At 34.7% G+C, this 144,179-nt stretch overlaps 9 protein-coding genes and 1 non-coding gene across 25 annotated transcripts; 6 read left to right on the plus strand and 4 right to left on the minus strand.

The window, feature by feature from the left end:
* Positions 1-10,448: 10,448 nt before the first annotated feature.
* On the plus strand, positions 10,449-13,240 carry LOC103498164 (heat shock cognate 70 kDa protein). Its single transcript, XM_008460670.3, has 2 exons — positions 10,449-10,886; positions 11,337-13,240. Exons 1-2 carry the CDS (start codon positions 10,673-10,675, stop codon positions 13,067-13,069), a joined length of 1,947 nt encoding a protein of 648 aa, XP_008458892.1. The 5' UTR covers positions 10,449-10,672; the 3' UTR covers positions 13,070-13,240.
* Positions 13,241-20,924: 7,684 nt separating this feature from the next.
* LOC103498165 (uncharacterized) lies at positions 20,925-24,529 on the minus strand. 4 transcript variants are annotated; one of them, XM_008460674.3, is made up of 10 exons: positions 24,335-24,529; positions 24,139-24,240; positions 24,003-24,064; positions 23,730-23,820; positions 22,822-22,908; positions 22,566-22,619; positions 21,771-21,955; positions 21,606-21,688; positions 21,415-21,515; positions 20,925-21,322 (listed from the first exon to the last, which is right to left on the minus strand). In XM_008460674.3, the coding sequence occupies exons 2-10, from the start codon at positions 24,187-24,189 to the stop codon at positions 21,107-21,109; spliced, it is 930 nt and encodes a 309-aa protein (XP_008458896.1). In that variant the 5' UTR covers positions 24,190-24,240; positions 24,335-24,529; the 3' UTR covers positions 20,925-21,106. The 4 variants fall into 4 exon arrangements, with proteins under 4 accessions (XP_008458896.1, XP_008458895.1, XP_050945662.1 ...); XM_008460673.3 differs by having other exon boundaries at positions 24,139-24,258; XM_051089705.1 differs by having other exon boundaries at positions 24,139-24,529.
* A 15,130-nt stretch (positions 24,530-39,659) lies between these two features.
* On the plus strand, positions 39,660-41,139 carry LOC107991630 (uncharacterized). Its single transcript, XM_017046831.1, has 4 exons — positions 39,660-39,671; positions 39,758-40,230; positions 40,930-41,005; positions 41,098-41,139. Exons 1-4 carry the CDS (start codon positions 39,660-39,662, stop codon positions 41,137-41,139), a joined length of 603 nt encoding a protein of 200 aa, XP_016902320.1.
* Positions 41,140-49,871: 8,732 nt separating this feature from the next.
* Positions 49,872-54,720, plus strand: LOC103498166 (transcription factor ABORTED MICROSPORES). 3 transcript variants are annotated; one of them, XM_017046836.2, is made up of 9 exons: positions 49,872-50,174; positions 50,286-50,404; positions 50,489-50,677; positions 50,749-50,827; positions 50,920-50,988; positions 52,508-53,215; positions 53,391-53,681; positions 53,800-53,976; positions 54,138-54,720. In XM_017046836.2, exons 2-9 carry the CDS (start codon positions 50,313-50,315, stop codon positions 54,348-54,350), a joined length of 1,818 nt encoding a protein of 605 aa, XP_016902325.1. In that variant the 5' UTR covers positions 49,872-50,174; positions 50,286-50,312; the 3' UTR covers positions 54,351-54,720. The 3 variants fall into 3 exon arrangements, with proteins under 3 accessions (XP_016902325.1, XP_016902326.1, XP_016902327.1); XM_017046837.2 differs by having other exon boundaries at positions 49,880-50,156; XM_017046838.2 differs by having other exon boundaries at positions 49,880-50,046.
* Positions 54,721-57,732: 3,012 nt separating this feature from the next.
* LOC103498167 (geranylgeranyl transferase type-1 subunit beta) lies at positions 57,733-61,627 on the plus strand. Of its 2 annotated transcripts, none has more exons than XM_008460677.3 (11): positions 57,733-58,066; positions 58,665-58,740; positions 58,818-58,876; positions 59,062-59,201; positions 59,595-59,650; positions 59,738-59,814; positions 59,920-59,965; positions 60,119-60,243; positions 60,515-60,582; positions 60,662-60,749; positions 61,170-61,627. In XM_008460677.3, exons 1-11 carry the CDS (start codon positions 57,845-57,847, stop codon positions 61,317-61,319), a joined length of 1,107 nt encoding a protein of 368 aa, XP_008458899.1. In that variant the 5' UTR covers positions 57,733-57,844; the 3' UTR covers positions 61,320-61,627. The 2 variants fall into 2 exon arrangements, with proteins under 2 accessions (XP_008458899.1, XP_008458898.1); XM_008460676.3 differs by having other exon boundaries at positions 57,740-58,066; positions 61,158-61,627.
* A 3,614-nt stretch (positions 61,628-65,241) lies between these two features.
* Positions 65,242-67,388, minus strand: LOC103498168 (uncharacterized). The gene has a single exon (XM_008460678.3). It carries the CDS (start codon positions 66,609-66,611, stop codon positions 65,640-65,642), a length of 972 nt encoding a protein of 323 aa, XP_008458900.1. The 5' UTR covers positions 66,612-67,388; the 3' UTR covers positions 65,242-65,639.
* Positions 67,389-73,082: 5,694 nt separating this feature from the next.
* LOC103498194 (RING-H2 finger protein ATL52-like) lies at positions 73,083-73,616 on the minus strand. Its single transcript, XM_008460713.1, has one exon. The coding sequence runs from the start codon at positions 73,614-73,616 to the stop codon at positions 73,083-73,085; it is 534 nt and encodes a 177-aa protein (XP_008458935.1).
* A 4,829-nt stretch (positions 73,617-78,445) lies between these two features.
* On the plus strand, positions 78,446-87,318 carry LOC103498169 (serine/threonine-protein phosphatase 7-like). 10 transcript variants are annotated; one of them, XM_008460679.3, is made up of 14 exons: positions 78,446-78,659; positions 79,243-79,339; positions 80,297-80,454; positions 80,548-80,598; positions 80,673-80,834; positions 80,937-81,482; positions 81,895-82,368; positions 82,717-82,857; positions 84,454-84,558; positions 84,807-84,866; positions 85,965-86,159; positions 86,242-86,313; positions 86,386-86,479; positions 87,092-87,318. In XM_008460679.3, the coding sequence occupies exons 1-13, from the start codon at positions 78,543-78,545 to the stop codon at positions 86,437-86,439; spliced, it is 2,232 nt and encodes a 743-aa protein (XP_008458901.1). In that variant the 5' UTR covers positions 78,446-78,542; the 3' UTR covers positions 86,440-86,479; positions 87,092-87,318. The 10 variants fall into 10 exon arrangements, 6 of the variants coding, with proteins under 6 accessions (XP_008458901.1, XP_008458903.1, XP_016902328.1 ...); XM_051089704.1 differs by having other exon boundaries at positions 78,607-78,659; positions 80,389-80,454; XR_007823488.1 differs by lacking the exon at positions 87,092-87,318 and having other exon boundaries at positions 86,092-86,159; positions 86,386-86,493.
* A 587-nt stretch (positions 87,319-87,905) lies between these two features.
* On the minus strand, positions 87,906-90,705 carry LOC103498170 (heat shock cognate 70 kDa protein 2-like). The gene is made up of 2 exons (XM_008460684.2): positions 90,284-90,705; positions 87,906-89,870 (listed from the first exon to the last, which is right to left on the minus strand). Exons 1-2 carry the CDS (start codon positions 90,495-90,497, stop codon positions 88,126-88,128), a joined length of 1,959 nt encoding a protein of 652 aa, XP_008458906.1. The 5' UTR covers positions 90,498-90,705; the 3' UTR covers positions 87,906-88,125.
* A 2,783-nt stretch (positions 90,706-93,488) lies between these two features.
* TRNAP-AGG (transfer RNA proline (anticodon AGG)) lies at positions 93,489-93,560 on the plus strand. Its single transcript has one exon. It is a non-coding gene; the product is annotated as a tRNA-Pro (tRNA).
* Positions 93,561-144,179: the final 50,619 nt, after the last annotated feature.

The raw sequence follows: 144,179 nt of genomic DNA on the forward strand, positions 1-144,179 counted from the left end.
TATTATGTTTTGTGGTTTTAAATTACGGTTGTAGATTTTAAGAGTTATGGTTAATCATATGTATTTGTATATATATTTATATTTAATTTATGAAAGGCAAAAATAATTGTATTGGTGAGAATATAATTATTTGTGAGAAGTGAGATATTTAATTTGGAAAAAAGAGATAAAGATAAATAAATTGTCGAAGGATAATTGTTTGGAGAAAAGATATTTATTTAGGGAGAAAAAGAAAAATAATTATATTGTGGGAATAGAGAAAAGTTGATTGGATTGGAATTAATTGAAGAGAGAGAGGGTTCGGTTTATTTTAAAAAAGGAACAAAAGAAAAAGGAAAATAATAATGATAATAATAATAATAATAATAATAATAATAATAATAGTTGTTGTTGTTGTTATTATTATTATTATTTATTTAAATAAACTACTTCGATTCAAGTGCCGTCTTCTTCACTCATCTTCTCCTTCACCGTTCAACCTAAGCCACCACAAAATTTTTTCGTTCATTGCCGCACACTTTCAGGTCTAACGAATCGCCATTGTCAGCTGATGCCTCATCATCCATCGTCATTAGTCCTCCCTACCAGTCATCAAGCTTCCTTTTCAGTTCGTAAAGCAAGTCCGACCATTGCGTTTCCTTTCGCGAGTTACCCTTGCTAACGCAAGCCGACCTCTCCGTTCCTAGTTTCTCCTTCGCGTCGTTCTCTTATTCGTCCAATCATTTTGAGCTATTCGCAAGCCAATGCCAAGCCAGTCTTCTTTCCCTCAACCACGCACTCAGCTTCTTCCTGCTTCTAGCCGAGCCACCAGCTAACTTCTAGCCTCTTTCTTGAAGCCATTTATGGTCAATCCTTGGGAGCTTTGATTGGGTTTTAGTTATACCCATAAAACACTAAATTTTAGCTTGAAATAAATTTATTTTAGATTTAAATTGGATTTTTCTTTTGAAGGTTTAATTGGCGATTAACTAAATTGGAGGAATTAACCTGTGGAATTTTCTAAGTCAAGGTTGAATTAATTTCCACCTCAACTTTGGGTAAGTTGATTTGGAAGAATTTTTGGGTCAATAGCCAACTGTTAAATTTATTAAATTAAGTAATTAAATTCCCCTTTATTGTTTAGGAGCTGTTCAATTGGAATTAAACTTAAGAGACTACATGTGTTTAGGGATTGGATTATTCATTGATGTTAGCTAAAATGCATAGTTGATTTGTGTAAATGTTGACTGATGTTACATCAGTGATGATTAAGCATGATTTATGGATTCCATGTTTTATGGATTGTTATGCTTTATGGACTGCTATGTCTGATGAGTCATGTCATGTTAATTATGTCGATTGTTACATGCTTTTGGACTGTGGTATGTCTGTTAACTTTGGTTGTTAAGCTTATACTCCACCTGTATGGTGTTCCTATCTATGGGGTCACTCACACAACTAAGGGTGTTCCTACAAATCCACTTGCACGATTAAGGATATACCTGCGAGTCACATGCACGGTTAGAGGTCCATTATATTGTGCTCATATAGGGTCACTCACATGACTGGGTGTGTTCTAACGGGATCATTCGCACAATTAAGAGTGTACTTACGTATCACAAACATGTTTAGGAGTGTGTACCTACGATCGCTTGCACGACTAGGATGTTTCTACGGGATCAACGATTAGGGGTGTTCGTGTGGTCTCACTCGCCTAAGTGTTCTTTAATGGACACACGATATTATTATTATGTTCCTAACGGAAAGTTAACATACCACTTAGCGGGACCAGTAGTGGATTCTTTACTAGGTATATTTAATATACTCACTCTTTTCTATGTTTAATATTTCAGGCAAAAAGGTAGAGGATCTGGAAAGCTAGCAAGCCAGAGGAAGGACCCATAACATGTCGTATGGGGATCTCATTCTGCTTTCGCGTCAATTTATCAGTTTTTCAATATTTTGATTTTTAGACATTTTATTTAAAGTTTTATATTTTTTTTTCTTTAAAATTGTTAGAACCCACAGGTCATGTTTTCATAGTATTTTACTGAATTTGCAGATTTTATGTCTTTCTAACATTTATTTGTTATTAATTTTATAAGCATTTTAGTTTTCCTTTTTTCAAGAAAGTATCTTTTGCTATTTGTCTTTTAAGTAACGACCCTACTTAGTTTAAAAGTTCGGGTTGTTACAGTTGGTGTAAGAGCTTAAGTTTTTAGGTTATGTAGACTGACTTATAATGTGAGTCTTTGATTTTTATCCCTATAGCTATTATAGTCCTTCGTCACTTACCAGGTATGTTTTATGATATAAGTTTATGTTTATGCACATGAATTTGCCTATATTAAACTAGAATTTCATTATTGTTAAGACTTAATTGTGAAAGGATTTTGGTGATGGAATCTAGGAAAAAAATGCCACCACATAGAGGTGTACAAAGAGGTGGTCGGTTGCTCCTCTGCCTGAAGGTCAGCCTGTTGTGCAAGTTGTCAACCCCGTTGCACCTGTCACACATGTGGGCCTTGCTTCTGTAGAACAAAGGTTCAGAGATATGGTAATAGAGGCATTGGAACAATTCCAAATAGCCCCTGTTCAGGCACCAATTGCACCTCAAAACTTGTCGGACCAGTTGTCAGCTGAGGCATCTACGGAATTTTAGGAAGTATGAGTCATAGACTTTTGATGGATCTTTAGAGGACCCCACCAAGGCGGAGATGTGGTTAACTTCTATGGAGACCATATTTCGTTAAATGAGATGCCCCAACAACCAGAAAGTGTGAATAGTGTGTTGTGTTCTTACTTAAGGAGAGAGGTAGAATATGGTGGTAGACTGTAGAGAGGATGTTTGAGTTGGTGGAGATGTGAGTCAAATCACTTGGGATCAGTTCAAGGAGATCAGTTTTTATGTCAAGTTTTTCTTTGCCAACCTCAAGGATGCCAAGCGTCAGGAATTTTTGGAACTGAAGTAAGGTCAGATGACAGTAAAACAATATGACCAAGAGTTTAACATCTTGTCTCTTTTTGCCCCTGAGTTAGTTGGGATCGAGGATGCTAGAGCTGAGAGATTTGTTAGGGGTTTGAGGAAAGATATCCAAGATTTTGTTCGAGTCTTCAAGCCAGCTACTCAAGCTGTAGGAGTGCACCTGGTAGTGGATTTAGGTGCTCATGAGGCTGATGCCCTGCCAAGGACTTTAGAGAATGGAGCATCCTTAGGACAGAAAAGAAAGGTTAAGCAGCATCCTCCTGACATTCCACAGAGAGATCTGAGTTCAAGTGACATCTTCTATTGTTACCAGTACGTGGTCGCTGAGGCAGGAGGGACCAGAAGGGAGTTGCCTACTTGTCGTGTTTGTGAGAAACACCATTCAGGTTGTTGTCTAGCAGGTAAGAGAGTTTCATAAGAAGCTTAAAATTATCATATTTGCAATATTTTTTAAGCTTTTGCTATATCCTTTTGTAATTTGGGCTCAAAAGCTATATTTGCCAAGAACCCTGATTAAAATTTGAATAGTAGTATAATTAATTATTTGGTCATTTGCACAAAGAAAAATAGGGGTTTTAACTCATATAGCCTAAATATATAGGCTCAATTACATAAGCTTAAAATTACCAAATTTTACATAAAAGTCACATTGAGATTCAAATTTACAAAAAAGTAAGTCTCAAATGACCGAAAAAATTTATTAATATTGCATTTTTCAAAATTATTTAGAAAAATAAGGTTGTTTCAAAACTATTTAGGAAAATAATGTTGTTTTTTGTTTTCTTTTCTCTCATTGGTCTCCCATTTCCTTGTTTTTTTCTAAGACTCGCCCACTTTTTTTCATATAACTTTTTATTTCTTTATTCAATTTAAATTTTATTTTTCATTCTTAAAAATTAAATTATTATTTTTTAATTTAACACTAATTTATTTTTCTCCCTCCCACGAAAAAACTTTTTTTTATGAAAATCAATTTTATTGTTATTAAAACTTATTAAAAATGTGTGTTCTTTGTATTTTTAAATTGATGAAATTTCTTTCAACATTTTTAAAATTTTCCAATTTATATTTTCGTTAATTTTTCAATTTATGGATATTTACAGTTGTAATCCATTCGTTTTGTATTAATTGAAGGTTGTAAATTTTTAGTAATTGCTTGTGATTGAAAAATAATTAAATATAAAGTCCTTTCTGGTTCACTTGTTGTTACTCATCAGGTTTCTCGGGTACCGCTACAAGCCCTTCGTAGTACAATTATTCGTTATGTCCTCTATGACTGTGCCTGTGACCATGCATGTATGATGATGATGGATTGATCCTTAAATCATAGTATTCTTGCCCAAAGTTTGATGATGATGGACCTGCCTCTTAATTGTAATATTCTATTCTGAAGTCTACTGTTGTTTGATCTCTATGAAATATTAAAATGAATTAGAAAGCATTAAAAATAACTTTGTGCTAAAAATAATTAAACAATGTTTAAATGTGTACCAGATGATCACAATAGTTCCTGGTTGAGTGATATAGAGCCTGGTAATATTTTTGTACCAATGGATGTATTGTTGAGTTACATCCATATCAAATTGTCCAATTGAAGATCCATAGCATTAAACCTTCTGCGATTTAGTCATCGCATCACCAAATGGGCAACTTTATCTAACCAATCAGCAATCCTCAAGTCAATGTTGTGTAGAAGTGGTTCAGTATTACAGTCACGTGAAACATTTTGTTGAAGACCAAACTGTCTGAGTGTTCTGTCAAGATGATGCCACTCACCGATGTGAAAACATATGAGAGGACTAATCGTTCGCCATATGCTGTGACAGTTCATACAAAAATGTGGCAAACTATCCATAACAACTTTGTACGGCTCCTAAATAATCTAAAACATAATATATTATATGAAACAAAAATAATATTAAACAAATATTATGGAACTTAAAATGAGAAAGTTCAGCACGACGTACCTGATCAAACATGTATAACCGAGAGACTACATGTATAATCGACTTGGTCATCCAAAATTAATATCTTCATCTGTATTGTTCAACTAATATTTTAGATTTTAAATGTACTATGTATAAAAAGTTATGATTAATCTAAATTAAATTAAAATTAATATACCTTAAACCATAAGCGCGTTCGTGTAATTGATGACTATTGACATGTAGGTGATGTAGAGCCACTATTGGGAATCGTTTCCAAGCCTATATTTGTAACTATATTAATGGTCCAGCAATTTCATAAATACATTGTTTTAATGTCTTACATAACTGTCTATACAGTCATGCCAAACAAGCTCCACTCAAGGATATCGCCCCATATCGTGTAGATTAGCTAAGAACGATAAAAACATTAGGTGCATATAACGAGTTGATTTATCTGCAAACATACTCCCGCCCATCAACTGTAAAAATATATGTTAATACATATCTTGTGATAGTTTTCTCATCGGCATCGTCAACCAATCCAGGAAACTCTACCCTCAGCCATATAAAACTCAATCTCAAACCCTTGATTTCTTCAGCATTTGGGGTCACACCAAGTAACACTTGGCAAAGATGTGACCAATCACCATGGCTCTAATCGGTAACGGGCTCGCCATCAATAGGTAGTCCCATCAAAACTTATACATCCTGTAATGTGACTGTGCACTCTTCAGTTGGCATGTGAAATGTATATGTTTTAAGTCTCCATCTCTTAACAAGTGCAGTGATGAGATGCGAATCTAACTAGATGAACCTCAATCTAGCAATTCCATAAAATCCCAAAGCACATAGCAGTGAAAGTATGTTGCAGTGGAGTGGGATAATACGATAAGCAACTGCCTCATGCCATCTAAAATTTATCTCGGGTGTAGTTCGAACATTTCATACAGTTTCTGATCGGTGAATGTTCTAATCATATAAAACTTCAGGAAGATTGGTCCTCGATTTAATTTCATTATCTGCATGAAAATAATCTATTTTTTATTAATTAATCATTGAAGACATATGTTGTAGCATTAAGAATATAAGAAAAAATAAATAAATAAAAGTCAATTTTAATTAAATATAAATTATTTACAATTTACAGTAACAAACATTTTAAAATGTTTCTTTTTTCTAAGTAATAATGATAAGTACACTAAATGTTTAAACATTTACAACAAAAAATCTTAAATACACCTATCTCTAATTATCAGGTGCATGTCTTGTTAACAAAATACACTTTTATCGATTGTGACCAAGTTGACCATAAAATGAGCTTCGTTGTTGAGCACTTGGTTCTGTCCAATCTATCTCATTATGATAATATGAATTCTTTGGTCTGCCCTCGTTTCCTCAATAATGATGGATCTGGATGTAAGATAGGCATACTTGTGGGTGTGATCGAATAATCTTCATGCGGTACAAGTTGAAATTGAGGAGCGTAGCATGCAGCGTAAGTCGATATTTTATAGTAATCCTCAATGAAGTCCTCATAGTTCATGTTAAACCATAAATAAACCGTCATAAAATGTGAGCATTGAATATCGAAGACTTGCCACTTGTTACACAAACAATACCGCTCGAACGCACTTATCCGTAATATTTAGATGTTTCCTCCTTTAGAATTTAGGTCGTGACCTCCAGTTTTGACATAAAAAATGCCTTCAAATCGATCATACAATTGTACTTCATGCTTACTAGATCTTGTAGCCCATTTAAAAAAAATTTCACGTGTATACTTGAACATTGACGCAATTAGTATAACATGCACATAAAAAGAATCTATTAACTATTGTGAAGTTGAAAAATCTATACCCAATGTATTTATCTTGTCGTTCCGATGTAGCTCTTATTTCCTCATTCTTTTTTCAAAATAATTTACACATTTGAAGAATGTAATTTGAGCTAGAGCATTTATCGAAAACATTCAAGCTCCTTTGAGGACTCCGTTCATGCACTTCAATAAATTTGTCGTCATCCACCCATATCGAAATTTTCCGTCCTATGCTAGAGTCCACTACTCTATAGAAAAGTTATACAAAAACTCATGCAGCTACTGTTTATTCTCATTAGATCCTGAATTTGGAATCTGGAATTGACACCAGACACGATAAGTGTATTTCTTCAATGGTGTGAATTTGTACTTTTTATGGAAATTACTGATGATATGTTATAAATATAATCTATGATGACATCTCGATCTTGTCCCTCCATTCTCCAGATTGTTTACCGTTGATATGATGTCAACATGTCGATCCAAAACTAAGCATACCTCATTCGTGGGGCATAATTTTTTTAGATGTTGTAAAAACCATCCCCATGAATCTGCACACTCCTCCTCAACAACGACAAATGCTAATGGTAGGAGATGTCCATTCGAATTAACAGATGTAGCAATTAATAACTTCTTTGATACTTGTCGTACAAGTGGGTGTTGTCGATTTGAATAAGTGGCCTACATCCACTACTACAAATTTGGATTTTAAAGACGCAAGTTTTGCGTCATAAAGACTTTGGAAAACGTGTCATAAAGACACGAATTTATTGTCATTGAAGCCACCCTCAAGAAAGACTATTTAACGACACTTTGGAAAACGTGTCATTAAATATGCTTAGATGACACCAAAATTGTGTCATTAAATATGCAATAAATATGTCACTGTTATCTATAACTCGACATCAATATATTATCATCAATACCCTTATATTGACGCAAATCATGTGTCACCGTTATCTCTATCTTGACACTAGTATATTATCATTAAAACTCTTAGATTGACGCTTTAAATGTGTCACCGTTATCTATTACTCGACAGAAATTTATTGTCATTAATAATCTTATCTCGACACTTTAAATGTGTAATCATTATCTATACTTTGACACAAATATATTGTCATTAATACCCTTACATTGACACTATAAAGTTGTTTTTTAGATGCAAATTTAATTTGCAAACAAAAAGTAGAAAAAAGGGAAGAAACTCTCAAACAAATTAAATACTCGTTGCCCTCTTACCTCTTAGAAGATTATTACCTTTCCATTTGATCTAAAAAGATTAATGGAGTTTTGGGAGAAAAATGACAAAATGGAGAGAGAAGAGTAAAGAAGATTGTTGAGAAAATGGCAAAATGAAGAGGGAAGAGTTCTGCAAAATGAAATTTAGAGAGAATTTTGGTGAAAATTGGAGTTGGATTGATGAATTTTGAAAGGAAAGTGGAATTTATTTGTTTGTTTCAAAAGATTATTTTTTTTATTCACCTCAAGAATACTAAAATATCAAACTTTGATATTTTGATCTCCATCATAGACATTTAGTAGGACATTTCATGTATCTAAAGAATTAATAAATTAAAAAAAACATTATCCAGTCTCATTTTAAAATATAAAATTATTGATATATTTTGTTTATAAACAATTTATTAATTAATTTTTCAAAATGAGAAATTTCATGTATTTATGGAATTTAAATCATAAAATCTATAAATGAACATCACTTCTTTTCTGTCTCAAATTTTTATATCCATATGACAAAAAACAGATGAATTTTTCATACATTTTACAATTATAAAAATTAATAAATAAATAAATAATAATAATAATAATATTAGCAAAATAATGTGAAGTATGAAAAATACAAGTTGAAAAATTATACAGATTGACATATAAAATAGTTGGCAAATAATACAGTAAACAGTACATTTGACAAATAATACAAGTTGAAATAATGTACAGGGTTGAGAAATAATATATAGGTTGAGAATAAATATATTGAAAATAATATAAAATAATATATTGTAAGTAATATAAAGTAATATATTCGAAATAATATAAAATAATATATTGAAAATAATATAAAATAATATATTGGAAATAATATAAAATAATATATTGGAAATAATATGCCGGTTGAGAAATAATACAGTTTGAGAAAGAAATAATATAGGTCTGAGAAATAAATACAAAGTGTAATATGCAGACTGAAATAAATATCAGACCTAACAAACTATTCTATTTCACAAATTAATTTCAAACATGCAATATATTTAATAGATAGTAAAAAAAATTAATAACAATCAAATTAAACCCTAAATCAATTAATTTCAAACTCAAATATCTAAATCTAACAAATTTGAAGCACATTGAAATCAATTGGTCTAAATCTTTTAAGCTAGTTAAACTCCAATGACCTAAATATAACAAATTCATTGAAATCGATTGGCCTATATCTACTAAATTTAATTCAACAATAAATTTAATTGGCCTAAACCTAACAAAATTAAAGAAGTAAAACCTAAATTTAACAAATTCATTGATACTCATCTACGCTCTGGTCATTAAAGTCAGAGGGAAGATTCACCATCAGTTCATGTTCAATTGAGGGTAGAAAGAGCCAACATCAGAGACCGTTCGAATCAAGCCAGCATTCTGAATCAATTCAATTACAGTAGTACACGATTGATGCTTGTTTGAGATGTTTAATTTATCCGCAATGTGTCGTTGAACCACGTACGTACTTCAACTGGTGGTATCTTTCGATGCCTGGCCTTTGTAGTAACAACCTATTGCCCTTTAACTGGAGGTCTTCGAGATCCCTTTGAAGTAGACCCCATTACTCATGTAGGAGGAACTAGTAGGCGTGGGGTCATCAATGTCATCAAGATGGCGAACATGTTTGAACAGACGACGCAACAGAATACTCTTATAGTGTATGTCGCGGGTAAGAAGAGCATTCTTGGGTGGAGAAGAATCCATTTGAGACGATTGAGCAATCACAAAAGCTTGAGGGACGGTATGAATAAGGTTCGGCTAATAAGACTTAAACCAAGTAGCCACCATGGTTACGAAACAACCACAATTATAATTGCTTAGAGATGGAAGATGAAACACAATCTTGAGACTCTAACTAATTAGAGATGAAGGCTGAAGACGAGGAGTTCCGAACCGAACGACGCAAAAACCAACAAAATTGAAATTTGTTGCTTGGGTGGCAGGAAATCTTAAGTTGAATAAACAGATTGGGCTTGGATCATGATAGAAAGGCCCAATAACACGCTGTTTCTAACTCGTTTTACAAAAATATGATAATTTGGTAAATTAAATATACGAATATTTGTGTATTTGATTTATAATATGAATAATAATAAATAATTTTCATAATCTTTTCTATGTAATCTTTCACTCAAACAAATATTATCATAACTTACATTCATAATCCTTCTCCTAAACATATCTTATCGTAATATTAATAGAATTATCAAAACCTTTATCTCTCGTGACTCTTTTCCTTTCTCAAACATACCCTTAAAAGATTTCGTATAATTTAACAAATATATATATATATATATATATATATATATATATATATATATATATATATATATATATATATATATAATTAAAACAAAACAAAAAAAGCAAAATAGCGAAGAAACTCCTTGGAAAATAATGACGCACGAACGTTAAATGTCAAACGCGGATTGAACTATCTCGATCCTGTTTTTTTCCGTTTTTACTTTTAACAGAACCTTCTAGACGTAGTTCTTCCTAGAACTCTCCAGACTCTCTCTCTCTTCCCATTTCTCAACTCCGTATATATTCCTTTCACCATTCTCAACTTTCTCGCAGTATTTGTTCTAACCATTCATTCCAATTCAATTCCAACAATCAATCAATCCATTTCTTCTTCGCTCAAATTCTTACTCCATCTTCAACTTTGCTTTGCTTTGGTATTCGTTAATGGCGGGAAAGGGAGAAGGTCCGGCCATCGGTATCGATCTCGGTACCACTTACTCTTGTGTTGGAGTTTGGCAACATGATCGTGTTGAGATTATTGCTAATGATCAAGGTAATCGGACCACGCCCTCCTATGTCGCGTTCACTGATACTGAACGACTCATCGGTGACGCTGCCAAGAACCAAGTCGCTATGAATCCTCTCAACACCGTCTTTGGTATGTAAATTCGTTCTACTTTTTCTGGATTCTGCTCTTCTTTCTTGTGTTTCTGGGATATGATCTCCTTTGTATTTTAACTTAAGCCTTTGCTTTCTTTCTTGCGTCTTTCCGAATCGGTAATATGAATTACAATTATGAGTACTTGGATAACTAGAACTACTGTACGACTCTGAACTTTGCGCTAATTTTGGTTTCGTTAGCATATATATGAGAGAAAACTGTTGTAGGATGAAATAATCTTTGGACAATTAATGCTTGATTCCTGGAACTATCGACTGCCTCCGGAATTATGTCGCATTCTAGCCGAGTCAATTGTTGTTATTAGTATCAATGTATTGTGTCTTCTAGACTGCTGTGTTCTAATTATCTGTGGATCGTCGTTTTTGTTCGTATGATTGTGTTCTGTTTACTAGACGCTAAATTGTTCTTTTCGTTTACGATCAATAGATGCGAAGCGTTTGATTGGAAGGAGATTCTCCGATCCTTCGGTTCAGAGCGATATGAAATTATGGCCATTCAAGGTGATCGCCGGTCCAGGGGACAAGCCTATGATCGTCGTCAATTACAAAGGCGAAGAGAAGCAATTTGCAGCTGAGGAAATCTCATCCATGGTTCTTACAAAAATGCGTGAGATTGCAGAAGCTTACCTTGGTTCCTCCGTGAAGAACGCCGTCGTCACCGTTCCTGCTTACTTCAATGACTCTCAACGTCAAGCCACCAAGGACGCCGGAGTCATCGCCGGTCTTAATGTTATGCGTATCATCAACGAGCCTACAGCTGCAGCCATTGCTTATGGACTCGACAAAAAGGCGACCAGCGTTGGCGAGAAGAATGTTCTGATTTTCGATCTGGGTGGAGGAACATTTGATGTCTCTCTCCTCACAATCGAGGAAGGAATTTTCGAGGTGAAGGCAACCGCCGGTGACACCCATCTTGGCGGTGAGGATTTCGACAACAGATTAGTTAACCATTTCGTTCAGGAATTCAAGAGGAAGCATAAGAAAGACATCAGTGGAAATCCAAGGGCTCTCAGGAGATTGAGAACTGCTTGTGAAAGAGCCAAGAGAACCCTTTCATCTACTGCCCAAACAACAATCGAAATCGATTCTCTGTACGAAGGAATCGATTTCTACACAACAATTACTCGCGCTAGATTCGAAGAACTCAACATGGATCTCTTCCGAAAGTGTATGGAGCCAGTTGAGAAATGTTTGAGAGATGCAAAGATGGACAAAAGCTCCGTCCATGATGTTGTTCTTGTAGGTGGTTCTACAAGAATTCCAAAGGTACAACAGCTATTGCAAGATTTCTTCAATGGCAAGGAGCTTTGCAAGAGTATCAACCCTGATGAGGCTGTTGCTTATGGAGCTGCTGTTCAAGCCGCCATCTTGAGTGGTGAAGGAAACGAGAAAGTGCAAGACCTTCTTCTTTTGGATGTTACTCCTCTATCCCTTGGTTTAGAAACTGCAGGAGGTGTAATGACAGTTTTGATTCCGAGGAACACGACGATCCCGACAAAGAAGGAGCAAGTTTTCTCTACTTACTCAGACAACCAACCTGGTGTTCTTATTCAAGTCTACGAAGGAGAAAGAACAAGAACAAAAGACAACAACTTGTTGGGTAAGTTTGAACTTTCAGGAATTCCTCCAGCTCCTAGAGGTGTTCCTCAAATCACTGTTTGCTTCGACATCGACGCAAACGGTATCCTTAATGTATCGGCCGAGGATAAAACCACCGGACAAAAGAACAAGATCACGATTACCAACGACAAAGGGAGGTTATCGAAAGAAGAGATTGAGAAATTGGTTCAAGAAGCAGAGAAATTCAAGGCAGAGGACGAAGAACACAAGAAGAAAGTCGAATCCAAGAATGCTTTAGAAAACTATGCTTACAATATGAGGAACACAATCAGAGATGAAAAGATTAGCGGTAAGCTTGCTCCGGCTGATAAGAAGAAGATTGAAGATGCAGTTGAACAAGCAATTCAGTGGCTAGATAGCAATCAGCTGGCTGAATCAGATGAATTTGAAGACAAGATGAAGGAACTTGAGTCAATTTGCAACCCCATCATAGCCAAGATGTATCAGGGCGGTGCCGATATGGGCAGCGCTGCCATGAACGATGATGCTCCTCCTTCTGGTGGCAGTGGCGCTGGTCCTAAGATTGAAGAAGTCGATTAAACAGTTTTTTCAATTATATGCTTTCTTCTTCCTCAAGTTGGTTCAGGCTTAAGATGATATGTATTGTGATTGGCATTTCTGTTTCGATTTAAGCTTTGAAGCTTTGGTATTTTTCTATGTAATGATTTTCTCTATATGAAATGTAATTTCTGTCGTATTTGTAGTTGCTGATTTCTGTTTTTTAGTAGAATGGTGTTAAATTTTTAACTGAAACGTTGATATGTTGATCATTTTTGTGTACATTTATGTGTCCTAAATTATTCTTAATTTAAACTAATACTTTCCTTTTTCTGTACATTTACCTTTATATTGTCGAATGAGAATAATTCAAGATTTTTAATTTCCTTTTTTCGTTAAAGATGTATTAATATAATTTTAGATGCATGAATGTGTTAGTGACCACAATATGTGTGGTTTGAATTCCTATTTTTTATTCAATCCTAAAAAATATCATAAAAAGAAAGATGTGGGACTTGAAGTCACAATCCACTCAATCTCATGCAGTTCGCTCCCCTTAAACACCTCTTTCATTTTCGTTTATTAGATTTATGTATACTTCTTCTTCTTCTTCTTCTTCTTCTTCTTCTAAATAAAAAAAACTGGCCTTTAGTCTTTAACTTGGATGAATATGTACGTTAGATCAATAAATCTTAAAAATAAACCTCTTCGTAGGTTGAGGAGTTTTCAAAATATTACCTTAGATTAAAAAGTTCTCTAATTTATTTTGATTCTTTTTAAAATATTATATGATATTTAAAATTTTTGAAAATAGTTTAAGTGAAAATATAATTTCATTTAAAATGTCCTATAATTATTTAAAATAAAAGTATAAAATTATTTGAAATAACTCTTTCGGAGACGTTTGGGGTGTGGAGTAGGTTATTATAATCTGTAGTTATTATAGTCTGTGTTTGGAGTACATATTATAGTCTGAATTATAATAATCTGTCTGTGTTTGAGGTGCAGATTATTATAGTCTATGTTATTATAATCTGTATTTGGGATGTAGATTATTATAATATGGGGAATATCAAAAATGTTTTTTTCACTATTCTTTTTTGCAATACATATTTTTTCTTTCAAAATTATTTTATTCAATTTTGTTAATCATGTAGTTCGTTTAATAAATTTAACTATAATCTCTATAATGTAATTTTCTCATTTGTTTAGGTAATCATGTTTGAAATTTTGTTACAGATACATCGCTACAAAGCGTCGACAAATTTCAAAAAAGATTAATCCCACAAAATTAAATTCCTCCACAATATGTTCTTAGTGAAATTTAACTATATAAAGTTCCATATATAACATTTGTAATCAATATCTAGTCAATACAAACCAAGATTATGAATTCACAAAATAAAAGTACAAAATCATAAAATCGTTTTATAACATGTTTGAATTATTAAAGAACAAAATGTTAAAATAAAGTGGTTTTTATTTAAACTTTTTTAATAAAAAAAATTATCTAAATTTTTTAAAGCGTTTGAGAATCATTTAAAATGATTTCTAATGTTTCTTTTTCTTTTTCAAAATACTTTATTTTCAACCTAAATAACATGATCTTTAGCGAATTGGAGAACAAGCAAAAAAAAATGCTATTTAAAAGATGATTAATTTAAAAAAAAATTGCAAACTCTCGAAGAAATTGAATAAAAACTTTAACTTTTTAGCTAATTAATCTATATTTATCTTTGAGTTTTCTATTTGTTTTAAAAATACCTCTTGAAAGTTGTAAAATTACTCTTAAATCTTTCGGTAAATAATTCAAACATGGGAAACTTATATAAATGTAACAAAACTGTAAATTATTTACGACCCGTGTAACAAAACCCATAAGGTTAGTCATTTTTTAAATATTCCAGGTTTGCTCTTTCATTTTTCTATTATTCCTCACGATTCGTCTTCCTCATGTTATTTCGTCTTCCTCTGCGATTTCGTCTTTCTTCTTTTCTCTTTTTCTTTTCTGCGATTTCTTTTCTTCATCTTTCTTATTTTTCAATTCTTTATTTATGTCGTTTAATCTTTCCATCGTTTTTCTTCTTTTCTTCTTCGTTTTTTTCGCTTTGATTTCTTTCCATCGTCTTTCTACTTTTTCTCTTCTTTTTTCGCGGCGATTTCTTTCCATCGTCTTTCTTCCTACTTTTTACGCGTGTACAATAAAATATCAAAATATAAAAGATCGTGTATAAATAATCTTGAAAAAAAATCATTTAGATTGAAGTAGCCAAATGTGTAGACGATCGTGTAAAAAAAATAAAAGATTGTGTATAAATAATCTTGAAAAAAAAATTAGAGTAGTCAAATGGAAAGGATCATTTACAAAAAATAAATAAAAAAATAAAAGATCATGTTTAAAAAATCTTGAAAAAAATCATTTGGATTGGAGTAGACAAATGTAAACGATTGTGTAAATAAATCTAAACAATCGTGTACCAAAAGAGTTAAAAAAATTGTCTACCAAATTAAAAAAAAAAAAAATCATTTAGATTTGAGTCCCCAAATCTAAACAATCGTGTAACAAAATTAAACAATAGAATTGAAAAGATAAATTGTAGTCATATCTAAACAATTGCGTATAAAATTGTAGTCATATCTAAATGATCGCGTATAAATTATAGTCATATCTAAACGATCGCGTATATATTGAACAATATCTAAACGATCGCGTATTTATTGAACCATATCTAAACGATCGCATATAAATCGTAAATATATTATGCGCATGTTATTGACGGCGTGGTTGATGGAACATTTTTTGTATTTTATACAGTGGACCTCTGAGTATTTTTCGTTTTTGGGATTGTTCTATAGAGTGTAAATATTTTGTCACTTTTTTATATTTTTCAAAAGACCCATCAAACTTATCCTTAAAATAAATTTCAATAGAAGTCAATGAATAAAGACACTAGTAATTTAACATATATCAATAATCTTTTGTGTATTAAAACTTTATCATTTCAAAATGTGTTAGACAAACAAGAAAGTTCAAAATGATAGTTATGGTTAAAGAAAGTGTAGGGTTGGAAGGCAATAAATATGAAAATTACTATTTCTTTGCCTAATATTTTTTTTTCATGTGCCCCTTCATCTCGTGAAAATTACCATTTCATAACCCTTCAATTTCTTATAAATAATAGAAAGTTCGCTTTTTCTTTTCTTTTCATTCCATGTAAAACAAAGGTTTAAATGTAGGTACCCTTTACCCCTCCCCTCCAAGATCTTCCCTCCATTCGTGTTTTGCATGAAAATGGTTTAAATGTAGGTATCCTTTACTAATATATTTGCAAAACATGGGCAACAATTCCAAACACTGCAAGAGACAAGGATACTCCCGACGCACAAAAACGTTGGGAAATGATATGCCAACGTTTTTCACAACCTCGGGAACAACGTCGGGAGAAATGAGTCGAAAGAGGCATTCCCGACGTCGACTAATATATTTGCAAAACATGGGCAACAATTCCAAACACTGCAAGAGACAAGGATACTCCTGACGCACAAAAACGTTGGGAAATGATATGCCAACGTTTTTCACAACCTCGGGAACAACGTCGAGAGAAATGAGTCGAAAGAGGCATTCCCGACGTCGTACCAACAAGGCGTCGGAAATGCCTCTCCCGACGCTGTGACATGCATCGACCAAAGTGGCATCGGGAGTTTCTCTCTCAAAAGACCTTATGCCGACGCATGACGCGGCGTCGGGAATGCCTCTTCCGACGTTTTTTCCCGACATGCGTTGAGAATTCCTTTTTATATATTTTTTTAAATATGTAATTTCTAATTTTTTTTCCCTAAAATATTTTGCTCAAACATTCACAACGACATTCAGATTGCTCAAATATTTTTCCCGACGTTTTGGATTAAATTAAAATAAATTCAATATAAATTAATAAATTAAGAGATACAAACACAAATTAAAAAAAAAAGATTTAAATTAATAATACGAATAAGTTCAAAAAATATTAGTAAGTTTAATATAAAAAATGTAGTTCTCATAATACAAAAAAAACGCTTAGTAATGAATGCAGGTTATTGATTTCACTTTCCAGTCTTTCCAGTAGGCTTAGTAAATTTGCATTGTATACTGTCGATGCCACAGAGCTAGAAACTAAAAATAGCTTTACCACCAATGCCATGACTCGAACTCTTCTCTGAGTAATTTTAGTCTCAATCAGCACAAATTACTATCAAGTAAACTACAAGATGGAGGACTCTTCTTCTAAGTAATGATGCTAAAAAGAAACGATGAATAAAAATAAACTATAGCAAAAGAGAACATGATTGGACATTTGAGGAATTTTCTTGACAACAATAGTTCAACAAGTTTAAGTGCTATAAATATCTCAAAGTCATAGTACCTGCTATAATACCAGAGATGAACATGTTGATGCTACAATCTCTGGGTGTGTTGCTTTTGTTTTATTCACTGGGATGATGATTTCCTATAGGAACAAATTGCAGTTAGTTTTGCAAAGAGACTTATTGTAACTCTTAAATCATTGATTAACACAAAAGCTTAAAATGATGGATCAATACTCTAGCACTTGCCTCTCACTTGTGTGCTTGAAATTTGAAAGAAAAATCCAATAAGCAGAAATTAATGTTAAATGGAAAGTAAACAACATTATTGACCCAAAAGCTTGAGTTGAAAATGAAGGTAAACTTAATATTATATCAACACCCTAACAATAACATAGAAGATGAGTTAACCATATAGAGCAGATAAATAATAGCGATTAGTATTATATATTTACCATCCCATGTGGAAATGCAGCCAATGTCTTAATTGAATCCATCGATGAGTTAGCAACTTGTTCATTACTGCAAAAGAGAAAAAATGAGAACCTCACACGTAACTCCACAGCAAGCTAAAAACAGATGAAATCCATAAATTTGAGATCTAAGAAAACTTGCGGAAAAAAATTTCTTCCATGTTGGGGAATTAACAAACTGAAGGTAGAACATTAAAAAAACTTCATTTGCTTCAATTTTCATGGCTTTAATTAGATCGTGTGTTGCTTATGAGTTTGATAAGGTAAGTGGTGCTTATCAGGGAATGGTAAAGGGTCAAGATCAAATCCTACATCCCTAGGTTTGTCAATCATAGAACTCAATTATGTAATAGTTAACAATAATAACAAAATGTTCCAAATGTACAAGAGAAGTGTATATTGCATCCATAATACAACAACTTTTCTAATGACTCAAGAAAGAATCGTTATTCATAGTCTCAATATACTTGGGATAAAGGTTTAAGCAGAAAAACTTGATGTTCCAATACCATCCAAAACTCAATATCATTCATAATTTAATCCACAGTCATCACCCGCACCAACAAACTAAACCCCCCCTCCAATTCAATTTTCAATTTAACTATAAATCCCCCCTCCTCCCCCATTCAATTTTCAATTTAACTATAAACCCTAAACCCTAAACCCTTCCAATTTCAATTTAACTATAACCTCCGTCCCCCAATTTAATTTTCAATTTAACTATAAATCCTAAACCCTAAACCTTTCAAATTTCAATTCAACCACAAATTACACACATTCTATACAAAAATACATTTAACAAACAAAAATCTATTCCAAAACAAAATCCTAAAACAATTTTCTTAAAAAAATAAAACTTATATTTAAACTAAACAAACTTTATATTTAAACTTACCTAATGTGGCAGACAGCGGTGGAACGACGAGGGACAGTGGGTGAGGGACGACAACGACGACGAAACGGACGGCGGTGAGCTACGGACGGCGACGAATCTTCGTTTCTCTCCTCCCTTTCCCTTTCGTTTTCAGTTCTGTGTAAAACAGAACTGAAACGTTTATAAAGAGGATCTCCCGACGCAGCACGAAAACGTCGGGAGATCCCCTTTAGTGCGTCGGGAAAAACCTTATTCCCGACGCCGTTCCCAACGCACTGTGCATAGCGTCGGGTATAAGGTGTATTTTAAATTTAATTTGGCTTTATTCCCAACGTTGTTTGGCCGACGCGTGTTTGACGCATCGGGAATACCCTTTTTCCCAACACCACTCTTGACGCATTGTGCCGATGCGGCTTTCACAATGCGTCTGTTCGGCGTCGAAAATACCCTTATTTTTTACGTTCTTTGTGCCGACGTTCTTTTTGGTATCGGAAAAGCCCCGATTTTTTGTAGTGAAAACAAGCAATACATTCGGGAATACACACAATTTTTTTTTAATTACTACAATGCATAATGAATAAGTTTAATAATTAAAGTCAATAAATATCTAGATAAAATGAATATAAAGTTGAAAAGTAGCCGTCATAATGAATATGTTATGGTGTAATTACATTTCTTCCAACAAAATTGAGCCATCTAAAAAATTACTATTATAAGATGCTATTTACAAACGAATGATGGTGAAAAACTATTCCAACCATGTAAAATATTGGTGTACAAACCTCGACTGGAAGACTCTTGCTCTTCACCAACCTGAAAAAAACGTCACACAGACAAACGTTAGTCACAAAATTCATTAAAAAAACTGCGATACACATTAATGATATTACAAAAGTAGAATGAAGGATGACATACCATTCTTGTTTAACCTAACATACATCCGTATAAGTTAAAAAAAAAAAAAGAAGGATAAAAAGAGTTTGAATAAACGTAAGACAGTGGATATATGGTAAAAAAATTTGAACAAGTCTCAGAGGTAAAAAAATTCATCAGATTAGTTGAACTTGAATTTATTGTATAACAAACAGCATTTTGGGTACGAATCAAGTGGAAATGAAACATGCAAAACATATTCAAAACAGAGGAATATGTTTTGCATACAAACAAAACAAATAGAAAATAAACAACACAACTACAAAAGAATTGGTCCAACTTAATCAATGCCGATCAGTAAAGAAACAAAGACCAAATGCATAACAAAGAAACAAAAGAAATCAGCCTCAGATAGATATTAGAAAAAACAAAGATCAACCTCAGACGGTCACATCAACTTCAGCACATGGAGTACATAGTAGAAAAATTCAGCACATGGAGTACATAGTAGAAAAAAATTTAGACCAATCGGATATCCCTCGAATAAAAAATATACTATAAGGAGTGTTCAAAATTCATATAACAAATTGAAAAAATTGAATCACACACCAATCGGGCAAGCAAACTCAAGAAATACAAAAAACAATATAAATATGTGATAAAAAGAAAGGGACCTTCGTTATCGCTTCAAGAACATACAAAGAATCACAAAAATTCATGAACAAATTAGGAAAAACAAAGGGACCTCATCATCGACTTTTATAAATAACAAAGAAGTGATACAAACCGTGAAGGGATGAGAAATCTTCATCCCTACCATATTTCACCTTGCTCATATCCTCGCAAAACCCCTACCAAGCTCCAAAATTCACAAACCCTAACAATCAAGTTTTGTTGGATCCGTGAACGATTACAACTGAATGAGCGGCAAGGAGAAAGAATGAGCAGCAAGGAGAAGAATAAGCAGCAAGGGGAATCACAGGACAATACCCAAAAACGATTCAAAAGAAGCGAGACGAAGTTGATCATGAAAGAAGGCAGATGAAGTGGAAAGTGGAGTTGAGAGGGAGTGGGGAACGAGAGTAGGGAACGAGAGTAGGGAACAGTACACAGACGAAGAAAGGAGAACAGTAAATCCTTGGTTATTGCATAATACATGGGCCAAATGTGGAACTGACTATTATAGCCCACTCCACTTTACCTCACACTGTGGGCCAAACAGACTAAAAGGTATTTTGTGAGAATGTAGAGACTAAATAAGTCGATTCTTAAACATAAAAACTAAAAAGATACGTATTAATACTCATGGACTAAGCAAACACATTCTTCAAAATTGAAGGTCTAAAAGTAACATTTTCCTTTTTCTTTTTTGCTAACAAAATTTATGACTACATTACTACCGAGCAATTTTTTTTCACTTTTTTTAAATAAGTATTCTCGATTCATATCATGGATGTAAAAAACAAAAAAGGTTCTTAGTGTTGTAAGCAAAATACAATTCTTAATCTGCTGGGATCACCCAAGACCACTATAACTAGTAATTCTCTTCACAACTTCCTCTTCCATTTCCAGTAATTGTTGGCAAAAGTCCCCAATATCTTTTGCTTCATTCTTCAATGTAAATCTGAAATCTTTCCACTCATACTGACCAAACTCAACATTCAAACCCAAGATTGGAACTTTCCCCAGCAACTCAAACCCCTTGCGATCCACTGATACTATATATGCATCCTTAAACATTGGAAAAAAAACAGAGTTACAATTCCAATTGCTACCGCATTTGCTCAGGAATCTCCATAAAAATTGATAAAAGACTATCATACCTTTGCATTTGCATTGAAGTAAACAAGGCAGAATAACATCAGAGCTCTACGTCTTGTGGCGTTTTGGTTTATTCCATCAATAAGCACTGCCGAGAAAGGTGCTGCAGCGAAAAGAAGCACTCTGGAAGTTAGCTTTATCATTGACATTTACATCAAGTAAGTAAAAAGGGAAAGGTGGGCAAAGTGCCTACTCAATGAATCTGCTTTTGATGTGGTGAAGTGCTCTGCTTCGACCTCGTACATTCCACCTTTACTATCGATGTACATACTTGATCTAGTGAAAAGAAATCTCAGTTAAAATGTATCATCTGAAGCAGATTCGGCGGGGAGGGGGGGGGGGGGGGTATTTTCCATACCTCACATCAAACTTATACAACACATGTTCTTCATTCCCATTTAAGATTTCCTTGAGGTGTTGGCTGCGTGATGTACATTTAAGCTTGGAGGATTTCAAGATATTGGAGACTAAGCTACCAAAGTCTTCAATGGCTTTTTGTTCAAACAGTATGGCTGCTTTAAGCCTTTCAACAGCATCCTGAGCCTGTAATTAGACTACCGAATAAAGTCAAAATCAAAACATAATACTTTAAGAAACTGCTGGCAAATTGGTACTTCCAAAGTTGGCAAAATTTTCTGGACAAACTGAATGCGAAATTTTGATCCTAGTCTTCCAAAATGGGATGTGGTGTTGATAATGTTTTCCATTGGGGTGAGAGAAGCTGAAAGATTGGTTTATAATTGAAGACAGTAGTGGTTTGTCACCTAATGAATTACTGTTGATAGAACTTGAAAGACTAAAATGATACTAAAATGGAAGAGATAATCAACTATATAGCTCCCTAAGTATTCAAGTATTTGAAACCTCCCCTCATGAGTACTTTCATTCACTCAGCCGTAAACCAACTAGACTATTTCTCTTCCCTTTACTTCAATGTATAACCAATTCCTTCACCAATGATATATATATATATACACATGTAGTACCTAAATAGTGTTGCTTGTCCAAAAGACAATTCCTAATAAGTTTCCTGAAAGCCATAGACATACGCATACCCTTCATGTCTCTTAAGCATGCTGACCTCGCTGAAGATCTCTGAAATTTCTAAAGAGTACAATTTATATTCCAAGTTGGAAGGATGTGTTTTTGTTACCTTTTCACTCTTAAGACGTGTCATGTCCCCGACAAGAGCAACCCTTGGTGGTAACTGCAGGATGAAGACAATTATTTAGGGGAGTTGCTATATCTGAAGCATGAAGTCCTATAATTAGAGTCACAAGTTCCTTCGAGGAGAAATATAGCAAGATAACAGTATAAGTACCACTTAGGAACATATTAAATCTCCCAGAGCAAAAACGTATCGAAACAAAGTAGCAAACAAACTTACTACTCATACATCTCGAGGTTACCTTTTCCAGAGATTTGAACAAGGAAGCTAGAGGACCTGGGAAAGGACTGGCCACAGCAAGTGAGCTACGCTCATCAATTATTGTGTTCTGTAGAAAAACCACGTGTTACCACTTACCAGTGCCAAGTACAACAGAACTCGAGTTAATTAGGGTCTATTGGATTATGTCTTGTTCTTTATTTTCCTGATTTTCAATTCAATGAATTAATCTCCACTCTATTATAATCTACTACCAAAAACATTTACAAAATCCCAGCCAATTTTGAAAATAAAATTTTAGTTTCAGAAAATGTCATCCAAAAGTGAAAAACTAAAAATGAACAAATATGTGTATAAGTAGATTTTATAATAATAATTTTCAAGACTAAATCAAAAGTAAAAAACTAAAAATGAACAAACATGTGCATAAGTAGATTTTATAAGAATAATGTACGAAACTAAAACTAAATCATAAGGAAATAGGTAGTTACACATATATTGCAGTGAAATGCAAAGAAGTAAGTAGAGGCAACAGGGGAGTTGAGAAAAGATGTAACACATCCTTCGATGTTCCAAGTGCATATGCTACTCGAATTCTATAGAATGATCAGCGTATTGTTATTCAATCAAACTCTCAGCTTCTCATCGATCAAAGTAATCACATTGGCAAAAGTTGTTGTGTCACTCAACAAACCAATACCAACATCAAAATATCCAATAGTTATTTGACATATAACAACGATATGGTAAGTCAATCTAAATCAAAGTCAGGAAATCAATTGAAATCGGTTAAAACTGAATCTTAGAGTAATGGGAGGCTTCGATATAAGTTCAAAAGTTCTATGGTTCTTATTTCCCTTCCTTATTCTGAATATCAGACAACGGGAAAGAGAAAAGGAGTAAATTTGTGAAGAAGACGAAGAAGCATACCACGTTGTGAAAATCTTTCTCAGGAACCCAAATATATGGCCTTCCTTTCCTGATCATGTACTTAACTTTTGAAGTGTGAATATTCTCTTTGCTGAGATAAACACAACCAACCAAAACAAATCAGTAAAGTCATTTTCTAATATACTCTTCAATAAATGGAAACCCCACTCCCATCACCTAACATAAACATTTTTCATTTCACCGATTGATTAATGACTAAAATGAAAACTCACTCAAGTGAGAGAGAAGAAAAAATTACAAACAAATGGGTACCTTCCATTAGCATCGGCTTTGATCGTATTGAGAGTGGCAATCCAATTGGAAGCAAGAATATTCTGAAAAACCCATATATCAATTAGCTATAAATTTTCTTTAAACTAATTTCAGAAGAAGAGGGAAAGGGAAGCACCTTGCACCTCTCTGCAAAGGTTAGGAGAGCGGTTTTATTAGGCTTCACCATATGGGGAGGCAAAAATTTGAGGTAACAATCACTAAGTGCTCGATTAAAATCCTGTTCTCGACGACAAACCTTCGGTGCGTGGGTTAGAGAGAGAAAGTATAGGTAGAGAAAATGAAAAGGAGAAAGTTAAAAGGAAAAGGCCTACTGGAAACTGATCGATTGGAGGGTGGCGACCAACAAAAGTCGAACTCTAGCGATGGCGGCATGATGGCGGCATTAGATAAACAGTAGCACAAATGTGGCCACCGTTGATGGAGCGAACGACAAGAGAAGAGGCAGGCGGGAATGGGTCTTGGGAATGAGATACTCAAAGAGAGAATTAGGTTTCATTTTATGGATTAGAAGAATGAATTTTTCTATTTTGTGTCGTAATATTTTGTAAATGTTCTATTTTTAAAAAATTTCATTCTAAATATTCCTCTAATAAAATCCAAATTTTAATGAATTTAAAATCACAAGCTCTAAAATAATTGGTCAAATAAACCTAAAAAAAAAATTCTTTTTATCTCTCCTCAAGTATTTAATCAACCAACTTTCAAATCTCTTTTCAAATAAATTAAATTATTTATCTCCATCAAGTGACTCAAAATATAAATCACTTTCCCTTTTAAAATTATTAAATCAATTTACCAGCATCAACGCTCATTTGACATATAATGCTTTTACTACATCAACTAGGAGGTTAAAGTTTGATTCATCCATCTCACCTTTGGTTAAAACAAAATTAAATCAATTTTGGTCCAAAAAGAAATTAATGAAAAATAAAACCTGACAAACAAAAAGATGTCATTTTGGTCTAGTCTAACAAGGAGTTATTAATTTCAAGATTTTTATTGATGGTAAATGACAGTAACCTTAGTCATTTTTCTTTACGGGCATTGTCCGTTATGAAATCCCATGTTTTTCTTGATGGGAAATGTCCATCAAGATATTCCATGATCTTCTTTTGAGCCTTGTACATAAACAAAACCTAGGTCCACTAAGAAAACTCTAGACCCATCAAGATATCTAAAACAAATATATTAAATTTTCTTTCGATGATGACCATTGCAAATCAAGAAACATAATTACTTGATGAGCCTCATCCTTCAAGAAAACCTAGCTAACTTGATGAACATTACCAGTTAACTAATATATTATCCTTGATGTTTATTGTTTATCAAGAAATAGTTTTCTTCACATTTGTGGACTATCAACGAAACTAAGAGAACTTTGTCCATCAACGAAATCAAGAACCCACATTTTTTGACGTACATAAATGTCAAGATCACATTACTTGATGGCCATGGCAAAGTACCATCAAGAAATCAAATTTTACATGCGTTAAGAAATGTTGAAAAATATGTTAGAATGTCGAACAATGTCGAATTGTTGTGTCGTGATGAACCATTACTCTAAAAGTAATTACGATTGACCGTGGTGCTAATCGTGTTGTCAGTTGCTCCGCAAGGTTAATACAACTTCCTTATTATGACGTGCACTCGCCGGAACAAGGAATAGAAACAAACCAAAATAATGCTCATAACAAATTTGTAAAGATTATAAAAAATTAGAGATTGTAGATATATTCAAATGAGAGAGGATATTCGAAGAGGAAATGGATTTGTTGTTATGATTGAAATGGCAGAAAATGCCTCAATTTATAGAGAAGGGATTGAACTAAAATGCATAAGAAGAAGGCATTCTCCAATGACCCTTACGAGGCCCAAACGACAACATTGTCGATGCTGAAGAACGACCCACAACTGCTGGCCGAAGCTGACGCTGAGTAGTGGACCAGATGATCTGATGTGGTAATGGGCTTAGGTCGAAGTCATTTCTAACAATCCCTCACAAATGACTGTAGCAGCAAAGTTACCGGTAGACAAATAAGAATGAGATTTTAACAAATTTGTTCTAAGCTAAGATAGGATATTAAGCTTAGACATCAATATTCGAAGATTTGAACTGATGCGTAATGAAGTAAGGCAACAGCCTTGTTAGAGAGAGTGAATTATATCTTAAACTTATAAAAACACAGGTTGAGACCCTTACAACATGCTTTATTCCTGGTTTCGGTTTTGTTTATGCAATATAGATTTGTGTCTTTATTCCCATGTACATGAAATGAACCTCGAGTTATCGTGAAAGCTTTAAAAAGAGACCTTAAACTATTTCATAGAAGGAGGTCCCACCTTTACTGTCAAGTTATATGCTCCATCAAGTTTGACAAACAAACCACTCAAAAAGAGCTATGGAGACTTCATCATTATCCATATAAATTATGGACCACTCAAAGGTTTTAGTTACATCCATCAAGTCCTTTTAAGAACTATCCACACGATGGGCTATAGACCATAAAGTCTATCGCAACGAACCACCCAATATGAGGTTATGGACTATCAAGTCTATCGCAATAAATCACCCAATATCAAGTGCTATGGGTCACTAAAGGGCTTTAGGCCCATGTTCACTGAGGAATCTAGAACCACTTTTCTAGTTAATCCTTTGGTTAAAGGATCAGCCAGGTTCTTCTCAAACCGAACAAACTCTAAGGAAATAGTTCCTTCCTTTAGCAGTTGTTTTACAGCTCCATGCCTAAGATGTATATCCCTTCTTTTGCCATTATAAACACTGTTCTTGATAATACCTATGACAGTTTGTGAATCACAGTGAATTGGCACAGGTATGGATGCCTTCCACAATGGTACATCTTCTAGTAGGCTTTTAATTCATTCAGCCTCTTCACCTACCAACGCTAATGCGATAAACTCAGATTTCATAGTGAATCTAGCTATATAAGTCTATTTTGCAAACTTTCAAGATATTGCTCCACCTCCGAGCAAAAGTACATAGCCACTAGTAAAGTTAACCTTATCATTATCGGTAACCCAGTTTGCATCACAATATCCTTCTAATGCGGCAGAAAATTTGTTAAAGTGCAAACATTAATTTTTTATCCCTTTAAGATATCTCAACATATGACGTAAAGCATCCCAGTGGTATATATCAGGATTATATGTATATCCACTTAATCTACTGACAGCATATGCAATATCATGTCTAGTGTAGTTCATTAAATACATAACACTACCTATGATCTTTGCATATTCAGGTTGAGATACACTATCTCCCTTATTCTTCTTAAGATGTTTACTAGTATCATAGGGATTCCTTACTGGAGAAACATCGAATGAGTCAATTTTCTTTAGTATTTTCTCAACATAATGAGATTGACACATGGACAAACTATTTTCATTTTTCCTGATTTTAACATCAAAAATTATGTATGCTTCTCCTAGGTCTTCATTTCAAAATGCGTCGACAGAAGTAACTTGGTATCATTTATTAATTCCATGTTTGTTCGAATGATCAACATGTCATCAACATATAAACATATTATTATACAATCAACTCCAAGCAACTTTGAATAAACACATGTATTTGAAAATTTTACTTTAAATCCATTGTTTATCAAAGTATTATTAAATTTTTCATACCATTGTTTAGGAGCTTGTTTTAGACCATAGAGAGACTTTTTAAGTTTACATACTTTATTTTCTTGGCTAGGAATTTTGAACCCTTCTATTTGTGTCATATAAACTTCTTCTAAATCACAATTTAGAAAAGCAGTTTTTACGTCCATTTGGTGAATTAGAAGACTATGTATGGCAGCTAATGCAATCAAAGCTCTAATTGTAGTTATCTTAGTTATAGAGGAATACGTATCAAAGTAGTAAATACCTTGTTTTTTAGTATACCCTATCGCCACTAATCTAGCCGTGTATCTTACTATTGACCCATTTAGTCTTGTTTTCTTTTGAAGATCCACTTACACTTAATTGGTTTACTTCCCTTGGGAAGGTCTACTAATTCCTTTGTTTGATTCATGGTTAGAGAATCTGGCTTACTCTTAATAGCCTCCTTCCACTTACTCGACTCTACAAAGTTTAAGGCTTCTTGGTAAGTTTTAAGATTCTCATCTATTAGATACAAACTCGTGAAATTACAATCGATTTCATCCCGCCTTTTCACTATAAAGGTGCTTAAGAAATACAGTCCAAAACTTTTCTCAGTTCTATGTCTTTTTCTTCTTCTAAGTTCTAATACACATATTATGCTACATGTATTAACAAATTCAAATTCAGGTGTTTTACTGCTAGCTAAGGGGTTTTCAAGATCATGCATATTGCTAGATAAGCAATGAACAGACAGAGATTTCTTTAAAGGAAATACGTGCTCAAAGAATTATGCATCCTAAGATTCTTTTACGGCTTATCATTTAAACATATAAACCTATATGCAACACAATTTTTAGCCTAACCGATAAATATACAGTCAAAGATTTTAGACCCTACCGTAGATTTCTTCAATGCACGAAATGGTATCTTAGCCAAGCATCCCTAGACCCTCAAGTAAGAAAGATTTGAAGCATGTCCTTTCTAGAGTTCGTAGGGAGTTTTATCCATTTTTTGTGGGGAACCCTATTAAGAACAAAACACGTAGACAACATAGCTTTCCCTCACATGTTATTAGATAGTCTAGAACTTAATAACATGACATTCATAATTTCCTTAAGGTTTTTTTTTTTTTTTTTTTGCATTCTGCTATGCCATTTTCTTGTAGTGAGTAAGGAGCAGTAAATTCATGAATAATGTCATTTGTTTCACAAAATTCCTTAAGAGTTTTGTCACAGTATTCACCACCTCTATTTGATTTTAATCTTTTTATCATTTTACCTAACTGGTTTTCAGTTTCTACTTTAAATTTCAAAAATAATCTACTAACTTCATCTTTTGTTTTTATAAGATAGATTTTAGTAAATTTAGAGAAGTCGTCAACAAAAGATACATAATAGTTTTTTTCAGTCATCAACAAAAGGTACATAATGGGTTTTTTCACATCTACTTGTAGTGTTTTTGAAATCAGCTAGATCAAAGTGAATTAATTATAATAGTTCGGTACTTCTAGCCACGATTGGTTTGAAAGGTTTCTTAAGGTATTTACTTTCTACACAAACAGTTTACCAGTTTCATGCAATTTAAATGCATTAATTAGTCTTAAACCCTTAAGCTTCCTAATTGATGCAAAATTCACATGTTGTAGTCTATCATGCCATAAATCAACAGATTCAACTATGTAGGTGGAGTTAGAAGCATTTGCATTCATGAAAACAGTATTAAGTATAAATAGACCATTAGACAAATATCCTTTACCAACAAATTCTCCCTTTTTGGTGAGGACAACCTTGTCACTTTCCAGTACAATCTTAAGACCTACCTGATTCAACAGACTCCCAGACACCAAGTTCCTACGTAGGAAAAGGAGATACAAAACATTATTGAAAGATAAAGTTTTTTCATAAGTTAATTTCAAAATAACCTTCCCTTTCCCGAGTACTCCTACAATAGTTGAGTTTCTCATGAATACGCATTCTCCATCTGTAGTGTCCTCATAGTTAGAGAGAATTTCTCGATTGGTGCTGAAGTGTCTTGAACCTCTAGTGTCGAGAATCCAACTAGTCTTATTTCTAATTAGCTTGACTTCCACAACAGCTGCTATGACATCGTCATCTTGTTCAACAAGATTGGCTTGAGGTACAGGTCTCTGGTTTGGTCTCCCTTTCCTTTGATGGCATTGGTAAGATTTATGTCCTTCTTTTCCACAAACATAACAAATTAGCTTCTTCTTCTCAATTTTCCCCCTATGAGTCTCGAATTGTCCCTTCTTTTGTGAGTTTTTCTCATTCTGCCTTTTGACCTGCTTGGACTTGTCTCTATTAATAGTAGAAGATTCAACTAAGTTAGCATTAAAATAATTTAGATTTGTAAAAGCGAGCTTATCTTTCAGTCTATTGGCTTCTTATGTGTGCATGTGGCTGATCAACTTCTAAAGTTTCAAGTCCTTCTTTTTGTACTTCAGGTGATTTCGGTAGTCGTTTCCATGAAGTAGGAAATTTCTTGAGCAGAATATTCGCTTAGAGTATTTCACACATCTTCATTCCTTCATATAGAACATTTGCCACCATGTTTTCGTATTCATGAATTTGTTCCACAATAGGCTTATCGTCTATCATCTGGAACTGCAATCACCATGTACTCTTTCTGTCATGCATCATCTCCACCCTATCGAGATTCCAAAATGCTCCAGATATCATTAGCAGATTTTTGAGCCATGAACGGATTGAACATTGGATCTAACATGTGGTTCAAAAGATGCCCGCAAACTGTCTTATTGTCCTTCACGTACTTCTCAAGATCGACTATGGATACCTTGTTCACTTGGTCAACGGCAACAGCAGAAAAACCCATGGATTCTAGATTATAAGGTGTTGGAATAGTTGTTGAAGGATCAGACGACGGATCAATGGTAAGAACATAGTTGACTTCCAATTTCTCGAAGAAGATTAATAATTTTTGGGACCATCGATGGTAGTTTGTTCCATCAAACAGCTCGAGTTTGGATAGATCCGATACAACTTTGTTGGAGGTCTTGATCGACATTGTGGATCATTGCTTTTAGAATGTTTAAAAATATGTCAGAATGTCGAACAATGTTGAATTGTTGTGTCGTGACGAACCACTACGCTAAAAGCAATTACGGGTGATCGCGGTGCTAATCGTGTTGTCAGTTGCTCCCCAAGGTTAATTAACACATCTTCCTTATTCTGACGTGCACTTGCCTGAACAAGGAATAAAAACAAACCAAAATAATGCTTAGAAAAAATTTGTAAGGATTATGGAAAATTGGAGATTGTAGATGTATTGAAATGAGAGAGGATATTTGTAGAGGAAATGGATTTGTTGTTATGATTGAAATGGCAGAAAACGCTTCAATTTATAGAGAAGGGATTGAACTAAAATGCCTAAGAAGAAGGCATTCTTCAATGGCCCTCACACGGCTCAAACAACAACATTGTCGACACTGAAGAACGACCAAAGTTGACGTTGAGGAACAACCCACAACTATTGGCCCAAGCTGATGTTGAGTAATGAACCAAATGATCTGATGTTGTAATAGGCTTAGGTTTAAGTCATTTCCAACAAGAAATGCCAATTTGAAGTAGTAAGAAGACCTTATAATTCATACGACATATCGAACTGTATTAATAAAATCATTATGTTTCTTAAAAGCATCACTTGCTAATGGAAGACACAACAATGAACATGCAAACATTTCCCACTAAATAAGTTCAAAAATTCCCCACAAAAAATTCCCCACGATATAAGTTCAAAAGTTCTATGGTTCTTATTTCCCTTCCTTATTCTGAATATCAGACAACGAGAAAGAGAAAAGGAGTAAATTTGGGAAGAAGATGAAGAAGCGTACCAAGTTGTGAAAATCTTTCTCAAGAACCTAAATATATGGCCTCCTTTTCTGATCATGTACAGAACTTTTGAAGTGTGAATATTATTGTTGCTGAGATAAAAACAACCAACCAAAACAAATCAGTAAAGCCATTTTCTAATATACTCTTCAATAAATAGAAACCTCACTCCCATCACCTAACATAAGCATTTTTCATTTCACTAGTTGATTAATGACTAAAATGAAAACTCACTCAAGTGCAAAAGAGCGGTTTTGTTAGGCTTCACCATATCGGGATGTAAAAATTTGAGGTAACACACACCAAATGCTTGATTAACTCTTACTCTTCAAGCAGCTCTCTTTCAAAACGGACGACTACTCGATAAGTACAGAGGAGAATGAAAATTAAATATAAAGGGTTCCAAAACCAAAATACATGTTATAAGCTCAGCCTATGGCAAGCAATATTTAATATTAAGGATTCCAAAGGATGAAATTTAGGGAAAGTTGCTTGGAAGAAGATAACCCTTGGGGGCCGTTTAGGGGAAGGAAAGAAAAGAAAAGGAATATGGGGGAAAATGATTATGATAATCCTTGGGTTATGGAAAAGTAAGGATTATGACAATCCTTGTTTGGGGGAAAGATTTAAACCAACGACTCAGAACATAATTTCATTAAAATGAAAGAAAATATCAAATAAAACGGTCATTAGAAATGAAGTTAAACAGTGAAGTCAATTACATCAGACATCATGTAGAGGAAAAAAAAATGAAAAATAAAACATATACAGGTCATGCGGTTGAAGTGGACAAACAATCACGGGTTATCACGTAAAATGATGTTGCAGTAGGTGAGCTTCATCTCATCAGTAGATCCAAGAAGGCTTTCATGATGGTGAGCTTTTGTGTCATTACCATCATACATTGCATACTGTCCACTACACTGAGCTAAGGGATAGCCTGCAACTGTGCAATGACTTTCCGTCGCACAGAGTCTTCCTCCTACCTAGCTATCTTCGACTAGTCTGTGATGGCCCTAAGCTAGTCATTTGCACAGTCCGTGGCTTTGCGAATGACCTCCACAGTCTCAATAGTCTGCCTTCCGCGCTTCCTCTTCGATTCATTGAAACCCAACCTACAGTTAGTAGACCTACCAGGTTATGTGACCATCACGTCTTCGAGCGACATGTTCATTCTCGGGCTGCACATAGTAAGGAACTCCATACTCAACCCATCTTCTGTTTCAACTCCCTCACTTTCGCCTGGCACATTAGACTCAATATCAGCGAATGTCTCTGTACTAGCCCCCGTCATGCAAACTTTCCTGAAGACATATGACAGCTCATCATAATGCGGGAAAAACTTGTTTAGTAGGCCTTTGGCTGCAGGATGCATCTATAAAAAAAAGTCAAATAATATTCATCAGTATTTGATTACAATGATGTAAAAACTTTGCATTCATCTAGCTACTTACCCTGATCCAACTGTTGAAGACGTCATTTTTTGCAATGATGCACTTAAGCTCGTCCTTTCAATCGAAGCCATTGTACATCGGTCCCCACATTTCTGCAATTTCTTGGACCGTTCTTTTTAATAACTTGATCTTACTTTCGATAATAGTTGTCAACGTCAAATTACACACAGACATCCTCTCTCCCAGCATTATCACCAACTAGGCCAAGTAAGCGAGTCTGAAGGTTCCATTGTCAGACCTCCACCCTCCCTTATTAACCAAGTCCACAAGATAGTCAACAAGACATGACTCCTCTACCTTCATGCATGGATGCTTCGGGTTCCTCAACGAGCTGGCCATACTGACAAATGAATGGAAGAAAAAAGTGTAAGTGACATATGTAGACAATGAACACATTTCGTAAAGATAGGAATTCCATACATGGATTTGTTGTCAAAAAAATTCGTCAAACTATGTCTCCCACATCAAACTCGAGATCCTTACGTCATTCATCAGCGTAACTCTTCTGTCTGCTCTGCACTGTCAACATACAAGCTCTAATCTTCTGTATGGCTGCATGGTAGTCTGAACTAGCTTAGGACCTAACATTCTCTGTTCACCAACCTCACCCCAACATACAGAAGACCTACAACACCTACCATACAAAGCTTCAAACAGTGTCATGCCAATGGTAGCTTGGTAGTTGTTATGTAAAAGAGAAGGGTTTGTCTTTGTTATTCATTTCTCCATCTTCATCATTTCTTTTTCAATTTCCACTGTCTCTTCTCAAGGAAAAGCAAAAATCATCCACCAGAAGCTGAGCAAGGAAGAAGAAGGAAGGTTTTGTGAAATTGAGGCTGAAGAGGAAGAAGAGAACCTTGGAAAAGTGAAAGCTATGGCAAAAGTATGGTAAACACAGACCACCTCTAGTGTTCTGAATGGTTTGAGCTACACAAAAAGAATTAAGAGGTGAGGTTTAAATTTACTGAAATATACTTCATTTTCAAACAAATTTTAAGAAGAAAGTTTGAGTAAATTCGGATGTTCATTGGGTGATTTTTTATGAAGAAAACAGGGTAGCTGGTTTTCACACGAATTCAGGCGGTCTCTGGTTTTTCTTATATTTCTGAGAGTACCGGTGGAGTTAGGATCTCTATTTGGTATGGTTAGAAAGCTTATTCAATTTACTACAACTTTTGTGAAGAAATTGTGAGCTAAACAAGTCAGGGGATAGTAGAAGACTCTATTTTTGAACTCTCTCTGTTTCGGGCCATTTCTGTAGCAATCTGTTGGGAATCGTATTTTCTTTCCTTCAGATAAATTATAGAAGTCATCAAAATGAAGATTTTAACAAAAAGAACACTCATTTTGGTTAAGTATTAAAGGAGTTATAGTCATTTAAAGTTTATGTTAGAAATCTAGAAATTTCAGAGAGTTGTTGAAATAGGATTTTGTTTCTTAAGCTTTGTATTCATGAGCTTCATCTTTTGTGCGACATGTTATGTATATCGTTAGAAAACCAGAATGTTTAGAGTTCTAATACTTGGTTGGGTTATTGGCAGATCGAGAAGAATTAAACCGAGCTTACAGACCAAGGATCTAGCCTAAGACTGTGAGTGACAACCAATTTTAAAATATTTTTCATAACTGTTATTTATGATTGAATGCGATAAATGTTTATTTACGAAGCCATGAAAGGTATTTGAATTTCATGACTATTTTCAAGTATACGTTTGGAGACTAGATATCTTAATGAAATTTATGCTAGCACGTGGATATTCAATGTTTGGAAAGTATTTAAACCACAATGTTTTAAGCAAAGCATGAATTAGTATGAAGTTTTGTTTTAAGAACTACAGCTTTCCACGAAAAAGCTGAGTAAACTTTGAGCTTTGTGTAAGATTTATAAGCAGACATGTTTTAATATTTTTAGATGATTTATGGAATTTTCATTAACTACATGGCTGAGATTTTGAGCTTGAGGCTAGAGATTACCGTATGCACACTGGTTAGATTCCGTTGTTGACGTTGAGTGAACTCTGTGACAAATATGCTATCGTGAGTGCTGGGCGGGCCCCACTACGATAAAGGCGATGGGAGTGTTGGGCGGGCCCAACTACATCATAGAAGTTGTAAATGTTGGTTGTACTGGACGTGCCCTACACAACGTAGATTTGTCATGTTAGTTAAAATGTTTCGATATACTTGATATGTCTTGCTAGATTTCAATGACGTACAGGTAAAGAAAAGCGTTGTTCTTCGGCTTCACGCCATCTTTTGGTCTAAGTTAACAGGTAGTCCGGGAGGGGGTGTGACATGTTATTATAAGCGAACTCCATCAAGTGCAAATGAGAGTCCCAACTCCCTAAAAATTCCAGCACACAAGCTCGCAGTATATCTTCCAAAATCTGGTTCAAACGCTCTATTTGACCATCGGTTTGAAGGTGAAAGGTTGTGCTAAAATCTAACCTCGTGACTAAGGCAATCTAAAGTCCTTTCCAAAACTTTGAAGTGAAACGACCCTCAGTCAAAATGGAGAACTATGAGCCTCAATTAAAAGCTCTGTTTTAACTACCTTGTCTACTGGCACGCATAAACGCCTCTCAAACATAAATCCACCATCAGGGGATATAGAGAACTCCTCATCTTGCCCTGCTTCTTCCAGACAGCACTTCTCAACTAAATATGGATCATTTAGCTGAGTAACAATAATCCTCTATCTCAAAGTTGGCTGCACTAACAACTGTGTCAACTATGAGGTAACTTCCTTTACTGAAACTGCAATCTCAGCTCTTTCAAAGTCTCTAAGCAAAGGGGCATGCTTAGTAATAAGTGCTATTGAATGTGACACCTTCCTACTTAGCGCATCAGCTACTACATTCGTCTAACCTGCGTGATACAAAATCACCCAATCATAATCCTTTACTAAATCAAGTCATCTTCTATGTTTCATGTTCAACTCCTTCTGAGTGAAAAAGTATTTCAAGCTCTTTTGGTCAGTAAAAAATTGTATCTTCTGACCATATAAGTAGTGTCTCCATAACTTCAATGCAAAAACCACTACTGCAAACTCAAGATCATGGGTAAGGTAGTTTTGCTCATGACTCTTCAACTGACGAGAGGCATAAGCAACCACCTTACCCTGCTGCATCAAGACACAACCCAGTCCTTTCTTAGAGGCATCACTGTAAATCACAAAACTTCCAGATCCATATGGCACTATAAGGATTGGCGCAGTCACAAGCTTCTGCTTAAGCTCCTAGAAACTACTCTCACATGTTGGGCTTTAAACAAATGGAGTTCCTTTCCTGGTTAATTGAGTCAAAGGACTGGCTATACAAGAGAAATCCTCTACAAAAGTTCTATAATAACCTGGTAAACCCAGAAAACTACAAACTTCACTGATTGTAGAAGGTCGAGGCCAACTGGTAACAACTTCAATCTTTAATTTGTTGGGTCTACAAAAACTCCCTCACTAGATACTACATGACCAAGAAACGACACCTTCTTTAGCTAGAACTCACACTTAGAAACTTAACATATAGCTTATTGGCTCGAAGAGTCTCTAAAACCTCATGCAAATCCTCCTCACGCTCAGCCTCTGTCTTAGAATAAACCAAAATGTCATCAATAAAAACTATGACCAAAAGTGTCTAATAAATCCTTAAACACCCTGTTCATTAGATCCATAAATACAGCATGAGCATTGGTCAAGCCAAAAGACATCACAATGAACTCGTAATGCCCATATCTGGAACGAAAAGTAGTTCTAGGAATATCATTGTCTCTAATCCTTAACTGGTGATAGTCTAAACGTAATTCAATCTTAGAGAATATAGTGGCTCCTTGTAACTGATTAAACAAGTCATCAATTCTGGGTAGTGGATAGTGGTTCTTGACTATCACCTTATTCAGCTCTCTGTAATCAACGCAAAGGCGCATCAACCTATCTTTCTTCTTCACAAACAGTACTGGTGCTCTCCAAGATGATACACTAGGTCGAATGAAACCCTTGTTTAGCAACTCCTACAACTGGACCTTCAGCTCTTTCAGCTCAGCTGAGGCCATTCTATAGGAAGCTCTAGACATGGGAACAGTGTCTAGCTCGAACTCAATAGTAAAATCGATCTCCTTGGGAAGTGGAAGTCCTAGAAGCTCATCAAAGAACACGCCGAGGTATTCTCTCACCACCGACTCAGATGATAAGGAAACTTCAAGCTCTTTGATGTCCACTACGCTAGCCAAAATACTCCAAGTACCTTAGTTGAGTAGCTTACTGGCTTTCATATCTGAGATAACTTTGGGTAGGACCATAATCTCTGCCTCTTTAAACTTGAAACTAGCCACTGAAGTAGAGTTAGAAACTACCTCCTTGCAGGAATAGTCTATACTTGCATGGTTAGCAGATAGTCAATCCATGCCTAGAATTACATCAAAATCTTGCATGTCTAAAACTACCAAAGTTACATCTAACTTATGATTTTCTATCTCTATTTGACATGCTCTTATCTTTTATTTGGACAACATAACTTCTCCAGATGGAGTGGAAACAGATAATATACTACTCAGTGGTTCTACCTCTAAACACATATGTTGAACAAACACTGATGATATAAAAGAATGAGAAGACCCAGAGTCGAATAACACAAATGCAAAGTGCCCCAAGATTGGGAGCGTACTTGTCACCACAGCTTGCTCGGCCTCGAGATGAGTAATGGCAAACATTCTTTCCTGCTGAAAAATAGAAATCTGGTTCGAGGTGGTTCCCAATAGTTTTTTAGGACAAAAGTCAGTTATATGCCCCAGTCTCTTACACTTATAACAAACTCCACTTCCTACTAAGCAACGTCCTCCATGAGATCTCCCACAGCTACGACAGGCAGGTAGTTCTCTCAAGGTCTTTCCTGCAGCAGCAAGCTCCTGACGACACCACTAAAAAACACTACTTGACCTCAGATTCCTCTGTGGCACTGTAGTAGGCTGCAACTCAGCCTTTCTCTTCTGACCTGAGGTTGACCTACTCCTACAGCCTTGGACAGATCAGCTCTCTCATGCAGACTCATATCCACTGCCAAGCACAATGCATCAACATGGGTGGTTGGCCTAAAGACTTGAACGAAACCTTGGAGGTCTAATCTGAAATCGTTAACAAACTTATCGATCCTGACAACCTCATTCCTTACAAAATCAAGAGCAAAGCGAGACAGCATATCAAACTCTACATTGTACTGCTCCACAGTTATATCGTTTTGCTCTAGGTTCAGAAACTCTTGCTTCTTAGTATACCTAAGGCTGGTAGAGAAGAATTTGGCGTAGAAACTCTCCTTGAACTGCTCCTAGGTTATCTAGTTGACATCACCACCCAACATTCTCTCCATAGTCTCCCACCAAGTGGTGCCTCTATCTATCAAAAAGAATAATATGCACTGAACCTTATGGTCGTTTAGGCATTTCATGTACCGAAAGATGGTCTCTACAGAAGCCAAATACATTTGGGCCTTGGTTGGATCTTCCAAGGATCCGTCAAACGTCTTGAGGTTGTACTTTCTGAAATCTCTCAGATGTTTAGCCTTTGCTGACAGTTGGTCTGACACGTTTTGGGGTTCTACTGGGACCTAAGCAAGGGCTGGTGGGGTTTGTTGGACAGTATGAAATGGTGCCAATGCATCTCTCAGCATATCTTGGTATCTCTGCTCCATTGCAGCGAGTTCTGCTTGAGTGACAGATGCAGTAAGATAGGCAGCTTGCACAACAGGTTGCTTTTTAGGTTGCATACGTCCAGCTCCTCTACCTCTCCCACCACCTCTACATGCACCTCTACGTGGCGGCATTTTTCCTAAATTCCACCAACATAAGTCTTTCACAATATAATCATAACATTCATACTTTATCTAGTTTAATTCAGGCAACGTTATAAACAATCATCATAAGTCATAAACATACCTGACAAGTGACGAAGGACCGTATTAGCCATAGGGGTAAAAACAAAAACAAAAACTTACATCGTAAGTCAATCTACAGAACCTAAAAACTCAGGCTCTGATACCAACTGTAACGATCCAACTCTTTATACTAAGCTGAGGTCATTACTACTTAAAGAATAATTAAACTTTCTTAAATCAAAATGGAAAATAACAAATTTTCATAATTAAAATCTCAAATACTTATTAAAATCATAAATAAACTAAAGTAAGTAGAAATAAATCTCAAAAGTAAAATCCAAGTTCGGGTCCTATCTAGTTTTAAAGGAGTAATAATGAAAGTACAAAATACTAAAATAAAAACTAATAATATAACGGCGGAAGCAAAACATTTTCCTATGGCACACCACGGTCACTTCTTGTCCTTCGCCAGCTTTCCTTTACCTCTACCTTTGCCTGTAAAATTAAACATGAAAGAGTGAGTATAAAAAATATACTCAGTAAAGGACCTATTACTAGTCCTGCTAGGTGTCTATTAACTTTCTATTAAAGTCTTGTGAAGTAGTACCCCTAAACTGGGATGTTCCCAAACATGTGCAATCTGTGATCCCTTAGAAAAATCTCTGGTCTTCAGTGAACCCAAAGAAACACCTAGGACAAAACTGGTATTCGGTGAACACAAAGGAACACCTAGGATAAACTGGTCTTTAGTAAACTCGAAAGAACACTAAGACAAACAAGTTATAAGTGACCATGTAGAGTCACTCTTATAACGCCCTAAAATTTTGAGGTAACTTCTTCAAACAGGTTATGAGTGACCATGTAGAGTCACTCTTATAACGCCCTAAAATTTTGAGGTAACTTCTTAACACTGTTATCCTGAATTTTTAAAATTTTATTTTGTTAAGAGTGGTGTTATTTCTACTACTGCTACTGCTACTACTGCTACTACTGCTAGCTGCCGCTGCCGCTGCCGCTCCTGCTGCTGCCGCGTTGCTGCTGCTCCCACTGCTGCTGCTCCCACTGCTGCTGCTCCCACTACTGCTGCTCCCACTACTGCTGCTCCCACTACTGTTGCTCCCACTACTGCTGCTACCACTACTGCTGCTACCACTACTGCTGCTACCACTACTGCTGCTACCACTACTGCTACTACCACTACTGCTACTACCACTACTACTACCACCACTACTACTACTACTACTCCTACTACCTACTACTACTACTCCTACTACCTACTACCTACGACTACGCCTACTACGACTACTGCTACTACGACTACTGCTACTACCACTGCTACTACCACTACTGCTACTACTACTGCTGCTACTATTACTGCTACTACTCTCATCTTCTCATCTTCTCCTTTTGCTTCAGTTTCGTCCGTCCATTGTGTTCCTCACGAACCCAGCTGCCGTCTACTACTACTACTACTACTACTACTACTACTACTACTACTACTACTACTACTACTACTACTACTACTACTACTACTACTACGATTACTACTACTACTACGACCACTACTACTACTACTACGACTACTACGACCACTACTACGACTACTACGACCACTACTACGACTACTACGACCACTACTACGACTACTACGACCACTACTACGACCACTACGACCACTACTACGACCACTACGACCACTACTACGACCACTACGACCACTACTACGACCACTACGACCACTACTACGACCACTACGACCACTACTACGACCACTACGACCACTACTACGACCACTACCACCACTACGACCACTACTACCACTACTACCACTACTACCACTACTACCACTACTACCACTACTACTACTACTACTACTACTACTACTACTACTACTACTACTACTTCTACTACTACTACTACTACTACTACTACTACTACTACTACTACTACTACTACTACTACTACTAATACTACTACTAGAACCGTCGCCACCTATAGATTCGCCAATCGTCGAGGTTTGTGATAAAGGTGAAACTTATGGATTGATGGTTGTTTTCATAGCCATTGTCTATGTTCTGATGTTGTATTAATTAGTTTGATTGTGGTTTCAACCTTGAAGGTGTCGTCAGGTTATAGCACTTGAATTCCTTAACTTTCTATTAAGTCTGGTTGGAATTCGACTTTCAACTACTTGGGTAAGTTGTGGACGTCACTTCAGAGTGACTTAGATGAAGGGATTTGTTTGTGAAAGTAATCATTTTTTTTTTTTCTGTTTGATTATGTTTAGATTGGATCTTTGGGCTTTTTTGAGAACCAGGATTTTAGCTAAGTTTCAGGTAAGGGAATTCTTACTACTGGACTCCATTTCAGATGTAAAACGCAGTGACCGATAGAAAAGTTACATTGTATTGATTGTACTGGACTGAATGTGGTGCGTTTATATAGAAAGCATTTCTAGTATATACTTTGATTAATTACAGACGATCTGACTGTCATGTATAGTTCATATTTTGTGTTTGAGATGTTGTGTAGTCTATGCATATTGAAGGGTTGCGTTGTTGATGGAGTATGGATGTTTGGGTTGTTATTTGTTTTGACTGATGGGTCGTGTTTTTAGTTGAATATAGATGATGATCTGACTATCAGGTGTACTTACATATTGTTGTTTGTACTATGGAATGGAATTAGTGGGGTAACTGTGTTGTATAGTTTGGTTGCATATACTGACTAAGGATATTATGACTAAACTTAGATTGCTTGATTGATTATGCATAGAGACTGAACTATTACTTGAGATGTTTTGTATATGACTGCCATGAACGGTTTAGACTGGACCTAGGGGGAACTGTTAGCTTTATCTATGGGGTAACATACCTTACAGGCACGGTATCCTACGGGATCACCACATGTTGTGCATTCTTCTGGATCACTAGACTAATATGTGTATTCTTTGGGATCACTAGACTGATATGTGTATCTTTTGGGATCACTAGACTGATATGTGTATCCAACGGGATCACTAGACTGGTATGTATATCCGACGGGATCATTAGACTGATTGATGTGTGCATCTTACGGGATCACTAGACTGTTATGTTGGAAGGTACCCCTTGAGAGGAAGCTAACCGTTATTCTTTCCCTAACGGGACTAGTAGTAGGTCCCTTACTGGGTATATTTTATACTCACCCTTTTATGTTTAACTTCTTTAGGTAAAGGTAACGTGCGAGGCAGTCCGGCGAAGGGAAAGAAGGATTCGTGAATGTCATAGGGGAATGTTTAATTTAATGCTTCTGCTAGATGTTTTGCTTTTGTTATCTTAGATTGTTTTAAGCATTTGAAATGAGTCAAGTTTAGGATATTTAATGGTTTTGTTTTGTTGGTTTTCTAGACGATTATGTGAACATTTGAAAATTATTTTTAAACAGGGCCCGAAGGCAGTTTTTCTATAGTTTTGGATGTTATTTGAATTCCAACAGAATTTATGAAATTTCTTTTCATTTTTATGATGTATCTTGGTAGTAAAGTAATGACCTCATTTTAGTCTGAAAAGTTGGGTCGTTACAGTTGGTATCAGAGCCTAAGTTTTAGGTTCTGTAGATTGACTTATGATGCAAGTCTATGTTTTGTATCCATATGGCTAGAACGATCTTTTGTCACTCATCAGGTACGCTTTCATGAATTATATGTATAACTCTATATGTATGACCTTGCCTAAGTTAAATTGCGATGTGAATTATTGTTTGAGACTAAAGAAGTTACAGGTGGTTATTAGGAAAATGCTACCAAGAAGAGGTGCTCGTAGGACTGGTTGAGGAGGTCGAGGAAGAGAAGCAGGACGTGTCCGAGCTGCAGTGCAGTCTGTAGTTCAAGCTGTCAATCCTGCTGTTCCAGTCACTCATGCGGACCTTGCTGTTATAGAGCAGAGGTTCAGAGACTTGATTATGTAGACATGGATACTACAGCAGCCTACCCCGCCAGCTCCCAGTTGAACCTCAAAGCGTGCGGACCAACTATCGGTAGAGGCTAAACATTTAAGGGATTTCAGGAAATACAATCTTAAGACATTCGACGGGTCTTTAGAGGACCCCACCAAGGTTTAAATGTGGTTGTCTTATGTGGAGACCATATTTCGGTATATGAAGTGTCCTAACAATCATAATGTTCAATGCGCGTATTTATGTTGACAGACAGAGGCACCGCCTGGTGGGTGACGCTAGAGAGGATGTTAGGGGGTGACGTGAATCAGATCACCTGGAAGCAGTTCAAGGACTATTTATATGTGAAATTTTTCTCTGTTAATCTAAGAGATGCCAAGTGGCAAGAGTTTCTAAACCTGGAGCAAGGCGATAGGACCGTGGAGCAATATGATGCAGAATTTAACATGTCCCGCTTTGCTCTTGAGATGATAGCGACTGAGGTTGCCAAGGCCGATAAGTTTGTTAGAGGTCTCAGGCTAGATATCTAGGGTCTCGTTCGAGCCTTCAGGCCAGCCACCCACGCTGATGCACTACACCTAGCAGTGGATATCAATTTACATGAGAGGGTTGATTCGTCCAAGATTGCAAGGAAAGGGTCGGCTTCAAGATAGAAAAGGAAGGCTGAGCAGCAGCCTATTATAGTGTCGTAGATGAACTTGAGATCAGGTGGCAACCTTCGCTGTTTTCAGCAGAAACCTTTTGAAACAGGGGAAGTTATCAGAGAGAAGCCATTATGTACCACCTGTGGGAAGCACCATATGGGCCATTGTTTGTTTGGGACCAGGACTTGCTTCAAGTGTAAGCAAGAGGGGCATACAACTGATAGATGCCCTATGAGGCTTACCGGGATTACAAAGAACTAGGGAGCAGGTGCACCACAACAGGGTAAGGTATTTGCTACGAATAAATCTGAGGCTGAGAGAGCAAGCACTGTAGTGACAAGTACGCTTCTAGTGTTGGGACATTATGTTTTAGTTCTGTTTGATTATGGTTCATCACATTCCTTTATCTCTTCTGTATTTGTATGGCATGCATGCTTAGGAGTAGAGCTCCTAGATCATGTTTTATCAATGTCTACTCCATCTAGGGAGGATATGTTGTCAAATGAAAAGATAAAAGCATGCCAGATTGAGATAAGGAGTCATGTAATAGATGTAACGTTGTTAGTTCTGGATATGCATAACTTTGATGTAATTCTGGTATAGATTAGATAGCTGCTAATCATGCTAGTATAGATTGTTCCCGTAGGAAGGTAGTGTTTAATCTTTCTACAGGGACCAGTTTTATAAAGAGGTAGGAACAGTAGTATTACCTACAGTGATCTCAGCTATGAAAGCCAGCAAACTGCTTAACCAGGATACCTAGAGTATCTTGGCCAATGTGGTGGATACTAGAGAGGCTGATGTTTCCTTGTCATCGGAACCTGTGGTGAGAGATTATCCAGATGTTTTCCTGAAGAATTTTAAGAATTACTCCCTCACAAAAAGATTGATTTTGCTATCGAGTTGGAACCTAGTACTATTCCTATATCTAAAGCTCCATACAGAATGGCCCCAGCAGAGTTGAAAGAGCTGAAGGTTCAGTTTCAGGAGTTACCTGACAAAGGCTTCATTCGACCGAGTGTGTCACCTTGGGGTGCACCAGTTTTGTTTGTTAAAAAGAAAGATGAGTCGATGCGCTTGTGTATTGACTATAGAAAGTTGAATAAGGTAACTGTTAAGAACAAGTATCCTTTGCCCAAGATTGATGATTTGTTTGACTAGTTGCAGGGAGTTATAATGTTCTCTAAGATCGACCTTCGATCAGGATACCATCAGTTGAGGATTAAAGATAGTGATATACCAAAAACAGTCTTTCGTTCGAGATATGGGCATTATGAGTTCATTGTGATGTCCTTTGGATTGACGAATGCTTCAACAATGTTTATGGATTTGATGAACAAAGTGTTTAAGGATTTCTTAGGCACTTTTGTAATTGTGTTTATTGATGATATTTTAGTATATTCCAAGATAGAGGCAGAGCATTTACGCATGGTTCTAGAGACCCTTCGAGCTAATAAATTATATGCAAAGTTTCAAAATGTGAGTTTTGGTTTAAGCAAATATCTTTTTTAGGCCATGTGGTTTCTAAAGATGGTGTTTCTGTTGATCCAGCTAAGATAAAAGTTATTACCAGTTGGTCTCGACCTTCCATAGTTAGTAAAGTTCGTAGCTTTCTGGATTTAGTAGGCTATTATCGACGGTTTGTGGAGGACTTTTCTCGTATAGCTACTCCCCTTACTCAGTTGACCAGGAAAGGGGCTCCATTTGTTTGGAGCAAGGCCTATGATGATAGTTTTCAGAACCTTAAACAGAAGCTCGTTACTACACCGGTTCTTACTGTACCTGATGGTTCAGGGAGTTTTGTGATTTACAATGATGCTTTCAAGAAAGGTTTGGGTTGTGTTTTAATGCAGCAAGGTAAGGTCATCACTTATGCTTCTCGTCAGTTGAAGAGTCATAAGTAGAATTACCCTACCCATGATTTAGAGTTGGCAGCAATAGTTTTTGCACTGAAGATATATATAGAGACATTATTTGTATGGTGAGAAGATACAGATCTTTACGGACCATAAAAGCTTGAAATGCTTCTTCACTCAGAAGGAGTTGAATATGAGACAGCGAAGATGGCTTGAATTAGTAAAGGATTATGATTGTGAGATATTGTATCATCCAGGTAAGGCGAATGTGGTAGCTAATACCTTTAGTAAGAAGGTATCACATTCAACAGCACTCATCACCAAACAGGCCCCTTTGCATCAAGACCTTAAGAGAGTTGAGATTGTAGTATCAGTAGGTGCAGTCACCTCGCAGATAGCTCAGTTGTCAGTGCAGCCGACTTTGAGACAGAAGATTATTGTTGCTCAGTGTAATGATCCTTATTTGGTTGAGAAACGCCGTCTAGTAGAAACAGGGCTAGCTAATGGGTTTTCCATATCCTCTAATGGTGGGCTTTTGTTTGAGAGGCATCTTTATGTGCCAGCAGACAGTGCAGTTAAGTAGAATTATTGATCGAGGTTCATAGTTTCCCATTTTCCATGCATCCAGGTAGTACAAAGATGTATTAGAATCTGAAACGAGTTTATTGGTGGCGTAATATGAAAAGAGAGGTGACAAAATTTGTCAGTAAATGCTTGTTGTGTCAGCAGGTTAAAGCACCAAGACAGAAACCAGCAGGTTTATTACAACCTTTGAGCGTGCTAGAATGAAAGTGAGAGAATGTGTCTATGGATTTCATTACAGGATTGTCTAGAACTCTGAAGGATTTTATAGTGATTTGGGTTGTTGTTAACAGGCTTACGAAATCAACACACTTCATCCCAGGGAAATCCACTTATGCTGCTAGCAAGTGGGCACAGCTATACTTGACTGAGATTGTGAGACTGCATGGGGTGCCAGTATCGATTGTTTCTGACAGAGATGCCCGTTTAACTTCTAAGTTCTGGAAGAGACTTCAGGCTGCCATGGACACGATATTAGATTTCAGTATAACTTTTCACCCTCAGACTGATGGTCAAATTGAGCGTTTAAATCAAGTTGTAGAGGATATGTTGCGAGCTTATGCATTAGAGTTTCCAGGTAGCTGGGATTCTCACTTACATTTGATGGAGTTTTCTTATAATAACAGTTTTCAGACTACCATTGGCATGACACCATTTGAGGCTCTATATGGAAAATGTTGTAGATCCCTTATTTGTTGGGACAAGGTTGTTGGACAAAGATTGATGGGTCCTGAGTTAGTTTAGTCTACTAATGAAGCGATACAGAAAATTAGAGCATGTATGCAAGCAGCATAGAGTAGGTAGAAAAGTTATGCTCATGTGATTAATATATCATGCATCATCATCAATGTAAACCAGTCATCATCATCAACATACTACCAATCATAAACATAATATCAGTCATCATCATCAATCATCAACATCAACACATTATGTATCTTAGCTACATCAATGCATAATGGAAAATTACATGCAAGCTCTTAACTTTAATTCGAAGGTCTAGTAGGAGAATCTCTTACCTAGAGATTAGCTTAACCAAGTCCTAATAGCAATAGCCAAGCTTTCCCAAACAATGAAGTCCTAAATAGTAAGGGAGAATACTAGGTTCAATAACTTAATTAACTGTTGCCCTGAGGCCCAAAACCAAATAGTCCAACTTACCCAAAGTTGATGTTGAATCCAATTCAACCTTGATTGGGGAGAAATCAGAGTTCTCAGTTCTTCCAATTAGAGCTAATTGAGCCTTCACGAAAAATAACCTAATTTAATCCAAAATTAAGTTATTTTGGGTCCAAAAATTAATATCGGTTGGGCATACCTAAACCCTAACCAAAAACTTACCAATTTAGGTGGAAAAATAGCTAAATATGGGTGGGCGGCTTAGCTAAAGAAAACGGCTCGGGTGGTGGCTTGGAGGGGCGCACGCGGCTCACGGTTGAAGGAGGAGAAGGCTCGGCTGGGTCCTTGCGCGTGTTGCTCGAATGTATGCAAATAGCTCGCGTGCGGCTTGGGTGTGGCTCAGAGACGACTTGGAGTTCGTGTGACTTGCGAGGGTTAACAGCTGGGGTGGTTTCAACTTGGCCGACGATCGATAACTACACGGTGAACGACAAAGACGAACGAAGATTTGTAGTGTAGGCTTCGACGATTGGGCACGACGGACGCGAACCGAAGATCATAACAGTCGACATCTATGAGCGAAGAAACGAACGACTTGCGACGATGAAATTGGGCTCGGTAAGGTGGATCAACACGAAACTTCGGCTAGGGTTGACGACAAGGTCTGATGGCGGTGGAGGCTCGTCGACGGCGGAACAGACAGCGAGTCTTGGTTGAAGTTTGAGAGGTTAGGGTTTCTTGAGGAAGGAGAAGATGAATAGTAACCTCACGCATCACGAGGTACTATTTAAAGAAATAATATTTTTATTTTTTATTTTTTTACTTTTACTTTTACTTTTTCCTTCTTTTCTCAATCTTTTCCAACTAAACCAAATAAATCTTCTCTTTCTTTGTTAAATACCAACCAAAACCCCTTTTTAAACTCAAATACCTCTCTCCTCAATAACTCTTCTCATCAAATCTTCTTTTTATCTTCCCAAAACAATATATATTCTTAAATAATTATATTATCTTCATAATATAATTATTTTAACTTTAAATTCAATTAATTATATAATCATATACATAATTAATCATAATTCCCTCGATACAATTCTCTCAACCACAATTCACCTAAAACAACCAATTTTAATCATAAATTCCAAATTTAAAAATAATTAATTAGATATTTTTCTAAAATATCTAATTAATTCTAATTCCTACAAAATCAATAATTTCAAAAATTAAATCAAATAACACCCAAAATAATTTCGAAATTAGTCAAAATTAAACTTATAATTAAGATTTAAAGTTACCTTAATTTGGGGTGTTACACTTTTAGTTTAAATTGGTGATTTAAGACTACCAAAGATACGATGAAATTTTATCTTTAATTATTCACCCCAACGTGTTGTTTCATCATCCAATTCAAATAGACTAATAGCATTTGAAACAAATATCAAAATTTAAAAATATCTTAAAATAATAATAAGGCAAAATACCTTTTTAGTCCCTAAAATTTGGGGTTAGTGTTTCTCTAGTCCATGAATTCAAAAGGAAAACTTTTTTTCCTATGTAAAGAGCAATCTAAACAAAGTTTAAGCTCAATGAAAAAAAGTCTCATTTTGATTTATTTACTTTTAAAACGTGTATTTCATATACCTTTAGGTTCATATACTTACGTTTCTTCAAAGTACTTTTGGTTATTTTGGTTTATTTTTCTTCTTATATTTCATCTTTTTCGACCACAATTTTAAAATAACAGAACACTCGACGAATCTCTCAATCCATAATTCTGTAGTAAAGAGCTTGCGTTGTATAAAGAAATTTTGTCATGTTTTTGAACATAAAAGACCAAAACATTTTTTTTAAAAAAAAAAGTTCATAATCTAAAAAATACATTTTAAAATACATGAAATAAAAAGAGAAAGACAGAGAAAGTAGACAAACTAAATCAATGTTTCGAACAATTTATAAATTAGACTAATTCGTTCAAATTATTATAAAAGCTATAAATAAAAAATTAAATAGTTACCAAACAAAGTCAAAACTAATACCAAACAGTGATGCGACAATAATCAATCACATATAGAATCTCAATCAAAAGAAATAAGAATATATGTGACAACATGTGTGGCTACTTTGATATATAAAGCATGTAGATGTAAGCATGTTTGTAAGTACCTTAAATTGTTTGGATATATATACAATTAACACAATCATCACATCATGACATATTAAGACATTCAGTTCTATGTTAAGAGTAGTTGAAGTCCTGAAAGAAGATGCAAAAAAAAAAAAGCACTTTTCATTTCTGAATTTTTAGAAAAGTAGGGTAACAATTTAGTTCATGTAGTTTTATTTTACTGATGTAACAATTTACTTTTAATTTTGTAACAATTTAGTATATAAATTAATTTAGCATACGACAATTTAGTCACTGACGTAATAAAAAAGAATTCATCAAAATATTGTATTATGTAAAAATAGTGAGCCCTATGATTGGTTTATTTACGTAAAAATCTAATTAAACCTTAACACTAATGTCTAGGAAGACTGAATGTTATATTGTTATATATAATTTAAAAACTAAATAGTTATATAAAATTGAAAATACAGAAAATAAATCATTACACAGAAAAGGGAAGGGAAGTTGAGGAGTAAATTGTCAGTTTAGTTTAGGGAGTACGAATAAATTTTAATGTAGAATTAAAATAAACTTAGCAAGGCAGTTAGGGTATCTTAGGTCATGCAATCTGTTCCTCCTACCAACTCATCTACATGTTTCTTCCTTTAATTTATAAAAAGAAATATATCCTAAAAAGCCTCTCTATCTCTCTCTCTCTCTCATGCATGGAGTGAAATTCACCTACCAAAATTTGAACTAAACAACCAAAATTATATAAAAAGAAACAAGTGTAGAACAAAAAGTATAGTACTACTTCTACTTCAGCTGATCATTGTTTGTATTCATCTATTTCTCTCTTTGTTTCTAAAGAAAAAAAAAAGGTGGCAATTTGGTTGGCCATTGGTCTGAGTTGGTGGGTTTTGTCTGAAACTTTTGAGGGTTATATGATGCCATTCTCATGGTCCAGTTGTTAACTATTGCTATCAATTGAAGTACTGTTTTATCAAATCTTTTTAACCCTTTGTTTTTTCTTGGAGAGGATCCTGTGCTATTGTCTTCTAGGTTCCGATGTGCCTTTGAGGAAACTGTTTCATTCAAATTTGTACATAATTCTCTTTGAGTATATGATTCTCTGACCAAATCTATCTATTATTGAATGAGATGTTTCTTTTTGGTATGTTGAATGTTATAATTTCTAACTATTCTCTACTTTTTCTAATAAAAAATGCAGGCGATTCTAAACATAGCCATTGTCATCATGCAAATAAACCTTGTGGAGAGACTAAGACCCCTTGTGGGTACTAAAAGTTGGGATTATTGTGTTCTTTGGAAATTGAGCCAAGACCAAAGGTTAGGTTGAGTTACTACTTTATTCTCTCTCTCATTCCTAATCTTATTTCTCTCTTTTTCCTTTTTTTTTTTTCATGTTTTCAGATGTATTGAATGGATGGATTGTTGTTGCGCTGGGACTGAGAACAATAATCAAAATGGTAGTGGAGAAGAAGAACTTGTACTTCCTGTTTCTCAAGTCATTCAATGTAGGGACACTATATGTCCACACCCAAGAGCTAGTTCTTGTGAACTTCTTGATCAGTTGCCATGTTCAATGCCACTAAATTCTGGGTATTCCATTCACACTTATCATCTCCACATACCCAATCTCTTTGATCTCTCAGATGTTCTCTGTTGAACAGGGTTTATATACAAACATTGCTAACAAATGAACCCAACTGGCTACTCTTCTCCAACGCCGCCGATTCCACCGTCCTGGACGTGAGTAGCATTTGCAAGGAACATTACCATATATTACTACATACATGTCATTGCAACAAAAAGTTACACTTTTTTTCTTCATCTCTTTGCAGGAAACAATGGTGACCAGAGTATTAGTTCCATTTGCATTTGGATTAGTGGAGTTGTTCGCTGCTAAACATGTATAGACACACACTTCTAGTAATCTCATCTCTATATACACTATCTAATCACTTAGGCTATCGGGAGAAACATTTGATTTCTCCTTTTTGTACCTTCTAGTGATTAACTTATAAACTTACATAACCTAATCTTACATTAAAACCATTAAATTATTATTAAATTTGTGTAATTGAATATTTGATGTTATTCACATGGATTTTATTGGTTTAGAAATTTGATTGTCCCTAATATATTTTATTCCATATCAAAATGTGAATAAACATATTTATAAACCTAAATATATCATTCACGTTTAGATTTTTTTTTTCTTTTTTAATATATACCGAATTTGTGATTTCTTTTTACCAAAATTTTATCATTCACATGAATTTTATTTCAATTTTGGGTTTTTATTTTATTTTTTGAATCAAAATTGGCTTCTGTATTTTATTTTTTTATTTTTTGTAAAAAAATTACCATTCACGATCTTTTATCACAACTTTATTTGGTTTTAGTTTTTATTTGATTTTTTTAATCTACTGTTATTATTATTGGGTTGTTTTCTAAAATTTGATTTTTTTTTTTTTTTTTTGCAATTTTTCTAAGGTTTGATTTAAGATTTAAATCTCATGTAATTTAATACTAAACTATTAAACAAAATGTTCCCTATCTTGTATGACTTTAACCATAAATGAATATAAATTTTCAAAACTAAAAATAAATAAACAAAATCTATAATTCATTTTAAAAGAAAAACCTCAAAATTTCTAAAATTCACGTTCAAATGCCATTTTTTTCATTTTATTTAAATTGGAAATAAATTAGATTATTCTAAAACCTCACCTCAGAATCACCAACCACAAATCTAAATTTTTTAAAAATAAATAAATAAAATTAAGATTTCAAATCTAAATTCCCTCTCTCTTTTCTTATCTTTTCTTTTCATTTTGCTTTTAGTTTTGTTAACTCACTCATCCTATTTTTTAAAAAAAAAAAATCTTTGACTAATTTACTCTTTCAATTTTGTAATATTTGGTTACATTTCTCGTTTTCATTATGATATCTTTGTCTCTTTTATTTTGGTAAAATCTTTTTGATAGAACTATGTTGAAAGTATCTCTTCTTTTTTTTTTTTTCTCTCTATTTTTTTAAATAGTAGACCTTTTTTTTTTCTTTTTCTATAATGGTAGACATTTTCTCCAATTTTTCTTACATTTGTGGTACATCTTTTTTTTTTCACGTCTTTAAACTATTTTTCTTGTTTAAAATTCTAACCTTATATTTTTTACCATTTTTCATTCTCAGATTGAGAGTTAAATTAAAAGGCCTTTTCATATACTAATCATTTGTTAAAAGAAATTGAAATGATAGTTTTAGATATATTAGAAGTAGGTTTTTAATTGTAATAAAAGTAGTTTATTTTTAATTTAAAGTTTTCTAATTATAAATATAAATATTATTAGTTTGTTTGTACTTAAATAAAAAAAAATTATGGGAAAACATTATTATTTGTACTTGACAAATTCTCTGTTCTTATAGGCATCTGAAGATCAACATGTCATAGATTTTGTTACAACTCAATGCAACGTTTGGATGGAGCAAGAAGCCGTTGTTGATTCAAGCAACATGGAAACAAGTTTTTGCGTTGATGTAAATGCAGCAAATGGAATGCAATCAAAGCCATTTGTAGCAGATCAAAATGTTGTTTTAAGAGATCCTGAAAATCAATTTGAGGCACCAGGTTCAGTCACACTAACATTAGAAAACACCAATGTGGGTTATGACATCTCGTTAGACAGAATCCGCCTCTGCAATTCTCCTATGAACTTGCAACGGTTCAATTACAGCCCAGAAAACAAAAACAAAAACGAAATCTTCACCGAATGTTCACATGATTCATTCCTCATTGATAAGCAGGGAAAACCTTACAAGGTTTCAGCTGAAAATGAGTTGGAAGAAGTGGATACGATACATGCAAACACTCATGGGCAGTTCAAGGAGAACATGATTGAATATAAGGAGCAGCAACGGGAAGAAAAGGACTTGGTCAAACATGAAAATGGAAGGTCTGATTCAATCTCCGATTGTAGCGATAGGATTGAGGACGAAGATGATGCAATCGCAAAGTACCGCCGGAGGACAGGACAGGGTCCTCAATCAAAGAACCTTGTTGCTGAGAGGAAGAGAAGAAAGAAACTAAATGAGAGACTGTATAACCTACGAGCACTGGTTCCCAAAATCTCTAAGGTGATTGATTACTATTAGATACATGTTTGGATTTGGGAAATGAAATCAAACTACTTCCCTAGCCCAATCAGTTTAACATAATTGCTCTCATAATTCGTTTGAGTTAAATATATTCCAAAATAACAAATTATTGTTTACATTATCTTCTAACAAATAGTTTCCGTGAATTTCTCAGATGGACAAAGCCTCAATACTTGGTGATGCAATTGATTTTGTGAAGGAGTTGCAAAAGCAAGTGAAGGAACTACGAGATGAACTGGAAGAGCATTCAGATGATGAAAATGGAAGGACAGGACTTCCAGGAAGCAATGGAAACTACAATATTGTCCAGCTACCTGAGTTTTTGAGCCACAATGATAAAGCTCAAAATAGTTACCATATGGGAGTACTAGGAAGTGGAAGTATATTGAAACAAAATCATCAAGACACTGAAGGTACTAGTAATGACAAGACTCAACAGATGGAGGTACACATTAGAACTTAATTGTAGGAAAAAGAAACTTTGCATGTCAGTACATATGTATATTTCCTTTTATATAATGCACTACAGATGCTAAAGCATAAGTGAAAATAAACAATTGCAGCCACAAGTGGAAGTAGCACAGATTGATGGAAATGAGTTCTTCATAAAGGTTTTTTGCGAGAAAAAGCGAGGTGGGTTTGTGAGTTTAATGGAGGCGTTAAATGCTCTTGGCTTGGAAGTAACAAATGCAAATGTGACAAGCTATAGAGGTCTCGTATCTAATGTTTTCAAAGTTAAGGTAAGCAAACTTTTCTTGTCTCAAAAAATTTCATACCTTCTACAAACCGAAACAATAAATCAAACAAGCAATTCATTCAAAACTAGTAAACAATTTCTCAAAACTACCCTATAAGACAATGATTCAGCAATCATTCTTCTTGACCAACATTTTGGTGACAGAAAAAGGATAGTGAAATGGTTCAAGCAGATGATGTAAGAGACTCATTGCTGGAGATAACAAAGTACCCATGTAGAGGATGGTCTGACATAATCAAGGCACCAGAGTGCATTGGGAGCCACATGGATTACCAGCCCCACCCCCACCCCCACCACCACGAGCATTCATTTCAAGACAAAGCTATCGATTCACGCACACATCTCCTTGATGATTAATTCCCAATTCTTTTTCCCTCTCTGTACTTGAGCAAAAGCACGAAATACAAAACGATATTACAGGAAATGTCCAACCAGTACCAAAATCAAAGTAATCTAGGTTAAAGCAATTGTAATCACATTGGATGTTTGGTTCTGATCAATGAGAGACTAGGTATTTGATTGAATAACAAATACCCTGATTAGGTTGGACTGGTTTACTTTATGCACTTGGGACAATGAAGGATGTCTTACATCTTTTCTTAACTCCCTTGTTGCCTCCGCTTACTTCTTCACATTTCATCTGCGATATAGAAAGTGTAACTAAGCCTACTTCAATATGATTTAGTTTTAATTCTAAAAATTATCCTATAAATGCTTCTTGCACTAATGTTTGTTCTTTTTTCTTTTTTTCTTTTTTCTTTTTTTTTTTTGGTTATTTTCTCTTTTCGAACACATTTTTAATATTTTATTCAACTTTCACAACCAAACATCTTTTGTAATTATAAGGAATAAGAATTTCAGAAATGTTTTTGGTAGTAGTTGATTAAAAATTAAAATACAGTGTGGATTATGAGTCTATAACCATTAAACTGAAAAACAAAAAAAACAAAAAAAATATGATAATCAAATAGACCCTTAATCAAATATATAGTCTTATGATATAGTATATAATGTGTTTAACTATGTTGTGTTTGTGTCCAAGTTTATCCACAAAGTCATTACTTTATATTTCTTTATGTAATACGTGGAGGTGAGGCAAATTCAAATATTAACCTTTTAATTGAGTTTATTTATCTTGATTATTTGAGTTATATTCAAATAAATAATCTTAGATCAGTACTATTGCTTAATATTTAATATTAATATATGAGTTAAGTACAAATTTTTGTAAGTGTAATTAGGGCTTATTTTTATTTTTCATTTTAGTGTTTAAAAGTTTCCAAAAAGCTTGTATTTAGTCATTTTTACTTGAATTTAATTTGATTTCATTGATATGGTTTCATATGTTTTAATTTAATGAATTGTATTATTATATGTCTGATTTTTTCTTTTACATGGTTACAGATTTTGTTAAAGTTTAGATATGAGTATACTACAATGAAAGAAAATCATAATGGTCCATGAAAATTTATCAACGAATTTTTTTCTACTTCTAAAAAAACTCTTAAACCATTGTGTTAAGATTTAGAATGCAACTCTTATTATAATAATAAAAAGAAATTAGTGTAACTTGAAAGTAATATATATCATAGTCATTATCTATTTAATTTTTAATAAGCACATATTATGATTATCTAATGAATTTTCTAATTTAGAATTGTCCCTCTATTTTAATAAAAAAAATTGAATGGGAGTCATGAACACACCTTATTGTATGAATGAATAAAACAAAATCAGAATCATTTGATATGATAAAAGTTTGAAATTCAAAATTCTTTTCAATTGAAATTTAGGGAAAAAAATTGAAACACAATAATGAAAATATAATATATGTATATAGAGAGAGAGAGGGACATTCTTCATCTAGAATATGGGTTTTTTTTCCCTTTTTGTTTTCTTTTTTTTTCAAGCCTTCCTCTAAGAACCTTTATTTGTTGGGATAAAAAGAAAAGTAGAATTGTGATGCAAGTTTAACTACATTTTACTAAAGGAAAGTGATGAAAATGATTTATCTACATCTTTAGTTGCACTCTTCTTGAGATACTCTAATTTTCTTTTCTTTCTCTTTTCCTTTAATCTATTTTGTTATTATTAAAAAGAAAAAAAAACCTTGCAAAAGCCAAATTACAATTTTGAATTGAATTAAAAACTAATTGTGAGTATTTGGGACGCTAATTTGAGCTCTATAATTTTAAATAAATATATTAGAATTCGAAATCGGTGTATGTTTCCGGTATAGATTTGTTTAGTTTAAACTTCTCAATAAATATGTAAAAGGAAAAAAAAAAAAAAGAAAAAATAAAGCCATTTGATAAATGCATAAATTCCAATCGCGAATATGGTTGAAATTAATGAAGTTGAATTATTTAACATCAACTTGTGAAGTTAGTGGACCAAACAACAAAATTTTATAGAGATTGTTATATAAAAATTAAAAAATTTAAATCTTTTGTTTAAAAAAAATCTAAAGATAACTATAAAAGTTGCAATTAAAAAGAATATCATAGTCCATTTTTAGTCCCAAAATAAATTAGATTGTCGAAATGAGTTTTGGTCAACTATAAAGATTTTTTTTTATAAAAAAATAAACAAAAAGAAAAAATGAATGGCAAAATCCACCCACATAGGATGGCCTAAAGCAACATGGCAGAGTTTCCAAAATGTCAAGCATGGGTAAGTCATAAGTAATTGAATTACAATGATGATTAGTCCAAGGGAAGCCAAGAATAAAACCATTGATTACAAAGATCTCTAATAGAATCAATGAAAGCTTGAATGTCATTTGCAAATCTAGAAATGTTAATCAAAAGGTTTGAATGAATTTTGTAATCATTTCGACCTACAAAGGGGAGATGTTGACTTCAACAGTATAAGAAATGTCATTAAACATGATAACTACTTTAGAGAGCTCCACAGGACTATCATAGGAAAATGACTCTCCAAAGCAAGCATAACATCACCATTCAAATCACGAACGATAGCTTCGATACTCACATCACCATACATGATAATTGTATCAAAATCCACCTTATACAAGCTAGGGGTAGGGTTGATTAGGGGTGAGCATCGGTTGGTTCGATCGAAGTCAGTGTTCCGACCAAATTGCCACTAAACTGACCAGTCGGTTTAATAAATGTTCAAATCTACCCCGACCAAGAAAGAGTACAAACTAGTCATTAGTCGATAAATTGATAGGTTTAAGCCCTTGAAAATTTTTAAAAATGTTGTTGGTTTGGATTTGTTTCCAAACCGACACCAACCAAACACCTCTTATCTCCAATCTTTTGTCTTTGGTTTAGTCGGTTTGGTTGGTGGTCTATAGTGCTCACCTTTAGTTTGGTCAATGAGGGGTCTCCTTAATGATAACAAGAAGACTAACCCCATTAGCATAGTTACCACATATAGTCGGTCAATAGGTTCCACTAAACTCATAACCCACAAAATATGATAAAAATTTAAAGAGGCATAACCATAAAATCCAAACGATTGTGTTTATGCCAAATGACCAGACACAATAAGAGCTATGATTTAGACATCTAATGGATCCAAGATGTCATGAACCTTTCAAAGATGTGAAATAACAAAATGCACATGAAAAAGTGAGACCGAAAAACTAGAGAGATCAAGTATATATATTTATTTCTCTTGTAATATACCAAAGAGCATTGATACTCTACTTAGATGCACATTGATAGTTTATTTTGTTATATAATTATTAATTAATTTGAGAAATTATTTTAAAGATTTTGAAAAAGGAACTAAATTTCTAATTTCGTTGAAATGGAAACCCAAACATCGCACTTGGCAACGCAGTGAAGGCAGGAGTCCTCCGGTCCTACGGAGGCGTCGCCATGGATTCAGATTCGAGCCTGCTTGAAGATTCCTCCACTCCTTCTCCTTCTCCTTCTCCTTCTCCCTCTTCTTCTTCTGGTTTCGACAGAGATCGTCATGTGAGGTTCTTGGAGATGATGTACCAGTTGTTGCCTTTTCAATATCAGACTCAAGAGATCAACCACCTTACGCTTGCTTACTTCGTCATCTCCGGCCTTGAGCTTCTTGGTGCCATGGATCGTGTGGGTACAATTTTCATTTTCTCTCTCATTCTCTCTCTATCGCGCTTTTCCTGACCTGAATTGACTTTGAAATTTGGATATGTCTTATCATTCAATGTTTAGGTTTCCTCTTTCTATCCCTTTGTTTGTACCCAATGCTGACTGTCAATTAGAATTTTGAAATTCCTAATGTTTTCTTTCTGATTATAAATTTACTCTTCGTTATCGGTTGCGTCTAAAGGAATGTGTGCTAGTTCTTTGAGCCCATGAATTGCTGTGAAAACAGGAAATGAGATGATTATGAATTTGAGGGGTGGGGGTTGTTCCGAAGAGTTTCTTAAGCTCTTGTTCGAGTTCTTGTATCTACATTTTGATCGAACTAGTTGGTTATTCCTTATAAATCTATCCTACCCTTAATTAATCATGGTAGCGGTTTTCATCCAATTAGCTGCAGAACCCTTAAAATGATGAGATGACAGAATGCTTCCTATTAACATGTTTTTCCATAAATTACCTTAATTTCCCTATGCATTGATTATTTCCTTAGCCAATGTATGGTGTTAAAATACCGAAGCTTACTTGAAAAAGAAAATAACATTAGATATTTGAAAATTTTTAGGTGGACAAGGACAAAATTGCAAATTGGGTCTTGTCCTTTCAAGCACTTCCTACAATCAAGGCTGAAAACCCCACTGGTATGAATTTCTTGAGAAAGAAAGTATAAAATTTATATGGTGAAAGTGCCTTGTAATTAGCTTTGGATTCGACGCAGGAGAATTTTATGGATTCTGCGGATCAAGAAGTTCTCAGTTTCCTCCAGGGGAGAATGGGGTATGATAAACACATTATGCACAAAGCTCCCTGTTGGATCTCTGGTGATAGTATATTAATGTTTATGATTTGTTTCCTCATGGCACCCAATATCTGCTATTACTTTTGGGACATACAGTTAATGCAATGCAAATGAGACCTCTACGTATTGTTTTTAATAATAGTTGATTTATTTCTGGTTATAGGATTTAATTCACAACGGTAGTCATTTGGCGAGCACATATTGTGCCCTTGCAATACTGAAGGTTATTGGTTATGACTTCTCCAATATTGACTCTGAATCAATTGCAATCTCAATGAGAAACCTTCAACAATCTGATGGGAGGTATTCTTTTCAAGCTTTTATGTTCATTGATTAATTGATCCAAAATCAGTTAAAATTGATTCTTATAATCATTGGATTGGATTATTTATCGGTACCTCTTACATCTATCCATAATTCAACTTTAAATGGGTATGACTTAATGTAAAAGGTTGATATATATTTAAAACTTTGTTTTGAACAAAAAACACAAGGTGTATGTATACTACTGCTACGACTGTTGGTGAACCTTCTAAAGTTAAATGTTTATATATTATAGTGGAAATTTAAACTGCAACGTGAGAATTGGTTTTTATCTTAGATCCATGTTCATTATTCATCATTTAATGCTGACACATTCTCTGCATTTTTTTCTCAAAACTTTTGGTGTAACAATTTTGAATTTTGTTTTGACAGCTTTGTGCCTATCCATATTGGAGCAGAGGCTGACCTTCGGTTCATCTATTGTGCTGGTATATGAAAGTTGTTTGTGGCTTTACTCCTAAATTATTGGAATATTAGTGGAAATATATTTGTGATGCCATTTATCAATTACCCAGCTGCAATCTGTTATATGCTTGAGAATTGGAGCGGGATGGATAAGCAGAAAACTAAAACCTACATACTGAACTGTCAGGTTTGTTTAAAGAATGACACAATGTTGACGTTTGTGTGTTTATTATGTTGTCCTCCCACAGAAAATAATAATCATCTCAATGCTTTTGTAATGACTTTCTTGTAGTCATATGATGGTGGCTTCGGGTTAACTCCTGGCTCAGAATCTCATGGTGAGATTGACAATACTGTTGATTAATAAATTTGATGCCTGTGTGCTTTTATTTTAACTCATAAAATCAGGCCTAGGATTGATTGTAGTTGCCAGTGTTGTTCATTTCACCAAGTTGATCATTATTTACGAATGGTTGGATTTAGTGACACAGGCGGTGGAACGTATTGTGCTATTGCGTCTCTCCGTTTAATGGGTTTCATTGAAGATGATCTTCTCTCCAGAGACAATCCTTCTTCCATAATAAACGTCCCATTGTTGCTGGAGTGGTGCTTGCAGGTTCATTTTCATCATCCTACCACTACAATAAAAGAGTTTCCAATACTTGGACGTTGTAATGCTTAGAAATTGGCTTTTACTAGAAATAAAGAGCCAAGGACAGATTGGAAACAAAGACATATTTATGAAAAATAATTTCTAACCCAAGGATAGATTGGAAAAAAAACATATTTATGAAAAATAATTTTTCCACTCTTGGATTTTCCTAAACTTAGTTGCTTTCTTATGTCAACATTTATTTCAACTATTTATCGGTGAGTTACCTATGTAGAAACAAGCAGCTGATGGAGGATTTCAAGGTCGACCTAACAAGCCTGCTGACACTTGTTACGCATTTTGGTAAGGAAAAATGTAGATGTGTGACCATTTTTTCAGTACAGTATGGGAATTAGTTCTTGACAAAGCAATATTGTGGTAGGATTGGATCTACCTTGAGGATTTTAGGAGGCCTCGATTTCATAGATAAGAAGGCTTTGAAGGCATTTTTGTTGACGTGCCAGTCAAAGGTAGTATCACTTCTCTTTACCTTCAGTTTGCTTTCATTCTTAAAACAAAAATTCAAAACTTTCCTGTGGATGAGTCGTGAAAGCAGAGTTCTATAAGCGATATCAATTTTATGATGCCTTAGTCCCTACCCTTTGGACTAACTAAGGGGGTATTTGAGGTATTGAATAAAGTTCTGAAGTCTGGAGTTAATATGTTGAGTGTGGAAGCTTGTGCCTAGAGTGCATAGTTGTTAGTTGAGGTTTATTGATAAATGTGCAAAAGAACGAAAGAAAAGAAGAACTTCTGTAAACGTGCAAACTTCAACAGTGAACATTGTTGAAGTTGGTGGAGTTCAATTATTTAACACTGACTTGTAAAGTTGGTGGATTGAACGCCCCTTTATGAAGTTTGTTAACTTTTTGTCATAGTTTTTCTTACAGTATGGTGGTTTCAGCAAGTTTCCGATGGATTTTCCTGATTTATATCACTCCTACTATGGATTTACTGCTTTTAGCCTCTTGGAAGAGCCCGACATCAACTCTCTGTTTGTTGAACTCGGAATAACAGATGTTTCTGCCTGGAGAATCTAACTCAAGAATGTTTGTTCGACATTGGGATGAATCATTTTCACTGCTTTGCTGGCTCGATTATCATTCATTTCCCTCTTTCTAAATCTTTCACTTAGCCTACACAACTTATTACAAAAAATGTAGAGTTTGATCTTTAGCTGTTTACCACTCCAGATAGAGCTTCATCCAGAATCCTGGTTTGTATACTTTCTAAAATACATGTATCCCTTCTTCTGATTGTAATTTTATATTTAAGTTTTAAACACAAGATCTGGTTTTGATCCTATGTTTCTTTAAGTTCAAGTAAGCGATTATATGTTTTTTCAGCATTGTATCGGTGCCAATTTATTCATACTTAAATATTTGGGCATTGTACATGAGAATACATGTTTTACTTCTGATGTCAAGGGTATCCATTTTCATTAAAACTTGTATGTCTATGTTAGAGCAAGAAGCTACTGACGAAGGAGGTAACAGAAACAACCCACTTTGAATTATTATAATTCAATCATTGTTATAGAGCTTCTATTGTATTATAATTGGTTTCATGGTGTCTACCTACTTAGTCATTAGTTTCCTATGAGTTTCTTTTTAACACTTAAACGTTGTGAAATCAAGTAGGTTGCCTCAAGAAATTAGTTGAGATTCGTGTAAGGTTGATCGAATATTTACAGTAATATTTAGATGTATTATAAGATGTATCTATTTTTGTGTAAGATGCACCTATTTTTGTGTGATAACCGTTAAAATATGGTTGTTTAACAAAATATCTGCAAAAATAGTCATTCTAAAATTATTTGCAAAATTGGGGGTTGTTTTTTTGTCTTATTAAATCCATTCTTTTTTAAGACCGAACAAAGCAACATGAAGATGCTAACATTATTTAAGATTAGTACTATATATATTATATCTTAAAAAAATTATTTAAGATTTTCACAAAATATACATACACAAAAGAAATGAACATGCATGAAATACGCACTTTCTACCACTCACATGAAACAAATATTAAAATATTTCAAAAAATATATATAATTTATAATTAAATACAACGTGTTACTAATTTAAATATCTTTTCGTTAGCCTGTTTACTATTTCCTACACAATCTTCCATTTTCGCCTTATCACGGTGTTTACTATTTCTTATTATACTAAAAATAGTAAATATAATCACTAACTATGACAACTCATTCGTTCAACTCTCCAAGTACTCCTATAATTTTTTAGTGTTTTGCTTCGCCAAAAAATCATTCACAAGAGCCAAGACTTTGGTTTTAACTTTCTTCATATGAATGGTACTAAATCATGGTGAAGTTGATTTGATTATGATTTTGGTCACTTTTAACTTTTACATTATTGTTTTATAAAAATTCAATTCAAAATTGCTCTTATAAAAATTAAATTCTTGTTTGATCTAAACTTCAATTCTTTTAATTCTTAAAAGTTCTAAATGTTCTAATTTGTTATCCAAGTTGTGATTTTTTTTACCAATAAAGGGAAGAAATGTTTATAGGTTTTTGTTAAGTAGGTTTTCAAGAAACAACCCCAACATTTTTCACACACCTTCTAGTTTTTAAGCCAAATTCCATACATATCTATCTATTGTCATGGGACAACTACTTTTAACTCAAATAATATTATCACACTATGTATAGTTTTAAAATAGCCTCTCTAGTTTAACTAACTTTTATTTAAAATATGAGCGCAAAAATTCCTAAAATTTTTAAACAAAGAAATCACGAAAGTGCTCTCTTTTTTTTTAAGTTAAAATACTATATCGTCTATTTTTGCAATTGTTATACTGAAAAATAGCTTATAAATTGTTTTTGCTTTAATTGAATATTAGAATATATAATTATATTTAGAGATGATTGCAAATATAGTCATCAAATTCAAAGTAATTAAGTATATAACAGCATTTTTAAAATATTGCAAGTATGTAAATATCTATCAAAGTCTATCAATAATTGATTGATAAGAATCTATTATTGACAAACCATATTGCAAATATTGGTCTAAATCATACTATATTTGCAACTTTTTGAAAATATTGTTATATACTTATTTATTATTTCTAAAACTATTATCATTATAAATACCCTTATATTTACTTCAACAAACAAGAATATAATTAAGTATATTTGCTTTACCAAGTATGTTACTTACTTCATAACTATTAACTTCTTACTTTTACTTCTAGAATTATGAATAGTTGGGTTTTCTTTCATCACATCTCTAATTATTTTATTCTTTCATTTCTTAAAAAAAATGCAATAATGCAGTATGACAAAGAGAAGTGTAGAAGCAGAGTCTGAGTTGGCTTTATCCTAACACTTACCAAATTCAAAATCAAAATCTCATAAAATAAAATAATACATAACAAAAACATTACAACCTGAACTAACAAATGTTTTGTTATTAAATCAACAATTATATGCCTAGAAACCGAAACTTTGACCCTTCAAATGATGATAAATGTAATGTCCATCGAACTAGGTTCGAATTGACAACAAAAATTTCTTTAAAAAAATGATGGTATTACTCTAAAAAAGAAGTATGAAAAATCGAAAGTAAAAAAACATTTTGAAAGGGTATGGACCAAAATACAACTATACAAATAATACTCAGATGCATTCCAACATCACCCACACATTTTTATGCAACCCTTCTCACCATTCATATAAAAGAAAAATACTAAAACATTCTTAAGAAAAAGAAAAAACAAAATTTATCACATGACAAATTAAGATCAAACAATTTCGTGAAATGCATAGATATAGATGATGTTGTATATCTAGCTAAGTAGTAATTTTCATAAAATATTATGAGCAGACATGTGGCACTAAAGTTGAAGAGTCATGATTCATCTATGGACATATCAGCTTTAAAAAAATAAGAGAGATAAAAGGCAATGGGTGTAATGATTCTCTTCAAGGGTGGGGGCACCAACAACCTATTCCGACAATACATTTTCACGAGCAATTTCCCAACTTTGTCCTTTTAAGTAACCAAAAAAAAAAAAAAAACCTGTCCAGCTCTTATCCATCTCTGTCTCTTTGTTCTGAGTGGTACTTTTTCAAGCCACGTACTGCTAAAAAATGTATATATATAATAACCCTTTCCTAATTCATCTATGTATTTGATGAAGAAAGTGTAAAGACAAAGACCTCTTAATCCTTTGACAACATTAGTACTGTATGTTATGGTAGAGTTATAGTTGTCAATGTTGTATTTGTGACAATTATGTTTATGGTTTCTTATTTTTCTTTTTCATAACACCTTTTCTTAAAGTAAGATTTGAGTTTTTGATAATTATTTGGTTTTGAACTTTTTTGAAAATAAAGGACCGCTTCATTGAAGGCAATGAAATGGGAAAACACAACACCTAAAGGAGATTTACAAGAAAGATATCCAATTCTAAAGGTAAAAAAGAAAGATAAACTATAATGAGTTAAAGGAATCTCCAATTTACACTAAAGAAAAGTATTGGTACGAACTACGTTCTTAAACGCATTATTCAACCATTGCTTCCACCTACTGATTTCCCTTACTTGGTTATCTATCTTTTAGTAGTGTTTTTAAAATTCAGTCCACACTTTGAAATCCTATGATAAAAAAATATTTCGGTTTGGGAGTTTAACTAACAAATTCAAAAGTTTTCTTAAGAAGATAAAATCAAAATTATGAGAAAACAATGCCATTTTTGAAAACCAGCTAAAACTCCAAATGTTTTCTTAAAGAGGAAAAATCAAAATTGTGAGAAAAGAACACAATTTTCAAAAACCAAATGGTTATTAAGTAAGGCTTACTTTATTTTTTCTTCCCTAACTTAGCTCGCAAATATAAGTAATGTTTATAAGTTTAATTTTCAGCAACAAAATACCAAAAATCGAATGGTTATTAGACAATCCCATGCATTAACTTAGAGAAAGAAGAGGAAATATACAGTAAAAGAGCGTTAAATTCAAAAGAAGAAAAGGATTTTACAAAGCTCCCTTCTACCCCAAAGTTTCAGCATTACCATCGGTCACAAGAAGACTTAATAGGTATGAGACAAGCTTAGGAGACATGGAGATTGAATAAAACAAATATCCCCTCAAGTCCATCCACCAACTTGCATCAGCCCCACCTCCCATTTCTCAACATCATTTTTCAGACAAATTTTTAAGATAAAGTCAAAAAAGGTAATTGCAATGCACCAAGATTAGCTTAGCCTACAAACTCTCACTCTTAACAGCACTTCAAACCAACAAGTTTAACCCAACAAAGAAGGGGGTTAAAGTTTAAAAATTAAAAAAAAAATAAATACCCATTTCAACTTTGGTGAATCAATCCTAATGGTTAGATTGGCTTCTTGTTGATTGATGAACTGAAGGTTGAAGGTGAAGATGGCAAAGGAAGTACCTGTGAAGAAGTGCTTGAATGATACTGTTGCGTTGTACATTGATGATAATGGTGATTCAGCTCCATATCTTGGTTGCTGTCAACAACAATTGTAATATAAGATTTGTCATAGTCCTCTTCATCTTTAAGTAACTTCTCCGTGGAAGCCGTAGTTCCTGAATCTTCAACAAACTCTTTGGGATTATCATGAACCCCTTTCTCAGCTGCTTCAAGTAACTTCCTCTTCAGTTTCTCCTCTGCTTCTTGTAGAAATTTGAATTTTGGAGGTGGAGATGACCTTAACTTGTTAAACTCTGCATCTGAAGCTGATTCAAAGAGAGGATTGAATCCATGGGGTTTATAAGAATCTGCAGGAGTAAGAGGTGGTGTAAAAAGAGTTGGAGAAGCTAATGGAGTCAAGTATGGAGTCTCCACAGTAAGAAGCAAATCACTCAAACTCCTACTTTTTGATTCTTTCCCATTCTTATCTACTTTGGATTTACCATCTTCAGATTCTAAATCTTCCTTGGTTTCTTCTATTATGGTGAAGAGAAATCTTGGTGGCCCTGAGAGACTTTGAAGCCTCATAAACTCTGTCTCTATGCCATCTTCTCCAAAGGGTTTCAGTAAGAAATCACTGTTAGTGTGCATATTAAATTGCCCTTCAGCTCCATGAATCATTGTTTCTGAAAATCTTACTGATGAACTTAGATCTTGAGGATTCAAAGCTGTGTGGCTCAAAGAAGATGACCTTTTCCAACAAAACATGTAAAAGAGCTCTCTAGCTGGACTACTATAATCATTCTCGACATCTCTGTCCGTGAATCTCTTCTTCCACCATAACAGATAATAAAGCTCAGCAACAAGAGCCAAGAAAAGACAACCAAATATCACACTCAAGCCAAGTCCTACACTACTTAGAGATTTCATCTTCCTCCTCACAATTACATCAGGCAACCGAACTTTCCAACTACTTCTTCTACTACTCTTCGCAAAACACAAGAAACAGAGAATCTCCCATTTCACAAAGAGAACACAAAACAAACAACCTCAAATTGTCACAAGCAAAGAAACAAAAGTAGCTTCAAAATCCTCCCACTTCCCAGTATACAGTTCTTACCAGCAATTAACCATATGATGAATCTTAACCACAACTTACAGGGAAAGAAAACACTACTACATCATCAAGAAATCAAGAAAAAGAACAGCTTCAAGATTATCGAACTTTTAATACCAATGACAGAAGAAAAACTCCCACTACATTAAAATAAAAGTAAAAAAAGAAACCCACTTTTGTTTCTCTAAGAATCACACACTTTCAATCATGAAACATGATTACAAGTACAAGCTTCTCTTTTTCTTTTGAACCTAGAATCAATTAAACATACCCACAACTGTTGTGGTGAGAATAGCATGGTTGGAGGCAGAAATAAAAAGACCCACAAGACTTCAGTAGGTTGAAAAAGGACAATTGCTGCATTCCACAAACTGGAAAACCAGTGTTGTCTGTTTTAAGGTGCTGAAGAAAAAGGGGGAAATGAGAGGGGAATTGCAAAAGGGTGGGGAAATGGTGGATGCGGGGTTCGAGGGAGGCTCACATGGGACCAGAAACATATGGAATTTTGCTCAGCTGTTCTAATTTATTACTCTATTTTTTCCTTTGTTTCTTACCTTTCTTCTTCCTTTGGGAATACAAAACCTATTGAACCCTGCGCTTCCTTCAACTCATTTTGGGCCTTTGGGGTTCGGAGGATACAATATACGAAAAATTACTTTTTTTTTATTATTATTATTATTTTAACTCTCAAATTTTAAAAATATATCTCTTTAATCTTGACATTTATAAAAATAGATTTAGTTTCACAAAGTTTTAGTCAAATATCTTTATATTTTTATTTTAGATAATTATATGAAATTTTAAAATTAATAAAAAAGATTTAATCGTTTCAATTTAAAAAAGAAATTATTTTATTTTAAATATCATATAATTATTTATTTTTAAGAAAACCAAACCAACAATACTTTTAAGACCTTTTAAGAATTAAACAGGAACATTTTCTATTTCTAAGTTTTGTAACGAGGTTTAAAATGATAGATTTAACAAAAACTGTAAAGTCCTACTTTCGTGTAAATATCAATTTTAAATAGTTTTGTAACACTTTGTTATGTTTTATTGATTATGATAAAATGGAAATGTTGATTGGTCGTTCTATAGATGTTGAACCCATAAAAATGTGGAGATATTGAATTATCAACAGAAATTTAAAATCGTAGATTTTAATCGGTTCCTAGGTTCTAGAATATTATAATTTTGTCCTTATTTAATTTTGTTTTAATTTAATGTATAAATGTCAAAATTTAAACTTTTAACCTTTAATTTTTAATGAATATTTACTATCATGTCTATGGATTATTGTGAGGAAAGCAAATAATTATAATCAATTAAATTTGTTGTTTTTTCTATTACTGTTTAAATTTATTTTTAAATTTCACTATATGACTATTTTAAATTAATCAATACTTATGGGTGTAAAATGTTAATGTGAGTTTTTGTGTGAGGTTAAAAGCATAAACTTCAGAACTTAAATATTAAAACTTATGGATTAAAGTAAAAGTAAAATAAATAAATAAACAAACTTAAGACAAAAAAAATATACCATCTTTCTAATTTAGGAATCAAATACAAATTAACTCCCACCCAAGTTGTAAAGACAACAAAGATATTTTTCTCTCATAAAAGTAAAACAAGGCAAAATGCTTAACATAAAATATTTATTTATTTATTTATAAAATATAGTATTTTTAAAATACTGAGCGACATCGACATTTATTAGCTTCTAATTCATTACTATATTCAAAATCTTTCATGTTAGATAACTACTATGTTTCTATTTAAAATATTGTTTTTTTTTTTCTTTTATCTAAAAGCACTTGAACCAACAACTATGAGGTTGAGGATCAAATCTTCATATCAAAGTTGTCTAATTCTCTACTTTTATTCTCCTTGAAAATGGGATTAACAAACTTAATTAAAATTGGTTTAAAATTATTTCATGAAAATTGGGAATTAAAATTGAAACAAAAATGTTTTTTAGAAATTTCAAACGGATCAAATTAAAACAAAATAAGGGATTGTACCATATTTATATCCTTGAAAACTTTACAAATGCAATTTTGTTTAAAAGATTTTGAATTAAAAAAATTAAATAAGAATTTATTCCCAAATCTCAATTTAAATTATTCACATGAAAATTGTACTTACAATTAAATGCATTCTTTTTTATTAGAACCAATTTGAAAAATCATTTAGAAAATTCCAATTAAAGCCAATTAAGTAATGGAAATTTGAAAGTAACGTCAAATTTGTTTTTTCTTTAAATAATGAAAATAAATAGTGAAAATAAATAAATGAAATTAATAAGTGGTGGGACCCATCACTTTACCATTTCTTTTCTGGGAAAAATTCAAATTTTACCTAAATTCTGAATTTTGTATTAATTTAATATCTTAAACTAACAAATGGACCAATTTACATCCTAACCTTCTTTAAATGTATCAATTTACACCTTAAACTTATATATAAATATATCAATTTAAATTTTTCATTGTGTTTTACTTAAATACACTTAAATTTGAAAGTTTGACTTTACATGTATGAAAGTACATAATTTAAATTGATGTATTTATGAAAGCTTAACGTTTAAATTGATACAACTGTTAGTTTATGTTGTTGCACTTCGGTCTTTACCTCACGGCTCGGTCAGTTCAGCGAACTGTTATGTAGGAATTAGAATAGCAACAACAAAACCGATTAGTACTAGAACAGAAGTTGCAAAACAAAAACGAAGTTAATAGACGGCTCAGTCATGGAACACACTTTTTTTAAGACGTTTCGCGGCTCTACTCTAGATTGTGCAACGGTCATAAATTTATGGTGAGAACACTAAAATAACATATATATATATATATATATATTATCTTTCCTCCCCTCACATGGAGATATAGACATATCCTCTTTTGTCTATCTTCTCCATCTTTCCAAAACTTGGGTACCCTACGGACCCAAACTCATTTATCAAACAATAAGTATAAAAAGGGACTTCCACCCTCAAAATTAATCAATGTGAAAATGCAATTGAGAATAAAATAATATTATAGTTTTCTTTGACAAATTTTTCATCCAATAATCCCCACTTGAAAATTTTTTACTATCAATTTATGATTTAAATTGATGGAAGCTTCAAAAATTAAGGGTTCAAATTAATAACAATATTAGTATAGAGTTTAAATTGATTCAACCTCTAAAATTCATACGTGTAAATTAGTATTTGCCATATTTTTTTCATCTTCTCCACTATTCTTCACTCTTCCTCTTCTCCTTCTCCAACTTCTCAAATTTCTTCTTTCACCATTTCTTCTTGTTTAACCGTGGAAGTTGCAATTGATGCTAGGATTTTTGTCGTAGTCACACTCTACAAGGGTTTTGATCGAAAATGGGCTTCTAGAAGATGATGGGTTGTTAAATGAAAATTTTGAGTTAGCAAATATTTATTATTATTTTATTCTAAACATGCATTCCCACATTGCTATAAAGTCTCCTTTATAAACCCATACATTCATTCATAGGTTTAGGCCCTAAAGACACCCAAATTTTGGTAGGGAAAGGAGATAAGAAAAAGTAGGTTTGCCAATATCTCCACGTGCGTCGCCATTGATTGGGCGTGGTGAGGAGAGGAGATGAATAATAATATAATATATTTTTGCTAAAACTATCTTTAATTTTTCACCTATAAAGGTTTTTGTAAATCGAACTTTCCAAAACCGAAATCGTTTCAAATTAAATGGTAATTATCAAACAACAGTTTTTCTTTTTATTAAGACCATTGGAGACTGTGATCTCCCCACTTACTATATATATGGGTCTCACCCTTCTCAAAAGTACAGAACACAAAAACGATTTCTTTCTCTCAAAAGTTCTTTCATTTTAGTATACGAGCATTTTTGGAGTGTCTATTTGAGTGTTGAGATTCCGATTAGTTTCAGTGCAAAACTAGTTGAAGAATATGGTTGTTTTATCCTGGAACGACGGGACGACCAAATCTGTTTTCACAAAAGAGCAGAGTTGCGAAACGTCTTAAAGAAAACAAGATCTGTAACTCAACCTTTTTCTAATTTATGTTATGTTTTGCAGTAGGCGTTTTGACCAAGTGTTATGACTAGTACGCTAGTTGATCAGTTGGCGTTTTGATCAGTAGGCGAGGTGATCATTTGGCTACTTAACCAGTATGCGAGTTAACTAAAGAAGGCATTCTGACCAGGTGAGATACCAACAAATTAGGTGAGATATAAGGCAAGAAAGCATGTATTCTCTAGGCATTCTATCTAGGCGTTACGGTTTCTCAATGCATCGTTACTTCTCGACGAATTGAAGCAACGTGGGTTCTGTTCGTGGCTTGATGTAGTGGCCCTTCGTAGAAGGTTTCCACAAAGTTCGTTGGAATTTTCCTTTTTCACTTCAATTCTCTCGTCTTTAAATGTGTATTGCTTCCATTTCTTTACTTTACTGTTTATTCCCCATTTGTGATCTCAAGCTTCTCTCTCTTTTTTTTAATCTTATGTCAATATTGAAAATTTTCTTCTTCTCCCTTTTTTGTTCTATCTCCATTGAGCAGAAGTTGAGATCAATCAATTCAAAGGGAAAAGGAGAGAAAATGAAAGGAAGAAGTTCGAAGAGTTTGAGAGAAATGAAGGTGAAGTAGTAGAAAGTTGGAATGGGTTTTTGAAGATAAAATTAAAGTTATAAAAATGATAATGATGAGAAGATAATAATAATGGTAAATTTTCATAAATATAACAAAACACTAAAATATTTGCGATTCGTGGAACAAAATCGAAAAGCCCATGAAGCCAATAGAAAAATTTTCATAACTTCTATATTTGCTTTTGACATTGGAGACAATTCGATACTTCTCTTTTTTCTTCTTCTTTATGATTAATTCATCTTTCCTTCAAGATTTCTTTAGCTCCTCTTCTAGATTTCTTTAGCTCCTATTTTTATTTATCTTCCTTTTCTCTGTTTATTTCTTCATCTTCTTTTTCTTTCTTATAGCTCTTCTTCCATAATATCAAAATTGTTTAAATATCACTTTGATACGGTTTATATGATCGTTACCTAGTCAACACAATTGTTTAGGTTTAAAGCATTTTTTCCATCGTTAAAGAGAACTACACGATCATGTATCACTTCCTATGAGATCATGTATCATGATCGTTTAGAAGAAGAATTACATAAGTGCACATGTCACTAATTAATCACGTATTGACTGAGATCACGTATCGTGATCGTTTAGAAGAAGAATTACACAAATGCGAGTGTGACCGATTAATCACGTATTGACTGAGACATTTTCGGTACTTTCTATTGAGCCTATAAATTTTTCCTGTTTTCAAAATTATTCAATACAGTGTAAATATTTTATCGATTTATTATATTTTTGAAAAAATTTCCATAATAATTAACAAACAAATCGTGATAACAACAAAAACCAAAGTAAATACACTAAATAAACAAGCACCTTAAAAGGCTTTTAAAAATATATATATTTAAAATATAAGAATAATAAATACATGACAAAAAAAAAAGAAAAAGAAAAAAGAAAAATGAGTCGCATTAAATACGGTGTCTACAATAATTATCATAAGTTTTCTTAGTGCAGTAACGATAAAAAAATTTGTGAGTTATGCTCGTTTTAGAACCATTCATATAAATGAAACTAAAATCATACAAAATCTTGCTATGTGTATATACACTTCAATTTCTCTTCCATATTAAAAATTCAACTAACAAACATGACTTAAACAATGTACATAATTAACTTCAACTTTTGTCACATTAGAGAATCACATCTTCTGTTAAAAAAAATAAAAAATAATATACAATACCTAAATTTTTGAAGTTTATACATACACACAAAAAAAAAAAGTTGCTTGTAGACTCCTCGACCTATTAATTATTTATATTATATATATCGCCATCTCATGAATAAATAACTTATCAAATCAAACAATTTTACTTCTTCTCTCAAACACTATTCATAAAATCAATCCCTCCAACCTAATTCACCTGAAAAATTGGATTATAATTTACTGCAGTAATTCACATCTACTTTACTACTTACCTATTGTTTGCCGGCGAAATGGAGAGGCAAAACCTAAAAGGAGACTTCTTTTTTCCCTTCTATTTTTGTTATTGAAGTAAAAACATGTCAAGGTAAAACAAAAGAGAAAAAAGAAAGAAAAAAAGTAGAAATTTACTGTGTTGTGTCACGGGTTAGTAAAACTGGAAAGGTAGTTTTCAATTTCTTTTGATATATATATATATAAAAGAAAGTATAGAATAACTCAACCCCTCGTGGGAAGCACGTGAACAACAATCCCAGAATTGGGCTGCGTTTGAAACTGCAGCCTATCATTAAACGACGTCGGAGTAGCATTAGTACGACACATCGGACAGCTCGAGTGAGAGTAAAGCCACATGTCGATACAAGGCATGTGATACGAATGCTTACACTCAGGCAACGTCTTTATTTCCTCCCCTTCTTCAAATTCACTCAAACAAATCGCGCACGTGCCATCCCCGTCGACATCTTTACCGACACCGCCACCGCCGCCGTCCACCGCCATTCGCTTCTCATACTTGTGAGCCGGAATCAAATGAACCACCGAATTCTCGGTGCTCCGCGGCGTATCTGTTATCGGTAAGGTGTGAGGGTCGTTCGCCGACGATTGGTCGCCGGAGGTGAAGCGGCGGCGATCGCACCAACAAGCCATGATGCAGTGGTAAATGGTGACGACGGCGCCGGCGGAGCCGATGGCGATGAGGAAAATGTCGAGTTTTCGGCTGTAAATGGCGGCGTCGCCAGTACTGCTTGACATAGCGGCGAGAGGAGGGTTAAGAGAATTAATCAAATTAATATGGTTTTAATTAAGTTGGGATTAATTTTATTTTAATTTTTTTGTGTGTGGAAGTTTGTTATTAGGTGGTGATTTGATCAAGGCAAAAAGAAACTTCCAAGATATATGCATTGTAATGGCGTTGTTTGTTAAGAATCACAAGAATGAGTATCTTTGTGAAAATTTCAAAGGCTTTCTTTTGGAGATCACTTTTTGGCCTAAGATGGTATTCTTGCCCTTTCCCATGTTCATTTTGTATGAGATGGAAAGTGGATTCTTAATTATTATATATTATTATCATTATTTTGAGAAAATATCATTTTAAACCAAAAATAATAATAATAATAACTACAACAAAATCAATTATTTCAATTTAAGTTTTTTATTATGTTTTTACGTTAATATACTTATAATTATAAAAGTTGAGATTTTAAATTAATATGTTAAGTTAAATTGATACTAACCTGATAAGTAAACTGAACTCTATCTAAATTTGTGAAATAGTTAAATATATATCTTACTTACTTATATCAAAAAGAACAATTAAAAATTAATTTAATGATAAAAAAGCTAAGATACTATATTTCTATGGGTCTATTGATAACCGGTTGAGCTAACATTCTCATGACTCATGAATCTCACCTCTAACTTGCAGAGATGCAGAAAGAAATAGAAGTGGAAGTTGAGGTTCAACTATCACCTTTAGAAAGGCTTAAAACAAAGGTTCGGTGGTTAAAAAACACTAGTCACATCAAAAGAAATACAAGACCATAACATGGTGAACAGAGGCTAGTTCCTTCGTCAAATAAAAAAATGCTAACTAAAAGACTAACTCTGCCAAATTCTTAGTCCATCTCTCACATTTATTCGTGCTAATCCGATAAAATATAAGAGCCTAACTTGATATAGCTATTAGTTTAAGATCTAAATAAGTTCAAATCGATACAATCCCAAAATTGAAGGTTGAAATTGATACTTGTCATATTATTATCGTTATTTTATATCGGAATTGAAGTTGTTTTGATGAGTACAAACTTGCACTCCTCCTTTGGAGTCCGAAGGAGGAGTCTGATCTCTCATTTTTTCAAAGACAATATAACACATACAACAATGTTCAAAGAATTAATCATTTTTAACACATAAAAAACAATTTTAGCGCCTAAACTTTTAGAAAATTAACCATTTAATTTTTGAAATTTGATTTATACAAATTATTAATCTTTGTACTCTTCAAATTCGTTACTATTTAAATCGCTTCATGTCAAAGTTTCATTTATAAAAGTTTAAAAACGATTTTTAAACGTTTAGTTTTATTCTATGTTCACTATCTCTATTTTATTTTTATTTACTAAAAATGTTTTTGATGGATTACATTGAAGCAACTTTTGATGTTGTATTTGTCTGGTTGTTACATTGATAGATTCCACTTTATCATTTATGTTTTGTTTGGAGTTATTTGCCACACTAATTAGTAATTATATTATGCATTGACTCTAATTAATTATGTAATGAGTTTATTTCAGAACCTTTTTTAAATTTTGTTTTATGGACGTCATTTACAAAGTTGATAATAGTTATCTATAATACATAGAAATATGGGGATTTGTTAAACACTTCTTTTAAAATAAAAAAATAAGTTAAACTTTTTAAAAAGTTAATGTGTTCGAAAATATTACACATGATCTTGAGAATCTAAACTACTCTATATCTCAAATACAAGTTTTCTTATGGTAAAAAATCACATATAAATCTTCTTAATTTAGTGATCTAATAACTCTATTTAAACCATAGTCTTAAATAGTACAAAAATATTGTATGCCACTTTGTAAATCGATTTTACAATTTTAACCAAATCGAAGAGGAATATTGTATTTGAGATCTATGTCATTATGTCGGAAACATTTGATTTTTTATATATTTTAAAATAGTGACATTTTTAAATATAGTAAAATAAACTAAAATATTTACTATATATATAGTAAAATTTTGGATTTTATCACTAATAGACACTGATGTCTTATTACAGTCTAAATATGACTCATAGATATATATCGGTGTCTATTACTATCTATTATAGATAGAATATGAAATTTGCTATATTTTGTTAAATTTTTCATTTTTAACAATTCTCGTTTAAAATATCTAGCCAAGTTCTATAAATAATTTTTTAAACAAAAGTTAATTTATTGGTCAAAATGTTGCTTCCTATATAGTTTTTTTTTTAATCTTACCATTATAGTTTTTTCATAGTGCACATTCATAATTCATAAATTTTGTTGATAGGAATTTTATAGTTCAGTAAAAATAATCTAGAAGAAAAGTGTAAACTAAAGAACAATTTTATCATTAGGATAACTATTATTTTTGGTATTCAATTATATATATATATAAATGCCTATATATGAGATAGTCGTCAAAATAGCATAAGGTTGAGGAGGAGGGGTTTGAACCCCTTAACTTATACTAAATCTGCTGTGAATGTCATAAGAGTGTAAGAATAATTAGAATAATATATGTATGTATGTGTGTATATATATTATTTTATTATTTATTTAATAAAAGTAAAGTTAGTAATTAGGGTTTATGCCAGACTATCTCAATCTCACTCTAATTTGAATGATGTGTTCAAAATCATTATCATTATGTTTTAATTAAGTTTCAAATGAGTATTTTGTTCAACGATCGTGTACTACAAGAAAATGGAGGTTTCTCGACGCACAAAGGCATAAGGAGATAAATGAAAAAGCGTCGAGAAATCATTTTTCGACACATAAATCTATGTTGGGATCAGAGTCGAAAAAAATGCATTGGTAGAGGATCACCCGACGCACAAAATAGCGTTGGGAAATCCCTTGACATCTAACTCACAAAATAAAGTGTTAGAAGAAGTTAAAAATATTTTAAAAATTATAAGTTTCTCCTGACGCTAGCATGCATGGCATTAGGAGAAGTTAAATATAATAAACAAAAAATTATAAACTTCTCCAGACGTCGTTATGTATGGTGTCAGAAGAAGTTAAATATATTTTAGAAAATTAGAAGCTTCTCCCAACGTCGCAAAATTATAGAATTCTCCCAAACGCCATGCATAACGGCGTCGGGAGAAGTTTATAAATTTTTTTATTAAATTACCTTGTACCAACGTCACCTTATGTCGCGTCAAGATTGCCAACCTTTTTCGACAGAGCTTCTACGACATCTGGATAAGCTTTTTTCCCGATTATTCCGACGTCCATTTTGTGCGTTAGGAAATACATATTTTCTTGTAGTGTAGGAAGTTAAACGATCGTATGGAAAGTTAGCCGATCGTGTAAACAGCTAACGTTTGTTTGGAGGTAGAAAGCTAAACGATCTCGTAAGAGCGTAAATGATTGTATAGAAATCTAGACGATTTGTGTAAGAAGTTGAACGATCTTATAGAAAACTAAACGCTCGTATAGGAGGTTGTAGGGTAAACGATCGTGATAACATTTTGATGAGCTATATATATTGTAGTCTTGAAAAAAATTAAAGTTTAAACTGATGGAGGTTATTATATGGTGCAAAAATCTGATCCTATAACAACATTTTCATTGAATTTTACAAACATTAGGAATAAAAAAAAGAAATACAATCCGACAAACCAACCTATATTTTATGGATTGGGTTGGAAAATTAATTCAAGTTATTCAAGTTGACACACCAACCAACTCGAAAATGTGAATTGTGTTGAGAATGTCTCCCAATCCAACCCAACTAGTATACACCGTTCCTAATTATCTAACATTTGTCAACAAATATATTTTTCTCGTGGAAAATTGAGTTATTATTATTCTTTGGGTTTTACCTTAATACTTGCCCTCAATTTCAGCCATACAAAAAATTAACATAATAGTTCTCAGGCATTTTTCGAATATTTAATATTCTATAGTTCATACCATTATTATTATCGGCAATAAACAATTTCCTTCACCTATTTTGAATCTTTCATCCATAATGTGATAATATTAGAAGCATTTTAACACTAACCAATTAAATATTTTCAAATACAAAAAGTACCAAAATATTTACGAAATATATATTTTGAAAAAGTCTATCTATAGAATTTAAAATTTATTATATTTTATAAATATTTTTAGCAATTTTTATCATTTACAATAATTCTCCAAATATTTATGTGAAGTAAAAACAAACAAAGTTAAGAAATTATATTGGTGAATAATAATTTAGTCCATAAACTATAGTTTGTAATAATTTATTCCACATGTTATCAAAATTTAACAGTTACCTGGAATATACCAATTTTGTTCGGATACTTTTTAAACTATAACAATTTAGTTCTTAATAATATATAATTTCATATAAATTGTAATTTATAAAAATATTTGATTTATAATTAGTTTATCAATTTATATATATAACTCTTTTTAAATATTATTGATAAGTTTTATAAATAAAAGATAAATAAAAAGTAAAATTATTGTAAATGATAAATGTGTGGAAAAGATTTACGAATATAATAAAATTTTAGATTTTATATAAAAAAAAAAAGAATTTTATCAATTTCTATCAATGTTATAATAAATATCAATAAAAATTTATGGATATATATATCATTAAGTGTCATCAATGTAATTTGAAATTCGAACTAACTACTACCGTGACCTAATAAGAGTATAAAGACATAATTATATTTATCATGCATAAAGATGAATATTTAACATGGAAATGAGTGGTCCAAATGTTTGACTACAAAATATCAATAAACTACCTGGCAGTGGCATTAACGTAATTTAATTGTTCAACAATGGACGTTTATGTAGTTACACAAACGCAAACACAGCGACGGCCGTCCTTCAGTCCGCTTTCTTGATTCTGTATTCTCGTCTCCAAACAACCCCTTGCATCCAACTGCGGTTCGGCGGTAGGATGGACTTTGCCGACGAGCTTACGGCCGGAGCCACCGCCTCCAATTCCAACCCCCACAAGCCCTCCGATACCAGAGACAGCGGCGAGCTCTCATCCTCCGACAACGATACCGAAGATGTATTTTCTTTATCCTCCTCCTTTCTTTTTTTCGCTTTACATTCTTAAATTTCTTGCATCTCATTCGTATTCTCTGCTTCAAATCCTCTCCAAAGCAAAGCTCATAGCACTGCCTTTTTTGTTGCTCTGGTTTTTACTGAAATGGAAGCTTCCTGAGCTAGATACGTTGCTCAAGTGGAGCACTGTGTGTGTGTTTTGCTCAATTCTCGTTGCTTGTTTTGTTCTTTTTTTTTTTTTTATCGGTGTGGAAATTGCCAGAAGCTGCTATACATAGAAGAAGTTAACCGATTTCCATTTTCGAACATTTATATTGATGCAGTAGATTTTATGATGCTATATAACGGTAGGGTTTAAGATATTTAGAGTCGAGGGTATTCAATTGATATACGTTCTAATTATCTTTACTCAATTGTGATTCAAAATGGTTGGCATTTTTGAATAATTGCTATTTCTGGTAATCAGGATCGGCATATTCTTCTTCTTCGTTTTGAGAATTGTAGTTGCCATTGTTCATTAGGTTCTGCTGTAATCATGCTCTTAATATTTTCAGCCTAGTACGACTTACGTGTTATATTTACTCCAGGTACATCCTGTATTTTCAAACATGCCTGCTTCATTTGCACCGCCAATGTCTCCCATTCTTCCTCTGCAAAGTAAATGTAATGTAGCGATTCAGGCTGGTAAGTATTTCTGAGCTTTAATGGAGGGCAATTAGCTCCTTTTATTATCTTTGGGCATGAAGTCTCAATACTCAAATTTTTTGAAACTTGAACTGATTATAATCTTCTTACTACCAATTTCTCTTTCTGTTAACGTTGTTATTTCTGTTACTGTCCATCACACTTGCAATGTAATTTTGTTGATCGTAGTGCTTAGACATATTATGTGAAGTTAAGAATACCCGGATGCCTGTGCATGTATGTGATAAGTATTATGGAGTCAAGTTTCTATAGAAAGAAAGTATTATGGATTCAAGTGTGTTGGTTATAAAATTCACTTTAGGCAGCTTAATTGGTAGTGTGTATGTGATCACTTACCCTTGGGAGCACGAGCATGGATCCTGCAACTCCCTCTCTCTCTGAGATTTCTTTAGGATGTGGACACAGTTGCTCTAATACTTAATATTTGCTGCATATGAGGTGTCCAAATTCTCTAACTCCCTCTGTATGCCATGAATTAACATTTGATGTTGGAGATAGTAAATTCAGAAGAAACAACATCCACCTCTTGCAGAGAAGCTTGTTCCTGGAATTTTCTTTGACCTTTGTCGACATTTGCACCTGAACTGGTGCACCTGAAAGTGGAGAAAGGTGTCCGTCTGTTGAACTTTTCTTCAGATTGTCAATTGTGCCTAGGAAATCATAGAACTGCGCAATTGTGCCCTCGAGTCATTTTCTTGCGATCTTTCTCAGTAAAAATTTGGTTTTTATCCAAAAATAAAGAAATAAATAAATTCTGAGACCTTGAGACACTCCTCTTTTTTCTCCTTTTTCGAGCTCTTTCCATCTCATTTTAGAAGTTTTCTACCTGTCATGGAATTGCGAAACTGTATATACTTTAGCAAATTATACTTTTGCATGGTATTTGGTGGCTTGCTATGATATAATGTCACATTTAAATGCCCTAATTCATTGTAGATATGGATGATAAATTGGAGACAATTCAAAATATATGTCAGAAAATTGTGGACACCACAAACTTGTACTCATTTTCTAAATTGGATGACCAGCAAGTATATTCTCTTATGAGGCTGAGGGAAATTTCTCATCGGATTGTTAATGAGCGTGATTCAAGGGTAAGCAAAAATGCTTTGGTGGAATAACAACTATTTTGCTTTTAGGACAGGGACGTAAGTTTTGTAATTAAAAGCATGTTTAATTTGTTGTAGGTGACAAGAAATGATGTGATTAGTGCTATGTGCTTTTACATCAACAGGCTGGTAAGATTTGCATAGTTAATCACCCTAGGTAGATTCCTCGTTAAACATTCATGGACTGACAAACTACTTTGCAGGCAGGTAAGTGCAAGGATATTGTTGACATTATGAATAAGATGTCCTATAAAGACTTGGATGACCAGCAGATGCAACAGCTATCGAGATTGAAAGAGCTTCTTTGTGGGATTGTTGATGGAGCCAAAGATGTGGAAACTGAACCTTCCCGTATAGTTGAACAGGTAGGGCTTCAAGATGCAAAATCTTCTAATGTAATACTTTTTTTTTTTCCTTTCTCAAAATCAGGTCTATAATAATTACCAAGATGCTATTTGCATTAATAGGGCATGGTAAGTGATATCTGGATGACAGAGAGTTTGGAAGTTGAGCCAATCGATTCCTGCAATGATGACATACCACTCGGAGAGACACAAATTGTAGCGATTGAAGATAAACAGGCAGTAGCTGAAGCTAGGCTCGCGAATCAATATTGTGACATGTCGCATGTTAAACACTCTATCAGTTGGCCTCCAAATGGTAGCTTAACCTTAGAGTGGGTTGTAGAGATGATGAAAACTCTTGAACTGTCTTCAAGAAACTACACTCCTTCAGAATTTCAACTTATAATGCCAGTTTCCGTGGTAGATTCAATTCTTAATGTAGCTGCAAGTATCCTTCACAAGGAACCAAACTGCCTGGAAATTGACTGCCATGGAGAAGTTTCAAACGTGGTTATAGTTGGTGACATTCATGGACATTATCATGACTTACTTCATCTATTTGAACTTGCTAATTTTCCATCTGAAAGCCAGTATTACGTTTTTAATGGTAATTATGTGGACAGAGGAGCATGGGGACTCGAGGTCTTTTTGGTTTTATTGGCGTGGAAGGTAAGGTGAAGTTTTTTTACTTGTTATTGAATGTATTATGTATAGGAGGCCAAAGGGGAAAACAAGCATGCATAACATAAAATTCTGCATGAGTCAATTTGTGCAAATCTTTACCTGTGAGAAGGAAAAACAGTTCAAAGAGTATTGCTTTTAAACTATTGATGTATATTGCCCTCATGTAGAGCATACACAAATTTTGAGTATGGGTCATTGTTCACTGCCTTTTCTTTTTTTTTTTCTTCATATAACTGCACCCTTAAATATACAGAAAAAAAAAAGTGGTGCTCTGTGAGCAGGAATTGGATGTTTAGGATTTAGAGAAGGTAGCATTAATTACTTTACTTTTGTTCTGGAAAATGCATATCTATTTGACACCTTAATGCCTAGTTTATTGATGAGGCACACAAAACAGATCTTGATGCCTGATAGAGTATATCTGCTCCGTGGAAATCATGAAACGAGATTTTGTACATCATCCTACGGTTTTGAGAAAGAAGTAAGGACAAAATATGGCGAGCAAGGTGAAAAAGTATATCACAGGTGCTTGGAAACATTTAAGGAACTTCCTTTGGCTGCAATTATTGCTGGAAAAGTATATACGACACATGGAGGGTTATTTCGTAAGCCATGCAATCCTGATGTGCAGAATGACAAGGAAACAAGGACACGGAAGCTGGAGATTGGATCCTTGCAAGACTTATCTAAGCTTGAAAGGTTTTTCGTTGATATTCCAACTAAAGATGAAGATCCAAATATAATATTGGCAGATGTATTGTGGTCAAATCCTTCTAAGGTAGATGGTTTAAGGGAAAATCAAGCCAGAGGAGTAGGTCTATTATGGGGTCCTGATTTTACAGAAGCATTCTTAAAGCTGTCGAATTTAAAGGTTATACTCTAACCTGTGATTTATTGGACGTTTTTGTTTGTGGAAAAAGCTTGTGTCCTAGCATTTATGGTAAATTCAGGCCATTTTACCTTGGACATTTTCAAGGTTCTATGAGTTTCATTTTGAGTATGTAGATCAAAAGTTATTTCTTCCCTATTTTCCATCCTTTCATTTACATTTATCATATGTGTAATTACTGAACATTTTTTAAAATATATATACCAATTCGGCCAGAAAGGGAAAGAATTGAACTTTGTTCCTTATGAATTGTGTTTGAGAACCAACTTTAGGGGTTATGATATCAGGCTAACAGGTTTATTATTTTTCTTTTGATTGTAAATGTTGTAGTTGATAATTAGGTCACATGAAGGCCCAGATTCAAGGGATGGTAAGATAGATTTTGATGATATGATAATGGGTTATAGCACAGATCACGACATAGAATCAGGGAAATTATATACTCTATTTAGCGCCCCAGATTTCCCTCAGGTACCCACTCCTTGCCTCCTCATGCTTCCATTTATATTGTCATTAAATCATATTTTAGGCTCATTGTAACGTGCTCATAATCACATATAACTGCACCCCATGTGTGAACATAAGTTGAATACATTCTGAAAATTGAGTATTGGGAAAAACTTAGTGATCTTTAGTCTACTTGTGGATGTATTCCTTATCATTTTGCAAACAAGTCTCTGCTAGGTATTTGCATCTTGGGTTGTACCTACTTTTTGCAATTCAGCTAAGGGGGACAACCACAGTTTACCATGTCGGGACCTTTCTTTCTTTCTGTTTCTTAATATTCTTGAGTTTTTGTTTTTTTTGTGTGTGTGTGACTGGGGTGGTAGCAAAAGAATGGGTATAGTCCAAGATACATTTAAGGTGTGTATTAAATGAGTTGTATAGTATTCCAAAGGAAAAATTATTCAAGAAGGCTGGCACTAGGTGGGTAGCAATTTTGAACCTTTAGATGTGGGAGAGAAGCTCTTATTTGTAAAGGACCAAAAGTACTTCGAAGCTTGAACTTTTATCTGTTCTTGGAGGATGTGCAAATTTTGAATATACAACCCATGGTTATTGAGAGACATCCAAGTTGTGGTAGCCTCATTGAATAAATTCTCATGCCATAGCGCTGGCTGATTTTTCAGAAATCCCACACCACTACCATCCAAAATTTTATCTGTTTTGCAGTGCGTAAAATATCTCTCTTTCCTTCTCGTTTTCTATTTCAGTCTTAAAGTTGAATAATTTGTGTGATATCTCAATTTACACTTAATGGAAAATTGAATCACGGTAAATTGGTTGAAGGTTAAATTCATCTATACCATTCAAATATGATTGGGTTATGCGGGAAGCCTATAGATTTGTGCTAGATGAGCTTATTAATTACTTTAGAACCGAAGTATTTTAATTAAATATGATATTTATGATAAAATATTGATTGAAATAAATTTTTTAACCTAGAAAATGAATCAAGCATTTGGTAAAATATAATATAGCAAAGTTATTTCTGGAGCTGTCTGTGTAACTATAATGTGAAATGTGAATATATGCAAATAACTCCCGAAAAAAGGAATTCAGTTATCAAAATATATCAAGTATTTTCACAAAATTTTCTTATAGAAATGAATGAAGTGGTCATCCAAGAATGTCATTGGTCTATATTTCTTAGCATTAGCATGTGGTTGTCAAACATTTAAATTTCCATCAAAAGGATGTCCATTGAGGTTCATGTTAATACTAGGGTGGTATTGGTGAAGCAACTATTGAGGAATATATGTTTCTTATAAAAACTTGGTGAACAACCATTGATCCATCTTTTTCGCTCCTCACATATTGAATGCAAAAAGAAGAGTCATAATATGAAGTCTTTTTCTTTCTTCGTTTTTTCTTTAATTGTTACTTCCCAACATCTACTTTTTCCTTTTCCCACCCACTTTGTATTCTGATAAGTCAATGTTATTGCACTTCTTTAGTTGTGGTCTCATATTTTTCTTTGTATGATAGGATATATTTTGTGGTAGAGCAGTGAATTTGATATGAACTAAAACTTTTGATAAATTTTCGTGTTTGGATTTTATGCAGTTTGGTCAGAAGAGTTACTGTAATGAGGGAGCATATGCTACCTTGAAGCATCCGGATTTTGAAACTCCATCCTTCCATACATTTAAAGCTGTAGATAAACCGAAGGTATAGACATCTATTTTCACGTTCTTGAGGGAACAATTAGAATTTGAACATATAAGGCAAGATCATGTAGAACTCCAACTCTGATTGGGATTTAGGTTCATGAACTTCAAAGTACATTACTGCATGCTAGGGTAAGGATGCGTTTAAGATAGTCATCTGATTTATTGATTAGTGGTGAATATTTCTAGATCAATTTGGAATTTGTTTTTGCTCCAGCATTTCTAATTCATGCTTGGTTTTGCTCACAGATAGACATTTGCTATTTTGGTTGTGAAGGACATGACTTAGATTTAGATTTGACATTAATGGTAAGTCAGCATTATATTATTCAAAATATAAAAGCAGATCCTCTACATTACGTGAACGTGATATTACATTCACAATTACACATGCATATCTCAATGCACATGATACCGTGTTTTCTTGATGAATCTGGAGAATCATATATTCGTAGATAAGTAGATTGCATTCAGATTTGAGTTATTATTCAAATTTCTAATGAAATACTATGTCATTCGGAATACTATCACCCTCGTTGATGGATTATTTCTAGCACTTCAATATTAATCAATATTGAAGCCATTGACCGTCTTAAAAAGACTTTAGGGTTTGGTGTTAATTGACAGCTTATACGAGCAAATGCAAACAGTTTGCTCAAAGGATGTGAAGCATCTAAACAGAGAGCCAATTCCTCTTGTGGGTCTGACATTGTAGCCAACCGATGAGGAGACAAGAATAGGATAATGTTGCTGTTTTGGAGTAGCTACTAAAGAGTGCTTAACGGGGGGTGTTTGGGGAAGGAATGGAGTTGTGAACTCCATGGATCTTTGACGTCTAGAAAGTTGGAAACTTTGGGGGCCTACGGTGTAAGGAATTAAGAAGGTATAAAATTGATGTTTTTTAGTAGAGGAAGTGAAACTTAGAAACTCCTTGAATCAAACCAGGAACTCCACACCCTTCAACTCCCTCCTTCCTGAATCATTGGGCTGAACACCCCTAAAAGTTTATTTGGACAATATAAACATGCAATTATCAACACCTCCAAAAATACTTTCCCCCATTAAATTGCTTGATTCAAAAGTTGTGGAATAAAATTCTAATTCCCCAGCATGTAAACTGTGAGCTGAAGCAAGTTGAACTTGCTTCACGAATATCAATACTTTTATGCCTTGGTGAAAGCTGGTGTTTGGGCTGATATGCTTATGATGATACATGGAAAGATTGGTCCATTCTCTATAAAATTACTTTTTGAAGTGATGATTTTAATTTCGGAGCTACCATACTTTTGGAAATTCAGGGTCAATAACCCACTCGTAGTCCCTTCAGTTCTTGTAGAAACATTCAGAACAATGCCTTGAATGATATCAGCTTCCATCACTTATTTTGTTTTCTGGTGTCTCTTATAGGCTCTAGCTGACGCTGTCTCTTCTAACAACTCTAGTCCTATTGAGATTCATTCAGGGGTTGATTTTGAGGCATTAGGCATATTAAACCCACCTTCTTGGAGCATTACATTGACAGATGATGCTACAGGTACCCAAAATGTTCCGATTCCAAAGGCTCCCGTGGTAGAAGGGCTGCCTCTGCCGCCTAGCATAGAGGTGATTTTTTTCCTAGTCGTCTTTTTACAGTTGTCGAAACATAATTGGATCTAAAACAAGGTATTGCAATTTCCAAATGTAGGAACCTCACAAGGCTGCTTATGAATACTTCTTGGAGCTCATTGCAGGATTGAAATTTATGCTCCAAACAACAGTTAGTGAAACATAACTCTTATCTATTAATGTTATGTTTTTAATTTGATAAACTAATGGTGATTGTATGCAGGAAAATAAGAACAAGATTCATATTTCTCATCGAAAGAGGAAGAAATGCAATTAGACATGTGAAGAAATTGAAGTTTTGTCATTCAGAAAATCTGGTGATTCTTTTTTAGTAATTGTCAGAATCAACAATTGTTTCCATCTTTCATAACTGGCATCATTTTAGAAAATTTAAAAAATTCGTTGGGATAGTTTTTCTCTGTCCATCTCGGTTGAGATCGAACATTGAGACTTGGTTAGAAGTTAACTTTTTCATCTCATCAATGGTTTTGAGCCATCGGTGAAACTTTGTTCGAAGTCAGCACCATTCTACTGTAATCTTTCTAAATCTTATGCCAAATTTTATATCCTTTCAAAATTTCTCCAAATTTAGTTATCTTTACTAGATCATCAAATCGATTTTGGTGTTAATCTGGCCGAGTTTTCATTGAGAAAGCCCAAATCTATAAGATTTTTGTGTTAATCTTGTCTGAGATTTCATGAAAAAAAAAGCCTGGAACATGTAGAAATTATTTTTATTTTTGTTATCTCAATGATCAATCTAGGCAAAGATGGACCGAACAAATTTTCTAGTAGCATGCTAGTTCTAAGATGGAAACTTTTGGAGGCCGATTCCGACAATGTTCTGTTCTTTTGATCTTATTTATTTTTTGAACTTCTAGTCTGTGAAATACAAGTATGATACTCCATTTAAACTCGTATTCCAACAGGTTCTTTGTCCAAAGGAAAACATCTCCGATAGGGGAAGGGAAGGAATTTACATCAGGAGGTGATTTGAGAGTTTGCAGCTCCGTTTGTACCGTCTCCGCTTTCATTTCTGGGCTCAATTTAAAGATCTTCCTCATTGTAATGTCAACGGATAACATGTAACGATGAAGATGAGATGTAGTATCGCAGCTGAATGATCAATTCGATTCTTGATTCTTGATTCTTTCTATGCCCTATCAGATATTTGTACATTTCATCTCAAAATAATAATTCTCCTTTCATCGAACCCCCCCAGGGTCCCAAGAAAACTGTTCCAACATGAAATGATAGGACATAAAAAAACAGGACCTTCACGATATAAGTCTTTCGGCCCGTTCATTCCAATCCCAGTTTTCATGTCTCTACTTTCAGACCAACAAATTTCAAAATTGGACCTTTGTTCAAATTCAAAATTAGTTCTACATTAAATTTAGGAAAATTAAAATAAAAAATAAAAAATCTAAAAATAAGATCTGTAAGATCAGGTTCTCGATAGAGTTTCAAGTCTGTTGGTTCAACCGACCAGCTTAGTCCCTCAGCCATTTTTCATATCCTCAAAATTTGGTCAGTCAGAATATAATAACCTTCTCTTACGCATTAGATTTCGAAGAGCATCTGATGAATTCTAACACTAGTTGGCAATAGTCCGACTAGTCAACAAGAAATTGTCCTGCAAGAATCTAAAAAGCTAGAAAATGTGCGAAGTATTAAGAACTACTTAAGTTGTCATTAGAACCAACCTTCAAACACAGGTTTGCCAAGATGAGCAAAACAGAGTTATCTCAAAAGCATTTATCTTTTATACGGATTGGCGATGAATTTACAATAACACAAACTTTTCCCTTCATTCACTAGGGGATGGCCAAAAGAAAAAAAAAAAAAAAAAAAACAAAATTTAAAGGACAAAAAAAGACAAAATACATCATTCCATTGTATGAAGAAAATTTTCATCGCCTCATTCCTCCCCACCACTGAACAATATCAAAAGAAACTAGATTTAATCAACTTCCTCAATTTTAGGACCAGCGCCACTCCCGCCGGATGGAGGAGGAACATCATCGTCGTCCATAGCACCGCCGCCCATGCCAGGTCCTCCAGCACCTTGATACATCTTTGCAACAATGGGGTTGCAAATACTCTCAAGCTCCTTCATTTTGTCTTCAAACTCATCAGCTTCAGCAAGTTGGTTGTTGTCAAGCCATTGGATTGCCTGTTCAATGGCATCCTCAATCTTCTTCTTGTCTGCCGGATCCAATTTGGAGCTGAACTTTTCATCCCTCACAGTGTTCCTCATGTTATAAGCATAGTTCTCCAACGAGTTCTTCGCTTCAACCTTCTTCTTGTGCTCCTCGTCATCTGCCTTGTATTTCTCTGCTTCCTGCACCATCTTCTCAATCTCTTCCTTCGACAACCGCCCCTTGTCGTTCGTGATCGTGATCTTGTTCTTCTGACCAGTGGTTTTATCCTCGGCAGAGACGTTGAGAATACCGTTGGCATCGATGTCGAAGCAAACTGTAATCTGAGGAACACCTCTTGGAGCTGGAGGGATTCCAGAGAGCTCGAATTTTCCAAGCAAGTTGTTGTCACGGGTTCTTGCTCTCTCACCTTCATAGACTTGGATCAAAACGCCAGGCTGATTGTCGGAATATGTAGAGAAAACTTGTTCTTTCTTGGTGGGGATGGTGGTATTCCTTGGAATTAAGACAGTCATCACACCGCCAGCTGTTTCGAGACCGAGGGAAAGAGGGGTAACGTCCAAGAGCAAAAGATCTTGAACCTTCTCATTACCCTCACCACTCAAAATGGCAGCCTGGACAGCAGCTCCATAAGCAACAGCTTCATCGGGGTTGATACTCTTGCAAAGCTCTTTGCCATTGAAGAAATCTTGCAACAATTGCTGCACTTTAGGAATCCTTGTAGAACCGCCAACAAGAACAACATCATGTACACTGCTTTTATCCATCTTGGCATCTCTCAAACACTTCTCAACTGGTTCCATACACTTCCTGAAAAGATCCATATTGAGTTCTTCAAACCTAGCACGAGTAATGGTTGAATAGAAGTCGATTCCTTCGTAAAGAGAATCGATCTCAATTGTAGTTTGAGCTGTGGAGGAAAGTGTCCTCTTCGCCCTTTCACAAGCTGTTCTTAATCTTCTTAGTGCTCTGGGGTTTCCACTAATGTCTTTCTTGTTTTTTCTCTTGAATTCTTGCACGAAATGGTTAACCAATCTATTGTCAAAATCTTCACCACCCAGATGAGTGTCTCCGGCAGTAGACTTCACCTCAAAAATACCTTCTTCGATTGTGAGCAGTGAAACATCAAAAGTACCACCACCCAAATCGAAAATTAGAACGTTCTTTTCGCCAGAGCTGCTCGACTTCTTGTCAAGACCATAAGCAATGGCGGCAGCTGTTGGTTCATTGATAATACGCATCACATTTAGGCCGGAAATGACACCAGCATCCTTGGTGGCCTGTCTCTGAGAATCGTTGAAGTAAGCCGGGACAGTGACGACGGCATTCTTCACTGTTGTGCCGAGATACGCCTCAGCAATCTCCTTCATCTTTATGAGCACCATAGAAGAGATTTCTTCAGCAGAGAACTGCTTCTCTTCACCCTTGTAGTTTACAACAATCATTGGCTTATCGCTAGGACCGGCAATAACTTTAAACGGCCAGAGCTTGATATCACTCTGGACCGATGGATCGCTAAATCTTCGGCCAATTAAACGCTTAGCATCTGATAATAAACAAAAGAAGCTTATCAATCAAACAGTTCCACAAACACCAAACAAAACAACGAAAATCCGCCTTAACTCAGTAAAAAAAATTACAGAAACAAATAACAGTTGAACTAGCTTCAAAAATACGTCACTGCAAATGGACAAAAACCAGAACTCGAGAAAATCAAAAGCGATATATAATCAAGAACTATATCAAAAACCTCGGCACAAAACTCCAAAAGAAATCGTAAATAAACCCTACAGTTAAACTCATAAAAAAAGCAACAACCTAAGACGCTCTGATTAGGGACATACCTTCTCCAAACTCGAACAACCTAAATTCATTTCTTAAGCAACAAGAAGAACTCCATAGAACCAGAACTCAAAGCGCCAAAAAAAAAAAAAAAAAAAGAAGAAAAAGAAAACTTACCGAAAACAGTGTTAATCGGGTTCATGGCGACCTGATTCTTAGCTGCATCACCGATCAAGCGCTCAGAGTCGGTGAAAGCAACATACGACGGCGTCGTCCTGTTGCCCTGATCGTTGGCAATGATCTCAACTCGATCATGCTGCCACACACCAACGCAAGAGTACGTGGTTCCAAGATCAATTCCGATCGCCGTACCTTCTCCTTTACCGGCCATAGTAAGCGTGGATGGAAAAAAGAATCTAGGATGATAAGAAATGAAAGTAAAAAAATTTGATTGGTGGCTGCAGAATTTAGGGTTAGAAGATTTCAAAGTTATAAGGAGGAAGAAGAGAGGAGGAGAATTTATAAAAAACCTTTAAGGAAAAAGAAAAGGTTCTAGAGAGTTCTAATGGAAAAGATACGAAGGCTGAAAAGTTATTTGTGTTTGGCGTATGAACATACAAAATATAATGTCGACCGTTACTTTTTCTACTCTCTAGGTTTTTCTAGAACTTTCTTTTCCCCTTTCTTTATTAATAATCTACATTCTATAACATATTTGTAGAATAATCTTTTATAACCTTTTCGCCCTTCTCTTTTTAGTTAATTCCTACCTTTTCCTTTGTTTAAGATGGGATAAAAACTCTCGTGGATGAGTCTTTTTTTTTTTTTTTTTATTAGTGTAATCTAACGGATACTATTCAATCTTAAAAAAAATGTACGATTTGTATATACTATATGACTCATATCAAGTATTAATATTGAAAGTTTTTTTTCTTCAACTATTCAATACAATTTTAAAACTTTAATATCATTCAAGATATGTTGAACTAAACACTTTTGATATTAACTTGAAACATCAAAGTGAACTTGACATAACACTATACTTGGGTGAGTTTTCTTACAAGTTAGCTCGAAAATACTGAAGAAAACAAAAAATTACCAAACAAAATATGTACATCAATAAACGGGACAAAATAACATTTTAGCCACTTTAAAGTTTGTTTAACTTTTGTTCTTATATTTTTAAAAATTTAATTTTAGTATTTGCATCTTTTTATAAAACCTAAATTTAATCATCAAGATAATTTATTGTCTTTTATTTATTTATGTTACCTTTTAGCATTTTTAATGGCATATTTATCTGAGAATATTCTAGCATCATACTCAATTACCATCACCTCTTTCGCTTAGGCCCTTGAGATTATGCCTTAATTCTAAATTTGATTTTACTATATTTTTCCATACATGTTTTTTACTTTTAATGTGTATGTATACTCGACATTGTATCAATAAATAATCAACCAATTTTTCCTTCGAATACTTTCTTGTTAGTCATTTTAATATTCACATATTTCATTTCTTTATTTAACTAATTTAGATAGAATTTAATATTTAAGACATTAGAAGTCCAATAACTAAAAAGTAAATGAAGAATCTATTTTAATAATAATAATAATAATAATAATAATAATAATAATAATAATAATAATAATAATTTGATTTAAAATATTTTTTTATTACTATTAAATGTGTCATTATACTTGCAAAAAAACCTTAAACTTAGTCTACATAGTTATTTTTAGCTTTTAGCTTCGTTGATTTTCAATCTTATAATTTTAAAATGTTCGTTTTAGTTTTTGGTTTTTTTAAAATGAATATTTTGATGTCTTACAAATGAAAATGAACTAATAAAAATAGTCACATTTTTTAAAGCATAAAGTAACTAAAATAAATTAAGGTTCATATAGAAATCAAAATGAAAATATAAAAAAAATATAAGAATCAAAGTAAATTTAAAGTTATAAATACACAGACCAAAGCCATAATTAAAAAATAAATTCTGCAAACTATTAAAGATGGGAGGATTTAAATAATAGTGAAAAAAAAAAGTCTTAACATGAAATTGTAATGAAAATATCAGTATAAAGTAGTTATATTTATTTTAGGAAAACTTACGTAACAAAACACCAAATTATTTATTGTGTGTATAACAAAATTCATATAATTAACTGTTTTTAAATATTTCAGGTTTGTCTTTCTATCTTTCTTTTGCGATTCGTCTTCTTCTTACTATTTCGTCTTTCTCATGAGATTTCGTCTTTCTTCTTTTCTATTTTTTTGCTGCAATTTTTTTCTATCATCTTTCTTATTTTTCAATTATTTATTTACGTCGTTTTAATCTTCTTATCGTTTTTCTTCTTTTTTTTTTTCGCTTTTTCATCGTCTATCTACTTTTCCTCTTTTTGTTTTCACTGCGATTTCTTTCCATCGTTTTTTTTTATGTCGTATACAAAAAATAGCAAAATCTAAAAGATCGTGTATAAAGAATCTTGAAAAAAAATCATTTTAATTGAAATAGCCAAATATAAACTATCATGTAAAATAGTAAAAAATCGTGTAAAAAAAAATAAAAGATCAGTGTATAAAGAATTTTGAAAAAAAAAATCATTTATATTGGAGTAGCAAAACATAAACGGTCGTGTAAAAAAGAAAACGATTGTGTAAACAAATAAAAGATTGTGTACAAAAAATCTTGAAAATAAATCATTTAGATTGGAGTATTCAGTAAATGATCGTGTAATAAAAGGTAAACGATCATGTAAAAAAAGTAAATGATAGCGTAAAGAGATATAAACGATCGTATACCAAAAGAATTAAAAAAATCGTGTACCAAATTTTGAAAAAAAAAAACCTTTAGATTTGGTACGACCGTGTAACCAAATTTAAATGTAACCAAATTAAATGACCGTGTAACAAAATTAAACTTGAAAAGATAAATCGTAGTCATATCTAAACGATCAAGTATACCAAAAGAATTAAAAAAATAGTGTACCAGATTTTGAAAAAAAAATCCTTTAGCGATCGTGTAACCAAATTTAAATGTAACTAAATTAAATGATTGTGTAACAAAATTAAACGCCATATCTAAATGATCGCTTATAAAAGATCGTGTATAAATTGTAGCCATATCTAAACGATCGCAAATATATTACGCGCACGTTATCGACGGCGTGGTTGACGGGACATTTTTGGTATTTTATACAGTGGGTCTCTCGACTTTTTCCGTTTTCGAAATTGTTCCATAGAAAGTAAATATTTTGCATTTTTTTTAATATTTTTTAAAACACCCCTTTATTTTATTATAAATTTATAGCAAAAGTTAAATTGACAATAACCTATTTTGTATAAAAATAAATGTTAAGAGCACCAATGTCATGGAAATGGGCATTTGGTCTAGTGGTATGATTCTCGCTTAGGGTGCGAGAGGTCCCGAGTTCAATTCTCGGAATGCCCCTTAAATAATTTTTTTAATAAATACTAATTTTGTTGCGTCATAATATAATAGGCATTGCTTTCTCCGCCTTTCTTGCAGGCACGTCCGTCATTATAGGTGGAATGGAATGGATAGAGAAAATAATTCCTGCTTGAGTAAAAAGTGCACAGACTATAATTTTTATTTTAATAATTCAATCTCATTTCTCTAAATAATAAACTATTTATTTTTTTTTGTATATTTTAAATTTAAATAAAAATTTCAAAACTACAACCTAATATAATATCGTCAAGTTAGTATATGTTTTCCTTGATGACAAATAAGTTCCTTTATGTGTTTAACTATTAATAATGACGTTTTTTTAATTTATAATAACTTTAATGATTTTATATTTAATTAAAATTAATAATAGAATTTAAAAGGTTTTCAAAATACAAAAGTTTTCATGACTTATTTAAATATCTCATGCAAAATATATAAACGCTCATATATTGATTTGGGCCAATTAAATCGCCCCACATCAAAATTGTGATGATTATAATTTGATTGGATTTGGGTAGTCAAGTTTCTCATATCCAACCCAGTTCAAGTCTTTGATCAAAAATTGGGCCAAAGAAATAATGCACCTAAACTCACCAAAATGGGCAAAAACCCAAGAGACAAATGGGCTCAAGCTCAAGCCCAACAAGCAAATGGACCTAAGCCCGCCTAAAGTCCATGAAATTTCTCTATAAATAGAGACCTTTACCATTCATTTGGAGATCTTTTGATTGAAGGAAGAATCAAAGCTTTGAAGAATTGAAGACAAACTTCAAAAAGCTCTCAAGACGTGCAAGTTCTTATCATTTGGAGATCATCATCTTCTGAAAGATTGAAGACTTGAAAGATTAAATTTTCCTAGAATTCCAAAAGATTGAAGCTCAAATCGACTTGCAACTACAAATTCCTGAAGATCGAAGATAAAAAAGTTTTAAGGTTCATTTGTATTTGAGAAAAAGAATCAAATGAGTAAATACTAGAGATTGTATCCACAACACCACATAAATCAATACACAAAGTTCAATTCCACGAATTACATTTCTCTTGAAATCTCGTGCGAACAGTTTGACACGCCCAGTGGGACCGTCTCTATCACTACAAGAGTTGGGGGGACTCCCGACACATAGACACGTCGGCAAAAGTGCTAAAAACGTCGGGATATGATTTTCCGATGCAGATCGCAACGTCGGGAACATCGTTGAAAGAAATGCGTTAGGAGAACATTTTTCGACACTTCATGAACAAGGCATCGGGAATAACCTTCTCCCAACGTACCCTTTTCTGATGCCGCCGATGTGTCAGCAATAGGTAATTCTCGACATCCTCATTGCCGACGTCACTTGTGCGTCAGAAAAAAACCTATTCTCGACGTCTTGTGTGCATCGTATTTCTGATGTTTTGTGCGTCGAGAATTCCTTTTATATGTATTTTTTTAAATATGTAATTTTTATTTGTTTTCCCTAAAATAAACTATAATGAATCAAGTCTCTATTTTGTGAAATATTCATCTTTGTTTTAGATTAAATTAAAGGAAATTCAAAATAAATCAGTAAATTACGAAATATTGATAATTTAGATAATACAAAGAAGTTCAAAAATATAATTGCATTCATAATACAAAAAATATAATGTTCATAATAGAAAAAAGTGCAAAGAAAGTCGTACGTCTTCTAACGAGCCTCGTACGCCATTCTACACCGCGACTCCTACAATGATACAAAAGTGGCTAAGTTTAGTACATATATATCCATATCATCACTGTCATTTCAAAAACTCAAGAATAATAGAAACATATATACGTACGCAAAACTAGGGATCATGTGGTGGTCCTTGCTGTGCCCGAGTCGTGTCTTGTATCAGCTTTTGCATTTGTTCCACTTCTGAAGTTAAAGCTTGGTGATTTCTTGTTTGCTCTTCAATTCGTTCCAAAGCTTCATCAAGCTTAGCTTGTAATTGAATCTCTCTTTTTGTGGACTGCAAACATGATGTCGAGGAACTGCTTGCACTTATTGTCTTGCGGGCTTTCAGCTTGGGTCCCTAACCAAGGCCTTTTGAGTAGACGAGTAGTCTGGTCGTCTACCCAACACCTGATCGCATATCTCATCCTGAGAGAGTGACTGACTATCCTTTGGGGTAGGCTGGGACTGGAGTTAAAGCGTTTGATTCTGCAACAAACTTAAAAACTAAGTTAGTAAGTAAAAAATATATTATCAAAGATGACAAATAAGGGCATAAGTGTTTCTTCGATAACTTACATGCGCATCCTCTTTGGCCTGCGACACGAACGTCCCGAATTGAACGTGTGTTTGTCGGAATAACTCCACACGGTCGATCGACTCTCCTCTTTGCTCAGCGAGCTCATGCTGTCATTGTAAAAACGACTTTGACCCGTTGCTATGATTGTAAGGCTGCTTCTGTCTAGCAACTAGGGTACAACTCATTACGTGCTTCATTCAATAAGTCCTGAAATATGTTTGTTCTATCTTCATCTATATCTACCCCAATATTCATCGGTATTTCATCTTTAAAATGACGTTCCTCTGTTTCCTCTTCCTGTTCAATCGGGGCTTGTAAATCATTTAGCATACCAAACATATCATCTTCTTCATTAAATTGCCTACTACTAGTTCCTTCCTAAAAAATTTCTGTACCTCTAAAGCTTAATGACTCTCCACGATACACCCATTCTGTGTAGTAGAGGGATATTCCAATAGTCAGTAGATGTCGTTCCACACCCTCTAATGAGCTCCAATTTAAATTCATACATCTTTTGCATGGACACCTTAATCGTTCGTAGGCATCAACGTGAAATTTGACAAATTCTAAAAATTGGGTCACTCTTTCTTTATACTCAAGGAAGAACTTATTCTCAAGTTTCATCCAACCCTTATCCATCGCTTAAGTCCCTAAAACATAAATAGGTTTGGTTAGAAACATATCTCTCTCCTCTCACATCCATACCTTAATCCCTTGAATTTTCACTATTTTTCACTAATGTACGATCTCTCAAACTACATAGGCTACCATAACTGCAGGATAGCCAACACAATCTCATTATTAACAACCAAATACTTCAATCTTCGCATCCTACCCACCCCTTCCAATAATGCTACATGATAAGTTATCTTACTACCACCCTTGAAACCATCCCAAATAGAAACAAATTCAAAACAAAAAAGGTTACCATAACTGTAGGATAGCCATCCGAAATCAACAACAAAGTTATTCAACACAAATAAGCTACCATAACTGCAGGATAGCCAAAACAAATCTTAACACATATTAAAGAGTTTTTAACGCAAACAAATTGGATTGTCCCTCTCAAATTTTCAATTCAAACCCCTTACCCCTTCAAAATTTCTATTAAACCCTCCCCCATTTCAAAATTTCAATTCATCCCTCCTTTCCCCCCACACTTCAAGATTTAAATTCAACCCCCCACTTCAAATTTTCAATTTAACCCTAAAGTCCCTTCAAAATTTAAATCCACCCCTTCAAATTTTTAATTCAACCCTAAACTTCCTCTTCAAAATTTAAATTCAACTAAACCCACTTTAAATTTTCAACTCATCCTCTACCACTTCAATTTTTTATATTAAACCAACCCCCACCCACTTCAAATTTTCCATTGAAACCATCCTCCTAAAATTTTTATTTAACCTACTTCAAATTTCAATTCAACAACATTCAAAGTTTCAATTCAACACACGTTCAATACAACAATACATTTCATAAACAAAAATCTATTCCAAAACAAAATCCTAAAACATTTTTTTTAAAAAAAACCCTAAACATCTAAATAAACCTAAAAACTAACGATTTTAAACTTACCTCAATGTACGGCGGTAGACAGCAGCAACGGAGGACAACAGAGAGGGCAATGTCGGGCGAGGGGCACGACTGTGATTCTTCTTTCTTTCGTTTCTCTCTTTTTTTTTTCCTTCGCGTTTTTGTTATGTGTTATACAAAATTGAAATGAAATTTAAAGGGGCTCTCCCGACGCAGCCCAAAAACATCGGGAGATCCCACTAACGACATCGAAAATGCTCCTCCATTCCCGACGCACACAACAACAGCGTCAAAAATGCTCCTTATTTCCAACGCCGTACCCAATGTATGATGCATGGCGTTGGAAATACATGCCTACCATAATTAATGTGGCCTAATTTCCGATGGATCTTTCCCGACTCATACATGACGCATTCGGATAACGTGAAATTCTCGACACCGACCCCAACACATGGTGCATGGCGTAGGGAAAACATATAATTCCCGATGTTTTACACTGGGCATCAGAAGAGTTTTTCATTTTCGACGAATGTTCTCCTAACGTCTTTCTTTGCGTTGGGAGAACCCCGATTTCTTGTAGTGTAACTTTCATCTTTTTCTATTTTTGAAGAACATCTAAAGAAATCATGATATCTGAAGGCAACACTTCCAAAGCTCTCAGCGACATTAGCAAGCGGCCAAACACTCGTAGCCGCTCAAGGGAGATTCAATCATCTGAAGATATGCCACCCTTTAAGTTCCAAAGAATATTTGGGAACAAATCTCCAAGCCACCAAAAGGTGGAATTGTAATAAAAGAAAATTCTACGATTGACGAACACAACTCGTCATCTGAGCGCTCAAACGAGAAGGTGCCTCATCCAAATATAATGTCAGTTATGGTGACTGACGTGGATACAAGCAAAGACAGAATGATAGAGCTCGAAAAAAAGGTTAATATGCTCATGAATGTGGTTGAAGAAAGGAATTTTGAGATTGCATCGCTGAAGAATCACATCGAAAGTTGTGACGTTGCTGAATTAAGTCACACACACACTATCAAGAATGTTGACAAAGGGAAGACAATTATGCAAGAAAGTCAACTACAAAATTTGATCTTAATTGCATTGCTGTCTATTCAGTAGTTGCAGGAGATGATTGCAAACTCCATTAAAACTCAATATGGTGGACTTGCTCAAACTTTCTCTTTGTATTTGTAACGCCCCAACAGATTGGAGTTTTCATTTATTCATCTCAAGAGTAATTTTGTAAATTCGAATTTGTTTATGGAATTGGATTATTTTGACCTTATAATTAATTAAGGTTAAAGAGTTACTTTGGTTGGATATTTAATTAATGAGGTTTAATGAAAAAAAAAAATAAAAAAATATATAATTATTTGTGAAGGTAACAAAACTTAATTATTGCTTTTGAAAGGGTCAATTATTGGGTTTAATGAAGAGAGAGAGTGGATGGTTGTTATTGGACTAAAGTAGAAAAAAAAGAGAGATAAAAGAAAGTAATAATTATCATTTTATTATTGTTTCTTTTATTAAAAGGGGCATTGGAAGGCGTGAAATTCATCATCTCCCCAAGAAAACCCTAATCCCAAATTCTCCCACCCTAGCCGCCGCCGTCGATCGACCGCCGCAGGCCACCGAGCTGACGTCCATCCTCCCAGCCGCGTCGGAGAACAGACCAAGTCAAGCCGCCGCACGCCAAGCGACAGCTACGCACGCCGCGCCCGCGTCTGCCAGCCGAAGCCGTGTCTGCCAGCCGAAGCCGCGTCCGCCTCGCTGACGTCCACACTCCCAGCCGCGTCGCGCCGCTTCGATCCGACGCAGAGCAGCCGAAGGCTCCGTCTGTAGCCGTCGCCGAGTGAAGCCGTGGTTTTAGCCGAAACACCCGCAACCCGTCGCACCACCCGAGTCTGAAAGTCAGCGCCTCGTTGCACGAAAACCCGACTCGACCGAAGCTCCCGCCCCGCAACTCGACCGGCCCGCGCAGCCGCTCCGCGTAGCCCAGCCGCGCCGTGTTCACTCGCAAGCCGAGCCGCACGCGCGCAACTCCTGCGCCCGAGCCGAGCCACGCCTGCTCCTGAGCCGAGCCGTGCCTGTGCACGAGCCGATCCTTGCTCTTCCAGCCAATCAAGCCGAGTCGATCCCTACCTTTTGGAGCCACACAATTTTGGCCTTTCTCCATGTTTCCTTGGTAAGTTTTGGAAGTTAGTTGGGATTTGGTATACCCAACGAAGAGAAATTTTAGTTTTTTAAATAATTTAATGGTAGAATTAAATTATTTTTCTGAAAGGGGGTCGGTTGGACAAATTGGTGTTGGAGCGTGGGATTCTTTCTCGACTTAAAGGGAGTTAGCGCAACCTTGATTTTGGGGTAAGTTGCTTCAAACGACTCTTGGATCTCTGTTCCTTGAAGGTTAGGTTTTAATTGTTGTTTCTAATCATTTAGGGCCCTACTGCTTGGAAAGCACATCTTTTCTTACTTTTAGGACTCGGTAACCAAATCTCCAGGTAAGAGATTTCTACTACTAGCTCCATGTTTAGGATTATGAGATCACATACACCTTCAGTTGTGCATGTTGAGGACTAGACTGTATGATGCATGTAATTAATGAGAGCATGATGCGATTGATGATATGGGTACATTATAGCATGGTATTGTGATGACGAGGATTGTTATGACTGTACGATGGTTGTTGAGGTGGAAAGTGAGATGATGATTAATCTGTTATGATTACATGATGATGCTATGTGCATGTATGCTATGGTTAGGGTACTTGTTAGCTTAGCCTATTAGAGTCGTACCTGCATGGGTGTCCTTCGAGATCACCACCTATTTAGGACTGTGTGGTCCGACGGGACGCCAGTCTAGCATGGATATAGATATGACTCGAGTGACTCGATGGGATCCTCGCATCCCGATTGTCCTAGGTGCTTCCCCGGGAAACCGAAGACCAGATTTTCGTTCCTACGGGAGCGCATGTTGCACGTGTTTGAGAACGTGCCAAAGATTGGGTACCATTTACAGGACTCTATTAGGAAGCTAACAGGCACCTAGTGGGACTAGTAGTGGGTCCCTTACTGAGTATTTTATACTCACTCTCTTCATGTCGTGTTTTTCAGGTAGAGGCCGAGGTAAGGGCAAAGGCAAGCTGGCGAGCGACCAGAAGTGATCGTGGCGAGCCATAGGGATTTCTGCTTCCGCCTACGCTTGTTTTTGACGTTTAGTGCCTGAGTTTTATTTTTCTTCACTATTTACTATTTCTTTTCTTTAAAAGTAGATAGGGCCCGAGTAGGACTTTAGTATTTAATTTTATTTCGCATATTACCTTGATTTGATTTTCATAAATAAATTTCTCAAATTTGATTTGTTTTTACTAAATTTTATGACTTAAACCACGTGTTTTACATACAGTAATGACTGCGACTCAGTATAAGGAGTTGGGTTGTTACAGTATTCCAAGCTATATATGAAGAGGATCGACAATCTTAGAATACCGAATGGATATCAACCACTCAAGTTCCAATAGTTTGATGGAAAGGACAACCTAAAACAACACGTTGCTCATTTCATTGAAACATGTGAAATTACTGGTACATGAGGGAAATTGTTGGTAAAACAGTTCGTCTGAACTCTCAAAGGAAATGCCTTTGACTAGTACACCGATCTTGAGCTTGAATCCATTAAAAGTTGGAAGCGGCTTGAGAGATACTTTTTTAACCGCTTCTATAGCACTCGACGTATCGTCAGCATGATGAAGCTTACAAACACAAGACAACGAAATAGAGAGCCAATCATTAACTAAATCAACCGATGGAGAGCTCTGAGTCTTGACTGTAAGGATCGACTCATCGAACTGTCTGCAGTGGAGATGTACACCCAAGGCATGCATTGGAACTTCTATATATTCTGCAGGAAATAAAATCCTGCATGTTTGAAGAATTGGCTACTCGTGCTCATGATATGGAACTGAGTATTGCCAATAGGGGAGCAAAAGATTTCTTGGTTCCAAAAATGAGGAGTGCCAAGAATGAAATTGATGACACTAAAAAAATCGTAAACATTATCATAAAAGAGTCTATGGTTGTTGCAACTCCTTTGAAATCCTTCTCTAAAAGAAAAGAAACAAACATCGAAAGAAAGCATGATGGCGACAATACCACATAAATCAATATACAAAGTTCAATTCCACGAATTACATTTCTCTTGAAATCTTGCGTGAACAGCTCATCCTTGTATTCTTTCTAAAGTAAATTTGTTTTCTCTTCTAATTTTTTTTCTTCATCTTTTAGTTCCTAATTTCTTAGATTTAGAAGATTGCATCCCATGTTTGGTAACACTACGTTGTGGATATTGTAAAATCCTAGTTTATAACTCAATGTTAGTATATCTTGAAGAATATTTTAAGCATAGGAAGTAAACCTTGATATTTTTTAAAAAAACTTTCATGAATATTTGTTAAGTATTAAACACAAAAAGAAAATTAATAATTAAAAATGTTTATCCGACTTTTACTTTTCTTTTATAGAATAAATTAAAAACATCGATATAATTGAAATGACTTTTTAATGAACCTAATAGGAGAATAGCAAGTTTTTTTTAAAACTTTTTCGAAGGAAAAAATAATTTATAGTTATTAATTTTGTGCATCTATCAACATATCAACAAAACAATTATACGAAATCTTTGTGCATCTATTAATAAAACAATTATATTAAATAATTTTACTTAAATTGTTTAAAATTATTAAAATACACGTACAATGAACGTGGTTAAAAATTATTTAAAATTTTTATCAACTTTTCAAGGTTTGCAGCTGTTGCCAGAGTTGGTGGCCGAAAGTTTGTCGGTGAAGTTGTCAGAAATGACACCCAATGGTCGATCGACAATGGTCACCAAGGATGGTGTTCGGAGTTGGTCGGTAAATTTTCTAGATTGAATTGGAAAAAAAAGGTAATCCATGGGCTTGAATAGTGCTTACTATTCAAACCCATGGGAAAGAGTGTAGGAAGCCTTGGTGAAGACGATAGTGTTCATCAATGATGAAGACGATCCATGGTCGCCAATGTTTAAGATGAATGGTTGGTTGTCGACCATCATGACAATTGATTGCCAAGGGTCATGGTATTGGTCATTGACCATCACTATGACCATTTGTTAATAGGGCATGGAATCGATAATTAATGATATCGATTGGTCGTTGTCGATGGAGACGTTCATTCGACTACAGTAACTTCCAAAGTTATAGGTTACCAACGATAAGATGATTGGTCATCGACGATCGATAATCGATGGTCAAGGCGATCTGAAGGCGACGATTAAGATGATCCAGAGATGATGGTTAAGACGATCGGTCGTCGTGACCGTCAATCGATCATGATCGGCTATCATGGTTGATCATGAAGTTGGTTAACATTCGTTGCCACTGGTCATCAATGATATAAGTAGTTGAAGTGACAATTTTTCTAAAACACATGACAATAATAAAAAAAAATATTTCCAAACCCATGGGTTTGGCTTCTTAATCCAAGAATTCTATTCTAAGTGTCCAAACATGAGTTTGACTTCAATTATCAAACCCGCCTAATTGAAAATCCATGGGCCAAACACCCCCAAAGGATTCTTGAAATGGAGTCAATCATTGTAAAATGATTTAAGAAGGGTCTTTTATATGCATAAGTCGCTATTAATTGTAAATTGTAATAAGCATTTGTTTGATTAAATTTTTTCCTAGGGTGTCACTGTGGACAAGGTTGGTAATCAAAACCATATTAAAATTGTTTCGTTTGATTAATGTTTTATTTTCTTTTAAGAGTATAAATAACTTAGTTTATAAATATTAATTTAACATTTTAGCACGTATGTAAATCTTTCGCGTAAAAGATAATTTAGTGATAATCTTCGCATAGGTTAATGAAACCGTATTCGCGATATCTAAAGTTTTTAAACTATCGGAGAAAATAGAAACTATGTCGAAATAAAAATATTTAAATTAAGACTTTCATAACTAAAGAAAATGTATTAAAGCTAGCTTTTGTTATTTCATTTAGTATACAAAATAAAATGTTGAAGCTCCAAGAATATGTAACGCCCCAAAAATTAAGATAATTTTGGAGTTAATTATCTTAATTTTGTTTAATTAGTTTTAATTTATTGGGCGTTATTTTGAATTCATTTAATGAGAATTATTTGATTTATGTGGGAATTGAAATTAATTAAATATTCATCGAAGAAATATTTAATTAATTAGAGGTTTTGGCATGTGGTGTTTGTTGAGTTTTTGATTAAATGGTAGGTTAAAAGAATTAAGTAAAGTTGTGGATTTTATGTGTTGTTGAAGTTGAATTTAATTAAATAATTATGGATGTTATTTAATTAAATTGTGGGGTGAAAAGTTTGTTGGAGATTTAATAATTATATGTATATGTGGAAATATATATATAATTATTATGTGAAAGGAAAAGATAATTATATTTGTTGAAATATAATTATTTAAGAAAAAGATAATTGTATTTTGGAGAAAGAATATTTATTAAGGGAGAAAAAGTAAAATAATTATATTTTGGAAAAATATAATTATTTGTAAAATGATAATTTTTTGGAGGAAGATAAATAATAATTAATTATTGTGGAAGATAATTAATTATTTTTAGATAAAGATAAATAATAATTATTTATTGTAGAAGATAATTAATTATTCTGCACAAAGATAAATATTGATTATAGAGTGAAGTTGTTATGGTTGGGTTAAGATAATTCATGTTGGAAGTTATAAGTGATTTATTGGAAAAGATTTGATTGATTAAATTAATTGAGAATTTAAGTTAATTTGGGATTTTGGAGGGAAAAGTTGGTTTTGGTGGAATTGGATTTAATTGAAAATATATATATATATATATATATATATTTAATTATTAATTTGAAAAAGTGAAGTTAATTATATGATGGAGTATAATTATATTTGTTTGAAAAAGAAGATAATCCATGAGGAGAAAGATGGTTGATTTGATTGGACGAAGAAGATATATATTTATTTATAAGAGAGAATAATGATTTAAATAAATATATGTTTATTGTAGATTTTGGTGAGAGAAAAATAATAATAATAAAAAAGTATTATTTTTATTATTATTAGTGGTTATAATTGCCTAAGATTTTGTGCATTTAAAGAATTTATTTAGAAAAGATAATGGGAATAAAGATATATGTATATATTTGGTATTATATACATATATCCTAAAAGGAAAAGGAAATAATAATAATAAATATTATTTTTATTATTTGGGTCTATAAATAGCATTAGAATACTTAAGTTAGAAAGTAAAGAAAAAAGAAAAAGGTTCTTCATCTTCTTCTCTAAGATAACCATTTGCTGTCGCCGCCTCACAAGTTATAATTAAGATTGGTCTATTTGGAAAGCTTGAGGATTTAAAGTGATAAAATTTTCCATCAAGGATAAGAGATTTTTCAACCTCTATTTGAGTAACCTTGGTAAGCTAATAAAATTAAATTAATATTTTATTAATTTAGTTTTGGGTCTATTTAGGGTTTCTTTAAAGGTTTAATTGACTAATTTTTTTAAGATTTAAATCTTAGATTTTTCCCAATCAAGGTTGAATTGGTTTCAACCCAAATTTTTAGAAAGTTAATTATTTTGGGAGAAATTTTGGATGTTAGCCAATTGCTAATTTCATTAATTAAGATACTAAGTTTTCCTTTTATGATTAGGATCAAGTTAATTGGAGAATTTTTACTGTCAGCTAGGAAGTACTTTGTTTGGCTAAAATCTCCAAGTAAGAGATTCTCCGACTAGACCTTTGAACTAAACTTAAGAGACTGCATGTAATTATGATTATGCATTGATGGTAGCTAAAATGCATAACTTGATGCTATTGATGATGACTGTCATTATATGTATGTTGATGATGATGACTGAGATTATTATGTTAATGACTGTTGATGTTGATGTTAATGCATGATATATTAATCACATGATTAAAAACGTTAAGATTAATACTCATGCCATGTTATGATGTTATGTTATGCTACATGCTATGGATAGGGTGTTTTGTTAACTTTGTCTATTAGAGTCGTACCTGCATGGTTGTTCTTCGGGATCACCACCTTTTTAGGACTGCGTAGTCCAACGGGACCGCCAGTCTGGCATTGACATAGACATTGTCACACCCCCTCCCGGACTACCTGCTACCTTAGACCGAAAGATGGCGTGAAGCCGACGAACAACGCTTTTCTGTACCTGTATCTGTCGACTCTGCTTAAAACTTTCATGTGATGAACTTGCCAATCTAGTGTATCTGTCGACTCTGCTTAAAACCTTCCCTTTAGAAAATATCGGGTTTATATACTAGATTGGCAAGTTCATCACATGAAAGTTTTAAGCAGAGTCGACAGATACAGGTACAGAAAAACGTTGTTCGTCGGCTTCACGCCATCTTTCGGTCTAAGGTAGCAGGTAGTCTGGGAGGGGGTGTGACAGACATGATTCGAGTGATTCGACGAGATCGTTCGCAGCCTGATTATCTTAGTGTTTCCTCTGGGTACACTACAGACCAGTTTGTCCTAGGTGTTCCTTTGGGATCACCGAAGACCAGGTTATGTTCCTTCGGGATCACATGTTGCACGTGTTCGGGAACGTGCCAGCTCTTGGATACCACTTTTCAGGACTCTAATAGGAAGTTAACAGACACCTAGCGGGACTAGTAGTAGGTCCCTTACTGAGTGTATGTTTATACTCACTCTTTCTATGTTTAATATTTCAGGTAAAGGTAAAGGTAGAGGAAAGCTAGCGAGCGACAGAGAAGGATCCGTGACATGCCATATGGGCACTCAGTTTTGCTTCTGCGTCTATGTTTCAGTGTTTCAGTATTCCGTTTTTAATGAAAATTTAGTCTTCCCTCTTTTCAAGAAAGTGTCTGTTGTTATTGTTTCTTTTTAGTAATGACCTCAGCTTAGTATAAAAAGTTGGGTCGTTATAGAATGTGTAACTTTATTCTTTTATAATTTTTTTACTATATATCTTCATTTCATATTGAATCCAATGAATTGGGTATTAGTGATTATTCTAGCAAGAGAGAAGGGTAATTCCACATTGAGAGATGACTTTTTTTGGTAGCAGAAGATTGTAAATAAGATTGGAAGGTTGGATTGTTTTTGTATTGACAATATTATGATCTATACTTCCTCAACATGTCACAACAAGATGATGATGGTGCTGTTGACATAGTGTATGCCCATAGACATACTCTCATCTCATCTGGGTCGCATGCTGTTGCATTTGCCAATTGAGCTTCTTTTACAAATACTACCCAACAACAGTACTAAAAAGAAAAAACTTGTGATGGAATAAACTTTATTCATTCTAGATGCAACACTAATATGTTGTGAAAGCAAAAATTATTGACTTGTATTAGGTAAATGCTTGAACAATTGCTTTTTAGATTTATATCCAAGAATGGTCATTTTTCTTTTCAAGGAAAACCGTTTGCTCCAGCTTTTTGGCTATTTATGTGCTATGTATTTTTGGAGTATTTGTTAAGTTTTGTTTTTCTAGATAATTAGTATTATTTTTTAGTTTTTAATTAGCTTATTTTAGTTATTTGGTTGTAAACATTGCACTACCCACATCAACCTCGATTCATTCCTAAAACCTAAGTGTTGAACACATGCTCAACACATAGACTACTCAACTAGACCATATTCACACTATTAGCATCCAAGTGAAAACCCAAGTTTAGTATCAGTTGCTCTAGCGAATTAGCTTGAACGGTGATCTTATATCATACTCAGCTACAACACTAGGCTTCGGGTGTTAACCACATCAACACTTGATATGACTCTCACTTAAATGTGTACATAAAGTCAACTTAGTACTAGGAACAACACCAATGGTTTGCATGCAACAAAACTTATAAAATAAACAGTCATAACACTGGACATACTTTGCTATCATGCTTAGTATCTCCATAAAGATGCCATCATGCTTTCCTAGGCCATAATAATATAACATTCATGTGGTAAATGTATCATGCTTCATAGTTTAAAAAAATGTAACATACTAGTGTGCAAGATATATCTCATAGAGAAATATTTTTTGAAAACTTAAACTTTTTCAATCATTCACTATACAAAGTTTGGTTCCTTTCCCCTTTTCCCTTTCCAATGCCTACTCCAAATTCCAGAACACCTGAGTCCTCAAAACGCCTAATGACAAAAAAATTTCGTCGTCCAAATCTGTTGCCAAATAAATTACCCAATCATACACCAAGCACTAGTATACCTAATAAATTTTACTATTATGTTGATAATTATTGTAATCGTTTGGTATAAATTTATTACCTAAGTTATAGTTTAAAAAGTAATTACCTAAATATTAAAAATAATTGTATTAAATACAAATCATTTCAATGTCTCGAGACTCTAACACATGTGGCTAATAAAACTAAGTATCGAGCTTAGGTATTTAGCGAAAAAAATTAAATTCGATTATTTTCTTTAAATGAGGACCCTTGTTGATCAATAATTTATTGATTATTCTTTTTTATTTTTATTAATTATCAATTATTAATTTATTTGTAAAAATACCCATCAAATTAGATAAATAATGAAAAACAATTATTACAACTAATGCAATTATGACATACAAATTTACTACTTGAATATTAATCACTTACCATATTTACGTAGGATATCTAATATACCACTTACCTTAATTGAATTAATCACTTACCATACTTCAAGCCTATAACACTCATGCCCATTCCTTTTTTATTTATTTTTTATTTTTTATTTATTATTTATTTCGTATGGGTTATAAGGTAAATTGGGTCATACATTTGTGAAATTTTATAGCTCATTTAGGACTTTTCTAAAATTTCTTCGTGAAAAAGACCTATTATGTAGAATGATATACCAATTTAGGCTATTCTAGTTGAAACTCCTCTTAAAAATCACGATATTAATTTCTAATGGTTTCAATCCCATATCATTTCTATTAAAATTATAAGATATTCCTAATAAAATTCTACTTAAATTATATAAATATAACTATGTAATTAGAAACAATCAAAATCTAATGAGCCAAAAAGCTACAATTTATATATATGCATATTACACATAACTTTCTCTTTTTCTTTCTTTCAATTTTTTATTTCATTTGATTTTTTGATATTTTTAGAGATATGAGATGAAATAGTTGATGCTCAGTTTTTCTCTTATAATAGATTATTCTCTCCTATCAATCAAAAGAATAATATCATATGGTAATTTTTTTTTTGTTTTAGTTTTATGAGATTGCGATAACCCAATAATTTCTCTCATATATTGTCAATTTTTCCCACCAAATTAAAAATACAACTACATAATTTAATTTATGTTTCTTTTGGTCCATAATTCTATTAATCACCCATAGAGAAAACTAAACAAAGGTTAGAAGGACAATTAAAGTTGAAGAAGGAACTTCAACAACTAAAGAGGTGGAAGAATAAGTAGAGAACGTTGTAGAACTCTTCTCTTTTCAATTAACCTGCACTTCACTCTAGGAAGTGATACTGATGTAGAAAATCAAAGGAAAATAATAAAAGATCTTAAGTGCTCATCTATGGAAAATTTAGATGGTATAAGGATATGTTCTTATTAAGAATTTATATCTCCAAAGATTGCAGTGCTAGACATTGAAAAGAAATGTTCATTGATGGACTTCCTAGCTTGATGGCAAAATGTGTCTGCAATTCTCTTAACAAAGCTTACCTCGAGCAAATACCTTGGGAGAGCCTTACTTATGTTTAATTAGCCTCTAAAATTATAGAGTGTGGTTTGGATATTTGCAACGAGATAAAGATTTAAACCAAAGTTCAAAAGCATTCGAATCTTCATAAGAAAGAAATGAAAACTTTTGTTCTCAATATGGATTTGAGAAAGTCAAAGAACTAGGTTCTTCTTTAAGAAAAGTTCGTCAAAAAAACTATAATACGAAACCCACATATTATAGAAAATCTCGAAGGTATAGCAAACCTTATACTCCTAAGAGGTATCACAAATATTCAAATTACAAGAAACTCGCTGAAAAACAGCAAAATAAAGCTAAAAACAGAGAAAAATCAAATAAAAAGGTTTTTATCCTACAAATGCAGAAAAGAAGGACATTATGCCAACAAGTGTCCACAAAGAGGTATGCATGAGATAAATGAAGAAGAATGTTCTTCAAATTCATCGTATATTTCTGACTTTAATTTGCAGGAAATTGTAGATGAAACTGATTCAGAAGTTTCAAGCCAATGTTCCTCAGATGAGGGGCCAAAAGCATGCGGTTGAATCAAAGACACATGCAAATGTGTTTTAAATGAAATAAATGTTTTAACTTCCGAACATGATTTATTAATTCAAACTATTAACCATGTTTCAATTGAAGAATTAAAAAGAAATATCTTATAAACACTTAGAGATTTTTTAACAAATGAGTCATCTTCAAAACCATTTCTAAAAAGGAAAACAATTTCTGAAAAAAGTCTTTCTGAAATTTTAAAAATTCCAAAAGAAGAAACACCAGTTTCTATTGATTATTTAAAATTTGAAATCAATTGCTTAAAAGAGAAATTTTAGAAATTAAAAAGGAAATTTCAGAAATGGAACGAAATGATAATTTAGGAGATTTGGATTTAGGAAAAGATTTTTTAAGTAATTTAAATCATGAAGTTAATTTAATTTCAAGAATATGTTTTCAAGAATGGTATTCTTTAATTACACTAAAAATAAAAGATTTCAAAATTACCTTAAAAGCACTAATTAACTCAGGAGCTGATCAAAATTGTATTAAAGAAAGGTTTAATTCCTACAAAATATTTTGAAAAAACCAGAGAGGTGCTTATTGGAGCAAATAGAAAAAGATTAAATATCAAGTTTAAACTTTCAAAAGTACATGTTCGTAATAAAGAACATTGTTTCAAAACATCTTTTCTTTTAGTTAAAGATCTTCGCCAAGAACTAATTTTTGGAACACCATTTATTACTCAATTGTATCCTTTAAAGATAGCAAAAAAAGGATTAGTAACAAAGAAATTTGGTGAAGAATTGATTTTTGAATTTATCACTCCAATTTTACCTCATAAACTTTTAGAAATTAATGTTTTAAAAAGTGAGCAAATAAAAAGAAAACAAAAACAAATTAGTTTTCTAAAACAAGAAAAAGAGTACAAAAGGATTGAAGAAAATTTGAAAGAATTTTCAATTCAAAATAGAATAAAAGAAATTCAAGTAAAAAATGAAAAAGAAATTTGTTCAAATTTACCAAATGCATTTTGGGAAAGAAAAAACACATAGTTGATCTTCCATATTTTAAAGAATTCAAAGAATCGGATATCCCAACTAAGGGCTAGACTAATTCAAATGAATTCAGACTTGCTAACACATTGCAAGAATGAAATTCAGGATCTATTAGATAAACATCTAATAAGACCTTCAAAAAGTCCATGGTCATGTGCTGCCTTTTATGTCAACAACGCCGCTAAAAAGAAGTGTGGAGTTCCAAGGTTAGTAATCAACTACAAACCTTTAAACAAAGTTTTGGAATGGATTAGATATCCAATTCTCAATAAACAAGATTTACTTAAAAGAATTGCAAATTCAAACATATTTTCAAAATTTGATATGAAATCTGAATTTTGGCAAATTCAAATTTCCAAAAAAATAAATATAAAAATGCTTTTAATGTTCAATTCGGACAATACGAATGGAATGTAATACCTTTTGGGCTAAAAAATGCCCCATCAAAATTCCAAAAAATTATGAATGATATTTTTAATAATTTTCAAGATTTACAATTGTTTATATTGATGATGTTTTGGTTTTTTCTCAAAGCATAGAAAAATATTTTAAGCATATAAATATTTTTATAGATATTATAAAAAAAATGGTTTGGTAGTCTCTCATGGAAAAATAATTCATTCTCTACAATGATGCATGAACGTGGTTAAAAATCATTTAAAATTTTTATTAACTTTTCAAGGTTTGCAGCTGTTGCCAGAGTTAGTGTCCGGAAGTTGACCAGTGGAGTTGTCAGAAATGATACCCAATGGTCAACAGACAATAGTCACCAAGGGTGATCTACATATCAGTCTAGTACTCTTGAAGGATACACATATCCGGCTAATGCTCCTGAAGGATACACAACGTGGTGTAATCCTGTAGGACACCGTGCCTGCAGAGTAAGCTATCCTATAGGTAAGGCTAACAGTTATTCCCTATATTAAGTCTCAACAGTTTACAATAATCACATCACAATATAGCTCTATTAATAGTCCTGACTCTAAGCATAATTGGTCAAACAGTCTAGGTCAGTCAACAGTCACTACAAGAAATCTGGCCTTTAATGTCACTTGGCGACCGACATCTTTGCGAGGATTATTAAAGGCCTTTAATGTCTGTCAGACTACATACATAAAGTCTACATTCAGTCTGCAACATAGTTTATCAATAAAAACCGCTTGCTTTAGCTTTTTGGCTATTTATGTGCGATTTATTTTTGGAGTATTTATTAACTGTTTTGTTTTTCTAGACAATTAGTATTATTTTTTAGTTGTTAATTAGCTTATTTTAGTTATTTGGTTGTAAACATACTCAACACATAGACTACTCAACTAGACCATATTCACGATATTTAAAGTTTTTAAACTATAGGAGAAAATAGAAACTATGTCGAAATAAAAATAATCAAACTAAGACTTCAATAACTAAAGAAAATGCATTAAAGCTAGCTTTTGTTATTTCACTTAGTATACAAAATAAAATGTTAAAGCTCCATGAATATGAATGTGTAACTTTATTCTTTTATAATTTTTTATTATATATCTTCATTTCATATTGAATCCAATGAATTGAGTATGAGTGATTATTCTAGCAAGAGGGGAGGGTAATTCCACATTGAGAGATGATTTTTTTGGTGGCAGGAGATTGTAAATAAGATTGGAAGGTTGGATTTTTTTTATATTGACAATAACATGATCTATGCTTCCTCAGCATGTCACAACAAGATGATGATGGCGCTGTTGACATAGTGTATGCCCAGAGACATACTCTCATCTCATCTGGGTCGCATGCTGTTGCATTTGCCAACTGAGCTTCTTTTACAAATATGGCCAACAACAGTACGAAAAATAAAAAACTTGTGATGGAAGAAACTTTATTCATTCTAGATGGTTTTAAAGCAACACTAATATGTTGTGAAAGGAAAAATTATTGAATTCTATTGAGTAAATGCTTCAAGAATTATTTTATAGGCTCATATCTAGGAATGGTCATTTTTCTTTTTAAGGAAAACCGTTTTCTCCAACTTTTTGGCGATTTATGTGCTATGTATTTTTGGAGTATTTGTTAACTATTTTGTTTTTTTAGACAATTAGTATTATTTTTTAGTTGTTAATTAGCTTATTTTAGTTATTTGGTTGTAAACATTGCACTACCCATATCAATCTCGATTCATTCCTAAAACCTAAGAGGCTGTTTGGTACCTGGTTTAACACTGTGGGGTTAGGATTACTTAACCCTAACCCACGTTTGGTAGAAGGGTTATGGAAACCCTAGTTTTAGGATTTTCATAAACTCAGTTTTGCCCTCCCTCTACTTCCCCATTCAACGTGTCTTCACCCTCTTTCTCTTTGATTCTGCCAAAAGTTCTACCTCTCCACTTCTCCATACAACGCTACTTCACCCATCCCTTCAACCCTTATTGCCTTTTCAATTTCTCTTAAATCGCCGAACCCTACTTGCGTGTTTTCTTCTTTCTTCTTCTTCATATTTTTCTTTGATTTCGAGTTGAAATCGGTGTGTATAGCATCGGGTGACTTAATCCCCTTCGATTCTCAACGTTATTATTCTTATTCTTTTCCGTATTTGCATTTTCCCGTTTCCACAATGCCGTTACTGTATTTACATCTCTGTTCACCTTCTCTCTCACTCTTTGAAACCCTTGACGAATTTGTTGAAGGCTTGGCCGAAAGGTTTTGCCTCCAAATTCATTTGGATTTTTGATTGTGGGGTTTCGTTATCCAGTGTGGAGTATTACTTGCCTTCAAAATTGTCAATCACATGTTCCATCGGTGTTGTCCATCGACATGCATGTTGGGGCTTACAAAATTAGAACTCGTCTTGCCTCTACACTTGCTGATTTGCCCATGGTTGTTCCCGTTATCGATTTCTCTTTGCTTTCACTGATTTCAGACTGATGCTACATGCCACACCCATTTTTTGTGGCATTCGGCGAGCTTGGCACATGGTAGGGAGGTATATTTTTTGTTTCGTACACTTTTTTGTTTATAAAAGTCGATGATGAGTATATCCTTTTTATGATTTCTGAATTTGTTTTTGCATACTTCATATTGTTTGCATTTTGTTATTTTGTTTCATAATTTATTTCCTTGTTACCTATTTGTGTGTAATCTAAGTATGAAGTATGTTTTCGGTCCCCTAATTTGATCGGCTGCGCAACTGAATTATTTTTACCTTCGTTTGTTCTTGTTTGGGTTGTCTGATTATGTCCTTCCATTGTAATTTTCCTTTTCTGTCATGATGTACTTTCTTCCTTCTTTTTGTGTATTTCTGTAGTCAGTAGCCTTTGTCATAAATTTTGGCCGCCTAATCCATTTCATTGTAGATTGTTTAGTCCCTTCAATATTTTTGACAACCTACCCCTTTTGTGCTAAAAATGCTAGGTTCCAATCGATAGGGTTTAACCACATGTGTGACTTTTGTATGTTTTCACACTGTCATTTGTAAAGATTCCCTAATTTCTTTTTGGGTGTGTTTTCATTAAATCCATAGTAACTTCTTTCATCTACCCTTATATATTCACCTTTCTTCTTTTGTCTTCTTCACTTGCATCTTTTCACTTTTATTGCTCACTTCTTTTGTTGTTTGCTACTTTGTTTTTGGTATGTAATTTGTTTGTTTCCATTTTTTTCTTCATTATCCATCACTTTCTGCCCTATGATTGTATGACTTTCCCATGCACTTTGTTTGTTCCTATTGTTTTTTCTATATTATTAGGAACTTTCCCTGAATATTTGCCTACTCTTTTCATGGTATGCTTGATGAAAATATACGTACTCTTACCTATCTTCAAATATGTTCCCTGATGTTTCAACCACTATGAATCTTGTCTTAATGTGCTTACATGTCTTGACATGAAGCGATGCATTTTCTTTGGTTCCTTGCGTGCTGTCTGTACCTTATATTTTCTCTCCGAAATTGCTTTATTTTATGTTGTTTTACTCTCCTTATTGATGTTTCCACTAATATGAAATCAGGTCACATTTTGTAATCGATTTCATTACTCTGAGGCTCGTAACAAACTTTTCCCAAAATATATTTTATACGTTTCACTGTTTTTTTACACGTATTATATTTTGGTATCCTTAAATACAAGCCATTCGTCTATGCAAAAGGTATGTACTGAAGGTTTTCTTGTTATTTTTTCCTTTAGTTTGGGGTTTTTTAAATTATGTGTATGCTTTTCGCTGTTTGTCATTTCATAGCGTCTTCAATTGATTTCTTAGAATAACCACCATCATCCCACCCTTTTAAGAGGCACTACGGATTTCTCGTATCTAGATTCAATGTTTGTTTCTAGTGCGTTTAGAAATGTCTATTTAATTATATTTGTAATGTACAAACTTTGGTTTTGTTATGTTTGACTTTTTCGACATTTGTATGGACATTTAACTTATTCATTAAATTTTTTATTATTATTTTATATCCTATGATTTCAAACTTTCAATTTATTGGTTTTTCTTACATGCACGGAATTAGATTTAAATTTCCAAATAAGCATCCCAATGTTCGCATTTTCACTTCATCTAGTCAGACTAGTGTAAGAAAAAATTGATTATGAAATTAATTCATATGTAGCATAGGCATCAATTTAATTAATAGGAACATAATAAGAATTATAATATCAGATTCAAATTCGTTTTCTGATTTTAAAAAGTTAAAAAATAGGTTTTCCACTTTGACGTGTTTTAAAAAGTACATTTGACACCATTATGAGATGTACATAACTAAAATTCATATAAATGTAAAATATGTTTAACTCATCCTCTAAAGTTGTATTAAAAAAAATTTCATTCATTAGCAATCTTTTGTAAAACGCTTTTTGTGAAAATCTCACACTTAACTTTTTATGTCCTTAGAATAACATAATTTAATTTGAAACACAATTTACTACAACTTTCTGTGAAAATCTCACCCGTAACTTTTTATGTCCTTAGAATAACATAATTTAATTTGAAACACAGTTTACTATAACTTTTCATATACTGTTAAAAATAACTTGAAAGAAAAAAAAGTAAACTGTTTTCACATAATGACTAGAAAAAAAGGGCTTTTACAAGTTTCAATTTGGATAATGACTAGAAATAAATATTTTGAAAATTATATAGGTAATAACAACTTTTTTTTTAACATCATCAAATATAAGGTGGCATCGTTTTCACTTAAGTTTTTTTACAAAAACTTGTAAGAAGGGTTATTAGAAGATACAATTTCGATAATGACTAGAAACAAACATTTTGCCAATTATATATAGGAAAGAACAAGTAAACAAATTGTTTGTACATTCGATATAGTAAATTTATTTGCAATAGACAATGTATATGGCCATTGTGATAAAATAGTTGGTAAATATTGTTTACGACATTTTAGGTACTTTGAAATGGATCAACAAACCATTCTTGGAGTCCTAATTGCGTTTACACTGAAACAACGTAAGATGCTCCTAACGTTGGAGCTACTAATGAACGACAATAAGCGTCTCCCACAGACACCGTACGATACTAGGCATAGAATTAGGCAACTTGCATACTTTCGCATGATACATGAATTTGATTTTGTATGTCGACAAAGCACGCACATGGACAGGCAAACATTCACAATTCTATGCCATTTACTTAGGATTGTAGCTGGTTTGTCATCGACAGAGATTGTCAATGTTGAGGAAATGGTTGCGATGTTCCTGCACGTCCTTGCACATGACGTGAAGAACCGCGTAATTCAACAGGAATTTGTACGGTCAGGTAAGACAGTATCTCGACATTTTAACCTTGTCTTGTTGGCTGTGCTACAACTCCATGACAAGTTGATAAAGAAACCTGTGCCGGTAACAAACAACTGCAATGATCAAAGTTGGAAATGCTTCGAGGTGGGCATAGTATGTGACGTATCAGTACGTGCCACCAACGTAAGCATGTTTGTTGAATCCTACAAAATTACCTTAGAGCATTGGATGAGACATACATAAAGGTCAACGTGCCCTCAGCAGATCGCCTTATGTTCAGAACGCGTAAGGGGGAAATTGCCAGAAATGTACTAGGTGTTTGCAACACTAAAAGGGATTTTATATACGTCCTCACCAGTTGAAAAGGATCTGAAGTGGATTCGTTGATTCTATGGGATCCCCTTGCACGACAAAACGAACTCCAAATGCCAATGGGTATTTACAATTTTTCATCAAACCACGCCGTTTTGTACTTGCATATTCAAAGCGCATAAAGCATTGGTTTTCGTAACAGGATATTATTATCTGTGCGATGCGGGTTATCCAAATGCTGAGGGATTTCTCGCCTCATACAGAGGCCAGCGGTACCACTTGCAAGAGTGTCGTGGTGTTGGAAATGCCTTAACCAATGCAAAGGTGTACTTCAACATGAAGCACTCTTCGACAAGGAATGTGATTGAGGGTGCCTTCGTGTTGGAATTTATGACCTAAAACTCGTAGTTTGTAATCATATTCTATTCAATAAAGTCGTTATTGAGAAATTGAATACTATAATCTTAAATCCAATAAACTAAGATCCCAAGGCTATTTTGAGTAAACTTGAACTTTATGTAGAGACATAAATATGGATTAAGTTCGAGTAAATAGCCTAAATAGTCTATGGTATATAGATAAGGGTTGGGCGACTTATTAAGAGATACTATGGATGCAACCTACTTTGTAGTTCATACAAACGATGTAATCCTGAATCGTTCATGAAGAGACATGAAAGTGGGGGCATCCTATGTAAAAGGTTTACATAAGACAGAACCATGAAATAGTCACTTTTACGTTATAACTCCGTTTACTGTTTAAAACTGACTATCTCGATTACTGATGACCTAGCTAACTTAATCTTAATCCTGAACTAACTATGAACTCCTGCGGAGTTTCGAACGTAAGTTTTTCTTAAAAACCCTATATTTAATCTTATTTCGATTTAGGGTTTTTTGTTAATTACTTGCAATTAGAGTAATTATTCGATCCTTTTTTCGCTGAATTGGTATGCTTTTCTTTCACTTCGTCGTTCTGAAGGGTCGTTGGGCAATACTTTATGGGAAGTCGTACTATCCCCTCCAAGTCAAGTGTTGCACCATCCTAGCATGTTGCTTGCTTCACAATTTTCCTAATAGTACTTTTAAGTGGTCCTCTTTTTTATGCAGTCATATCCTGCAGCGAAAGGCTCCTTAACAAACCCTTTCCCTATTACGATGAACTTGCATATGTGTTTGGACGCTATAAGGCGACGGGTCGTTTCGCTGTGACATTCGCCGTCGTCGAGTCTAACGAGTCTCTCAAATATGAGGGGTTTGACATGCCAGATGGGAACGAGGAGTTCCCATCGATGTACAGCCAAGGGATTGACATGTCCCAAGAGGATGTACGCTCATCACGACCTTCTAGCGCATTAGAGGGTAGGGTCGAATTGAGCGGATCAAAGAGAAAGAGGGGAAACCAGCAAGAGGACGAGATTGAAGTCATACATATGGCCCTTGAGTCATTGAGTGTACGAACGAACAACTCAGGAGGATTGCGAAGTGGCCTGCACGCGCCCTTGCCAATGACAACCATGTGTGCTAAAAATTCTTACGCCTATTGTGTGAGATATCAGAACTAACTAGTTTGGACAGGGCGTTATTGCAAACGCACCTGTTTTCTCGTATGGACGACATGTAGGGTTTCGTACAGATGCCTGATGATGAGAGGCAGACCTTTTGTAGAGTCCTCTTAGGAGACATCTCTAGATAGTTTATTCACTAGGACTTCATTGGCTTGCTTGTTATTTTCTTACTTTACTTGGACTATGTTGACTGTTATTTATTTTCCTATTTTAGAAAAGTAATTTTTTTTGTATGTCCAATACTTGTTTATGCATATGTTTTCTTTTTCTCCATTCTACATCCCTTCAATTCGGTTGAAAATGTTTCTATCAAATTAAGGAAAATAGTAACAAATTGAGCAATATAACATTCAAATGCTACGTAATAAGTAATTTAATTAATGAATACAAATATGGATGCATGTAGTAGACCACGTAATTAAATATGTTAAAAACAAATGTTTGATGCTATCGCTAATTACGAGTACACAATAATTAATTAGTTTGTATTTGTGAAAAATGACTTAGAATAAAATTAGTACAATTTGTTAACAAATTATTTCAAAATTAGACAAATGTGTTTTCTAATTTAATAACATTAGACATAGAAAATTTTTTTGCAATAAGAGGGGTTCGACATTTTCGTAAAAAAATATATGAAATAATAGTTTCTTTGTAATATGTACAATGTGAATTAAGAACAAATTACTAAAAAAAAATATTCATAACCCAACCCACATAACCCTGATGGAAAACATTAAGAGACATGCAGCAGCGAAAGATTTAGAATCATGCTTTACTCTATATGCATCTAAACAATTTAGAAATTAACATGCATATGCTATGTGATGGACCTAAGCGAAGAGCATAAGAGGGAAACGATGAACTTACCTTTTATAGTTCTGAACTTTTTCTTCGATCCAAAACTTCTTCTTTGCCTGAATTCACGAGCAAGGACAACCACTAAGTTGACCTACTAAGCTCAGGACCAAGAACGGAGCTGTGGGACTCGGTTTGTGAAGTAAAACTATTAGAGAGAGAAGGAGGTAGTATATCGTTTAGGTGTTTTTAGAAAAACATCAACCTCTCTCATTATGTAATGAGAAATGTTTTATATGAAATTTACATGCAAATTGCATGTACATTATTTCATATATGTTCAACACCTAATTAATCCATTAATTCTTAATGGAATTAGTGGCTTCAAATTCACAATAATTTGTCACATTTCCCATTAACTGTTAATTAATAAAGTAATTGGTCAAATGGGTATTTTGGTCATTTGACCAATTAAGTCAAAGTCAAACTTTGACTTTTCTTAGTCAAAAGTCAACTTTTTGACTCTTTACTATTTTTCCCATCTTGACTAATTCTAACCTCCCGAGTATGAATCTGCATTCATTTTTCTAAAATTCAAATCATATTTGAATATAAACCCAGTCAAAGTCTTGTTTCTCAAAGTTGTAAAACTCAAAGTTAAAAGTCAACAAGTTGACTTTTTGTAACGACCCAACTTTCCGGACTAAGCTGAGGTCACTACTCAGTACTAAGACTCGACCACAAAACACAAAAACTCATAAAGGACCGGTTACGATTCATTTAAAAACGTTAGAAATATTACAACAGCAGTTTCGGGCCCTAGTTTAAATCACAGTCACGAGAGTTTCAAATACAATACTCAAGTCATCAAATTCAAAATCACAAAACCAAATATTCTAACAAAATATATCAGCGGAAGCATAAAGAAAACTAGACGCGTCCATATGGCCTTCACGCATCCTTCTTGCCCCTCGTCGGTCTGCCCTTCGCTGTACCCTTACCTGAAAAGTTAAAGAAGAGAAATGGTGAGTATAAAATATACCCAGTAAGGGACCCACTACTGAGCCCATTAGGGAACAGTTAACTTCCTATATAGGGGTACCCTACGTAAATAGTCTAGTGGTTCCGTAGAACGCACACATCAGTCTAGTGACCCGGAAGGATACACCTATCAGTCTAGTAATCCCGAAGGATGCACATATCAGTCTAGTGATCCCGAAGGATGCACGTATCAGTCCAGTGATCCCGAAGGATACACCTATCCGTAAGGTACACTACCCCATAGATGAAGCTAACTGTTACCCCTCAGTCCATACTACACCGTCTACAACAGTCACACTCCGACAACATTCATATTACAAATTCGCCATAGGCTTTACCAGCCAGATAGTATAGGTTTAAACAACTACATCCTCAGTTGCTATATGCGTTTCCAATTTACACACCATTGTGATATTCCTTAGATCCAATCAACTAGTCAAATCAGAATCGGACTCATAGTCCTTCCAGGACAACACTCCATGATCAACATCCAGACAATAGACTACCACACACCTAACCTTAAGATTGTAAAGTCCATCAGCATACAATTCCAGTCCACAACGTAGCCCATTAACATAACTACAATATACAGAAAATTCGGGCATCGGTGTCTATCCGTAAACAACTTCTTACACCCGATGGCACACAAGCTACAACTAGCAGTCACGTTACCTTTACATCAGATAAGAGCATAACAGCGATACTTAATAGTCAAACATGCATCAACTCATTCAATACAGTTACTAACGTGTAATCCCCTGTGGATTACTACGTTTCCAGCCTCGATCCGAGGTCCAGTAGTAGGAAATCCCTTACCTGATACTTGGTTATGCCCCTCGATCGAGTCCACGCTCAACAGATCCACCTAAACGAAAACACAAGGGTTTAAACGATGACACCAGTAAAAGTCACCTTTTTAAATCATTCGAAACAACAACGTCGGCTTACCCGAGTAAAGGGAGCTATTCCCAAATGAACTTGCCGTGGGACCGTGAACTTGAGCGTCAAACCCCTATTACCTTCAAGGAACGAAAGATAGGACCCAGTCTTACTCCAATATTCAAACTCGAAACGGTTATAGCAACATTGGGTAAATTACCAAAATGATCCTTACCGAAGACTCACCGTGACTCGAAGTGGAGGGAGAAAAATATGGCTTAGGTGGCTCGGCTTGGCTTGGCTCACCCTCGGCTCGGCTCGGCTCACCCTCGGCTTGGTGCGGCTCACCCTCGGCTCGGCTCGGCTCGCGGCTCGGTTCGCGGCTCAACTCGGCTTGACTCGACTCACGGCTCGGCTCGATTTTCGGCTTGCGGCTCGGCTCGGTCTTCAACTTGCGGCTCGGCTCGCGGCTCGGCTCGACTTGCGGCTCACGGCTCGGCTCAGATTCATGAATCAGGTCGGTTTGGATGAGGGTTCTCGGGCCGGCTTGCAAGATGGGAAATCTGCGACTGTTGGAGGTTCGCCGTCGGCTGCTCGGTGAATGACGCGGCGGATGGCGGCTGGGCGTCGGCAGACGCGGTCGGACGAAGGACGCATGACGGCGTCCGGTTACGTGAGACCGAGAGAGAGGTCGGGAAAAGATGGGATCGCGGCGGACGAAGTTGAAGCTGAAGAAGTTACCGACGATGGAGACGAAAGTAGAGACGGAAACGCGACGGAGGAGATGGGGACGGAGGCGAAGTCGCGTGATGACGGGAAATGGATTGAGAGGCGGCAGCGTCGGGGGGGGGGGGGTGTGTCGTCGCGCGCGGGTTAGGGTTTTTTTTTAAAAATATGTTATTATATATATATTAAACAAAATAATAATAATAATAATAATTAATAATAATATAATATTAATATTAAATAATAATAATAATAATAATAATTAATAATAATATTAAATAATAATAATATAATAATAATATAATAATAATATAATAATAATATTAAATAATAATAATAATAATAATATTAAATAATAGTAATAATAACAATAATAAATTATAATAATAATAAATAATAATAATAATAATATAATTAATATCATATTATTATTATAGCAATTTACAAAACATTAAATTTAAAGAATTTCGTATCCCCACAAAATGATAAAATTTACCTAAAAAATTCGGGGCGTTACATTCTTCCCTCCTTAGGGAATTTTCGTCCTCGAAAGTTTTATTCCTCGAACAGTTCGGGATAACGGGACCTCATGTCATCTTCTCGCTCCCATGTAGCTTCTTCCATCCGGTGATTCCGCCATAAGACTTTAACCAAAGGAATTTCTCTATTCCTCAACATTTTCACCTCTCTAGCCAGCACCTCAATGGGTTGTTCAGTATAGCTCAAGTTTTCATCATTCTCCAGTGGCTCGTAATCCACTACATGGGATGGATCTGACACGTACGTCCTCAACATAGAAACATGGAACACATCATGAACTGTCGAGAGTGATGGTGGCAACGTCAAGCGATAAGCTACAGGGCCAATCCGCTCCAGAATCTCAAACGGCCCAACAAAACGGGGACTCAGCTTTCCTCTCTTTTCAAATCGTAAGACACCTCTCATAGGTGCTACCTTTAAGAACACCTTGTCCCCTACATCAAACTCAAGATCCTTCCGTCTCACATCCGCATAACTCTTCTGCCTACTCTGTGCGGTATGCATACGTGATCTAATCTTCTGTATCGCTTCGTTAGTAGACTGAACTAACTCAGGGCCCATCAATCTCTGCTCACCCACCTCACCCCAGCAAACCGGGGATCTACAACATTTGCCGTACAAGGCCTCAAATGGTGCCATGCCAATGGTAGCCTGATAACTGTTATTATAAGCAAATTCCATCAAATGCAAGTGGGAGTCCCAGCTACCTGGAAATTCCAATGCACACGCTCGCAACATATCCTCTAAAACTTGGTTCAGACGCTCAGTCTGACCGTCAGTCTGTGGATGGAAAGCTGTACTAAAGTCTAACCTCGTGCCCATAGCAGTCTGCAAACCCTTCCAGAATTTGGAAGTGAAACAGGCATCTCTATCAGAAACAATCGACACTGGCACTCCATGTAATCTCACTATCTCAGACATGTACAGCTGTGCCCACTTACTAGCAGTATAGGTGGATTTACCCGGAACGAAGTGCGCTGATTTGGTAAGTCTGTCCACCACAACCCAAATCACTGTAAAACCCCTCAGAGTTCTTGGCAGTCTTGTAATGAAATCCATGGACACATTTTCCCACTTCCATTCCGGTATGCTCAAGGGTTGTAATAAACCTGCTGGTTTCTGCCTTGGTGCCTTAACCTGCTGACACACCAAGCATTTACTAACAAATTCTGCTACCTCCCTCTTCATGTTACGCCACCAATAAACCCGCTTCAGGTCCTGATACATCTTCGTACTACCTGGGTGCATGGAAAATGGGGAACTGTGAGCCTTAGATAATAATTCTGTTTTAATCGCACTATCTGATGGCACACAGAGGCGCCTCTCAAACAAAAGTCCACCATCAGAGGATATGGAGAACTCAACCGCTTGCCCTGCCTCTGCTAGGCCACGCTTCTCAACCAAATAAGGATCGTTACGCTGAGCATCAATGATCCTTTGCCTCAACGTCGGCTGTACCGTCAACTGGGCTAACTGCATAGTAACTGCCCCCACTGACACTGCAATCTCAGCGCGCTCAAGATCTTGATGCAATGGGGCCTGTCGGGTAATAAGTGCTGCTGAATGTGATACCTTTCTACTAAGAGCATCAGCTACCACATTTGCCTTGCCTGGATGATACAGTATCTCACAGTCATAATCCTTCACTAACTCAAGCCATCTTCGCTGTCTCATATTCAATTCCTTCTGAGTAAAGAAGTATTGCAAGCTCTTATGATCCGTGAAGATCTGTATCTTTTCACCATACAAGTAATGCCTCCATATTTTCAAAGCAAAAACCACTGCTGCCAACTCTAAATCATGTGTATGGTAGTTCTGCTCATGACTCTTCAACTGACGAGAAGCATAAGCGACTACCTTACCGTGCTGCATCAAAACACAACCCAAACCCTTCTTGGAAGCATCACTATAAATCACAAAACTGCCTGAACCATCAGGTACAGTAAGAACCGGTGCGGTAACTAGCTTCTGTTTAAGGTTCTGGAAACTGTCCTCACATGCCTTGCTCCAAAAAAAAGGAGCTCCCTTCCTGGTCAACTGAGTAAGAGGAGTAGCTATACGAGAAAAGTTCTCCACAAACCGTCGATAATAACCTGCTAAACCCAGAAAGCTACGAACCTCACTGACTGTGGAAGGTCGGGTCCAACTGGTGACTGCCTCTATCTTAGCTGGATCCACAGAAACTCCAGCCTTAGAAACCACATGGCCTAGAAAGGACACCTGCTTCAGCCAAAACTCGCATTTCGAGAACTTTGCATACAGTTTATTATCCCGAAGTGTTTGCAAAACCATACGTAAATGCTTCTCATGCTCGGCCTCCGTCTTGGAATATATCAAGATATCATCAATAAACACGATCAAAAAAGTATCTAGGAACTCCCTAAACACTCTGCTCATCAAGTCCATAAACACTGCCGGAGCATTCGTCAAACCAAAAGACATCACAATGAACTCATAGTGTCCATATCTGGAACGAAATGCTGTCTTCGGTACATCACCATCCTTAATCCTCAGCTGATGATATCCCGACCGAAGATCAATCTTAGAGAACACTGTAGCTCCCTGTAACTGGTCAAACAGATCGTCGATCCTGGGCAAGGGATATATGTTCTTAACGGTTACCTTGTTCAACTCCCTATAGTCAATGCATAGGCGCATTGATCCATCCTTCTTCTTAACAAATAAAACTGGTGCACCCCAAGGTGACACACTCGGTCGAATGAAGCCCTTATCAAGCAATTCCTGTAACTGCACCTTCAGTTCTTTCAACTCTGCTAGGGCCATTCTGTATGGGGCTCTGGATATAGGAATCGTGCCCGGCTCCAACTCTATGGCAAACTCAACCTCTCTGTGAGGCGGTAACCCTGGAAGTCTTCAGGAAAGACATCCGGATAGTCCCTCACCACTGGTTCTTATGACAGGGATACATCAACCTCTCTAGTATCCACCACGCTTGCTAAGATACTCAAAGTACCCTGACTGAGCAATTTACTGGCCCTGAAAGCTGAGATTACCTGAGGCAACGACCTTGACCCTTCTCCCTTAAATTTAAAACTGGTCATCGATGGAGGGTTAAACGCTACCTCCTTACGGGAACAACCTACGCTGGCATGGTTAGCGGCCAACCAATCCATACCTAGAATTACATCAAAGTCGAGCATGTCCAGGACTAACAGCGTTACTTCAATCACATGGCCTGCTATCTCAATCTGGCATGCTTTCACCTTTTTCTTCGACAACATACACTCCCAGAAGGAGTAGATACTGACAGAACATGGTGTAGGGGCTCTACCTCTAAGCGGGCATGCAACACAAATGCAGAAGAGATAAAAGAATGTGACGAACCCGAATCAAACAAAACTAAGGCGTAATGCCCCAATACTGGAAGCGTACCTGTCACCACCGTGCCTGCCCTCTCAGCCTCATTCTTGTTGGTAGCAAAGACTTTACCCTGATGTGGAGCACCTGCTCCCTGATTCTGGGCATTCCCCGTAAGTCTCATCGGGCATCTGTCAGCTGTATGCCCCTCTTGCCTACACTTAAAGCAAGTCCTGGTCCCAAATAAACAATGGCCCAGATGGTGCTTCCCACAAGTGGCACACAACGGCTTCCCCCTGGCGGCTTCCCCTGCCTCAAAAGGTTTCTGCTGGAAACGGTGAAACTCACCACCTGGTCTGAAGTTCCGCTGTGGCACTGGAATAGGCTGCTGCTCAGCCTTTCTTTTCTATCCCGAGGTCGAACCTCTACCTGCGACCTTAGACGAGTTAGCCCTCTCCTGTAAACTGAGATCCACTGCCAGGCGCAGTGCATCGGCATGAGTGGCGGGTCGGAAAGCTCGAACAAAACCCTGGATGTCCAGTCTGAGACCTTTAACAAACTTATCAGCTCTGGCCGCCTCAGTCGCTATCATCTCGAGAACGAAGCGGGATAGCATGTCAAACTCCGCATCATACTGCTCCACTGTCATGTCACCCTGCTCTAAGTTCAGGAACTCCTGCCGCTTGGCATCTCTCAGACTAGCAGAGAAGAATTTCGCATAGAAACTCTCATTGAACTGTTGCCACCTAATCTGACCCACATCACCCCCTAGCATTCTCTCTGTAGTCTCCCACCAAGCAGTACCTCTGTCTGTCAACATGAAAACAGCACACTGAACTTTCTGATCCTCAGGGCACTTCATATACCGAAATATGGTCTCCAAAGACGATAACCACAGCTGAGCCCTGGTGGGGTCCTCCAAAGACCCATCGAATGTCGTGGGGTTATACTTCCTGAAATCCCTCAAGTGCTTGGCCTCTACCGACAACTGATCCGGCACGACCTGGGGCACAACTGGAACTGGAGCGGGAGCTGGAGCAGGAGCTGGCGGGGCAGGCTGCTGCTGCTGCTCCCGCATCTGCATAATCAAATCCCTGAACCTCTGCTCCATAGCAGCGAGGTCCGCATGAGTAACTGGTGCAGCCGGGTCAGTGGCTTGGGCTAGAGGCTGCACCTCAGGTTGAACACGTCCTGCTCCCCTTCCTCGGCCTCCTCGGCCACCCCTACGTGCACCTCTCCTTGGCGGCATTTCCCTAACAACCACCAATGATCCCTTTAGTCATAAGTGGTAATTAACTTCGCAGTTTAACTTAGGTAAGGTAATGCATATAGAGTTATACATATAATTTCATGAGAGCGTACCTGACGAGTGGCAAGGATCGTTTTAGCCATAAGGACACAAACACAGACTCACATCATAAGTCAGTCTACAGAACCTAAAACTTAGGCTCTGATACCAACTGTAACGACCCAACTTTCCGGACAAAGCTGAGGTCACTACTCAGTACTAAGACTCGACCACAAAACACAAAAACTCATAAAGGACCGGTTACGATTCATTTAAAAACGTTAGAAATATTACAAAAGCAGTTTCAGGCCCTAGTTTAAATCACAGTCACGAGAGTTTCAAATACAATACTCAAGTCATCAAATTCAAAATCACAAAACAAAATATTCTAACAAAATATATCAGCGGAAGCATAAAGAAAACTAGACGCGTCCATATGGCCTTCACGCATCCTTCTTGCCTCTCGTCGGTCTGCCCCTCGCTGTACCCTTACTTGAAAAGTTAAAGAAGAGAAATGGTGAGTATAAAATATACCCAGTAAGGGACCCACTACTGGGCCCGTTAGGGAACAGTTAACTTCCTATATAGGGGTACCCTACGTAAACAGTCTAGTGGTTCCGTAGAACGCACACATCAGTCTCGTGATCCCGAAGGATGCACGTATCAGTCTAGTGACCCCGAAGGATACACCATCAGTCTAGTGATCCCGAAGGATGCACATATCAGTCTAGTGATCCCGAAGGATGCACATATCAGTCTAGTGATTCCGAAGGATGCACGTATCAGTCTAGTGATCCCGAAGGATACACCTATCCGTAAGGTACACTACCCCATAGATGAAGCTAACTGTTACCCCTCAGTCCATACTACACCGTCTACAACAGTCACACTCCGACAACATTCATATTACAAATTCGCCATAGGCTTTGCCAGCCAGATAGTATAGGTTTAAACAACTACATCCTCAGTTGCTATATGCGTTTCCAATTTACACACCATTGTGATATTCCTTAGATCCAGTCAACTAGTCAAATCAGAATCGGACTCATAGTCCTTCCACGACAACACTCCATGATCAACATCCAGACAATAGACTACCACACACCTAACCTTAAGATTGTAAAGTCCATCAGCATACAATTCCAGTCCACAACGTAGCCCATTAACATAACTACAATATACAGAACATCCGGACATCGGTGTCTATCCGTAAACAACTCCTTACACCCGATGGCACACAAGCTACAACTAGCAGTCACGTTACCTTTACATCAGACAAGAGCATAACAGCGATACTTAATAGTCAAACATGCATCAATTCATTCAGTACAGTTACTAACGTGTAATCCCCTGTGGATTACTACATTTCCAGCCTCGATTCGAGGTCCAGTAGTAGGAAATCCCTTACCTGATACTTGGTTATGCCCCTCGATCGAGTCCACGCTCAACAGATCCACCTAAACGAAAACACAAGGGTTTAAACGATGACACCAGTAAAAGTCACCTTTTTAAATCATTCGAAACAACAACGTCGGCTTACCCGAGTAAAGGGAGCTATTCCCAAATGAACTTGCCGTAGGACGTGAACTTGAGCGTCAAACCCCTATTACCTTCAAGGAACGAAAGATAGGACCCAGTCTTACTCCAATATTCAAACTCGAAATGGTTATAGCAACATTGGGTAAATTACCAAAATGATCCTTACCGAAGACTCACCGTGACCCGAAGTAGAGGGAGAAAAATATGGCTTAGGTGGCTCGGCTTGGCTTGGCTCACCCTCGGCTCGGCTCGGCTCACCCTCGGCTCGGTGCGGCTCACCCTCGGCTTGGCTCGGCTCAAGGCTCAACTCGGCTTGACTCGACTCACGGCTCGGCTCGATCTTCAGCTTGCGGCTCGGCTCGGTCTTCGACTTGCGACTCTGATCGTGGCTCGGCTCGGCTTGCGGCTCATAGCTCGGCTCAGATTCACGAATCGGGTCGGTTTGGATGAGGGTTCTCGGGCCGGCTTGCAAGATGGGAAATCCGCGACTGTTGGAGGTTCGCCGTTGGCTGCTCGGCGAACGACGCGGCGGATGGCGGCTTGACGTCGGCAGACGCGGTTGGACGAAGGACGCACGACGGCGTCCGGTTACGTGAGACCGAGAGGAAGGTCAAGAAAAGACGGGACCGCGACGGACGAAGTTGAAGCTGAAGAAGTTGCCGACGATGGAGACGGAAGTGGAGACGGAAACGCGATGGAGGAGATGGGGACGAAGGCGAAGTCGCGTGATGACGGGAAATGGATTGAGAGGCGGCGGCATCGGCTTCGTGAAAGAAGGCGGCTGTCGAGCGAAAGACGGAGGAAGGAGAAGAAGAAAACGAAGCGGCGGGGGGGGGGGGGGTGTGTCGTCGCGCGCGGGTTAGGGTTTTTTTAAAAAATAATAATAATAATTAACAATAATATAATATTAATATTAAATAATAATAATAATAAATAATAATAATAAAATAATTAATATCATATTATTATTATAGCAATTTACAAAACATTAAATTTAAAGAATTTCGTATCCCCACAAAATGATAAAATTTACCTAAAAAATTTGGGGCGTTACACTTTTACAACTTTAACCGTTTCAAAACTTTTCAAGCTTTTAAATATGAATCTATTTTCATATTTATTTAAATCATATTTAAACACAAAGCTTAAAGTTTATTTCTATCGACTTATATCTTATATATTTGTCGGTTTCTCTCTCTTTTCTTAATTGGAACAATTCGAGTTACTTCAACATTTTGTTCTTAGTTTAATCCATATGAGCTAGTAGGAGAACCTAATGGACCTATAGATAATGGGCTCCAATGATTCGAGATTAACTAGCTAAACTCTTTTAGACCAAGCTTAATCAACATTCATTAACTAAAGAGTCATTCCACTAAAGACTCTTAGTTGCACTCCCCTCACTATAGATATATTTTTGTCCACCTGATATAACCATGATGAGTAAGTTGATCCTTCACAGGTTGTTCATAATCTTGGCTGGGTCAAAATACCGTTTTACCCCTAAGATTACATCTTGTTCCTTAAGACCCACTGATCCACTATTGAACAAGTAGTTTAAGGTCCAACCTATAAACCTGAATCCTTCTCGAGCCAATGAGAAGGTGGGGCCCCTTGTTCAAGACTTGGATTCAGTTCTTCAGGGAACAACCTATCTACTATCCCAGAAATGGGTAGGAGTGAATTTGTCTTGCACCCTATGTCCCTAGCTATTCACTCGATCTTATCTCTGAAATGAGAGGCTTATTGGGCTAGCAATGATGAGCTACCCTCACCTATGCAGATCTAAGGATACTACCGAATGAACAAAAGTTCATAGTGAGCTCAGGATTAAGATCAAGTTACCTAAGTCATTATAAATGAAATAGTCAGTTTATAGTTTACGGTGTTATAACAAAAAGTGACTATTTCGTGGTTCCAGTCTTATGCAAACCATTTACATAGGATGCCCCCACTCCCATGTCTCTACATGAACGATTCAGGATTACATCGTTTGTATTAACTATGGAGCGGGTCGCATCCATAGTGTTTATCTAGAATAAGGCACCCAACCTTATTCATACACTATAGACTATTTGGGCTATTAACTTAAACTTAATCCATGTTTATATCTATACATAAAGTTCCAGTATATTTGACAAACTCGGTAAGATAGCCTCAGGACTTTAACTTATTGGTTTCAAGATAATAACATTCAATAATATAATTTATTGAATCAAATAACAAAGTACGAGTTTTAGGATACAAATCCCCATAAACCTACCCACCTAACTCTTCCCCAAACACATCTAATCATAAAATCCCCATAAACCTACCCCACATAACCCTTTCCCCAAACACCTCTTATCATAAAACTATATTTTTAAACTTTTACCCTAAACAAGGGTTATGATAAAACTAGGTTGATTAATGTTTATTTTTTTCAAGAGTATAAGTAACTTAGTTTATAAATATTAATTTAACATTTTAGCACGTATGTAAATCTTTCGTGTAAAAGATAATTTAGTGATAATCTTCGTATATGTTAATGAAACCATATTCACGATATTTAAAATTTTTAAACTATCGGAGAAAATCAAAACTATGCCGAAATAAAAATATTTAAATTAAGACGTTCATAACTAAAGAAAATGTATCAAAACTAGCTTTTGTTATTTCAGTTAGTATACAAAATAAAATGTTGAAGCTCCAAGAATATGAATGTGTAACTTTATTCTTTTATAATTTTTTTTATTATATATCTTCATTTCATATTGAATCCAATGAATTGGGTATTAGTGATTATTCTAGCAAGACGGGAGGGTAATTCCACATTCAGAGATGATTTTTTTGGTGGCAGGAGATTGTAAATAAGATTGGAAGGTTGGATCTTTTTTGTATTGACAATAACATGATCTATGCTTCCTTAGCATGTCACAACAAGATGATGATGGTGCTGTTGACATAGGGTATGCCCATAGACATACTCTCATCTCTTCTGGATCGCATGCTACTGCATTGGCCAACTGAGCTTTTTTTACAAATACTACCAACAATAGTACTAAAAAGAAAAAAAACTTGTGATGGAAGAAACTTTATTCATTCTAGATGCAACACTAATATGTTGTGAAGGGAAAAATTATTGAATAGTATTGGGTAAATTCTTCAACAATTACTTTATAGACTCATATCTAGGAATGGTCATTTATCTTTTAAGGAAAACCGTTTGCTCCAGCTTTTTAGCTATTGATGTGCTATGTATTTTTGGAGTATTTGTTAAGTTTTGTTTTTCTAGAGAATTAGTATTATTTTTTAGTTGTTAATTAGCTTATTTTAGTTATTTGGTTGTAAACATTTCACTACCCATATTAATCTCGATTCATTCCTAAAACATGACCTTACCTGAAAGAGTCAAGCAAAAAGGGTGAGTATAAAAATATACCACGTAAGGGATCCCATATTAATCTCGATTCACTACTGGTCCCGCTAAGGAAAACAATGGTTAGCTTTCGATTAAAAGGTACCCTACAACATAACAGTCTTGTGATCCCGTGGGATACACATATCTGTCTAGTGGTCCCATCAGATCCATATATCAGTCTAGTGGTCCCGTCGGATCCATATATCAGTCTAGTACTCTCGAAGGATACACATATCCGTCTAGTGCTCCCAAAGGATACACAACGTGGGGTAATCCCGTAGGACACCGTGCTTGTAGAGTACGTTACCCTATAGGTAAGGCTAATAGTTATTCTTTATATTCGGTCTCAACAGTTTACAACAGTCACATCACAATATAGCTCTATTAACATTCCTGACTTTAAGCATAATCGGTCAAACAGTGTAGGTCAGTCAATAGTATTCTCTTTCGGCCTACATACATTCAAATAACACCAAACGTCATGCAACCCAAATCCAATCAACAAAACAAAACGTCACTATGCAATTTACACCTAACAATCCCATCTTCTCAGCCCAAACAACAACATGAACTACAAGTGATCTAAACCATATATAATGTCTGCATTCAGTCTGCAGCACTGTTTATCAATAAATACACAACCTACACGCAACGGTTCTAAAATCCATCGTCCATGCACAATATAGCTCAACATTATGCATGGATTACACAGAACATCCAGATAACACTGATTAATGACAGCACAAACCAACGGTAACCCAAGTTACGAATAACAGTCAATTCCTCATCATCAATAATAAACCAACAGCATGACCCATCAATGTAAATCAAACTACACTTAGCAATTTCATCGTTGAAAATAAGTCTAAAGCATATCATTACTACTTTTTACATGAATACATAACCCTTAATCTATTGTAGCCTCTAAAACAGGCTTTCATATCATTGATTATTTTTAAATCTCATTTTTTTAGACCAGTAGTAGGAGCCCTTACCTCGAGATTTAGCTACGTTCCATAATCTATTAGGATCCAACGAACCAACCTAAACATAACATAAGGAGTTTAAATACTAAAACGAGCAAGTTGCCCAAACAAACTTCTCAATTTACAAACTCCACAACTTACCCAAGCCACTTGGAGAATCAAGCTCTACAAAATGTCGCTATAGATTCCAAGAAATCGACTTGCAAACCTTGAAGCAAATCCAAGGTAATGAACCCAATTAATCCAACAACTTATTTCGCCAATAAAAATGAAATCGGTGAAGGAAAACAGTATAGAATTCACAATTTCTCCCTTACCAAACACTGGTTCTGATGGCTGCAAGGAGGAGTGGCTGCGGCAGCTTAGCTTGAGAGGCGACTTGGCATCGCGGCTGAAGAAGACAGAAAATCATCTCGGGTGAGGTACATGGCTCGAAGAAGAGTGGCGGCATGGTTGGGTTTCGTCGGACGATACGCAGGAAAGGCCAATGATGCAATTGATGGGCTTCAACGACGGAGATAAGCGCGACGGAAAAGAAAACGGAGCTGCAACAGGCGACATGATCCGAATCTCAAAGGCAGCAGTAGTATTAGAGGACCTCAAAATGAATATTTTTATATAAAGAAATCTCATATTGGTTAAGTATTAGAAGAGTTATGATCATTTGCATTTTGTGCTGCGAATGTGGAAAATTCCGAGAAGTGTGTTGAGTATGGTTTATTGTTTTAAAGATGGACTTCTTTAGCATTATCCTTAATGAGCCATGTTAAGCATAAAATTTGAAGATCGTAATATTTAGATTTTTAATACTCGGTTCTGGTTGTTTGAAAGGTCAAGAGGAAATAGGTCGAATTTACACATTGGAAAACTAGTCCAAGACTGTGAATGACCAAAACCAGTTTTTAAAAAATATTTTCTCTCTCCTAAATATTAATTATGATTGACTGATCTACACGTTTATTTACAAAGCACTAAAAATCATTTGAAGTCCATGATTATTTTCAAGTATGAGTTTCGAGGCTAGAATTCTTACTGAATGTTTATGCTAGCACGTGATTATTGGATGTCTGAAAATTATTTGAACCACTGTGTTTCAAACAAAGTATGAGTTACGAAGTTTTGTTTTAAGAACTACAACTTTTCACAAATAATCTAAGTAAGTTTAAGCTTTACGAAAGAAAAGGATAGCAGACATGTTTTAATGTTTTCATACAATTTTTTTGATGTTTCTATTAACTACATGACTGAGGTGTCGAGCCCCAGGCTATATGGTACCGTGTGCACACAGGTTAGATTTCGTTGTTAACATTGAGTGTACTCCGTATCAACGATGCTGTCGTGAGATATACATTTGACACCAATATGAGATGTACATAACTAAAATTGACATAAATGTAAAATGTGTTTAACTCATCGTCTAAAGTTGTATTAAAAAAATTTCATTCATTAGCAATCTTTTGTAAAAAACTTTTTGTGAAAATGTCACCCGTAATTTTTATGTCCTTAGAATAACGTAATTTAATTTGAAACACACTTTACTATAACTTTTCATATAATGTGAAAAATAACTTGTAAGAAAAAAACGTAAACTGTTTTCAAGAAGGGGTTTTACAAGTTTCAATTTGGATAATGACTAGAAATAAATATTTTGAAAATTATATCGAAAATAACATCATCAAATATAAGGTGGCATCGTTTTCACATAATTTTTTTACAAAAACTTGTAAGAAGGGTTATTAGAAGTTACAATTTCAATAATAACTAGAAACAAACATTTTGCCAATTATATGTAGGAAAGAACAAACAAACAAATTGTTTGTACATTCGATATAGTAAATTTATTTGCAATAGAGAATTTTTTCTTACACCTATAGATCTCATGACAATGTATATGGCCATTGTGATAAAATAGTTGGTAAATATTGTTTACGACATTTTAAGTACTTTGAAATGGATCAACAAACCATTCTTGGAGTCCTAATTGCATTTACACTAGCCCAACGTAAGATGCTCCTAACGTTGGAGCTACTAATTAACAACAATAAACGTCTCCCATAGACATCGTACTATACTAGGCATAGAATTAGGCAACTTGAATACTTTCGCATGATACATGAGTTTGATCTTGTGTGTCGACAAAGCACGTGCGTGGACAAGCGAACATTCATAATTCTATGCCATTTCCTTAAGACTGTAGCGGGTCTTTCATCGACAGAGATTGTCGATGTTGAGGAAATGGTTGCGATGTTCTTGCACGTCCTTGCACATGATGTGAAGTACTGCGTAATTCAACGGGAATTTGTATGGTGAGGTAAGATAGTATCTCGACATTTTAACCTCGTCTTGTTGGCTGTGCTACGACTTTACGACGAGTTGATAAAGAAACATGTGCCGGTAACAAACAATTACAATGATCAATGTTGGAAGTGCTTCAAGGTGGGCATAGTATGTGACGTATCAGTACGTGCCACTAACGTAAGCCTGTTTGTTTAAACCTACAAAATTGCCTTGGAGCATTGGACGAGGCGTACATAAAGGTCAACGTGCCCGTAGCAGATCACCCCACGTTTAGAACACGTAAGGGAGAAATTACCACAAATGTACTATGTGTTTGCGACACTAAAGAGGATTTCCTATAGGTCCTCACCAGTTGAAAAGGATTCGGAGAGGACTCGTTGATTCTACGGGATGCCCTTGCACGACAAAACGGACTCCAAGTGCCAAAGGGTATTTACAATTTTTCATCAAACCACGCCATTTTGTACTTACATATTCAAAGCGCATAAAGCATTGGTTTTCGAAACATTATATTATTATTTGTGCGATGCGGGTTATCCAAACGCTGAGGGATTTCTCGCCTCATACAGAGGCCAGAGGTACCACTTGCAAGAGTGTCGTGGTGCCGGAAATGCCGTAACCAATGCAAAGGTGTACTTCAACATGAAGCACTCTTTGATAAGGAATATGATTGAGTGTGCCTTTGGTGTTCGAAAGGGTCGTTGTGCAATACTTTATGGGAAGTCGTACTATCCTCTCTAAATCAAGTGTTGCACCATTCTAGCATGTTGCTTGCTGTAAAATTTGATAAATAGAGAAATGACAAGTTGCGACGACATTGACGACGTGAACGAGGAACTTTGTGTATGCCACGACCACCGCTTTTGGAAGACATTCAGTATATTCAGACCACAAACGAGTCATCTCAGTATCACGACGAATTAGCTGAAGCGATGTTCACAGAATGACAGTTGCGTAATGCTTACTTAAAACGATTTTAAATTACAATCTATCTGCTGTATGCCAATTTAAATGACCTATACTCTGTATTTATTCATATCTTATGTATGTCTGCATGCTGTAAATAAATTATATGTAATAATATTGTTTTGTAGTCTTTTCTTTCTCGTAAATGCGGAATTGTGAAATTACTAACTCATTCTATGTACTTTTTGTCATTTGGCATTATCAATATGACAACCTCGTCCCGTGCCCCAAAGCATGTATGGACAAAGAAGGAGGAGGACAGTCTTGTAGAATGTTCAGTGGAGTTGGTGTCCATTGGGGGATGGAAATCCAACAATGGTACGTTATGGCCAGGTTACCTGGCCTAACTAGTACGCATGATGGCCAAAAAATGCCTGGATGTCGTGTTCGTGCAACCACTATAATCGACTACAGAATAAAGACACTTAATCGAACATTCAAGGCCATCACAGAAATGCAGGGGCCAGCGTGCAGTGGGTTTGGCTGAAACGATGACGTAAAATGCATAATTACGGAGAAAGAAGTATTCGATCACTGGGTTAGGGTAAGAAAAATAATATACACGTCACACTACTTGCATAGTGTATATTTACTTCACAATTTTCCTATCAGTACTTTTAAGTGGTCCTTTTTTTTGTCCGGTCACATCCTGTAGCGAAAGGGCTTCTTAACAAACCCTTTTCCTATTATGAAGAACTTGCATATGTGTTGGGACTCGATAGGGAGACGGGTTGCTTCACTGTGACATTCGTCGACGTCAAGTCTAACGAGTCTGTCAGGTATGAGGGGTTTGACATGTCGGATGAGAATGATGAGTTCCCATCCATGTACAGCCAGTGAATTGACATGTCCCAAGAGGATGTATGCACATCATGACCTTCTAGCGCATTAGAGGGTAGGGCCGGATCGAGCGGATCCAAGAAAAAGAGGGAAAGCTAGCAAGAGGGTGAGATTGAAGTCATACATATGACCCTTGAGTCATTGAGTGTACGAACGACCAACTCAGGACGATTGCGGAGTGGCCTGCACGCACCCTTGCCTATTGCGTGAGATGCTGAAACTAACTAGTTTGGACAGGGCGTTATTACAAAGGCACCTGTTTTCTCGTATGGACAACATGCGGGATTTCATACAGATGCCTGATGATGAGAGGTAGACCTTTTGCAGAGTCCTCTTAGGAGACATCTCCAGATAGTTTATTCACTTGGACTTCGCTAGCTTGCTTGTTATTTTCTTACTTTACTTGGACTATGTTGTTAACTGTTATTTATTTTTCTATTTCAGAATCTAATTTGTTTTTTTGTATGTCCAGTACCTGTTTATGCATATGTTTTCTTTTTCTCCATTCTACATCCCTTAAATTCAGTTGAAAATGTTTCTATCAAATTAAGGCAAATAGTAACAAATTGAGCAATATGACGTTCAAGTGCTATGTAATAAGTAATTTAATTAATGAATATAAATATGGATGCATGCGGTAGACCACGTAATTAAATACGTTAAAAACAAATGTACGACGCTATCGCTAATTACGAGTACACAATAATTAATTAGTTTGTATTTGTAAAAAATGACTTAGAATAAAATTAGTACAATTTGTTAACAAATTATTTCAAAATTGGACAAATGTGTTTACTAATTTAATAACATTAGACATAGATTTTTTTTTTTTTGCAAAAAGAGGGGTTCGACGTTTTCGTAAAAATTAAAAATGAAATAATAGTTTCTTTCGTATACGTACAATGTGAATTAAAAACTAATTACTAAAAAAAATAATATTCATAACCCAACCCACATAACCTTACCCTAAACACATCATCTATGGTTTATTAATGTTTATTTTTTTTCAAGAGAATAAGTAACTTAGTTTATAAATATTAATTTAACATTTTACCATGTATGTAAATCGTGTGTGTAAAAGATAATTTAATGATAATCTTCGTATATGTTAATGAAACCATATTCATGATATTTAAAATTTTTAAACTATCGGAGAAAATTGAAACTATGTCGAAATAAAAATATTTAAATTAAGACATTCATAACTAAAGAAAATGTATCAAAACTAGCTTTTGTTATTTCAATTAGTATACAAAATAAAATGTTGAAGCTCCAAGAATATGAATGTGTAACTTTATTCTTTTATAATTTTTTTACTATATATCTTCATTTCATATTGAATCCAATGAATTGGGTATTAGTGATTATTCTAGCAAGACGGGAGGGTAATTCCACATTGAGAGATGATTTTCTTGGTGGCAGGAGATTGTAAATAAGATTGGAAGGTTGGATTTTTTTTGTATTGACAATAACATGATCTATGCTTCCTCAGCATGTCACAACAAGATGATGATGGCGCTGTTGACATAGTGTATGCCCATAGACATACTCTCATCTCTTCTGGGTCGCATGCTACTGCATTGACGAACTGAGCTTCTTTTAAAAGTACTGCCAACAACAGTACTAAAAAGAAAAAATTTGTGATGGAAGAAACTTTATTCATTCTAGATGCAATACTAATATGTTGTGAAAGGAAAATTTATTGAATAGTATTGGGTAAATGCTTCAACAATTACTTTATAAACTCATATCTAGGAATGGTCATTTTTCTTTTTAAGGAAAACCGTTTGCTCCAGCTTTTTGGCTATTTATATGCGATGTATTTTTGGAGTATTTGTTAACTGTTTTGTTTTTCTAGACAATTGGTATTATTTTTTAGTTGTTAATTAGCTTATTTTAGTTATTTGGTTGTAATCAATCTCGATTCATTCCTAAAACCTAAGTGTTGAACACATACTCAACACATAGACTACTCAACTAGACCATATTCACACTATCTGCATCCAAGTGAAATCCCAAGTTTAGTATCAATTACTCTAGCGAATTAGTTTGAGCAGAGACCATATCCCATATTCAGCTACAACACTAGGCTTCAGGTGTTAACCACATCAATACTTGGTATGACCCTCACTTAAATTTGTATATAGAGTCAGCTTAGTACTAGGACTAGCATCAATGGTTTGCATGCAACAAAACTTATAAAATAAACAGCCATAACACTTGACATACTTTGCTTTTATGCTTAGTATCTCTATAAAGATGCTATCATGCTTTCATAGGCCATAATAATATAACATTCATGTGGTAAATGTATCATGCTTCATAGTTTAAGAAAATGTAACATACTACTATGCAAGGCGTATCTCATAGAGAAATATTTTCTGAAAACTTAAACTTTTTCAATCATTCCCTATACAAGTTTGGTTCCTTTCCCCTTTTCCCTTCCTAACGCCTACTCCAAATTCCAAAACACCTGAGTCCTCAAAACGCTTAATGACAGAAAAATTTCGTCGCCCAAATCTGTGCCAAATAAATTACCCAATCATACACCAAGCACTAGTATACCTAATAATTTTACTATTATGTTGATAATTATTGTAATCGTTGGTATAAATTTATTACCTAAATTATAGTTTAAAAAATTATTACCTAAATATTAAAAATAATTGTATTAAATACGAATCATTTTAATCTCTCGAGACTCTAACACATATGGCTAATAAAACTAAGTATCGAGCTTAGGTATTTAGCAAAAAAATTAAATTCGATTATTTTCTTTAAATGAGGACCCTTGTTGATCAATAATTTATTTGTAAAAATACCCATCAAATTAGATAAATAATGAAAAACAATTATTACAACTAATGCAATTATAACATACAAATTTACTACTTGAATATTAATCACTTACCATATTTACATTGGATATCTAATATACCACTTACCATAATTGAATTAATCACTTACCATACTTAATTCAAGTCTATAACGCCCGTGCACGTTCCTTTTTTTTATTTATTTCCTATGGGTTATAAGGTAAATTGGGTCATACATTTGTGAAATTTTATAGCCCATTTAGGACTTTTCTAAAATTTCTTAGTGAAAAAGACCTATTATGTAAAATGATATACCAATTTAGGCTATTCTAGTTGAAACTCCTCTTAAAAATCACAATATTAATTTCTAACGGTTTCAATCCCATATCATTTCTATTGAAATTATATGATATTCCTAATAAAATACTACTTGAATTATATAAATATAACTATGTAATTAGAAACATTCAAAGTCTAATGAGCCAAAAAGCTACAATTTATATATATGCATATTACACATAACTTTTTCTCTTTTCTTTCTTGCACTTTTTTATTTCATTTGATTTTTTGATTTTTTTAAAGATATGAGATGAAATAGTTGATGCTCAGTTTTTCTCTTATAATAGATTATTCTCTCCTCCCAATCAAAAGAATAATATCATATGGTAAAGTTTTTTTTTGTTTTAGTTTTACGAGATTGCGATAACCCAATAATTTCCCTCATATATTGTCAATTTTTCCCACCAAATTAAAAATACAACTACATAATTTAATTTATGTTTCTTTTGGTCCATAATTCTATTGATCACCCAGAGAAAACTAAACAAAGGTTAGAGCAAAGACATAAGACAAAGGTTAGAAGGACAGCTAAAGTTGAAGAAGGAACTTCAGCAACTAAAGAGGTGGAAGAATAAGTAGAGAACGCTGTAGAAACTCTTTTCTTTGCAATTAACCTGCACTTTGGTCTAGGAAGTGATACTGATGTAGAAAATCAAAGGAAAATAATAAAAGATCTTAAGTGCTCATCTATGGAAAATTTTAGATGGTATAAGGATATGTTCTTATTAAGAATTTATCTCCAAGGATTGCAGTGCTAGACATTGGAAAGAAATGTTCATTGATGGACTTCCTAGCTTGATGGCAGAATGTGTTTGTAATTCTCTTAACAAAGCTTACCTCGAGTAAATACCTTAGGAGAGCCTTACTTATGTTTAATTAGCCTCTAAAATTATAAAGTGTGGTTTGGATATCTGCAACGAGATAAAGATTCAAACCAAAGTTCAAAAGCATTGGAATCTTCATAAGAAAGAAATAAAAACTTTTGTTCTCAATATGGATTTGAGAAAGTCAAAGAACTAGGTTCTTCTTCAAGAAAAGTTCGTCCAAAAAACTATAATACGAAACCCACATATTATAGAAAATCTCGAAGGTATAGCAAACTTTATACTCCTAAGAGGTATCACAAATATTCAAATTACAAGAAACTCGCTGAAAAACAACAAAAGAAAGATAAAAATAGAGAAAAATCAAATAAAAAGGTTTTTTTTCCTACAAATGCAAAAAAGGACATTATGCCAACAAGTGTTTAACGCCCCAAATTTCGAGGTAAGTTTTAACATTTTTATGTTAATTTTTAAGAATTTAAAATTTTGGATGTTAAATTTTATTTGGTTTAGAAGAGAAAAGAAAAAGAAAATGAAGGGTATAAATTTTAATAATATGATATAATATACTATAATAATAATAATATAATATAAATTATATTATATTATATTATTATTATTATTATTATTATTATTATTATTATTATTATTATTATTATTATATATTTTTTTAAAAAAGAAACCATAACCCATTTCCCCTCCCGCGCGCGTCGCCCCCCCCCCCCCCCCCCCCCCCCCCCCCCCCGCGATCTTCTTCTTCAGCTCCTTCACCCGACGAGCATAGCCGCCCTCCGCACGACTTTCTCCTTCATCCGATCGGCTGCATCTGCACGTCCCCATCTTTCGCCCGCGAACAGTCAACCGCTGGCGAGCCCTCCAAGCCAGTCATCCGACTGTTCGCGAGAACCCTCCATCTCCGACTCTCTCTCTCTCCGTTCCGTGTACCCGGGTGATCGCCGACCGTTTCTACCCTTAGTCGAACGAGCCGTCGACTCCTTCGCCTCCGACCATGTTTGCTGCGAGCCATCCCTCCATTTCTGCCATGCGTCCCCTTCAGTCGTCGTTGCGTGAAGCCAAAAACTAGTCGTTCGCGAGTGCGTCGGCTACAAATGATCGACCCGAGCCAAGTTAAGCAAGCCAAGCGGAGCCGTGGCTGAACCAAGTCGAGCCAAGCAAAGCTGAGCTGCGAGCTGGATCAAGCCAAGCCGCGAGTTGAGCCGACTGCGAGCTGAACCAAGCCAAGGCGAGCCGAGCCGCCTCCCAAGCCAAGCTGACCTCCTTGTTTCTCGAGTTAAACTAAGCCTCTTTCCTTCCACGTCGGGTCACGATGAGTCTTTGGTAAGGATTACCTAATGAGTTTCCTAACGTTGCTATATCTAATTCAAGTAGATATTCAAATAAAACGTGGAACTTATTGGTTGGGTTACCTTTCTTTCCTTGAAGGTGTTATAGAAGTGGCACTCGAGTTCTTGGGTTTCATGGCAGGCTTAGTTGAAGATAGCCTTCCTTACTCGGGTAAGTCGACGGATGTTGCTTTGGAACGTTTTAAATGTGGATTTTGATGATGTCATCGTTGAACCCTTATGTTTGTGTTTAGGCGGATTCGTGTGGACGTTGAATTGAACAAGGATTTTAGCGACAGTTCAGGTAAGGGATTTCTTACTACTGAACCTCAGACCGAGACTGGAAACGTAGTAACCCACATGGGAATTATACGATAGCAACTGTACTGAATTAATTGATGCATGTTTGCCTAGAAAATATCACTTATATGCACTCTTGACTGATTAAAGGTAACGTGATCGTTAGTTGTAGCCTATGTACTTATATACGTTAATGAGTTATTCTGCTGATGGGCACTGATGCCCTGATGTTCTGTGTATTGTGGTTATGTTGATGGGCTGTGCTGTTAACTGGAATAGTAATGCCGATGGATTATGAAAATCTTAATGTTATGTAAAGTTGAAGTCTGTTATCGGGATATTGGGTATGGAGTTATGTCGTGGAGGGACTAAGAGTTTGGAAACCTCATTTGTAGATTGAGTATATGCCGTTAAACTGTGCTGTAGACTGAATACGACTGTTATGCATAATATGGACGTTATGCATAACATAAATTACTTGTAGATGTACTAGGGTTTGAACTGAGGCGAAGAACCGTCAGGTGAATTTACAAAGTGATGATTTGACTAGTTGACTAGATTTAAAGAAATGTCACGATGACGTGTGAATTAGATATACATATAGCGACTGAGGTGACAATTGTTTAAACCTAAACTGTCTAATTGGCTAAGCTTATAACTGAACCGTTAACTTGAACGTTATTGTGATGTGACTGTTGTAGACAGTTTAGTATGGACTGTGAGGTAACGGTTATCTTTATCTATGGGGTAGCGTACCTTACAGGCACGGTGTCCTTCGGGATTCCTCGACTGATATGTGTATCCTTCGGGATCACGAGACTGATATGTGCATCCTTCGGGATCACTAGACTGATATGTGCATCCGACGGGATCACTAGACTGATTGATGTGCGCGTTCGACGAAACCATTAGACTATTTATGTGGGGTACCCCTTAATAGGAAGCTAACTGTTATTACCCTAACGGGCCAAGTAGTGGGTCCCTTACTTGGTATATTCTTATACTCACCCTTTTCTCTTTAATTTTTCAGGTAAGGGTATGGCGAGGGGAAGACCGGCGAGGGGAAAGAAGGACGCGTGAAGGCCATATGGACGCGTCTAGTTTCTTTATGCTTTCGCTGGCGTATTTGTTAATTTCTATTTCTTTTGAGAATTTAACGGAGTCATGGTTAGAACATTTTATTGGTGGTTTTGTTTTGATGATTTTTTGAACTATATTTTGGAACTCTTGGGAACGTGATTTAAAATAGGGCCCGAAACTGCTTTTGTGATATTTTAAATGTTTTTAATGAATCGTAACCGATCTTTTTTGAGCTTGTGTGTTTTACTGTTGAGTCTTAGCAGTACGTAGTGACCTCGGCTTAGCAGTACGTAGTGACCTCGGCTTAGCAGTACTGTTGAGCTTGTGTGTTTTACAAAGTGTCCACAAAGAGGTATCCATGAGATAAATGAAGAAGAATATTCTTCAAATTCATCATATATTTCTGACTTTAATTTGCAGGAAATTGTAGATGAAACTGATTCAGAAGTTTCAAGCCAATGTTCCTCAGATGAGGGGCCAAGAGCATGCGGTTGAATCAAAGACACACGCAAGTGTGTTTTAAATGAAATAAATGTTTTTAACTTCCGAACAGGATT

Source organism: Cucumis melo, chromosome 9, assembly GCF_025177605.1.
Source record: "Cucumis melo cultivar AY chromosome 9, USDA_Cmelo_AY_1.0, whole genome shotgun sequence".
In the NCBI taxonomy this organism is placed as follows: domain Eukaryota; kingdom Viridiplantae; phylum Streptophyta; class Magnoliopsida; order Cucurbitales; family Cucurbitaceae; genus Cucumis; species Cucumis melo.

Coding starts and splice junctions, on each gene's coding strand:
- LOC103498164 (XM_008460670.3), top strand. CDS start 10,673: ATGGCGGGAAAGGGAGAAGGTCCGGCCATCGGTATCGATCTCGGTACC. Junction 10,887..11,336: donor TCCTCTCAACACCGTCTTTG/GTATGTAAATTC, acceptor TACGATCAATAG/ATGCGAAGCGTTTGATTGGA.
- LOC103498165 (XM_008460674.3), bottom strand. CDS start 24,189: ATGGTGAAGCCTAATAAAACCGCTCTCCTAACCTTTGCAGAGAGGTGC. Junction 21,689..21,770: donor TTGTATAAGTTTGATGTGAG/GTATGGAAAATA, acceptor TCTTTTCACTAG/ATCAAGTATGTACATCGATA. Junction 21,323..21,414: donor ACTTCAATGCAAATGCAAAG/GTATGATAGTCT, acceptor CCAATGTTTAAG/GATGCATATATAGTATCAGT.
- LOC107991630 (XM_017046831.1), top strand. Junction 40,231..40,929: donor TCTCCTTTTGCTTCAGTTTC/GTCCGTCCATTG, acceptor TCAACCTTGAAG/GTGTCGTCAGGTTATAGCAC. Junction 41,006..41,097: donor TTCGACTTTCAACTACTTGG/GTAAGTTGTGGA, acceptor GATTATGTTTAG/ATTGGATCTTTGGGCTTTTT.
- LOC103498166 (XM_017046836.2), top strand. CDS start 50,313: ATGCAAATAAACCTTGTGGAGAGACTAAGACCCCTTGTGGGTACTAAA. Junction 53,216..53,390: donor TGGTTCCCAAAATCTCTAAG/GTGATTGATTAC, acceptor TGAATTTCTCAG/ATGGACAAAGCCTCAATACT. Junction 53,977..54,137: donor CTAATGTTTTCAAAGTTAAG/GTAAGCAAACTT, acceptor TTTTGGTGACAG/AAAAAGGATAGTGAAATGGT.
- LOC103498167 (XM_008460676.3), top strand. CDS start 57,845: ATGGATTCAGATTCGAGCCTGCTTGAAGATTCCTCCACTCCTTCTCCT. Junction 59,202..59,594: donor CTTCAACAATCTGATGGGAG/GTATTCTTTTCA, acceptor TTGTTTTGACAG/CTTTGTGCCTATCCATATTG. Junction 59,815..59,919: donor CCTACATACTGAACTGTCAG/GTTTGTTTAAAG, acceptor ACTTTCTTGTAG/TCATATGATGGTGGCTTCGG.
- LOC103498168 (XM_008460678.3), bottom strand. CDS start 66,611: ATGAAATCTCTAAGTAGTGTAGGACTTGGCTTGAGTGTGATATTTGGT.
- LOC103498194 (XM_008460713.1), bottom strand. CDS start 73,616: ATGTCAAGCAGTACTGGCGACGCCGCCATTTACAGCCGAAAACTCGAC.
- LOC103498169 (XM_008460679.3), top strand. CDS start 78,543: ATGGACTTTGCCGACGAGCTTACGGCCGGAGCCACCGCCTCCAATTCC. Junction 80,835..80,936: donor CTTCCCGTATAGTTGAACAG/GTAGGGCTTCAA, acceptor TTGCATTAATAG/GGCATGGTAAGTGATATCTG. Junction 84,867..85,964: donor ATTTAGATTTGACATTAATG/GTAAGTCAGCAT, acceptor TGTCTCTTATAG/GCTCTAGCTGACGCTGTCTC.
- LOC103498170 (XM_008460684.2), bottom strand. CDS start 90,497: ATGGCCGGTAAAGGAGAAGGTACGGCGATCGGAATTGATCTTGGAACC. Junction 89,871..90,283: donor CCCGATTAACACTGTTTTCG/GTAAGTTTTCTT, acceptor GTTTATTATCAG/ATGCTAAGCGTTTAATTGGC.